Raw genomic sequence first — 138,215 nt, forward strand, 5'->3', positions numbered from 1 at the left:
ATAAGCCCAGACGTTTGTTTTCCTCCTTCCCAAACACAACGGAGACAAGCCTACCAATACAATTATCGGCATGAGTTTGAGACACTCGCCGAATGCGGAGGAAGAGCAAATGAAACGAGCTGCACAATAAAAAGCAAGCTGCTGTCCTTTCAGGGAAGCCTTGACAGAAACAGACATGCTGCCGGGTTTAATGGAATAAATCTTATCTTCAAAAGCTGCAAAAAAAAGTTAAAATGTCAAGAAAACAACAGGAAGTTGACAGTTTCCTATTGTGCGCTCACGGACGAATTCAAAAATTGATTCTAGTTAGCCCGCACAATATTTGGCTTCCACACTTGAAAGGACACTCTTGTTTTCCGATGTTAATGAGCCTTTGGCTTCTTTCTGCTCTCACAGGAATCCGCAGTGTCTTTCAAACAGAATCCCTGCGTAGCGGCTGTAAAGCTCATGACGACTCCGGTCTTTCTCACGTCTCCTTTGAAAGACAGTGTGGAGTCACACAGCCAATTAACATGAGATATGATGAGGAAATAACACCTTGCATGACTACTGCCTGACTTATAAGAGATGATGTGCATCAAAAAATGCTTCTCACTAAGCAAAGTGTACCAGTGCAAATTCAAAAAAAAGAAAAGCAGAGCAGCCCTTCAGCTTTCAACATGAAGGTCAAGCATGACCATCTGTCGAAACCATATTTCATCCACAAAGAACACAGAGGCAGATCAAAAAAAAAATGCTCACTACTATCACTGAATGAACCTTTGACTTTCGGATAATTGGGTTGATTTAGATGCCAGTGACATGACCGAGCATAAAAAGAGTATCTTTAGGGCCCGTTTGCACGGCAACAGTTTGAAATGAAAATGCAAAAAATTACTCATTTTCACCTGAAATGTTGTGCAACACTGAAACCCGAGCTGAGATCTCAGTGATGCTGCGATGAAAGCCGTCAAACTCGCCTCAAAGGCATTCCGTCAGGGTCAGTTTGTTAAAACATGCATAATGCAACGCCTGTAGCAGAATTTCTCGTGGACATTTCGTTGCATTTCGCACCAGAAGGTTTCGTTAAAATCTGCTTTATGTTGACATTGTCGTTATTTTCAGCCATAATTGTGTGCTCTTTATAGAAATATACACATTTAGACATAAACTTATCAGTGCACCTTCTACAACTTTAACTCCCTGTTTGGTTTCTACTGACCATTTGTAAAGCTGAGATTTGACCCTAACAAATTTGCTATTATTTTGTAGGTCTGCGTTCAGGAAGGTGAAACACCATCTGTAGGTCAACGTTGTTTATCAAAGCCTTACACTCATTAGTTGTACCGTTCACAGCTGGATTACTCTCATCTGAAGACATGAGGAGATTTTCCACCTGTCAATCAGCAGCAGAGCCGTGAGGATAAGTGCTTGCACTTTCTTTTCTTGTCTTTTTTTTTTTTTTTATTAACCTCCTTCAAGTCCTGTCCTTTTGAATTCGAGCCGCTTCTATTTGAACATTTTTCGAGTAACTGACATCATCGTGATCATTAACAGTTTGATCTAATGTGTTGGAAGGAGAGCCGCCAATTACCATAATAGTTCAGCTTTGTTTTCGGGAAATCTGCCATTTACCTCTGGTCAAACCTGCATCTGTATCTCAAGCCTCGTTTGTGTGCTTCTTGTGTGAATTTCTCCTTTTTTTAAGTTTTATTTCATTCAGATTTTAGATGATGGCTTTATATGAACACCGAGCAGGGTGACCGGGTGCGTGTTGCTCCAAGTCTAATTGGATTAAAGTGGGATTCGATAATGAACCACGATTCTCCTTTGAGCCATTATATTTTTGCTTTTTCCCACCAATGGGGCCTCTTTATTCGCTCGTCACGATACTTTCTGGCCACGTCAAGCTGCCATTTGCCGTCTGCCATCTGCCGGCTTGTAGACACAGTCAGCAGTTTGCTGGTAAACATGGTGGAAATGTTCACTGCTGAAGAGAGAGAGAGAGAGAGAGAGGGAGACAGAGAGATTTCCAGTTTGATGAAAGAAAAAAAAACAAAAAGCCCAAAAACGACTTGCAGAAATTCAGAAAATGATAAATTTGCTCTACGTCTGCTGAAAGTTTGTCTTCCATTTCCATACAACACTGTTTTGGCTTGACTGGTAATGATTGCTCACTCTTCATACAAAAACATCAAACTGCTCATGTCCCAAAACAAACACGTGAACATTGGAAGGATTGTACTCGCCAGACCATCGTGATAAAACCTCACATTAAGCCCACAAGCACGTCAATCAAGGCGACAGAACAAAAGCCGTTTCAAAACGGTTCCCACAAAGACAGAAGAGTAATGGAACGCACGCCTCTTCCACTATTTGACAGCTTCCACAAACTTGCCATTTATTTTCAGGAGCCGAATTGAAAGAAATTCCTTCATTACCGCCGCCTGCTTGCATGAACCGTGAACGTCACGGTGTCCGATGTCAATCAATAAGAGAAAAATGAATTGAATTACCTCGGAGGCAGGGAGCCCCAGAGAAATGTATCATCTGCTCATTTGCCGTCCACGGCGGCGTCTAAATTTTCCATTTGGGCTCTTTCATGCAACAGCAGCACACCCACTAATCAGTCCACCTCAGGAAACTAAGAGAGGCAATTTAGTTTGTGTTGACTGAAACTCGGAGTCTCCACTGCTCATCTTTAGTGAAATCAGATTTAGATGCTTTTGGGGGGAAAAAAATACAAATGAAATGTTTTCAGCAGCATCATGATGACTGTGTATCACCTTTGGGCAGAATGCGGGCCCCTCCAAAATGCTTTGACCTTTTCCATTTGTTCAACAAGCGGTGAGTGGAATGTAGAAGAGGCTGGATCCCTGCAGTGCCGGGAGGAACCCCGACACTTCTCCGCCGCCGCCGATCAAAGTTCCTCCGTGGCGCGTGGGAGGGATTCTCATCATGTTTTCTCAAAGCTATATCCATGCAAATCATTGCATTTATCCCCTGTACTCAGCGTGCAGCATGGGCGGAGATGAATACACAGCCGGTGATGTGCGAACATCACCGTGGCGAGGATCGCCACCACCCCCCATCCCCCCCACCCCACCCCCACCACCACCACCAGCAGTGGTTCACCGAGGAGAAATAGCAGGGTTCCTCCCACACGGAGATCAGATGCCGGTGCAGGGAGGCACTGCTGAGCCCCAGCTACAAAAGAGGGCTACTATTACACTCCCTGAATATGATCAGGAGTCGCCTGGCAGCCGAAGGGGAGGAATGCAAACGTGCCAGAGTGCCGCGGTATGTCGGCGTGCCCCACCTCCACGCCGGGTTGTTGTCCGACACGTCAAAGCGCCTGACGGCCCGGGCCGCCCGTCCCAGGAGTGGACCTGTACGAGTGTGACAGCATGATTAATGCGACTCCACACCCTCTGCCTTATTTGACCCCCCCATGGCTCTCACATCTAGATAATGAGGAAAAGCCAGCTCGCCAGCTGAAGCCCCCCCACCCCCCCCTCCCTCCCTCCCTCCCCCTTTCCCCCCCCACCTCTCCTCTCCTGCTCACCGTGCTCTCGCCCTCAGGGGCCGCAGTCACAGCCAGCGGACGCTCCGAGCAGAATCTGCCATTATGGTTTTCCTCATTACAGGAGCAGCGTGATTTTAGAAGTTGATGGGCAGCATTGAGCTCGCAGGAGCCTGAGGAAGTGGGGGGGGGGGGGGGCTCATCAGTGACGAGTGCTGGTGGCGGCAGTGGCCCGCTGTGGTGTCGGTAATGCCCGCAGTCTTCAACCCCCACCCCCCCTCCACAGCTACTCTCCCACCAGCAGCTGCTACGTGACAATTTACATAAAGATGACAGTTTGGTCGCCTTCATTAGAATCCAGCCACGTTACTTTACTCACGTTACCGTCCTTCTCTGCCCTCGCACTTCATTTACAGTCGGTCCTTCACACTTGTAGACAAAGCAGGGAGGGGCGACTGTGGCCATTCAGAGGGGTGAATTATGACCCATCATGTTGATTTTATGTCTCCAATTATAATTAATTCATGTTTTCCACCTTGAGAAATCGAATTAATAGTGACATTTTAAATTCTCGATTAAATCATATTAAAATCTCTTGTGGGGTTTTTTTTTTTTTGATCTGATGGGAAAGTTCATCCATGACAACTGCCCATATTTCACATGAATAATGGAACACATTGGCTCCACGCCGTGCAAAAGCACAAAAATAAATGTTCAGGTCAAATATTGTATTATGTTTCTGATCAGTGTTTTTACCCGTGAAATACTGTGATTGTTAAAATAATAAGCTGATCTTCCTCGTCTGGGTTTAATGGTAGTTTGCATCCATAAAGTTGCACTACTGTCATCTGCTGGTTCCATCTATCTTCATTGTTTTCATCACTCTCTTTGTCCCTGATGATAGTTTCCTTCTCTCTCTTAGCAGCTTCTCTTTGTCCCTGATGACCATTTCCTTCTCTCTCTTATCAGCAGCTTTTTCATCCCTAATGACCGTTTCACGTCTTCATTTTCACGTGGATTCAAAGTTGCACTACTGCTCAAAAGCTCAGAAAAAAAGCGAGAAAGGAAGTAAGTTCAAAAGAAGGAACGCTCAAAAGAAAGCAAGAAAGAACTCAAATAAAATAGAAACCAAATAATGATTCCGCATATTAATCCACTGCTTTAGTTGAGGGGAGCACATTTCCTTCCTTGTGTGTAAATAGAATCAGTTAAAGGCTAAATGACTAAAGTTGTGATGTTTTGGGGGGTTTTTTTCCTGCTGCTCCAAACTTACTGCTGTAAATCCGCTCACAGACACAAGTACTAACAAGGCAAAATCTGCACAAGACCTCGATAAGGAGGAATCACAGCAGCATTAAAAGTTTCGCTATTTAGGTTGTGAGAATGAGCCATTTCTTTGCAAACCCAGAAAGCCCTCTGAGGCTCGATCCAGTCATCTCAGTTTACACGAGCTGGCATCATCACAAGTAGCGGTTTCATCAGATAATGTTTGTTTGGATAACAGTCGTCTGAACAGCCCCCTTGAAAATGCACAAAGAGCAGAGAGCACGACACATGCGAGCGCGTAAGCGCCGACTGCGCGCGTCAGCTTGCTTTGAGAACTCGTTTCGTTTGTTTGTGTGCTTTTAACGGCCTCCGGTGTCCCAGGGTGGCGTCCACAAAGGACGCGGTGGAGATCACAGATGGAGCCCATTACAGCAAATTCAAGATGGTGCTTAAACAGTGAAAGCATTAAAAAGATACAAATAAATAAATAAATACAACTGAAGACAACCTGCAGCAACTGAGCTCAGCTTTACATGTTGGAGCAGGAAGTCGTGTTTACACCAGAGTCCAGTTAAAGCTTCACATCATTCACCTCGGATAGTTTGGGAGTTTAGACGTCTAATGCACACCTGATCTCGTCGAAAAATGAGTGACAGCGATAGAAAATCGGAAGTTGACTCGCAACAGAAGTGCGAAGTGGACGGAAGAAGGTCTTGTTTCCGGGGGGACAATATTTCCTGCCGGACACAATAACCAAACTATGGACGGTCCCGCCCATCTCCTTTCCTATCCACCTTTCCTTAACCCCCAGAAGTGACGGCCATGATTAGGAACGTTCGAACTCTCAAGAAGCTCAGTAAAGGAGACCCGATGCTTCCTTTAGCCGAGGAAACACTGATGCATCCTTCGCCAAAGGAGGCGAGATCATGCTGCCCCACAATTCCTTTCTGCGCCAACATTTTAAAGGGAGCTGCTCCTCCAAGTGTCCAGGAAAACTCACAATGACTGAAAAAGGACACATATCATTTAAGTTACCAAAGTAATAGTCTGCCACGAACAACTTTAAATAATCTAAAACCCATTTCCCAACTATGAATGTTATAAAATGAACACAGGAAACTTTTTATGCAGCCTATTCTCAGTCTGCTGGAGTTATTTATTCACCTGCCAGCCTCTTTTCCTTTGATTTCAATTCAAACCTTGAGATATTTGAGACGACATCAGCTGTTAGAGGCGCAGGTTTTCTCCAGGATGTCTATCTGGCCTGTGGGTGTGAACGTGAGTGACGTCCGTCTCTGTGTTCTGGGCGTCGGACTGGTTTACTGTTCAGACGTAACCCACCTCCACCCACAGTAAGCTGGGATCCCTACCCTCCTCCTCTCTCTCCCTCCTATCCTTTTCTCTCCTTCCATCCTCCAACCGGAGCAGCAGAAAGTCTCCACAGCCAACTCTGGTTCTTTTTTCCCTTTTATGAAAAATTGCCTTGAAATGATTGTTGCATTTGGCGCTATAGAAATAAGATAAAATTCAATTGAAATCAGGCCAAGGGCCCTCGAGCAGTAAAGAAGATGGAAGGATACAAACAAACAGGTTAAAATGGCTCATTAGTGAGCTTCAAACTATCCCAAACAAACACATTCCCTTTTGATTTCCACGTTTCTGTTCAGGGAAGAATGACAATGGTGGGGGTTTTTTTTTCGCCAGTGAAATTGTCCCACAACATATCTTTGAATAATGTTTCAGGGAGATGGCAACAGCAACAATGGTGTTCTGTGAATATTTCATAGGACATGATGAGAGCAGTTTCTGTATTGCAGTGGGGACGCAGAGAGGGAGAGCGAGAAAGGGGGGGGGGGGGGGGGGGGGGTGGACGGCTTGCAGTAAACAAATACGCTTTTGCAATCCAGTGTGAACTCACAGAGGAAACAAGTGACATGGAGAGTGGGCTGAATCTGCAGTAGAAACCCTTCACGGTCCAATTAACAGTTGGAATTTCCCTACAGCTCGGAACCCAAATTTTAATGTGGGATGTATGACGGATTGGATTGGGGAAAGGGGGTGGGGGGGGGGTCCTCCTTCCTTTTACTTCAGCTCCAAGGTTATATAACTGCAGGAGGAGCAGAACTCATACATACTGTTGGAAAGCTTCATCTCAGAGACAACATGTTTGACTTGCTATAAAAAAAATAAAAAAAACAAAGCACACGTCGCTGCACGGAGGCTCCGTTATCCTCCTGACAGACCTATTGATGGTGACATTTTGAAAGGTCATCGCACATCATGACTGATATTATAGGTGCCTTTGTTTTTTCTAAATCGTTGAAGGGTCTCTGACATCATACTGGTGTGAGTGTGCACACAGTCAGAGTTCGGGGCCTTCGGGTCTTTGCACACCACCGAGTCAAGAAGAAGAAGAAGAAGAGATAACCCCCCCCCCCTCCCAAGATAAATGTGCCTCCTTGTCACGCATGTCCTTGCATAACTGCACCCCTACCTGATATCTTATGCAGTGTGTGTGTGTGTGTGTGTGGTGCAGCCAGAGTTGTCGCACCAATAACTGCTGTGTTGGGAGGGGCAGCAGTGCTGTTTTCACAAGGATTCAGGCTGTCAGGAGGACTGAGTGATGACCCTATCTCACACTTGATATTGTGTTCACACACACACAGACACACACACACACACACACACACACACACACACACAGTGGGCTTCAAGCCCAGAAACAAAAGAGAGGCATCTGCAAGAGTTGCAGGGAATAAACACATTATTCGCAGATCTAAATGAGGAGCGAGGACTGATGGCGGCTGTGAGGGAGACACTTTTGAAGCAGCAGTTTAGATGCGAAAATCAATGTGACTGAAGATTTTTGTGTATTAATGCACCGAGTCAGAGGGATTGGGGGAAACGGGAGCTCTTCAAAGAGCTACTAACCACAAAGGATTTATGTTAAAAATACACTCCAGGGCTTTTAACAACATCAAAAGATTATCACAGGGATATCCTGATATGTATATAAAACACACAACGGGCCTCTCTAAAAATAAGACATATTGATTTTAAAATAGACACGCCGTCTCTCGTGGAGGACTCTTTGAACACAACACTGAATGGCGTGAAAAGCCCAGTGAGAAAAGCCCATTTCTTGGTCCGACATGCAAACCGTGTTTCCGTGCGTCGACGACGACCAAAACCTCTTCATTTATAGTTTGCGTGTTCCAAACATCGTACGACTGCCGTCTATACGGTCGATGGCCGACCGGGGTTGGCAAAGACTCATGTTTGGTCACGAGACCCAGCAGGGGTGTCAAATATAAGAGCGGCGGGCCAAAACCCGGCAGCGAGAGGCTCCAGTCCGGCCAAACCACGTCGTACAAATTTAGAGACGCAACACGACACGGAGACACGAGCTGAGAAATCAGTGACGCTGCCGTTAAAGATAGCAGAGCAGCATTCGCCTCAAAGCCACGCTGTCAGGGTGAATTTTTAAAATCACCCACAATGCAACAGCTATAGAAATTTCAGTGTGTTTTACACCAGAAGGTTTCATTGAAATTGGCTTTATGTTGAGAGTGTAGGAATTTTTGGGGGTGTTAGGTGTACTCTGCACCAGCACAAAGAAAACAACTTGAATTCCAAAAAGGTCACTATGACACAGTTCGCTCAAGATGGAAAATGGGCCGATTGTGACCCCTGAAGGTGTATAAAAACATTTTTAATGTCTTGAAAATAGGTGAATCAGCATTGAAATTCATGTCACAAATTTTATAAGTGTAAGCGTTCGCATTCAACGTGAAACCAGCAGGGTGGGGGGGATAGAAGCTGCCGACAATTACACAGAAAATGGATTTATTGAAGCAATGGACAGAATTAGGTCCGAATTCAGCTTCTGAAACCGTAAGCTGGGTTAGAGACACGAGTCTGAGACGGCGTGTAAATCCAAAGAGTTTATCCTCAGAGAAAAGGAACTCATAGCTACAGAATAAAACAAACTGTATTCCACATATTGTGTGTTATGCAGGGTGGAGTGGTGGTGGGTGGGAGGGGTGGAGGATACTGAGATGAACTGATGAAGGCAGGATTCATCCTGGGCGGAGACACCAGCAAATCACAGAGATACAGACCACACACACACACAGGAGAAAACATAAAGTCCACTAGGTCAGTTAAACCTGTAGCAACAGACCAGAACTACAGTCCAACACAGCATCGGCTGCATCCCAGTGTGAGTGGAAGTATAACACTACACGTTTAATCTGTCTTTTGTGCATACACTGTAAGAAATAAAGTGGCTCACTGCTCCCAATACACTTACTGCCCCCTCTTGGACAACGTGGGATAACAAAAGTTTTATTCTTGGGATAGAAAAAAAAAAGAGAGCGAGAGAGAGAGAGAGACATCATTTAAAGACATCGCCTCAGAGCATCTGTAGCGGTGGGGGAAGAAATCTCATTATGGTGACACCGAACACAGTCCAAGACGACGTGGCAAACACAAGAAGCCTCGGTTATCCCAGTGACGGCGGTGCAGAGGCCCCCGCTTGCTCTTTCCTCTGTCTGAAATAACAAGATACGTTCTTGCCGGGGTCTGGATCAGCTCCTGCCTCTCGCTGCCAAAGCTACACGGATCTTAACAGCGATTGGGAGAGCAGAGAATTGGCCTTGGAGCTTTTGGCCGGACGTCAGCGCGAGGCTTGAGTTGAACATGAGCAGAGCTGCACACAATCTCAGCCGTCTCGCGACGATCCCAACAGCTGTACCGAAAATAAATCTTATATATATATATATATATATATATATATATATCTTAAAACTGAAGAGTCAAAAAAGCCACGATCCAGGCCCATGGGGTGTGTTTTAGACGGATGTTACCTATGCACGCGCACACATCCAGCGAGATGATCAGGAGGTACATTATGAGACATGAAAAAATACACTCAGAGACTGCTTGCCCTTCTGCAGCAGCCCTCCTGCATACTGATCGCTGAGGTTTATTAAAAGCGAACACTGAGTCAATCTCATTATTCTCCTCAAACCAGCATCATTATGCAGAACTTTCCTCTGAGACAATCATGAAGGGGGGTAAAAAAAAAAAAAAGAAGTGTTTTTCTTGTTTGTTTTTTAAAAAGCTTCATGCACATATCAAATTATCTCCATATCTACTTTGTGTGTCGGGGGATCAAAATGTGCGTTATGGATCCATAGCCTCAAAAAAAAAAAAAAAATCAATGTTTTCTTTCAGCGCGGACAGACGCCCGTGTGGGAATGTTTGTGAGTCATATCGAAGGATTAAACAATATTAAAGCAGGAAGGAGACGATGATGACAGAATATCTGTCAGATATGCGGGAAGCATTGCGACGCACCCTGCGATCCGTCTCCGCCGCAGACCCTTAATCACATCAAGGAATAAGCATGAAGCTCATTTGATGAAAGTTGGACCATAAATGCAATAAAGCTGCCAAGGTTATTAGAAGTGCCACAGGCCATTTTACAACAGCTCACACACCTCATATTGGATTACGGGGAGAAATATGATGAACCACGGAAGTAGAACTTGCCCATTTACGCAGGACCAGAAGAGGTTTAATGGCTTGTGACTGAACCCATTCATACACATTAATTCCTGCAGCGGGTTTCTTCGGGGGCCCTGTGGACATTCTCACACATCCTTTTCACGGGTGCCACTGTCTGTACATATTAGCCACATGTTGCCTCGACAGGGCTCACACAGCGCGCTGCAAACGCTCCTTATCTTCCATCATCATAAATGGCTTTCGCTCATATGGGCCTTTTACCACCTCAGTGATCTCAAACCACTTTGCACCCCCGTCTCTCACACACACACAGATTTTATATCAGCTGCCATGCAAAGTGCATCCTTCCATTCATTTTCTATACACTATTCACCTCAGGGTCACGGGTCCCTGTGGCCAAAAACAGGACACAAGTCTATCATGGCGCACACACACACACAACCTCACCTGAATGTTTCTGGACTGTGAGAAGAAAGTGGAAGAATCACAGGAAAGGCCACTGGGACACTGACAGGACTGCACATGTCCACACCAGCAGTGAGGTAACAATCAGTGGTAATCAGGGTGAGCATCCACCCAGCAGGACACGAGGGCACATGAATAACACAGGCCACATCCACACCAGGCAAAACTATCTTTTTTTTTTTTACTCACCAAGGTTGTCAAAAAAAATAAGTAAATAAAAAATCCATCCAAACGTCACAATGAACACAGCTCACCATGAGGCTTCAGGGCATGTAGTACACATGCCAGGCCTTTAGGGGCGCTGTGACTCACTCAATTTAGACGTAGATTCCTGCCAATTAACCTCTATTAACTATAATTCTATAGGTCTATGACCCCCACTGCTAGTGTCATTAGCTTCTGCAGCTTGTAGTCCGTGATTGTTGTGATTATCAGGTGACATAGCGGACCGGTGGGTGTCTTCTGGCTGGCGGCCCGTCGGTGTGCCTGCGTCGGCTGTTTCTGTGTCGCTGGTGGTTAATGCTCTTATGGACTTTGGTCTGTTTGGACTTTTGGGTTTTTGGTTCATCCTCAAGAAATTAAAAATGACGTCCTTTCCAATCAAACCCCAACAGTACAGACCAGAAACACACAGACGGCGCCCAATATAACCCAAAGTCACCAGGTGAAGACAGTCACACGTTCAGGCACAAGTGAAACACATCAGGGTGGGGAACAGCGATCAGACACAGGGGTGTTTTTCTTCCCTCCAAAGAATAAAATTCCACAGGATTAAAGCCCTTGGTGTGACATCATGCAGAACTCCTTTCACCACGTTGCTCATGATGTCCAATGCATCACTGAGGAGCTTCATCAAATCCTAACACAGTGTTCAGACTGTATCAGAGATCAGAGCTCATTTGAGCAGCTCACGACCATTTTATTCAGGCTTCATTTATCAAACTTGTCAGCTTTTCTTTCCGAGTCATCCTCTCTCCCTGTGCCCCCCCCCCCCCCCCCCCCCCTCCCGATTCTCCGACGCCAGCCCGCCACCGGATGATTGTCACTCTCGGTCTGCGGGGAGCCGTCAGGGAATTCCCCCAGGGAGGCAGGACAACCGCTCAAGCATGACTCCAGCTCCTGCACTGCATTGTGCACGAGGCCTCCGAGCTCCTTGTTACCAGCGCCGACTGGAACCCGCGGAGCAGATGGTGGCGCTCTGTCCGGCTGCTCCCGTCGGCCTCCGGCTACACTTGTTATCAGAAACGGAGTAACGACTCCGGCAATTGGAACAGATGAATAAATTAAAGAGAATCACAGTTTTTTTTTGCTTCAGAAATAATTAAATATACATTTGGATTAGGCAGCTTATCGGCCAGCAGAGGGGAAATTAAAAGCCGCTGCCTGAACAGCAGAGACCACCAAACACATAGAAAAACAAAAAAAACTTTGAGAGCCACAAGCCAGCTGAACCCTGGCACGCGTAAATGTGCTGTGTGATTTGATTTGTGTGTTTGTTGTCGGTATTTCCACATCTGTGTCTCGTTCCGAGCCGCCACGCCGCCTGGCTCTCCCGCTTGTTTTGCACCTTGTGGTGCAGCTCAACTCCCCCAGCGACAATCAGAAGCCTCAATCTACTCGTTCGGTTTCATCTGCTTTTCATTTATCTAAATAAAATCCCGACTGTGTTCCTGCCGCCGCCAGTGGCTCTCAGATAAGCGACGCCGCAATAAGGAGACTCAGCTGGAGCAATATTGAATTTGATATCAAGCAAACCTTTATTTTAAGCTTCCTGTGCGTTCCGTCCAAGAGATTGCTTTCCCACTCGCGAGTCTTTGATGCTCACTAAGTGTCAAATTATGACCTTTAGTAATATTGAAATGAAGCAGTAAATAATTAAACTCTTTGATTACGTTAACGGTTACGACACTGCGCCATATTTTCTGAGAAACTATCTTTAATTGTACCCGAGAACATGTCTGATGCCGCTTTAATGTTCATGACTGACAATATATTATACATCTTTCTTCTGTTTCGTTCAATTTGTGAATCAAATCAAATCAAATCAAATCAAATTGTATTTGTATAGCCCTTTACAATAACCCAGTGGTACCCAAAGTGCTTTACAACAAAGCTATAAAAACATTAAGAAACAAATACAAACATAATACATAAGAACAACACATAAAACACAGGTGCTGACTGGTGGAGGTGCGGCGGTGCTGCAGGTTGGTGGAAGCCTTCCAGAAATTCATAAAAAACAGAGCATACAGAATAAATACACTGCCCTAGACGGAGTTAAAAGCCAACCTAAAAAAATGGGTTTTCAGCTTTGATTTAAAAAGTAAGACACATTTTGAGCTCATAACAGCCTTTTGTTTGGCTGCTGGATGTGCGTGTGGCATCGACGCAGAGGCTGCAGAATTGGTTTGTGTATGAAGCATGAATAAGGCTTCATGACCATAAATAAGAAGTTAATAAATAGTAATAGCTATGGGTTAGTACTAGGGATGCTCGATATTGGCTTTTCTACCGATATCCGATATTCCGATATTGTCCAATACTTAATTTCCGATACCGATATCACCAATACCGATATATGCTGGCTTTTTACATAAAAACTGTTAGGTAACAACAACATAAAATATCTCCTACTGTGGAATTAACACATTATGCCTAATTTTATTGTGATGCCCCACTGGATGCATATGTGAATCAAACATGGCTTTCCAAATGTACACACTGAGAAAAATAAGAGAACAACTTAAATTATGGAAAAAAGTGCCATATTTATTTAGTGTTAGAGAGAAACCTCAACAACAAACTCAACAACACCACAGACAATATAAAAAAAAAGGAAGAGGCATATCTTCAGTCCATTAGTTGTAAACAGTCAATGAATGAATAACTGGCCAAAACGTGTCAAATAATAGACTCAAACTGGGCTCAATCTCTTTTAAGAGTAACAAAATAGTGCAACTATAAACAAGAAAGGCACAGAAATGCTCACAAAATTAAAACAGCCCTCCTTTAAAGTGCAACAAAAACAAAGACTGAAGTTGACTCTTCCATATAACTGGTCTATTTCTTTTCCCATGTCCTCATGAGTAAGAGGTCGAGTTTTCTGTATGAATACAAGCATCTCAGCATCTCAGCAATGTATGTGATTTCTCTTCTCATCAATGATGTGGGCAACAGTGCTGAACAGTGGTTCACTGTCAACACTGGTGCAGGGTGCAATCAGGTACTGGTACCAGTGCTGAACAGTGGTTCACTGTCAACACTGGTGCAGGGTGCAGTCAGGTACTGGCCCAGCAGGGAAGAGGGCCTGGTTGAGCCTCCAGTCCTCCACGGACATTTCATTCACCGGGCTTCTCCTTCTTAGCCACGAGTCCAGCGTGTTGTACTTGTTGTTAAACGTCATCAAGCGCGCGCCCGTAAACATCCCATGCTGCGTTCATGCAAACTCGGAAATTCCAATATCGGTTGTAAAAATCCGATACCGATATTTCCAAATATTACATTTTTAAGTCAATATCGGCCGATAATATCGGCCCTCCGATATTATCGGACATCCCTAGTTAGTACTCATTAAAATTTTAAAAAATAAAAAAAGTGGTATTGGTGCATTCCTACAAGAAAGTATCATTAAAATTGGCTTTATGTTGAGATTGTAATAATTTCCCATTTTAACTGTGAAACATTTAGCAAAAACACCGACATTTTTCCAAACCTTTAAATTTGAAATCTAAAGAGGGACTATTATCCAGTTCAGATCCAATGATATTGGGCTGAATCTGATCTTTGAAATGAAATATTTTTGACGCCCCAGTTTTAAACCCTAGTTTTTTTAAGGAAAAGAAAAAAAAAAACCAAAAACCAGCAACACGTCACGAAACAAACTTCTGTTGTTTCTTATGTTCTTGATGAAGCCCATAACTGGTTTCAAATATATATCATGAAATAGTAAATCATCAAAATAACTTTGTTTACATCTAAGTTGGTTTGTTAGTCTGCTTGTAAACCACGTCAGTGACAGCAGCCTTTGTTTTGCCCCACCTCTGTCATCAATTATAGATGCGGCGCTGTCCATGGTGCTGAGTCCTGAGCCACTGCAAGTTTCCCGTGTCGGTGTCTGTGAGCGTCGTCTTCAGAGAGGCCGTCAACTTTGGGGTTTTACATTTTTTTTCCCCTCCTCCCGTGGTCATGGATCTGCTTCCAGCTCAGGAGGCCGCCAAAATCTACCACACCAACTACGTGCGGAACTCGCGGGCCATCGGCGTCATGTGGGCCGTGTTCACCATCTGCTTCGTCATCATCACCATGGTGGTCTTCATCCAGCCCTTCTGGATCGGCGACAGCGTCAACACCCCGCAGGCCGGCTACTTCGGCCTCTTCCACTACTGCATCGGCAACGCGCTGACCTCGGAGCTCATCTGCAAGGGCAGCGTGCTGGACTTCGCCTCCATCCCGTCCCCCGCCTTCAGGACGGCCATGTTCTTCGTGGGGACGTCCATGCTGCTGATCGTCGGCACCATGGTCTGTTTCAGCCTCTTCTTCTTCTGCAACGCCGGCAACGTCTACAAGATCTGCGCCTGGATGCAGCTGGCCGCAGGTGAGGGAGCCTCCTTCGTGGCGTATTTCATAAACCCGCCCGTCGGATCAAGATATGGGAAAAGCACCGATAAGTTCAGCTCACGCAATATTCAATGATTTTTGAAGTACGGATTTGAAAAGAGTTATTAAGATATACTCAAGTTGCTTTTCCTTAACTTTACTTTTCTTTAATTATAAGTACTGTGGCTAAAAATGTTGTTTTCCTATTCAATATTACAACTTCTTAACCATGTTTATTTCAATTCAATGAACCTGTATGTTCAAAGATTGTTGTACTCTACACAGCGGTAAATTCATGTAGATATTATTGTATGATTTTTTTTTTCAATGAAAAGGTTCAAATATAAAATCTAATTGTTGATCTACACAGCAGCTTCATAGTTTTAAAACTATAATTAGATTGAATGGTTTAAATTATACTCAAGTGTATGAAAACTACTTCATAGCACTACATTAAAACTATTTAGCTTCAGCTAAAGAATTGCTTCCAGGCAATTATCATATGACAAGACAACAAAATTAATGTTTTATTATATGTTGTTTATTATCAAGTGATTTTTGTCATCTATATCAACATATAGCCTTTTTTTCTTCAATTTTTTTGTGGATATCAGAAAATTGGTTATCGTCGCTCATCCACTTCTGTTTAGTTAAGTAATATTTGAAAATACTAAGTAAAATATATGAAATACATACTTTTTCGAGGTTTATATTTGCATTTTGGGGTCAGGTGTCATTTATAACTGATGTTAAGTGTTTTTAACATGCAGTAGAAAATTCACTAAGTTAGAAACTTAAAGAGTCCTGAGATATGCAGTGTATTAACGGGGTTAGAGGTTTCACCAGGGTAACAGGTCACACTGAACATTTTCTACCATGTACTAATCAATAGGTCTTTTTTTTTCTTTTCCCATTCAGTACTGAAAGTTCATCTCTTACAAGTCTTGAACAAAAGGTCCAACCTGTGCACTGAATCGCAAACGAACGCAGAGATGTGTCAGAGAAGCCTGTCGTGAACCGCCTTCGCACCTTCTCTGATTTCAGCGTTCGTACTGGAGGTGTTGCTCTTCAATAGGGAGTCTGGTTTCAGGACAGACTCTTCACGCCTCTGCTGACGGATCAGTTACACGCAACTCGATCGGTTCCACGTGGCGATTCCTGTAAGAACCCGTGTTCTTTCCCTCCCCCCCTCCCGTCCAGGTGTGCTGATGGTGATGGGCTGTATGATCTACCCGGACGGGTGGGACGCCCCGGAGGTGAAGAGGATGTGCGGGCAGAAGACGGACAAGTACAGCTTGGGAAACTGCACCGTGCGCTGGGCCTACATCCTCGCCATCATCAGCATTCTGGACGCCGCGCTCCTGGCACTGCTGTCCTTCACCCTCGGAAACCGGCAGGACAAACTGCTGCCGGACGAGTTCGAGGTGGAGGGGGCCGGTGAGTGAGGGCGCCGGCGACACTATGAACGTTGCCTTGTAGTGAATTGGGTCTCAATTCTGAACGTACCTAATCGGACATCTCTCCTTTTCTCCCAGTATTTTGCATGGAGAGCACAGCCGCTGTATTTTACCGCAGCGTTCATCATCTCGCAGCTCTGAGTGAACTTAACCTCAACCCAAAACACTGAAGGAAAAAGAAAATCGTGTTGATTTCGCATCGATTTTTCTTTGTGTTGTTGTTGTACGAGTTCTTACATCCAGTGAAATGTTCCGACTTGCTTTTGAGCTTTTCATAAAACTCCCCCTTTTGTTTGCAAGTCAGATCAGCCGTCAACAAAACCTCGCTCTCAGGTCTTTCACCTCCGCGTCCTCTTGACACGCTCCGTCAAAGCCGGGGCCAGTCACGGCGAGCGGAGGGATGAAAAGCAAGGCGCTTTCTGGAACGGGAAGCTAATCTATCACACAAAAGGGGCGGCCGCTCGCTCACTCGCTCGCCGTTAGTTATGGAGTCAAGCAGAAGGTCTTTGAATTACAAGACGACGCTGAAGAGAAAGGAAACAAGTAAAGCTTGGAAACGACACGGCGATCAAGCCATTAAACCAACCGAGGGTTCAACCTTCTATCAAACTCACCGACCGACTGACCAACTGACCCGAATGTCCAACATCCAACATCTTCACGTCTATTTCAGTCGCCAGAAATTGACACAAACTCCACAGAATTAACTCCTCAAATCTGAGTGTTATTAATACGTAGCCAGAGTGCTAACCAAGAGGCCACTGCTGGGCCCCCGATTAACCCTTCCTCTACGCTTCACTAAAAGATGAATTCAGCAATTAGATTCAAAAGCATGTTTTCAGTCTGGAAGAACACAACAGTTGCACAGGGAGAAAATGCAAACGTCACACACAAAACGACCAGGAATGTAAACTGTGTATCAACACTGCCAACATCACCGTCCCTCTTTTTTGCAGGAAACTCTTGACGACCCGATCGGTTCAACTTGAAACGTCCCGGAAGCTTCAACCTTGCTCCCGTCAAGCTCGCCGCTTTCCTCACAGGAAAATCCACCGTCTCAGGCGCCCGTGTTCCGATTGGCCGAGTCAATAAAGCAGACAAGAGGCAGTCGTCATGTATTTTATGAAGATCTGTTTCGTTTTATTTTCTGGTGTGTTGTACAGTTTTTGTAAATGAACGGCTCACACAAAGTCTATGTTCCGGACCTCGACGTGGATGTTTGGGTTGTTTTTTGTTGTTGTTTTGTTTTGGGTTTTTTTTAATCCTCTAGGCCTCGACAAACAACATAGGTTACTTTGACATGATCGGTTTCAGAACACCATCACATAAACATCAGATCTCACCATCGCTATGGTAAAAACAGTGACACTGTTGAACAGTTGGCCGTACACACAACCGAGCTCAAACACCTTCCATACGCTTTAATAAAACACAGCTACCCAGCTAAATCACTTTAGCTAAGATATAAGATTTGTTAAAAACTGTACATAACTGTAATATACATAAAGGCAAACTCTTTGGTACAGATATATACAGGTATCACTTATTTCCTTTTGAATTTGGGCTTCATCGCATGTCGTCCCGCTGAAACCTTTAAAACATTTACCTGAATTGTAATATGAGGATACACCATGTGGTTCAGCGCGCCGAACTAAAAACCCCAAATACCAGGTGAGGAGGACAGGTTTGTTATGGCTAAAAGTGTGATCTACTATTATCAGTTCGGTAAGAAACTAGAGAGCGTGTCTGGAGAAACGTTACCACAGTCAGTGTCAGTGTCAGCCCAGTGTGCAACTTCCTAAGCCTACTTTACAAATACAAAAACCGTACAAGTGTAATACAAAATAATTCAAGAAAGAAGGAACACGGCACTAATGAAAATGTACCAAGGGGGGGGGAAAAAACAAAAGTGAACGCTGGTCTTTTTTCTTTTTCTTTTTTAAGGGTCAAAAGTGACCAATAAAAGGCTACATATCCTTAATTTGTTTGGGTTTTTAGTGCAGGAGTGTAACAAACAAGGATGAGTCACTAGCAGTACAATGACAAGTTCTCTTAGCTGGATGGGCGAGCGGAGCGCAGCACTTTGAGCCAAACGTGACCAGGAAGTGATCAAAGCCACTGGATCCCCGACGCCGCCGCACCTGGAGAACCACCAACCAATACAAAGCAAACATACACGGAAGCATCAGGTCAATAACAAGAACATTTGGAAAAAAAAAACAACAACAACAACAACTTAACCCAAAAAAATAAAAATTAAAAAAAGAGAAATAAATATTATTCTGATATGCCCAAAGTGGAAAGTGATCTGTTGCAGTCTCTGGAGAAACGTGGGAAGGGAAGGTGGTGGGTGCAATGTCAGGAGGCGACCACTAGAGGGCGAGCCAGGGGTGGCGCAGGCACTCTGCGGCCGTGGCCCTCTTCTCGGGGATCAGCTCCAGCATTGGAATCAGGAAGTCGGTGAAGCACTCGGCTTCGGCGCGCGGCCACTCGTACTTGTCCACCAGCACCTCCAGGAGGCCCCAGGGCTTCAGCTTGGTGATGTGCTTCAGGTCGCCTGCGGACGGGAGACCAGAGTCAGCCGGCCGTGGAGGTGGCGCAGCGTTACACTCACTTCTTTTCTGCACAACGTATGAACGCAATCACAACATTTTAAGTTCTTAACAATCTAAGATCATTTGACTAAGGGAGAATATATTTAACAACTCCAGTTCAAGGCATTAAGCTCAATCCGACGTGGAGGCCGCCACTCTGAGCTCGGCGGGGGGGAAAACTCTCTTTTACCTTTCTTGGTGAAAAAATCCTTGGAATATTTGCCGGTCAAAATGAGCTTGCGTGGGACACTCCCCAGCAGCTCAATGATCAGCGCTATATGGTCTACACAGCAGAGGGCGGCAGGAGGAGAGGAGAGAACAGACGAGACAAACAACAGATTCATCAGACAGTGTCCCGGTCGTGGCTCGCCCCGGGACGGCGGTTGGAGGACGGAGGGAGACGACGACGCACCGACTGAACTGGACCTTCGGGACAATGAGGGGGCTGTCGGGCCTCAACGCTGACTCATCCTACAACTCCATCTCAAACCGTCGTACAGACACTGGAGTGTGGACGACAGTTTACTAAATAAGAGACGGGATTCTTCTCAGCAAGTCTTTTGTACTTCGCTGTGTGTTAAAGAGGGCTGCACCGATACTGGCTTCGATACTGCACAGGGTACTCGTCGTATCAGTACTCGGTATCGGCCGAGGTTAGTACTCGGTACAACCCCAAAAAAATCAATCTATTCTACATTTTATGATCCTACAGTTCTTTGACACTTTCTGTGTTTTAAGACAAAACTGATCGTCTGATAGGCTGTGATGAAATCAGACCACGGCTGTGGAGGCAAAACATCAACTAAACATCTTTTCCGGAGCCAAATCATTTGGCGACGAGCTCAGTTAGAGCCGCGCGAGCCTCGCCGTTGGCCAAACTACTGACGCCTCCTCCACGGCCAGAAGCCCGAGTTCAAAGTATTGATCCGTGTTCAGTGGACCGGGAGCTGGCGGTCGGCGCCGGCGCGTCCGTCTCACCCTCCTGACCGCCTGCCAGAGCGAGCCGCACACATGGGGGAGGGGGCGTACCTCTCTTGGTGAAGTATTCCTGTGAGTATTTCCCACTCAGGGCAAAGTGACGCGGGACTTTACCGAGCAACTCAATCATGAGAGCGAGATGGTCTGGAAATGAGGCACATCAGAGTCGAGGAGGGGCAAACAGAGCAGAGGGGCAAACGGGTCATGTGGAACACGGGATTAGGGGACGGTGGGTGACGGCAGCCCAGCGCGGACATGAAGCACGTATGAAACACACCACAATCCTCTGGAAACAAAAACACTGTTACACTGGAACAGATGGAAGTCATTCCCCTTTTCACATTGTAAAAAACAACAACAAATACTTAAGCAGGACTAAAAGAAAGAAAAATATGGAGCACAGCATTCAGAGCAAAACGTGGACGACATGTAGAGCGAATGAAGAAATGGAAATCGAATAGCAAGCCGCATGACGCAGGCAGCAATGCAATACATTGTGCGTGAGGAGGCCAATTCAAAACACTGTGACGTGGCGACAGGCGGCAGGTTGGGTTCTCATGCCAGAGCAGGAAGTGAGTTCAGCAGCGAGCAAAGCGAGAGGGGAGGAGAGGAGGAGAGCGAGGTGAAGGGGAGGAGAGGTGGATGAGGAAGGAGAAGGTGTGGCCTCGTCTCCAGTGGCAAAAAGCGTTTTCAAGTGTCAGGAAATAAACACAGGAATGCTGGTGCTCTTCATTTCATCATCATCATCATCATCATCACTTCACAACACTCGTTTAGCTTCATGTTAAATACTGGACTTCCTCTATCAGGTGAACAGCGAATAAACAAACCAGAGACGTCCTGATCAGTCAAGTTTCTCTAGAATCATGATCTTTTTTTTCCATATATGAACCGACATGAACTTGTTCTCGGTTCTTTCACGGCTCTGCTGTACGAGACCTGCGACACCAGTGTGAATAAAACACTGCTGGGTTTAAGTGAAAGTGTCAAGAGTTGATGCAGCGAGGCTCCGCAGAGACAGAGACACTCCTTCCTTTAAATCCTCTTGTATGTCCTTCATGGTACAGCTTCAGTAAGACTGAGTCTCACATCAGGACACAATCGTGGCGCTCCATGTCTTGTGTCCACCGTCTACATATTAACTGCATTAACTGCATCAATATCTGATGTGGTGTGACGCCGTAAAGAACGAAGCTCAGACGCTTCCTCCTCTTCAAGCGCTGCCACTGCAGATATTACTAGCGTCTGCCGGGGCCTTCTACTTTCAAATATTTCCACACCGCTGACAGTTGGCAATCAATTAAATAAACGCCATGATTGGCTCATATCTGATCCTGCTGATGTGATCAGGACGTCTCTGGGGTGCAAACGGCGACAGTCTGAGTGATCAGTCTACAAAAAAGAAAAAGACGCTCGCACTGCGTCTGTTTCTGCAAAGCAAAAATGTTCCAGAGAAAAAACATTTCCTGGTTTGGGTGAGGCTTTTTAAAGAGACACAGTGTGCTTTTCTAAACCAAAACCAAGACGTTTTGATGTGTAAACTACCTGGAGACTATGTGACAATGTAAAAGACAATAAATACCATGAAGGCCTGATAAATCTGTGGGCTGACATGAATTATAGGTTGTTTTGTTTTCTCAATTATATCAAAGCACCATGCAGAAACAAGCAGTGCCAGTATTCTTCTTGGAGACTGAACAGCTCTGATTGCACTTTTTAAAATAGTTCATAGATTTAATGAAACCCTAATGGATAAACTAGCAAAAATAATTTCTCAGTAGCTACAACTGTTAAAATGTACGTTTGAAATTATTATTGTTAGAAGCAGATAAAACAAAATGGAGGAGGAAAGAGGAAGACTCGGCAAATACCTTCATCCCTGGAATAATCTTCGCCAGAGTGTGGCTCAAACAAATAGTCTCCTGTGGCCAGCTCAAAGGCCTGAGGGGACACAACGATCATTGTGAGGACGGGGAGAAACACTCCATGAAGACGAATTAAAAAAGACCCAGCAGCTTCATTTTTTTTCTCAAAGGTGAAGCCGTTTCAGTGCGGTAGCTTACCATGCAGGCTGTGCTCCAGATATCAGCTGGTGTGCTGTATCCCGCACCGATCAGAACCTCTAAAGAGCGATACTGTCGGGTCTGGATGTCTTCTGTAAAGTGCTTGTGCTGTGAGGGGGAGAGAGTGAGGGGCAGAGAAGGATTTATGCACTTGGCCACATGAGCTCTCTAAACAATAAGTGGTACCACACTGCAGTTATGGACACTATTCTAATGTTAAATCAATAATCCAGACAGATGCAGGTAATAATGAATCGCTTCCATTAAAGTGGCTTGATGAGGACGTGTCCCTCAAGTGAGGGACACGTCCAGAGTCCCTCACTTGAAGGCTTTTACTCTAAATCAGGAAATCCCTCAGGTTAATAGACGACTCACCACCCAGCAGGCGTTTCCCAAATCTGCAATCTTGACCTTGATCTTGTCGGCATTGAGTGGCTCAAGAGGGTTAATGAGCAGGGATCCTGCTGGTAGCTTACCTGCAGTCGAGCAGAGAGGAAGCGAGAGAGAGACACGTAAATGACACAAACACCCAGTAGAAAGTAAAGGTAACGTTCATTGTGTTGCCGTTTAACAGTGCTGGTGGAGGCTTCGACCCCCGTTACAAGACATTTTAAGAGAAAAAGCATCTTTCATTGTGTTTTAGTTTCAGAAAAGCTTTGCATTTCGGGAAAACGACGTTTGTCTCCACGGCAACGGCAGAAACGCTGAAAACAATGTAGTGGGTGACGAATCGGAAGCTATTACGGGCCGACTCACCGTCTCTCAGACTCTCCTCTTCTCGATAGGGACAGGTGGGGTCGTCCTCCCCCTGCTCCACTTCCCCCTCTTCCAGCTGAGGGAGGGGGAGTCTCTCGCCGACCCCGTCGCCGGTCCCGGCGTCCGGCTCGGTGAAGTCCGTGGAGTCCACGCCGTTGCACGTGGGGCGGACGGGAGATTCCTCGCGGTCGTCCTCGGGGGCGGCGGCGCTTTTCTCGGCGGGCCCCGCGTTGCCGTTGTGCTGATCTTCGTCCCTCCACTGCGACGGCGTCTGCTGCGGCGGCACGTGGCCGTTACAGTTCACCTCCGGCAGCTCCTCTGGCGTCGCCGCCCTCTCTGGGAGACAGAAGCCCAAAAAAAAAAAAAAGAGCTGAATTAAGACAGAGCAGTGAAATAGTAAGCACTCAGGCTCGTCGCTGCTTCTCACCCTCTGCTTCCTCGTTTCCCAGCTCCTGAAGCGACACCTGTCTGAGCGGGGCGCAGGCCCGGGCTTTAGGAGACTGCGGGTCGTCCTCCTCCTCCTCCTCTTGTTTTTCTGTGGTCTTTTCCATCTCCTCCAGGTCCAGGATGCACTTCTCCAGCAACTCGGCCTGCCGCTTCTGCTTCTTTTTTAATTTCTTCTTTTTGTTCTTGGACATTTTTACCGCCTGTCAGGAGAGGAATGAACACCATGTAAAAGATATTCCTCCCTGACAGCTGGACAACTGTAGAGCAGGTTCAAATTTAAATGTAGTTGAATGGGTTTTGACCTGTTTTGGAGTCGGCGCAGTGCTGACTGCAAGAAGGGAATTCAAAGTGAGACATGAGCATGATCGGTTTCCAGAGCGTCATTATGAATGTGCGCGACTGTTTTTCCTACTTGCTGAACCGGAAGGCGGAGGCGCCCCAGCCCGCTGCCACTCCGTGGCCTCGGCTGCCAGCCTCCGGACGTACGGCTCGTCGACGCTCATCAGGATGTTCTCCGGCTTGATGTCTGTGTGGATGATTTGACACTTTGTGTGCAAGTAGTCCAGGCCTTGGAGAACCTGGGAAATTAGTGCAGGGGGGGAAAAAAAAAAGAAGAATTTAATCTCAAAGTTCAACCCTTTTCCTCTTTAAAAATGTATATAATGTTAAAATAGGAATATGGAATAGCAAGTTGAAACCCCACCAACAAATCATTTCAACCTATTTAACATTTAAAAATCCTTTGCTAGTATTAAAGGACACTTTTGCAGATTGTACCAATGACTTCAAGGCAGCTTGTGTTGTTTTCACTGCCCATCTGTTGTGCTTGTGAGCCGGTTCCTTTGCTGTTTATATGCTCAGATAAAGCAACATGATCTGGCCCGACTGGTTTCCACCCGTCCTGCAGCCTGCAGGCTCCGTTTCTTTTGTAAACTACCGCGAGCGACGGCTGACCCTTCGCCGTGACTCACTGGCATTTAAAGGGTGTGTCTGCATCTCTCGCCTTACCTGTCTGATGATGCTCTTCACGCAAGGCAGCGGCAGTCCTTGGTAATTTGATTTTATTATCCATTTTAATAAGTGATGGCCCAAGACCTCAAACACCATGCAGACATCTGGAGATTGCAGCAGTTAAGATAATAACAAAACATCAGGAAAGTCAGAGTGGAGCTATGAGAAGTATTTAAGGAGCAGGTGGTCGTTATCAACAAAGCAGAGCTTTATTTATACTGAAAAAGAAAGAAGGTCGACTGGGTGCCCATTACTTTATTGTTAAGGACTCTCGTGTTACAGCGACTGCTATTCCCAAAGCACTCAGAGGATCTTATTCATTCAGAGGCTGTGAGAGGTGCAGGTCTGTCTGGGACAAACCAAGTTCCACTCCCACACATCACCTGTTGTTTATTCTCTTATGTGTACAATACTTTCGGCTGATTTAACAGCCAGTTAACTCAGACATTTTACTTATGTATTTGGCGTGTAAGAATTACCACACGTCCACTGTTAATGTTATTTCATGAATAAACTCAAAAGACGTTGTAAAGGATACGAGTGCCGTTGACACCAGAGATCTTAAAGTCGTCCAGCAGCTGCACCACCATCTCACGGTTCGGGTCGTCCGGGTCAGAGTTTCTCACCTGTGGAGAGGGAAGGAAGTTAATGACGCAAGAAAAATGATAGGGATTCACACGTCAAACTGTTAAGATTGTGGCCTTGTTTTCACGACAACGCCATCAAGTGAAAACCCAAAACTTTCATTACACGTGGGTGTAACGGGTCCTGAACCAGTCCGGGTCTGACACTATTGCTTCTGCCTCCGTAACCACATGACGCAGTTTGAACACTACATGATGAACGTGGGTGCAATATATGGAAGTCAAGGCAAAGTCCCGATGGCTCTCAACAGAGTACGTTTTATTAACAGTGACTAATATATTTACTGAGATCTTAATTCAATTGCAATCAACTTGACTCACGGATCTGAGGAGTTTGATCTCGTCCACGGCCGTCTCCGTGTAATGCTCTGCGCTTTTCACCACTTTCATTGCGACGAACCTCTTCACCCTGCGGCCACAGAGCAGAGCGGTTAGCAGGGATCGCCAGGAACACAAAGACACGAGCAGGAGAGTTTGTCCCTTACTGAATGTCCCAGGCAAGCCACACGGTGGAGAAGTGGCCCCAGCCCAGTTTTCGGATCACGTGGTATTTTCCGTTGTAAAGATCGCCAACTTTAACATGGTGGTAGCCACCTGGAAGAGAGAACGAGCCGCTGGGTCACGAACGCGACGAGGCAAGGCACAAGCTATTGCAAGAGGGTTGGGCTTTGGAGCGTCGTCATTATTTGCGGGCGCTGACCTTTGCAGTAGTCGTTGGGGTCTTCCTGCTCCTCATCGTCGGAGCCGAGAATCTCCTCCGGCTCCTCGGGTTCCTGAGGAGAAGCTTCGTGTTGGGCCGGCTGCCGAGCCCTGGGATTGGCTGGCTGTCTGAGGGACGGAAGTAAAGTCAATATCGCGAGCTAATATCAGAGCGACAACACTAGTAAATCTAAATCTCGAAAATTAAGTCTGGAATGCTGCAAACGTTACATTTATATATTTCAGAGTCACTTTAATGTCACCAAAAAGACTAATCTCTCTTGGTCTTGACCAATTTAACTTCATCAATCCAGTGACCCCTTAAATTGTGGAATCATTTTTCTTTTATTACCAGAAGCAGAAGCTAATGGTTTTTTTTTGTTTTTTTTTAAAGCGAGAGAGAGAGAAAAAAAAAGAACATTCATGCATATTTCAACAAGCTTTTAAATCATGTGGGAAGAAAAACGTCCATACTTCCCTGCAAATAAAGGGCTACATTAACACACCCTCTCAAAGAGATATCGCAAAACAGAACATTTTAAATTAGTTCTTTGCTCTTTTTTTTTTTTTTTTTAATGCAGAAGAATTGCAAGAATGTTCAGAAAAGGTCAGTCATGCATATCTGTGCAATATATACAAAATACTGATATGTCTTAACTGAACAGGACAGAACCAAGTTTCACAACTCCGTGTTCCCACAGCTCATTTCCTGATACGACCATAAAATCCAAACAGCCTCATGTTACTTCCTCCAACGTGGAGATTAAGGCTGTTCATCTCGGAGAGAGCCGCGATCGCGTCTAAATAAATACCCAGAACTGAGCGGCTGGTTTCGACGTAATCGTCAAACTGCTCCTCTGTCCTCCCCGCGATTATCACAAAGTGCAGCAGGTTTGTGCACTGCCGACAAAACAAACATCCATTAGGCTTATTACTGAAGTCAAATTTGAACTTGTGCAAACATGAGTCTTCATCTAGAGAATTTATGTTGTTACTCCAAATCTGGTGATTAATAAGAAGAAGAAGAAGAACCTCATCGACTCAGTGGCTCAGTTAATGTATGTTTAACAGTGAACCGTTTACCGTGGAGCCAGACTGACGCGCTCTGAAGGAGAACTGCTTTACTGCCGGGCGTCTGCTCGTCACTCTGGGTGTGAACGTCGCCGCAGTGCACAGATTGTTCTAACGTGCATGTTCCCCGAGGGGCTTCTATTACACTGACATTAAACAACCGACAGGAAACTTTTTCCACTCCTCCCGTGTCCTCAGCGTGACTGAGAGCCCCGCTGATCTTCTGTACATATGCAGCTCGGGATGCACGGATGACTTGAGGCATGCGACGGCGGCGTCTGATGCTATATTTAGTTCCGTAGTACCGCGCGTATCTTCCAGCTAACGGGCAGGCCGGTTGGACACATGGAGCCGACGCCGTCGGAAGGTGCGTTTGTGCCGGGTTTTTTTTTTTTCCCCTCAGTGAAACGCCACGCTTCGGTGGGCTGATGTGGGCTCCTTCATTCTCTTGTTTTAAATATAGCTCCGGCGGTTACGCAACACTCCGGAGGATGCCACTGGTGCAAGAATGATTAGTAGATTGTTAGGCACACCGCTACAATCAGGGCTGCGGATCGACGCTTCAGTCTATTTTCAAGTTTAACAGCAACTATTTTCACGGGGGAACATCGTCGGTCAGCTGAGTTATTCCGGGTGCAGTGCACTGCACATTCCATACCGATGGCTCAATGCTAATATCTTATTAAAATAACTGTCCAAACCTTAGGAATAGTGCCACTGCCACGTGGGGGGGGGGGTCGAAAAAGCCATGGAAACCAACCCAGTGAGTTCAATCTGAGGGACATTTATCGGCCTTTCACTTCTTTATCTCTGGATCACCGAAGGACCAAAATAAAGCAGGTCTGCATGCATTGCAACCAAGGGCCCTTTGACATTCTCGCATGTAAACGTCTGCATCGTGGGGAGACTACGTCTGTGCATTCACGATGGACTTGAACCTGAGGTCCTAAACTGAACAGGGACCTCATAAGGGATGAGATTTTCCAATAATCTATACACCTGTGTATAAGGAAATCATTTGATGCAACAACATTGTTGCAAATAACATTAATTAGAGTAAATGAACTTAACCTTTTTTGCATGTTACACCCATTTTTAAGTGTCAAATGGGACAAATCTTCAATGATCAGCGGTGTCAAACACGTTTTAGTTCAGAGGCTAGTAGTGCCACAATTAATTTTACACTCCAACTTTGAATATTTCCTTTGTTGCCTGGAGGAGACGTGATGAAAATGTTAATTACGACTGAAAATGACTTCTCATCATATCTCAACATAAAGCCAATTTTAATGACATCTTCTGGTGGAAAATACAGCGAAATGTCCAAAAAAAAAAACCTTCTCCTACAGCTGCTGCATTATGCATGTTTTTACAAACTGATCCTGACAGCATGGCTTCGAGGTAGCTCGCATTCATGCAGATATCTCAGAAATTTGTTTAAAAAGAATAAAAATTTAAAAATAATCAATTTGCTTGATGGTCTGCAGCCTCTTGCGGCTTGCTTTTGACCAACGGGCCTCGTCTTTGACGCCCCGTCACAGCGGTTGATTCAATCCCAAAGGCTTTCTCTGTACATTATCTCAACAACGAGACTGTTCATTTCTTCCATAATAAAAATGCCTTCTAAACACCCAAGCGTGGCATAAAAACAACAAAATCCATCCCCAGTCATTCACATTGACGTGCAGTAGCATTGAATAGCAGCAGAGGGAATAAAGCTTGAATCTGGCCTGAGGTATTTCAGTGCCAAGCCAACATGCATGTTTCCAATTACTTCAGCTGCGACCCAGTCCGAAGAATCGTACATAAGCGGTGAATGTGGTTTCGCGGTACTCAGTGAAGAGCCACATGTGACACGTTAATGAAGGCTTGCAAGTATGAACGTATGGGTTTACGTTAACTAGTGCATGAACTGACCAACGTTATGATGTATGCAGTGGCGCGGTGGTTAGTGAGAAGGTTGTGGGTTTAAATACCGGCCGGGGCCCTTGTATGTGGTGTGTGTGGGTTTGATCCCACAGTCCAAATACATGTATGCGATGTTATTTAGTGACACTAATATTGACCCTAATTGTGGATGACTGAGTGGTTGTCTCTCTCCTGTCCTCAAGAGTTAGTAAGGATCGTCTCCTGCACGGGTTGAAACAATAAAGAAGATGGATGAATATAACGTATGAACAAGTGATTGGCAGGTGTTTCTTCCCGCGATGAGCTGCTCAGATTCCAGCCACTTGCCTCCTTGTCGACAAACTGAATACGTGATGAGATGGGTCACAGACTCACTTTTTGCTGGTCTTCTTCGCCTTGCCTCTCTTCTTCCTCGCCTGGAGTGCCAGAACTGAAGACAAACAAGAGACAGGTTATGTTTCTATTGTCTGGTTTTTTTTTTTCCTTCTGATCTCCAGCTGACACTCGGAACACAATGAGGAATAAAAGAATGCGACACTGTGGACACAGATTAACCTCCCGCCAGCTCATATTCTCAGTCTTGTCGGATCTATCCCGGCTCCGAATCATCGCAGCGCCAGTCCCCCACTTGTGATGCCGGAGCCCCGCGGTCGTTATCCCGGTGATAACCCACCGGGGGGGAACGGCGGTGGGGGGCGGCGGGGGGCACTGGCATCAACTGGACTCAGACACTGGAGCGACTTTGTGTCTGATAACCTCGCGGCTGATCGAGATGGAAGAAGCTGGAAAGCTAAAACGTCTCCGGCTAATCCTGACGTGAAGCTAACGCTAACGTAGCCCCAGTGCGTGACAGACGCCGTCAATTAAACCGCATATCTAACTCCACGCAGCTCGGCTAAAAAACTCTGTCCGTGGCGGCGGAGGGGAGCTGGCGGCAGTGCGGACCCGTAGGGACTAATGCCGGCAGTGTTGCCGGAGCGTGCGGCGTGCCCGGTGAAGATTTACCTTTCCTCTCCATGGCGGCTGGACTCGTAGCCTAGCCGTTAGCTACACCAGTGATCGAATGTTCCGCGCATGCGCACTGCGTCGACTGGAGCTTCCCGCTGACGTCAGCAGCCGCGCAGGAGGCTGTTTTCTGGGTTTTACTACAGTGAGGCTGCACACACACACACACACACACGCACACTACGGAGGAATAAGACATACTATATTAAAATATCTCAACCTGGTTAAAGATTTTTTTTTAAATAGCGGCATCAAAGCTTTTCACTCCGAGTCCTTGGTCGAGACTATTCAAATGAAACGGTTAAAATTATCGTTTTCACATCCTGACTCTATGTGGCTCCATATACCAAGATCTCTTTTGAATAAAATTGGGGTTGGGGGGTCATTTAAGATGTAATTTTGAAGTAAAGAAGATTCCCATCAAACTGTCTGACACTAAAAAACATGTTATTTTTTGGGGAAAAATTATATTTTCCCCAAATTGTTCAATATTCAAAGTAAATGGTATGAGAAGGGTCTATACTTTGACTCATTTGCTTGATAAGAAAGGCCATTTCATTAATTTCCAAACCTTCATCAATAAATATAAATTGCATTGTTCCTTGTCAGAATTTCCCAAAGTATACCAGAACTATCCATTACTCTTAAAACATAGATTTGGCTTTGAAGTTAGTCCTCGTTTATTTTGTGATGACCCAAATGAATCCTCAGAACATTTCTTTTTCTTTCACATGCATGTTTTTAAGACTGTGGGAGGAAACCTGGAGGGAACATGCAAACCGCAAACAAGAAAGGGCCAGGATCTGAATCCACAATCTAATAATTCCAAGTCACTCTCAATTACACCTTCGTCTCATGTCTGCTGTAAGTCTCCAGCACACAATTCAAACACATTTGTAGACAATGGATGAGAAATTAGATGCACTGTTCCAGTATCAAAAGACCAGACTGCAATAGCTTTGTAATATGCTTTAGTTATAAGTGAAAATTCCTGACATTATGTTGCATGTAGTAAGATTAAGAATCCACGTATGCGCATTGTTAAAACCTGAATTGAAAAGGAAATACTCGATCGGTTATAGACGTGTCAGGCGAAATAGTCCATCCAACATTGTGATTCAGCTGTGGATTTCCACATTTCATTCGCAGAAGGCAGAAAATATCAAATATATACTAATAATAAATAAACCAGAAACTCCAAAAACAAAATCTCTTAAAAATAAGTCTTTATTTGTTAAACAAAAGACTAAAGATAGGCGTTAACTCTGCGGGACAGAAAGTAGAGGGATCATTCGATTGCCGTTTATAAATACCACCTCAACACAGTATAAATACAAATCCCTCTCTTGCACGTTAGGTTCGCGTGCGACACGTACAAATCCTGTAAACCAAAAGCACGACCACAGACACACACATGGCAACATACATGCTAAACGGTGATTGCTTCCAATCATATTTGAAAAATACATCACAGATATGTACATTTATTTATTTATTTTTAGTTTTTTTTTAAGCACAGCACGTATCCATTGATGTGTCTCTTCCATTTCGTGCCTTACCAAACAACATTATCCCCTGACAGTTGGGTGGGCGGGCTCAGATTTCTCCTCACGGGGAAACTTAAACAGTTAAAACGAGTGAAATTCAGCTGGTGAGCACTTCAGGTCAGGCACATCCTCAAATTGTGAATCGTCTAATTAAAAAAAAAATAAACAAAACAAAAAAAAAATATCTACCTGTGTCGTACGCCCGGGACCCTTGGGAGGGCCCCGTCTATTTAAATATAAAGAACAATCAAAACGATAAATACAGGTGACCATGAGCCGACAGGGCGAGAGGAGCACACGAACAAAATCCTTTCCTCCACTGAGACAAAAAAAAAAAAGAAGCTTAATCATAAGTTACTCAAAGAGGAAATTCAACAAAGAAAAGTTGCACAGCTAAAAGGTCCAGGTGTTTCAGCATCTCAGTGTCACAGTGAAAAGTCATACAAGTCTAATGTTTTTTGTTGTTTTTTTAAATCACAAGAACATTTTTTTTTCTTTTTTTTTTTTTTTCTTAGACGTTGGCAGAAACGGGACATTTTCCAGCAGGACACCAACAATAGTGGTTTATAAATAGAAGTAAAGGCGATTGATCGAGGCAGTAATGAACTCCTCACGGGAGTTAATCAGGACCAACGTTTTCTTCGGGCAACGGCACCGAGCTTGTCTGACTTGCGTGTGTGTGTGTGTGTGTGTGTGTGTGTGTGTGTGTGTGTGTGTGTGTGTGTGTGTGTGTGTGTGTGTGTGTGTGTGTGTGTGTGTGTATATCAGTGTATTTATCACTAATGCTCGAGCTGAAGAGTCGGTGGTGGAAGCGGTGGACCCGTCTCGTTACTCCATGTCGTCCTCGTCGAAGACCGGCGGCTCGAAGCTGCACATGTCCTCGTAGGTCAACCCTGCAAGTAAAAGACACGGCGGCGGCGGCGGTTAAAATCCGAGCCGGAACCCCCCCCCCACCCCCGGCGGGCAGCGTTTCCGTAGCGGAGACAGAAGGCCTACGTTTCCACTCGTCGATGGCCAGCTCTCGGCTCTCGAAGCTCTGGTCGTACGGCTCGGCCTCGGGCTCGTCGTCTGGGTCGTGGTACTGGGAGAAGTAAGGGTGGGCCAGGGCCTCGGCCGCCGTTATCCGCTTGTCTGTGTCCAGAACCAGCATTTTCTCCAGAAGGTCCACAGCTAGAGAGAGAGAGAGAGAGAGAGAGAAAAGAGAAGCAGATCCGCAACCGTGAAGAAATCAACGGTGTCAAACAACTTTTATTTCAGAAGCCACATGCAACAATTTAACGAAATTTAACGTTTTTGTAAGTTATAGTACAAAGTATATGTGACGAAAATGAAAAAACGATTACTATTCAAATTTACTACAATCTGAACATAAAGTTCATTTTAATGAAACGTTCAAAATACTGTGAAATATGGATATGTTGGGCTTTTCTATTTTCTCTGTAAAAGCACATAGGAATGACTGTACTGTATTTTTTTTTTAAATACTGTGAAATATCATAGATTGGCGTTGCGTTTTGTCCGCGACTTAAAATTTTAAAAAAAGAAAAGAAAAAGAGAAATCAATGTTTTCTTCAAACAGGTTTAGAATTCGTTTGGTGGTTGGAGCCTCAGGTGGGCTGGTTTTCAACCCAAAAGGTCTTATATTTAACGCAACTAGGACTAAATGCTCTGTAGAAAATAAAGAGTGACGTCACATCGCTTAATTTTAAAGCTCGCCTACGATACTTAGTATTTTGGTTGAACTCGTTTCAAGAATGTGATTTTTATAGACGCTTAAGATGCTCTTACTTTTCTCTTTAAACCTTCTTCATTGTATGCATTTACACTGTGGCACATGCAGTTTTTATACATTTTATTGCTCTTGTTTAAATGTTCTACCTATTTATACATTCATACTGAGGTACAAGTTCACACTGCATTTACAACTTCATTGTTTTTTTCCCCCTAACATCATTACACTGTTTAATCGACTGTGACATCTATTATAATTACAAGTTTAACCTCAATTTGCAGTAATAAACAAACTACATTTTCAGAAGCAATATGTTTATTTGTCTGAGAGAGGAAAAAAAAAAGAGATTCCAGTTTTTCCCATCAGCATTTGATGACAAAAAATGTTTTTATTGAGATGAGGAAAAAATGCTTTGGGTTTTTCCTAATGCAGGTAAAAAAAAAAGAAAAAGCAAAAGCTTGCTATTGACACTGTTAAACAGTAGTTTTAAGCAGTTTTTGAGCGGAGTACTTTCTAGTATGGCTAAATTTAGTTTCAGTCTTAATTCTGGCAATGTAATCAGGTAACATTTTGAAAACTATTTCCCAGTTTAAACCCCCCCCAAAAAAGACTTTCCATGCTATTACCTAGCGGGTTGGCGCCGAGAAATACATCTGCAAAGTTTCTCTTGTTCATCTGCGGCAAGGAGCTGATGTAGTTTCTGGCCTGGAAAAGTACAAGACGACAATAAATCAAACGAGGAGTCCCGCGAGCAGCAACGTGTCAAAACACATCAGTCTGAGCCGCTGATTCTGCTCCGGATCTCGTCGTCACTGCACTTCTATCTACTGCTGGGACTGTACGCAGTACCTCATAATCCTGCGTGGTATTAATACTACAAGGAGTCTTAAGTAGCAGCTCTTCACGTGTCTGCGAGATTGTTCACGTCCACCTGAAGCAAAGTTCTGCGCCGCTTTCCTTTGACAACCCGGAGAGAGAAACAAGCAGCCAAAACCTCGCACAGCTGCCGCGCGCACCTTGCGGCAAATGAATGATTGACACTACACGCACGTTGCCTAGCAACAAGGAGTGTAAGCTGCAGCTGCGAAAGTGGAACAGCCTGGAGGAAGAGCCCACCGCTTGTTGAGTTTTCACATCTACTTTGATACAGGCTGAATACATGGCGGTGCTTTTTCAAGACGTGTCAATGTGATCATTCTTTTAGGGGGAAAAAAGTCCTGAGACTAAATTTAAAAATAAATAAATAAATAAACACATGTTGAGAAGGAAGCACAATACCAAGCAGCCAGAGAGAAACCCACGTACACAAGATCGTTTACAACACAGAAGATGCTGTTAGTAACCGGGCTGCGGCGCGACGTGTCGGCTCCTGGTTCAAACCTCCACCGTCGCGGCAGCAGCTGGCCGTGTTCCATGTTACGGAGCCATGCAGCAAGCGTGTCAGCACCACCGTGAGCGAGAGAAATTAACCCCCCCCCCCCCACCAAACGTCTGCTTGTTGACTGCAGGACAACTCGCTGCTCGTTACGCCCCGCTTGACGCCACTGAGTTTGAGGAGAGCCTGTAAGGACTTGGTGGAGCTCATAACTCCCTCGTCGCTGCTCAGTCTTGGCATCGGCCGTGACTGCTGCTATGAGGCGACTGGGGGGGAAAAGCGTCACGGGAGGAATTTGATGGGGGGGGGGGGGGGTCGTCTTCACGCCGTCGACGGACGTCTTTTCTGAGGTTCTGTTATTATTGGCGAAGTCGATCCTGCTGCGTTGAGCGAACAACAATGTGTTCGCTCACTCAAATTATAAGCGGATCAGCAGAATCTCGGGCCGAAATATGAAAGTGGGAGTCGTGACAGGAGGGCGCAAACAATCTTCTTATTGTCGCGCTTCTGCAGACGGACTATTTACTGCCGCTGTGGTGCACGTTTCCTCCGTTTCCAAAGACACTCCCGAGTGTTTTCCAAAAAAAAAAAAAAAAAGTTGTTTCAGAGCACCGTTGTCGCCTCACACCCAAAGCAAAATCAAAGTTTTCTTCACATTTTCACTGCAAAAAACATTCGTCATCTAAACGGGGGCCTTAAAGGTTTGTGATGTGAATTCTTATTGAGTAATTTCACTCTGCGTATAGTCATGTGACACATTGTTCACAAGTCTCAAGGTTGACGTGGAGCTTGCACTTCTTTGGAAAGAACACACTGCAGCAATGACGCAGAACAAGGAAATGGAAGTCCAAATATTAAGTAGTTACTTCCTTTCCAAACTCATTACGACATAGGAGTCAATGCACTCCGGCTCAAAAATCTTGCTTTTGGTTGATTACATTTTTTTGTTGCCGCCCCCCCCCACCTTCTCCGGAGACCCGCTGTTACAGCTGCTGTTAGTAACAGCCACCGTTAAAAAAAAAAAAAAATAGATAGCACAGCCCTCCCATCCCGGCCTGCCGCCTGCCCGTAAGAAAGTAAGCATGGATTGGTCTCACCTCGTGGCTGGGCATCCTGTTTATTAGAGTCGACGGGGGCGTTCCTGTCAGACGCATTATCTGCTGAAGTTGGTCTATATCTTATGCAGCTTGTGTCAAGGGGAGCATAGCGACAGAGCGGAGTTGGTGAAGAAGCCGATTCTCAACGAGACATCGCGCGACGTGCACCGCGATGTGACGTTGACAAGCAGACTTCAAGCTTTCGGGGAAAGTTGTGACTTTAAAAAGGGAAGAGAGGGAGAAAGAGAGGAGACGAAAGACGACAACCCCCCCCCCCCCCCCGGTAATCTCACAGCAAAAACACCGCGGGAAATCACAGGAGAGGCAAACCCACACAGCCGGTAGGAGGGGAAACGCGCCGCCGACGGGCCGGCGGACGCTTCCGGAGATGCTGCACAAAGCTCGGGGCGGTAGAAATGGCGAGAGAAAAACGGTTTGGGAGCGTTTGCAACTCACAGACTCCGAAGATATTTTCATCAAGAGCTCTGGCCCCGGAATTCCGACGAGCTTCATGATTAACTTCAACTGATCAATGTCTACCGGCACAAGGTGAAGGAAGACCAGCACTGGACGTGGCAAACATGCTCCTTGACCTCAGTGGAAAACGTGGGTCAGATGAAAAATCAGTGTGTGTGTGTGTGTGTGTGTGATGCAGATGTTTTATTTCCATTTCACACAGAGGAGAACAGAGAAACAATAAACATCACCTGTGGAGAAAGCAAAAGGGGGTTTATACCGACACCTTGTGATGGAAAGGAAGTAAAAGCAGTAAACAGCCCAGAGGGGGAGAGAGAGAGAGAGAGATAAAAGAGGTGCAGCATGTCGAGTCCCGTTCAAAGACGGGCTGCACACGGCCGTGTACATGCAGTCTTGACAGGAAGGACGAGCTGAAGACTGACGGCTGAAATAAAGCTGGAAGCGGAGTACGAGAGGCCAGAGGGCAGAGTGAAAACTAGCAGCAGTACATTTTCACAGGGAAACACTTGCAGGCGGCGACTTGTTGGAGGAGGAGAGCAGGTTTTCCCGAGAGGACGAGGACGGGAGCCGTGCGGGAGATTTTTCAGCAGAGTCGGTGTTGAGTGTTGTTTAGCTTGGACCGATATGTTTTTTCAAATACGTGTGTGGAAACCTCACCGGCTACTGGAGCTACTCGCTGAACGCTAAGGAAAAGGATACGGTCGCTGCCAGGAAACAGGGTTTTCCCAGTGAGAAGTTCTGCCATGATGCACCCGACTGACCAAATGTCCACTGAAACACAGAAATAAAATTATAAAAAAATAATAATAATAACTTCAAAGGCTTATTATTATTATTATCGTTATTACACAACAATGTTTGATATAAAAACCGTATTAGTTTGCGTTTTGTTTTCAGAAAAGTTTAACCTTTTATTTTTTTTAAACGATGTAGTTTTCACGTGGGGCCACTAGTGGGTGCCGTCGTGCACACACATGCCGGCAGAGAACAATACGCCACAAACAATAACAATGAGAGTACGCAGACATTCTAGTGGCCTGGCGACCGAGTTGAATTGTTGTTACGGTTAATAAAACCCCCCAACTCCCAGGAGAACATGGACCGGGAGTGTTGACACTGTGGAGGAAACATTTTTATTGTCGTTTATCCTGTCGAGCATGTGCAGGAGAACGAGTGGCCGCGTTTCCATGGAGACGGAGCATTTCGAGAAAGTTGTGCTTTGACCGGTTTTTGTAAAAAGTCTTGCGTTTTCACTTGAAAACACTGTTGCGTAAACATGCCCTTTAGTTATTTATTGATCTTGCATGTTCATGGACGGTGGGATTAAACCGGAGGACCTGGAGGAAACTCCACACACACACACACACACACACACACACAGAGAGAGAGAGAGAGAGGCCCGGGCTCAGACTGAGGACTCAAGGGTCATCGGGAAACATTCATACGTTCACAGTTCGGGAGCAACCGACAAGAGCAAACAGGGCGAAGGCAAACACGGCGTCACCTGTCATGTTGTAGTGCATCCAGTTCAACATGATCTCGGGGGCCCGATACCAGCGGGTGGCCACGTAGCCGGTCATCTCGTCGTCGGTGTGCCGCGCCAAGCCAAAGTCCAAGATCTGAGTTTCGAAGCGCACAGAGAGAGGGGCAGCCGTGTTCACAAGAGCGTTTCACCATCCTGCCGTGCGGCTTCGAGATCAACTGAGCTTTTTCGATAAGTTCACCGACCTTCAGCTCGCAGTCTTCGTTCACTGCCAAGTTACTGGGTTTCAAATCCTGCAGGGAGAAAAACAAATCACTGAGAGCTTCTTTGATTTAAGATTAGAAAAAAAAAAAATTGATCTCCCCCTTGTTAATATAAAAAGAAACATTGCATCATGGACATCTTATGAGGTTTTTTATTTTTACGACTTGCACAAGCTGAATACAGGGAGTCGTAAACCCTGACACTCACCCCCCCCCCCCCACCTCCCCGCCAACGCTGAGGTCAAACACATGGATTAGAATCAAACACATCACTTACTCTGTGAATGATGTCTGCTGAGTGGATATACTGCAGAGAGAGAGAGAGACACGGGAGCATTAAATTACATCGCCAGTTCATAGACGCATCGATTTATGACGTGAGAAATTGCCAGAGGTGCTGCAGGACAAAAGCCACCCGATTCATCCCACGAGCATTAGAAGGACAGCTTGAAGGAGGCTTCCGTCATTGAGAGCCACGGAAGAAGACTGAATCGGCTGTTCTCTTTGAAAGAGCTCAAACTGGAAGATTACAATAAACAATGAAACCACGAGAGACGAGTCAGCGCAGCAATACAAAGGTCAGAACGTCCGCCAATTAGCAGACAAGCCAGTAATTACTTTGCGACACTGTGGCGAGTGTGGGAGTAAGAGTATTGTGGGGAGTGAGTTTAACCAACTGGTTCGCTTTACCAGGCTCCGGTAAATAAGCTGCAATAACTTTTAACAAAATAAAAGTGCCAAAGAAAAGCTTTTTGGGTGAAACCGCAGAGAAATGAGATTCATATCTGGACGAACACACACAAGAGTGAATGTGAGCTTGTGACAGCAGATATTCAGGAGATGGTGAAGAAGTGGAGGAGGAAAGACTATCGATTTCTTCATTTTCAAAATATTGCTTCTCCTGTAAGAGCGATATGTAGTATCTATAAACGCTAGAGGGGGAAAAACAAATAGCTTGATAACATTTTGTTAAAGTTTCATACAAGTCGAGGTCCCACTTTCACAACATCTTGGGTGAAGATCACTTTTGACTTTTTGTTTCATGAAAAGTTACACGTTTTGAAAATGTCCACCAGTGTAAACGGTGCCACTAGTGGGCGCTGTTCGCTGCTTTTGTAATGAAACCACACACGTTATGCCTGCGGACATCCAATGAGCAAACAAAAGTGTTGCGTTTTCACTTACAAAACGCATGAAAACGTTGTCAATTTCACAAAATCGCCTCGACGGGAAAACGTAAATGTGCGTCGTGATTGTCCCACGGCGGCGATTGAAGCCTCACCTTTAACCCTCGAAGGATCTGATATATGAGGAACTGCACGTGGTCGTCTGTGAGCTTCTGACATTTCACGATGTTGTTGAGATCTGCTCCCATCAGGTGAGTCACCAGATACCTGCCAAACACAAAAGGACCGTCAGCACAGTGGCAGCAGACAGAGTATGGTCTCGGCTGATAAAAAAAAAAAAACACCAGATGGATGGAAAATGAACACATTTCCACCAAACGAACACATTTTTCCTGCGCCGTTTGCACGCCGCCGCTAATTTCCCATATGGCCGCCGGAGCTTAAACCGGTTTAGCAGCTACTTCTTTTCACACTCGCGTCTCTCAAGAGGCACTGGAAGAGGCCGAGCCCTTCACAAATGGAATGTCACTTAATGACACAGCCCAAATAAATGGGCTTAATGGTGCTGCATCAGTGGATAATTTCAACCAAATCCCCCGAGCTGTTTTAAAATGCTCCAACGGCTCACACACAAGAAGGCGAGGGGGGGGGGGGGGGGGTGATGCCCGGGCCAAAACTCACACGACCATGCGCTGCTTTGTCAGCCCGCTTCCCAACAAAATACCCATTTCGTGAATACTCGGCTCTTCTCACACGGTAAAGAGAGCGAGGGCTTAAAATAGCACCTGGTTATGCTCCGACTTGTTTTCAGCGCCACGCACAAGGACACACACATTCCAAAGTTCACTCGCCTTGCACAAAAAAAAAAAAAAAAAAAAGACATAAGGGCATATAAATAGTGACCTCTGTTTTCCTCTCGCCTATAGAAACAGGAGCACGGCTGGAGATTCAACCGCCGCGTCATGACTCGGCTGGTATTTTTAGCTCCGAGGGGGGAACCACACTGCGAGCATCTGCATTTCTGACATTTTCCTTGATAGCGTGACGCGTGCAGATTGTTCCCAGCAGATACGGGCGATGAAGAGAGCACAGATCCCACCGACCCACTTATTCTCTCTCTTTCTTCCCCCCACACGGCCTCCACGTGTGACCTTGTGTTGCTTTCAGTCCTCCATGACAGTTATGCTGATGGGGGAGTGAGACGGGGCCCCCGGAGCTGCAATCTGGGGGGGGGGGGGGGGGGGGGCAGCGCTGCTCAAAGTGGGGGAGCACGGGTTCCAGTTTGAATGCAGGTGGTGAAGTAATGCAGAACAACTGGTCCAGATAATGCACCAGAAACGTTGGGGATGCACCGACACGTCACGGGGAACTCGTATTCGTCTCAGATCCACCGATTACAACACGGCGGGCGTCGCGTGACGTCATGCGTCAGCAGCGACGCCCGCAGTCTGGAGACCGTTTATTATTATTAATGCCAAAATATGGAGAGGTGAAAGACAGTCCGTACAACACCAGAGACTTAATCACCAGAGACTCGACCAGCAGAGTTTAGCCCAGTCGCTCACCAGTTTAACTGCTCAGTAGATCAGGAGGACTTAACCCCGAGCCATGCTACATGCTACATGCTACATGCTAAAGCGGGTCGGGCAAAGCTACATGCTAAACATGATTAAAGTCTGTCTGATACATTCGTTAACAGCGGTGGTTCAAAGCAAAGCATCGCCCCCACGTATTGCTTGTGTATGGAGTCTAAATGAGGCTTTATGGGATTTAATAAGTACTTGTATCGGTACTCGGTATTACAAATTAGCTAACGGTTAGTACTCGTACTCTAAAAAAAAGTGGTATTGGCGGATCCTTAAGAAATGCCTCCAGTAGTCATGTGGGCACACTGAATAAGAACGGATTTTAATATATATTAAAGCATTAACCTTCAGCGGTCTCGGTAGCATTTAAATCAACTTCTTTATTACAAACCAGACTTGAGTTGTTAATTCAATATTTATAGTATTGATGGCAGCCTCAGCAGTGAATATCTGAAATGATCAGGTCAAGCTCACGTCCAGAGAGAGAGAGAGAGCTTGAAAAATGTTAAACTGCACACACGTCTCACAAAGCGACGCCGCGAATAGCTTTGGATTCATTATCCAGCAGAGTGAGAGCTCCGCGTGGCTTTAAAGAAGCTTCGTGAGTCAGATTCTCTACAAACATCTTGACCCAGTCCTGTAATCGTGGAGCGACTCCGTGGCGTGAGGAGCGGAGCGCAGACGCCACTCCGACATCACAGACCTCAAATCAAAACGCACAGAAACTTTTGTAGTGGCTGCGCTTCTCTCGCTGAGGAATAAAACACAGACGCGACTCCATGCGGAGGACGATGATTCACCTTTGGCCTAAAATAGCAAGAGGCAGGATCGTTGAGTCCGACTGACCACCTCAGCACCGACACACCCCCACGGTCAGACACTCGAAAAACAAATGTTTTACGACCCTGAGATTTATAATTAAAGTGCACTTTCACTGCATCATTTCTTCCTCGATCCATGACCTCCGTTTCCCACAGTTCCAAATCCGGGAGTGTCACTTTGTACAGAGCTTGAATTTCACACAGTGATGTAGCTCTCCGACAGGCCAGTTAGCATCGACACGAGCTAATGGCTAACGTGCTCGCGATGCCGACTCGGTCCGCGCAAACCAACGTGGCGCTGGCGAAATGATGTGCGCTCCAGTTCCCCGTACGCACGCGTGTGTTTTCACTGCAAAAACAACCCGACGGCGTCGCGTAAACGTGAAAACGCCGTGGAAACGGCCGTCAAATCGCTTCACGGTAAAAGTCGAGAAACGTTTCGTTACGTTGGATGTGCACTCAATTCATTCTCGACTGAAATGAGGAGGGAAAAAGAGCCTGAGTGTCTGACTCGCCATCTCGGTCCACTTTGCATTTCAAACAACTTCCAGCAAAAACAATAACGACCCGTTTCGCCCAGGGCAGAGACAAGAGTTTCACCAAGTCGTGATCAAGGAAGTTCGGGGAAGGAAGCTGGAGACGAACCAAGTCTTGAAGCAGCCAGAGAGCGAATAACTAAACAGACTGCACAGTGTAAAGAATGTTCCCGTGTGTTTAGTCTGCTGGATGGGATCCAGGTGTTTTCCCGCGCCGCCGTGTCTCCTGCTGGGAAACTAAAGGCCGCCGGTCATCACGTCCCCGTTGATAAATTATGCACGGCCTGTTGCCAAAGTGACGGATACAGGACAGAGCCTGGAACCCGGCGTTTGCGTGGCGTCGCTCAACTCACACGTCAGTGAATTCCTTCAGAGAAGTCGCGGGGGTGAAGACATCTAGGAGGCCGATAACCTGCAAAAATATGAAGAAAAAACCAACGTCAAAGAACAACGACGACGATGGAGAAACGGCAGGAGGTGCAAACAGACGCGACTTCCTTTCTCTGGGTTTAACCGCCGGGCCAAAGAGGGAAGAGAAACGAGTCCACTCACGTTTTCGTGCTTCATGTGTTTGAGCAGCCGCAGCTCCCTGTACGTCCTCTTGGCGTGTATGATGGACTGGAAGGGCCGCGAGAGCTTCTTCACCGCCACCTTCAACCCCGTCTTCACGTCGTACGCGGAGCTGCGGGAACACAGAGAAGGAAACGTTGGAAGGTTCACTCGGTTTTTGGAAAAAGCCCCCCCCCCCCCCCCCCCCCCATCTGAGACTGATAAAACCGAAGCAGGGAATTGGCTGAGTTTGCTCTGCAAAACATATTTGGGTCAGAAAGAGCTGCTGCAGGCTGGGAAAAGGGGACGACGTCGGCAGAAAATGTCATTTCAGCAGAGTGGAAGCAGCTCTGCAGTCTGAAACCAACACTTCCTCCTGCTCGATGCTGTGTGGGCACAGCTTCTTCTTCTTCTTTTTTTTAAAGACTATGCTACAGTAAAAAAAAATATGCATGCCGACAACACCATTTTGAGTGTTTCTGCCGTTTCTGTGTAAACTCTCAGAAATGAAAATGCAAAAGCAACGCGTTTTCCCTTGAAACAACCTTAATTCAAGCGCTTTGTGGAGCCCTGCGCCTCAAACCGTTTCACCCCAACTCTTTAAGATTTCCAGCGACACTCACGATAAGCCTTTGGCCCTTTTAGAGGCATTTACTACACGACTACATTTATGAGAAAAGAGAAAGTCCAGTAAAGTCTGCACAAACACGTCACATTAGGATAGATAAAATCCTGCTGGAAACCAACTCTAAAACAGAGAAACGCACACGATAAAAGACTGGATGGACCCGTTTCCCGGCGTAATGAAGCCAGAGTGCTTTCGACTCCGTATCTCTATATCTAAATATAAATATTATTGTGGCTTTAGTTATGGGTCTTGCATTAATCACAGTGCAGAGTTTCAATCCCTCGGGGCTCCCGACGGTCTGCCGTCGTTTGCTTTATATATCATCACTGTGCAAGTAGCGCACAAGAGATTTGTATAAGAACCGTAATGCAGCCTGTTTGTAAATAACGCTGATATGAAGAGTGGCCTTATAACCAAAACCCGCACACTTCAGTGAGTGCAGCTTCAGAATGAAACAAGTGGAGATGGTGGGCTTACGAACAGTGTGACCCAGGGCGCCGTTTGGGGGGGGGAGAAAACAAAAAAAAAAAACAACAATCAGTCGTTGCACTGGTGAGCGGACAGTAATCTGACCAGCGACAGATTATCCTATTGCCCGGCAACAGCACAGCTGTCCACCTCCATTTGCAAAACAAACATCTGCTGTCTAAACCAAACCTCCCAACGACCACGACGTCGTGTCCTAGATAGCATCCGCACAATTTATTTAATCACATCGTGCTTAAGATCACCTTTTACCACCGAGGTCTTCTGGCAGGAGGCGCAACTCAAGACATATGGGAAAATGTCTTATTAATCTAGTAACTTGTCAAAACGCTCCTATTAAAACTGATTGAATACTCTTAGAAATGTGCCTGTCAGTGAATTTAGACAGGGTTTTTTTAAAACTTTAAAACAGCTCCATGAGATGATTTTATCTTGTTTGTTTATATATATATTTTCCAGGAAGTAATCAAAAAGATCCAAAAAGATGTTTCTATTAAAATGTATTGAACACTCTTAGAAACAAGCCAAGCAAGAATAGCTTTAGACAGTTTTTCATTATATAAGCTGTATTACTGGCATGAGAAGCTTTTATCTAATTTATATATTTATATATTTGTCCAGGAAACACTTCAATGTACCCAAAACTCTATTTCTATGAAAAAGTATTGAATACTCATAGAAGGACAGTGGATTCAGACAATTTGATAACTTTATATGCAGTCTAACAGCGAAATAAGATTGTAAATTGTTTTTAATCTTTATATTTGTCCTGGAAACAATCCAAAGGATGCAATAAACCATCAACAGTGGGATATTGATGACTTCTGTTTAAACGTAACATACAAATTCACATTTTGATCCCATTGAATGCCTCCAAATGAGTAATATTCTTGCAAATTAACAGTTAAGAAAGCCCATTTGTGGGTCACTTCAGACTATGGGTCATGTCAACAGACTTTACAATAGTTTTCACTTGTTAAACCAATCCAGAAGTTTCCCGGAAGTCGGTTTAACGGACACGTCTGAGCATTAAAGTTGACAAACTGCAGATTTCCCTTGTTGATAAGTGAGGGAAAAAACTCCACAAAAAAGAAACTGGGGGTTTTAATCGAGTGTAAATCACATGGTGGCTCCACCTCGCTAGGCTAGCAGAGGTTCGGCCTGCTCGGGCCTCGTCTCAATGAATGGAGGTTAAGTCAGGTGACGACACTTCGACGAACTTTCCACGAAAGGAGAAAAGAACAGTGGGTTTACCAGACGGATCCGTAGGCTCCGGATCCCACCGGGGCCAGGTTCTGGTACCGCTCGGGGACTTCCCATATCGTCTTGTTGACCTCCTGTCGGTAAAACTTGGGTCTCTCTTTCTGCGACATTCCTGCAGAACGACCGACCGGGCAACACTTTTCTTTTGTCGTTTCCGCCTCAAACTTCACCCAAAGTCACGCGGAAGCTTCGGCGCGACACCGTCCGCGGTCAGAAAGTCCGACTCGGCGTGAAGTTTCCGCGCCGGTTTGTCGCGAAATGCTTGCAGGATAAATGACGATCCGCCCGCACGCCGTTGAAGTCTTCACGCTGTTTTTACCCCCCCGAGACTTCGGCCAGCGGCTCCGCGCCCAAATCCCGCGAGACTTGGAGAGGAGCGACGAGAGGAGGCGAGAACTGGGAGCAGCTCGGTGGGGAAGATGCAGTAATGTCACACGTTTAACTGTGCAAAAGTTCTCAATACGTATAAATTCAATTGTTCCTTGTTAGAATTTTTTTTTTTTAAGTATGTAAAGAAATGTCATCACCACTGATTCGTTTGATTCAAAACGCCTTACGACACTGTAATGTGTTTCCAGGATTAAAAGAACTGCCAATTGAAGGATGTGACCTAAAGGCAAATGGATGTAATAACAGGTTTATTACAGAACCATTTAAATGAATCTTTGCGACTACAAAAGACATAATTACCGACATTTGACTGACTTTGAAACTCTTTCAAAGTTGGGAAAAACCACAAGATTGGCCAAGTTCCACCGGAGGTGACGGAAGCACATTTTAAAATTATTTATAAGATTCATCCAGTTGTTGAACTCTGAAGTTAATCCTTGTTAATGTTGTGATGAATCAAACGAATCATTGTAACGTTTATTTGCCTTCTGTCCTCTATCAAACACTGTACATTTTGGGGTGATATTAAATATTGGATTTATCTCAAAATCAATTATGTTAACAATTTAGACCTCTCTGATATTCTATATAACACAATAAACAACACCTAGACCTAACATTATATAATGTCATCAATATACTTCTTTTGTTGGGAAAATATAATTTATATCATGGTAAATTGAAGAATAAGTCGCCCTCCTTCAACGGCTTTAAAAATTAGTTTATGCTGTATTTTTACTTTCTCCAAAAGATGTCTGGCACTGTTTCCCCCAAAAAAATATACCAGGATATGTCTCTTTCTCTTTTGATTTAATTTCAAAGTGAAATGTTTGATATGAATATGATTGTTAACTTTTATTGGATTATTTACATAATTTTGCTATTTTCCTTTGCGATGGATGCTGAGAATAACTCCAAGTCTGCACGGAGGCACGGTGGTTGGCGCTCTCGCCTCACAGCAAGAACACCGGACAGAATTAAAATGCACTCGGTATTTATATTCTTGAAATTCACAACCATTTTTTATTTTTTTTAAATTATTTTCACACATTGTAACAGGACCTTACAAAGACGTCCAGGAGCCGAACGCAGAGGTCACCGGAACGACTTTCCTGGAGGGTTTGATAGTAGAAAATGTGTTTCCATCACAACGAGACAAGCAAAAACTATTAATTTACAGTACAGCAACTTTATAAGACTGAATGGAAAGTCTGGTTTTGTTTTGTTTTTATGAAACCAAACCAAACAAATCAAATGAAATGTACACATGAAAATGCACAGAAATGTCCAAACTGTGATACTGGAGTCTGTGATACAAACACTGCGTTCAGCGCCTCCCAAATACAGAGATTTGCTTCTTTTTTTTAATATCAGGCCTGGCCAACCTAATGTATGATGAATAATACTACGTGAAATTATGACGCTTAAAACTCCCTTCGCGACTCCACTATCTCCAGTGACAATGAAGTGCAGCCAATAGCCCGTCTCTGTTTCCTCGCTGCACAAAGACGTCTCTGTGAGCAGCGCCGATGTTAAAACTCTTTGTGTTTGAAAGGGAAGAAAAAAAAACCGAGACGCTCAAGTTCCAAATTCATCCTCGTCGGAGTCGTCCTCCTGATGCTGCGGGCGTGAAGAAGACGACTTCAGTGGGACGGAGTCGAACCCGTCCGACGTTCTCTGAAAACACATGAAAGGTCATAAGAAGAAACGACTTGCCTTCAGGCAAAGTTGCATTCAGATGTACTTTTGTCAATTTTTATTTTTTTTTAACTTTACTTTTGAACAAATTTCAAGCAGAACGTTAACAAAACAAATAAAAATGTAATCAATAAATGAACCATGAGCAACCAAATATAACAATAAAGAAACCAAGCTTGTAGGAAAGAACTGCTGGTGATAGAAAAAATAAAAGAATCAAGCAGTATTTCCTTTATAATTCGGTAGTAAGAAGAGTCTTAATCATGCATGTCTGTTAAGCAAGATTACCTCAAAACTTCTGCATGGATTTTGTTGATGTTTTCACCACAGATATATATTAGACCATCGAAGATCCCATAAAATTTTGGAAGTGATCCGTAAACCTTTTTTTTCCCCCCTGAATCCAATTTGGCGGACGTCCAAAATCTCTGATCGCTCTTGTGTTCTGAGTAAATAAGTGACGTAAATGATTTAAAACGCAGACTCACCTATTTTAACAACATAAAAAATGTTATACCCCTTAAATCGGGGATTTTTTTTGTTGTAGTTGTGAGTATACATGATGAAAATGTTGATATTTTCACAAAAGTTAATTACGAGCAAAAAAATTACACAAATCTCAAAATCAAGGCAATTTTAAGGAAAATCTCTGGTGCAAAACGAGTAAAATGTCGGTTGTGTTGCGTCCTCGACTTTTAAAAAAAAGAATCAATGTATTATTTGAAATTTTTTGAATTTTCTTGGTGGCTTGGCCACATTGAAGCCTCTTGTGGGCCGATTTTGACCCACGGACCTCCTGTTTGACCTCCGATAATTAACCTCTGGTTGGTATCTATTGTTCTGGCAAGATGCCAGATCAAACATGTGGTTTATATATATATATATAACCTACTATACACACCTTGTCACTAACCTCTCGTGAGAAAGCTTTCATCTTGGTGAAGAAGGACTTCCTGGTGAGGTCCATGAGCTCGTCTTCTGCGTCGTCCCCCTCCATGATGGCGCAGCTGTCTGCGGCGGGCAGTTTGCACTCTCGGCCTCCCGAGTCCACCATCAGCTTGGAGTATTTAAACTCCAGCCTGCGGGCGGGCGGACGGCGAGGCGTCACTCTTGGGAAACGTGCACGTGGGCTTTTATCCCCCCCCGGTTGGCGAGCGGCCCGACTCACTTTCTCGTCTTCTTCCAGAAGTAGCAGCTGATGAGGACGAGCAGCAGGGCGGCGACCACGCCCGCCGTGACGCCGAACTTGAGCCAGAAGTCCAGGTTGACGCAGGCGTCGACCGTCTGCGGCGGGAGGGACTCGCCTCCGTAACAACGCTCCGACTCCTTCCACACGTAGGTGGTTCTCTGACAGACAACAAACAAACAAACAACAAACAACAGGACAAACTACATGTTTAATCGATGAATCACTTTGAATGTTGAAATGTGTTATTCCTCCACTTGTTTACAGAAATATCCCAGAGGATATGTGTTGTTTTTTTTAATGCAGTAAATAAATTCATTAATATTTATTAAAAGTAACGTCAGATGTCGTTTTTTTAGTATTCTCTTTAAAAACATTTTTTTAAATGAGTCAAAATGCTTATTTGATTGTTTGTGTTAAAATAAAAAATAAGATGGATTAGTAAATATGATGTTGTCGCAGTGAAATTTGTTTGATAAATAAGGAATAAAATGTGTTTAATAGTCGTACTTGAAAACAATATATAACAGGAATAACAGTTTCTTGTTTATTTTAACTTTAAATGAAAATGTTAAATAGCTAAAAAGAACAATAAATTGTATGTCTTCGAATATACATACAATTATATAATAAACAAGTAATATTGTATATTAATAAATACAAACAAATTATTCCTTTAAATGATGAGAAGTTAAACATAAAATCATTTGTTCACTTTGATTTTCTGCAGTTTTATTAAGCAGTTGTTTTTGTTTTTAAACTCTTTTAAGGTTTCTTTTCACACAGTACAATTTTTTTGGGGGGAGGGGATACTTTCTTGTGAGACGAGGGCTTGGAAATGGTGTTCTACCTGTATTCCCTGGACGCACTCGCTGACGATGGGCTTGTAGTGTTCCGTGGTGCACAGCGGACAGGCGTGCTGGCTCTCCCACAGGAAGTGGAAGGTGCAACCGTCGCAGGTCCCCCCCGAGCAGTTGGTGCTGGACAAAACAGGGGCTTTAAAAGCCTCTTTAAGCGAGGGGCGACTCGGTGTGTGTGTGTGTGTGTGTGTGTGTGTGTGTGTGTGTGTGTGTGTGTGTGTGTGTGTGTGTGTGTGTGTGTGTGTGTGTGTGTGTGTGTGTGTGTGTGTGTGTGTGTGTGTGTGTTTACCTCGGCAGTGTGATGTGGTCTCTCGCCGTCACCGTGGGATTGCATCTCAGCCTGATGGCGGCCGCCCGGCCTTGCTTACAGGCCTGAGTGACGTCACTGGACCTTGAAGCGTGGAGAACATGGAGACATTCACCGGCGTGTATTTGAAGAAACCCAGAATAAAGCACCGCGACTTTCATTTACCTGTAATAAAAGATGACGTCCGGCCGGCCCGGCGCCGCGGGGAACAGCCGGTCTGGAGACGAGACGCCGTCCAGCGTCGTCTCGGTGGTCACACCTGCAGAATGAGAGGACAAGGCGCAATGTCGTCGTTAAATGTTGGGGGGGTGGGGGGGGACCAAAAAAAAAAAAAGTGTAGAAATAAATGAATATTTTATGTCAGAGCGCCAGCAGTGGTCAAGATTCTGTGAAAGTCTCTGGTTCAAGCCTGAGTGTGTTTCTGTGAGGAAATTCTCATTTCTGCTGTGAGTTTTCTCGTCGTTCCTTCCAACTTTTAAAAACATGGTTAGTTTCATCAGACCTGATAAACTATATCTATGTGTCATGGATAGATAGATAGATGGATAGATGGATAGATAGATAGATAGATAGATAGATAGATAGATAGATAGATAGATAGATAGATAGATAGATAGATAGATAGATAGATGATGGATGGATGATAGATAGATTATAGATGGATGGATAGAAGGATAGATAGATAGATAGATAGATGGATAGAAGGATAGATGGATGGATAGAAGGATAGATAGATGGATAGATAGATGGATAGAAGGATAGATGGATGGATAGAAGGATAGATAGATGGATAGAAGGATAGAAGGATAGATAGATAGATAGATGATAGATGGATGGATAGAAGGATAGATAGATGGATAGAAGGATAGATGGATGGATAGAAGGATAGATAGATGGATAGAAGGATAGAAGGATAGATAGATAGATAGATGATAGATGGATGGATAGAAGGATAGATAGATGGATAGAAGGATAGATGGATGGATAGAAGGATAGATAGATGGATAGAAGGATAGATAGATGGATAGATAGATAGATAGATTTCAGGAGAAACAAACTGCCACTGAGTCTGAATCTCAATTTTAGTGGCGACGCCACAGCTGACCAGCAAAATATAGATTTCCTTTCATTAAAATTACTTTTTTTTAGTTCGGCAGCCCCCCCCCCCCCCCCCGTGAACACGCCGATGCCTTTCCGATTCGGTGTTTACAGCGTTTTAAATCTTGACAACAATCACTGGCCGGGACGACAATGCAGCCAAGACAAACGGCGTGGGGCCAGTTGTGTTTGCATTTTTGTCACAAGTCGGCCTCGTCGCGCCTCCAACGTGTTAAATTTGAGAACATTTAGCTGAAACAAAAATCTGCTGAACAGAATTGCTGTGGACAGTCGAACACTCACTCACGTTCACAGCCTGATAGTTTTCAGACTGCAGGAGGGAGCAGAAGTAGCTGGAGAAATACATGCAAACTCCACTCAGGAGCTCCGGCAAGACAAACACGGCTGGTTTATTTTTTTCATTCATTTGATTTTATAACAAAGATTCCCGTCGAAACAGGCTTAAAACACTCAACTGAAATGACTGAAATACCAGAGGAGCCGCATTAACTAAGTTTTCACTTCTAAATCACTTTTGTTTTAATGTGTTTTCATCGTCTTAATCGCTCACAATTAAGATTCTTAATCAACTAGTTTTAATGTGTTTCTTTAATTTCTTATTAAAGCACTTTGAATTACCTTGTGTCTGATGGTGCTATAGAAATAATGATGTCTTGCCTTAATTGAATGTGTAAACATATTTATATGTATGTATGTATGTATGTATGTATGTATGTATGGTGCCATAGTCTTCTCGTGGAAACACATATTCATTACCGGTAATAGTTATGTAATAACATTAGACAAGAGCAAAATGGGCTGGAATTTTTTTTTAAGTACACTTCTTCCTACAGAGTATAATAGAATTTGTTTGAATATTTCTTTTCATTGTTGTTGATTTCCTATCCTTAGTTTGTCAGTGTTATGCATATCAAATTAATTCAGTGCATTTTTAACATATATATATATATACATAACGTATATTGCATGGTGACCTCGGTTGTTTTGAAATATGCTGATAAATAAGACGTATTATTATTATTGTTATTATTATTTAGTACTTTATTGTGGGGTGGTTTCTGTATTAAAAAAATACTAGAAATTAGATGTAACATATATATTTACAACTAAATACCTTTTAATGGACGTTACATAAACTTTTACTGGAGACCAAGGTCATAAAATTACTTTTATACTTTGTTTTTATATTTAAGTCTTCCCTCATTACTAGATTGTTGGTAAAGAAAGAAAAAAAAAAGACACACTTTACAATAGAGGACCAGGGTCATTCATTCATTCATTCATTCATTCATTCATACCTATGAGCGAGTCGCCGATGACAAAAGGCAGCGACGACACTAAGCTCTGGCTCCTGATGCCAGAAGGAACCATGGTGGACTGACAGATGTAACCTTTGACCCCTCTGCCGCTCTCCGTCACGTTGTCCACGCAGGAGGCCAGAACCCGGCTCTGTTTGGAGAAAGACAGAGGTCGGCGACGCGGCGTCGCACACTCATTTCCCCCCCGGGACGAAGCGGCGGCGGCGGCGGCTCCCGCTCACCTCGGCGCCGCACAGAGCCACGTTGAAGTGCGTGACGTAGCGCACGCCCCTGTTGGTGAAGCGGGGGCGGCCGCGGGCGCCGGTGACGTTGGACAGCGGCGAGAAGTCGTAGCGGAGCGGCGGCGCTCCTTCGCCTCCCGTGTGCACGGCCAGGTTGCAGTCGCTGAGACAAGTCGTGTGGGCCTGCAGGAGGAATGGGGGGGGGGGGGGGTCAGCAGGTGCATTTATATACACACACACACACACATATATACACATCACGCCACGTCTCCAGTGGGCGGAATAACCTTATGTCCTGTCTGTGGGAATGCAAAGCGAGACAGCTGCCGCCTGCATCAGCTGAAATATGGAGTCGGAGGCTCTGCTGCTGCTGCAGGAGGACGACGGCTTTGGCTTTTTAGGAATAATGAAGACAAGCTGTGAAATCCTCCAGTAAGTGATGAATCACATCATTAGCACATCCAGTTTCCTTTATGTAAATTAAGAAAACCCGTTAAAGAGACACTGGGTTTTTTTGTGTGTGTTTTTTTTCAGCGTAAAGACGTTTCGGATGATTTGTGGTCGATTTGTATTCTCAGTTACAGCAATAAAGACAATTTCCCGCCATTTCTTCATTCCTAAAGACGTCTCATCATCCACCCGTCCTCTGTGAGTAGATGAGTTAATTGCAGCGCATCTATTTGTAATCATTAATGTGTTTTCTGCTCTTTTTTTTTCTTTTTTCTTTTAGGCACTTAATTTTCATTATTTGCATGTGTGGGTGTTGATGTGATTTTACAATTTCTTTGAGCAGCAATAAAGTAAACGCGTGTCCCACTCGGGCTGTGGGGGGACGCCATGTCCACGTTGGACATGGCGTCTGTACGTCACTCCCGATTGGGCGCCCCCGTACCTTGTTGGGCTTCACGTTGGGTCCACACTGGACACAGGCGTCCGGTCCCACGGGGTAACTGGACCTGATGACGGCGTTGGGGGGACACTCCCTGCACTCCCCCGTCCCGTTGAGCATGTAGCGGCCCTGAGGACAGGGGACGCAGGCGGACGCGGCCCCGCCGGACGTCAGGGCACAGCGGCGGCACCGCGAGGCCACGCCTCCGATCACGTTGGTGATGTGGATGGAGTAGATCTTTGCAGCGTCGCCACTGAGCTTCCTCTCCTGCAAAGGGGGGGTGGGGGGGCGGGGGGGACGGGGGGGACGGAGAGCAGAGCTGTGAGGCTCCACACGGCGGCAGACTGCCCTCTACAGATCAGCACTGAGGCAACACGGCACATCATGTTTTCACTGCATCATCCTGTTACCAAAGCAGAGTGTGTGAGTGTGTGTGTGTGTGTGTGTGTGTGTGTGTGTGGGGGGGGGGGGCTCACACACTCCACACACTCTCCACTGATGGATTCGTTGAACTGCTGCGCTCAGGAAGTCAAAACTCTGCACTATAAGACTCAGACACAGTTAAATCCTCCTGGAAGAAACAGTCTGAGCCTTTCGACTCTTCATTCACTCAGTCATCCTGCCGACATCATTAAATCTATCATAGAATCACAGAAAGATTCTGCTTCACATCGCTGACAACAACACAAACACGGCATCGGCTTTTTAAAAATGTGGAGAATTGATTCCACGTCGATGCATTTTTAAGATGTAAGACATAAAATGTATGTGATTTTTTTTAATATATATATACACATTATATATATATATATATATATATATATATCAAAGACCAATGATTATGTTTTGAATTTTTATTTTAAAAAGCTTCTTATTCAAAGTGAGTTATTGTTAAATATAACATTTCTGTGTCTGGAATTTGATGTAAATATGTTTTTAATTCACGACAGAGACCATATTTATTGTAAACTGTTTCAATGACAATAAATCCATTACATTAAATTTGGCTTTTATATGACTAAATCCACTCTATTCTATCCTACTTTCTTCTGTTCTCATAAAAATAAAAAGGTAACTCAGGCCATTGGAACTATTCTATTCACGTGTTTGCAGCGTTCCTCATCAATTTTGTCAATTTCCTCTCCAAACAAGTTTTCATAAAAGTTTTCAACAGTGAGGGATACAATCATTCAGAAAGAATGAGTGTACTGTTTGTATACTCATATAAATAAGGCTCGAATAAATCACTTTTTTTTTTGATAGATAAATAATTACCTAATCAATTCGGGGAGCAAGTGTTTGTTTATTTCTATGGCTGAAGCTTCCTGGTATTATTAGTTTGGATTGAAAACAAATCAAAATGCATAACAAGAGAGACACACCATGAAGAAATGATCCAAGTGCAGCACAATAACGCCAAATAAGGCCAATTCAAATATTGTCAAGATTCCAGGATGACGTTGGAAATTAGTGGCGTCATTTCATCAAGTGTATTTTAACCAAACGTGAAAAAAAACCAAAAACAAAGCTCAACTAATAATCTGCTGAAACCCAGAAATAAATCCAGAGAAAACGGACATTTCCCGCCTTTGGTGACACGTTAACCCAGGGGTGTCAAACTCATTTTAGTTGAGGGGCCACGTCCAACCTAATGTGACCTCTGGAGGCCCAACGAGTCAAACACAACATATTAAACTGCAGAAACGGACAAATGCAAAGTCTTTCCTTCTTTTGATTCTTTTGTAACTGCAAGACTTTGCCAGTCTATTATCAAATATACATATTAAAGGAAATCAGATATTATTATATTTGCAAAAAAAAAACACCAAAAAAAACCCTCAGTCACCTGTATCTGGATATCGTATTCGGGATTACAACAATTTGTCATCATCTGGAAATTGTTTTGAGTTTACGTGTCTAAAGTTTAATTTCATATAAGTTGGACTCATTGTTTTATTGTGAAAGGTGTTTGCGTTATGTGACCTCTACAGATGTATTCATGTCGGGGGTCAAATTCTGACCGAGGGCGGTTTTGAATGTCATTTTTGCCGATCCAGTGTTTTTAGTGTGGCCGGTCATGACTGTTCCACGCGTGACGGAGCCTCACCGGGTTAAACTCTCCCGTCCGCTGGAACGTCCAGGTGAAGCTGAGCGTGCGGTTGTCCAGGATGACGAAGGAGTACGACTGCCTCTCGGCGCTGCCTTGCCAGTGCTCGATCATTTCGTTATACCAGCGGCTGGAGCCCTGCGCACACAGTCATGTATTCGCACGGGATCTTTACTTTACTCATGAGATCAGAAAGCTGTTGTTTCTCTCTCTCTCTCTCTCTCTCTCTCTCTCTCACCACATAGAAGTGAAGTTGGCAGTCAGCCGTGCACACGGTCTCAAAGACAAACGTTATGCGAGCAAATTCGGTTTCGCCGCCCGTGGCCAGAGACGGCGGCTGCCTGAGGAGAAAAAAAAACAAAAACGACGACTTATTGAAGGTCACGAAGCAACGGCAACAAAACAGAGACACAAATCCCCCAATCGTGTCTGAGCGCCTTCACGGAAGGAACCGTCCGACCTCACCTGTACCCGGGGACGTTGAGCATCAGGGTCATGTAATCCGTGTCCTGCTCCGCGGCCGTGGTGTAGACGTAATCTCCGGCCACCTCCCACGCTGCAATCACAGGAGGAGAGAGAACCGTAACAGAATAGTCCGCTCGACCTTGAAATTCTCTGGCTTCATCCCACAAGGTGGGATAAAATGAGGTCTCAGGTCCAGGCGTTGAAATATAACTGCATTTCTAAACGGTCTCTCACCTGTCTTTTGGTCGAATTCGTCGTAACCCTGCCGGAAGACGGAGCTCTTCATGTTGGCCGGCATCGTGTTCCACCATTTGTATTCGAACCCGGTCACAGGCTCGGTGCCGACAGGACACTTGCTGCAATCTGCAGGGGGACAGTGTGATACGGTCATATGGGCAAACTGAAATGCTGATTTAACAGCTTGAATAAAATGCGTATCTCTTCTACTGATCCGTTTAAAAGAGACATCGTAAGCTGCAACGTGTACAAAACTCTAGATCAAGACCACAGCCTTGCTTATGAACAATGAAAGAGCTCATGGAAGAAAAAACAAACAAAAACATAAAGTATATCCGGCTCACTTTCACCAGTTCATTCGGTCACAAACAAACTCATATTAGTAAAATGTGATGAAATATTGTCACGTATCGTCTTTTTCAAAATACTTTTCTGTTTCTCGTGCAGGAAATGCACTTGTGGAAGCCCAGTGAGAGCTTTTCTTTATGTCTTATTAAGGTTGTAAGTCAAAATATACAACATTTGTATTTCTAAAGGAGTCGACTGTAATGACATTTTTTGCTTCATTGCATTTCGTGGCTGTTATGTCTGGCTAATGTCTGTATATTTCTTTTGTTTTTCCATTCAGGGTTTATGTGAGGAATCGGGAGCGTCATACCGATCGTGTTACATCCCCTGACGGGTGCAGTATGATATGAACAAACCTTTAATTATAGCAGCACATCTGAGGCTGTATTCAAGTGAACTCACAGTATGAGGCAACAATGTGATTTGCAATAAGCACAAATACCTTTATGCCTTTTGAGGTTAGGTTCTTACACGTAACAGTGAGCTTGCAGCTCATTCACACCCGCTGTGACGTTTTATTTTAAGTGCATCTGTGGCATTTTAAGTGATTTCTCATTTCCTGAACATTTAAATGCCGCGAAAATATATAACGTTACCTCCCTCCAGGACGATACAGGTGATCTGCGCCATTGGTTTCCATAATATTTGCCGTCACATAACCTCCATGCACACGTTCACAGTATAAAACCGACAATGCTGCAGTGATCTCAGTCAGCATGTCAGACACCTTGAGGAATTATCACGCGTCGGAGAGTGAGCGCAGGGTCGGCTGGCTGTTCACCTGTGCCGTTTGAGTAGTGACCCTCGGGGCAGGGCCGACACGTGGAGTTGGACATGAAGAAGCCCGGGTTACAGGGCGGACAGCTCTGCCTGCTCCCCGACGAAGGAAGCGTCACGGCGCCGTCCGCCGTCTCGTTGCAGATCTTCGGCTCGATCCACTTGTACATGAGCTGCGTCTGAGTCACACACACACACACACACACACATGGCCAGAGACACAGAGCATCCATATTTACAGAAACACAATAGTTGCACCAGATGGTTGTGTGTGCGTGTGCGTGTCTGTGCGTGTGTGCGGCCTCCTCGTATATCTTCGTCATTACCTTCCCCTCGGAGTCGCAGGGTGTGTGGGTGTAGAAGTAGTCGCTGTTTGTACACGCGGGCCTCGGTTTGCAGCTCCCCGACCCCCCCACTGGGAGAAATAAAAGAAACTAATTCAGGGGAAACAGTCAGCAGGGATGAGGGGAAAGCACACATTAAGATCTGGAGACAAAGGGGGGGGGGGGGGGGGGGGGGGGGGGACTGTAAACACCCTGCAACCGCTTCAGTAGTTAGTGCAGCATTTGCATGCCGACTGCCTCGTGTGTGTGTGTGTGTGTGCAGAGAAATGCAAATACGTAATGTTTCCTAAGTCTGTGAGAATTACTCGCTCAGAGATAAGCCGGGGGCGGTGGTTGTGGACGGAGCATTAGGAATGCAAACAGGGCATACGTGCGTATTGGTCTTTTTCACACTGGCGGCAAACAGTGGCGCCCTTGTTGGAGTAGCTATCAGGAGGGCAGGGGGCGCAGCGGGCAGATCCCGGTTCGGCGCTGTGGGTGCCGGGCTTGCAGTGGAAACACTCCGACGTGTAGGCCACCCCTGCGGGGAGAGTCGACGTCAAAAATCAGCGGGCACGGAGCCGAGGGAGCCGAGTGGGCATTAAAAACGAGCGGCGTGTTCCAGGTCTACCCGAGATCTGGATGTTCCTGAGCAGCACGGGCTTGACGCCGCCGTTCCGCAGGGCGAACGCCGTCGTGCGCCAGTACAGCACCATGTTCCCGTTGCTGAGCTCCGTCTGCGGACGAGACGAAGGAGTGTGAACAGAGAGCGAGGAAGGGTTTCGGGGAGTTTCAAGCGCACAGACCTTGTACGTGCTCCAGGTCTTCTCTGAGACCGTCATCCAGTGGGCGCCAGAGTCTCTGGACTGACACTGGTCGCTCTTGATCTGCAACGTGAAAAGGGGGGAGAGCAGAATGATGAGCGTCACCTAAAATAAATTTTAAAAAAAGACAGTTCGTACTGGCGAGAGGTTTTTGGCGACACGTACGAAGAACTCAAAGTAGACGTTGCTGTCGGGGTAGAAGTACTCGAAGGTGAGGGTTCCCGGCTGCTTCAGGTTGACGGCGTACGACAGGGCCGCGGTGCACTCGTCCACGTTGGAGGCCACGTATTCCCCCCGCGGCGTCCAGGTCGAGCTTCGCGCCGAGGAAAGACGGTCGGTCGGTCAGCGGACAGAAACGGACCGACGTCGCCTGTCGATTGTTTTCCTTTTCACTCACTTGGAGCAGTCCGTGTCCGCGGAGTCCTCGCTCGCCGTCACCCCGCGAGTGACGAACCCCGACGGCAGGCCGTCCCACTCGTCGAAGGCCACGCCGGTGCCCAGAGAGAACGACCCCGCCGCGCACTTCTGGCACTGCTGCGACTGCATGTCCAGGTACTCGCCCTCGTTACAGGTGAAGGCTTTCATGGTTGGGGGGGGGTACAAGTCAAACATGGCGTGCAAAAATAAAAACCCCACCCGGTGACGAGATAACCCTACGGCACGTCAGAAGCGGGACACTCACTGCACTGGGTGCCCTTCACCGGATCCGGGAGACCCGAGCAGGTTAAGGCCTTGTTGGGAATGGCGACCCGCCATCTCGAGCCGAGGACGTCACACTGTGTGTACTCAAAGTGATAATCCGACTGCAGGGGAGGAAACACAGCTGTGAGTTTCACACGGACCCGGGCAGTAAAAACCTCGGGGGGGGGGGGGGGGGTAAAGTATGTTGAACAATTGACATCATTTTTAATAATGAAATTGCGAGGTGACTCAACAAGTCCCGGGACGCATTCCCGAGAGGAGACGGCCGTCGTTTGTCAAAACAAATCAACACATTGTCGCGGAAGGAATTTTTTACCAGGCAAACCTGTTTAACAAATAATAGACGACACTAATATTTGCCAAGGAGGCCGTCTCTACTGTGGGTTTTAGTGAGTCGGTGCCGAGGGCGCACTGCTGCTGGGGGGGGGGTTATGTACACATGCTGATGAGTTTGATCCTTTTGTAAACACGTCATTCAATGCCGTTACAGAACTTTGGAGAAAACGCCATTGTCGCGACGCAAATTCACACATAATCACAATGACTGGCAGACCATTGTCCCGCCCAGAGGTATTGGCATTTCTAACCTCCTGTTGTTCTTGACGTCTGCCGATTGTGTGCCAAGGAGGGGCGTTTTAACAGGCCGCCGCAGGGCCTCGGAGGATTAATAGTTAACAGAAACAGCAGCTGCACTCCTCTCCATCGCCGCGCTTTTAGATTACAGCTGCTTCATTAGCCGCGGTTTGGGTGTCCGACGGGTATGGAGGGTCGGCGTGGGAGGACCCGATACAAAAATGCATGAAGGTGGAGATGCGCAGAAGCTCTTAATCGCCGCTTTTAAGCAAACATGAGAAAACCAAGGCAACCGGACATTGTGACCTCTCTGCCTCATGGTCACAGCCTCCGCGATGGAAACTGCCCCACCTGCTCCGAGTTGAGAAACTAAAGAGGAACACACAGGACGGAACACTCCTTCAGGATTATTCCCAGTTGTTCTCCCACATTTGAAATGGAAATCGAGGCTGAAGTGCTTCTAGAATCGAGCTTCAAATAGCAGCTGTTAAAAAAAAAAAAAAAAAACCTCCAAATCCAGTTCATTGGTAAATAAGCTGCGAACAAACCGCTTGAGCAGGTTGAACAGGTGTAACGTATGTCTTCCTGAAGCAGATGAGACTGAAGCCTTTCTTAGATGAATTGAATCCAAAATGGATCAGGAGATGACGGCAGGCGGTCAATGTCCACCTGCACCTCAGGACAAAAATTCGACTTCTGAGAACACTGGCAAAGCTGCACGCAGTGTGTTGAAAAGCAGAAAGAAGCGTAAACATGCAGTTAAGGACTGAGGCTCCACTCACCTCTGTGCAGGCGGGGAGATCCGCCGAGCTTCCAGGAAACAGCAGCCACAGGGCGAAGAGGCTCAGTCCCGCCAGGCCTCCTCGCAGCATCGCGGCCTCCTGTCAGTGCTCAAATGATGCAGGCTGAATTCACCTGCAGCTCCTGGAGCAACCAGCCTGGGCCAAGGGGGGGGGTGGTGGGGGGGTGGGGGTGGGGGCGGGGCTTACAGAATACTGTAGCCTGATTGGCTCAGGTGTTTATTTTCCGAGATGTCTTGATATGATCCACTGCCAAAAAAAAGGAGCCGACCTGAACTTCACCCGTCAACTTGATGTATATTGTCGGACATTATGGTAACTCAAGGAAATTAAAGAATTATTTTTAAACTGAGTTCACAAATATTAATGCTCGATTGGGTTTGTCATGTATACTGATGTTTTTCACACCAAACCGTATCATGTGAAGGTTTTTTTTAAATAATTTGCTGGTAAAATATTACCAACATTGAAATAGCTCCAGTGCCGTTACATCTTCTCCTGCTGAAGTAAATAGTTTTTCACATATTTGTACAAAACTCAGTCAAATATGAACATGTGCAATACATATGCAATATGCAAATATGCAATAAACTCAGTTTATTGCATATTGTTAAAATGATTTACAGTGGATTGGTTGGTTATCTTTTACCAGATAGAGTATTTTGTATTTTCTGCTTTGTTTTTGCTGCTGTAACAAGTGAATTTCCCAGTTATGGGATGAATAAAGACTAATCTATTAATAATGATTATAAGTCATAGTAGATAGTAGATAGTTAAATATAATATAAACATCCCATCTTAAAGAAAACCCCAGAGTTTAATTTGCCCTTCAATTTCCAAATAATTATATAAACAGCATTTCTGAGCCCGTAATTATCATGTAATTAACCTTTTAACATAGATAAACACATTTTCTCACTATTTCTTGTCAAACCCTATTTTCTACACAGAATTGTACGCGTTTCTGTACATGTTTGCTTTACAAAATCATTGTTTTGTTGAAAATTGAAGCCGTCACACCTCCCCTACCATTTTATTGTGAAAGGGTAAAGCAGAAGTTTGCGGTTGCCTAGCAGCCAGGTTGTAAACACAAGGCTGTTTGCCAGCTGCAGCAATAAAACTCTGCACAAAAAAGAAGCATTTCCTCTGTGGATCGCGGGAGTTTGCGTTGAATATGTCCGGCAGAGATCCGTTCCCGTCTCCCAAGTTTGAAAACGGCTTCAGTCTGAGCGGCTTCAGGCCGCAGCAGGTGGGTCTGTGCTACACTACACACTAGAACATCATGCAGGAGTGCAAATATCAAGCAATGGCAGGGATGCAGGTGACAAATTACATATACTCGCATTATTTTCACTGAGTAGGATGTTGTGCTTCTCATCAGTGAAAAAAATCTAAGTCTGGTTCACTTCTTTTAAAATCACAAGTCGATCTCGATTGTTTACTTTCGTGTTGTAGAATTGAAGAAAGGTTGCCTCAAAAAAAACCCACTAATAATAAAAATGCATGTATAGCAGGTTAAAATATATTACTCTTATAAAAACAATATTTAAAAGCCAGTTTGTAAGTTGTGATTCCAATGTTGAATTGTTTTCATCTCGTTTACTAAAACACATAATGTGATCATCGTTCTAGCTGATTGACAAGCTGTATACATTTTGTTAATTGGGTGTAGGATAGAAGAACAATGAGAAATAAATCATATTTTTTGTGATTTGCAGCGAAGATGTAAAGGCGTAGGATTTAAAAGATAAAGTTATAGTTCTTCCTGCCCCCTTTTCGAACAATGTAACACACATATTGTGAATTTGGAGTGTCGAGTGTCTCTTTATTTTATTGTTTGTTTCTGATTTCTTTAATTTTTCTGCACGTTCAGAAACGTAATTGTACCTATTATTGATCATAATGTTTTATGACTGTAAATCCACGATCACGCTTATGCATGAAGTCAATGCAATTTTTTTTATATATGATTAAGCTATTTAACTGGAGAATATTTGCATTCACTTTCTTGAACGTCTGCGCAGAGGAAGCCCTTCGATAAGCCGGCTCACCTGGCCCAGATGGAGGAACCCTGGAGACGCCTCCACCACGCAGCCACTCTGTCCAGCAGCCGGCGCAGCGTGGCGCCCTACGAGCAGCAGGTGAGCAGCAGGTGAGCACGTTAAACGCCCCTTCAATGCACCAAACGCCGATTCCGTTATTCATTCAGCCTCAAGTGCCCAGGGACAGCCTGGACTTTCAGCTGAGGTCCGTCTACAACCACCACAGCGACTTCTTCTGGGGCAAGAACCAGATGTTGTGCCAGAGGGACACCGTCTCCGGGGACGACGGGTGAGCGCCGGAGGTTTTAGCTCAAGCGGGTTTCCAAATGCCGCGGGCCTGGTTCACGTCCAATTCCTTCGCAGGGGGGAGAGAGACGTGGAGAAGCGGGACGAGGGGAAACGACAGGACATCAGAGTGTGGGTGGATCCACAGCGCCTCTCCGTTCACAGCATCAAGTGACGCCGCGGCGGAGTTTGTCCAACGACGGTAACTCCCTTGAAACCGATACCAACCGTCTGAAAGTGACGAGGAATCCTTGACGTGGTAAAACACGATGCCGTTTTCTTTCCTCTGCCAGAAACTGAGTGACGTCTTCTGCTCGGTGCGATTGGGCGGATTCATCCACACGTACGAAAGTGGAAAATTACTTTATTGAAATACTTATTAATTCTTCAAATAAAACACAGCCGTTAGTGTCCTTGACTGAACTGAACTCTTCATAGAAAGGACTCAACGTTTCCTGTCAGTTTTTTGAAACCGATTTGAAATAAAAGAATTTCCCCCCCCAAAAATATATCGAACGTTTACATTTGGAAAATTACAACTTTTTCAAAGATTTGTATGGAACACGAACATTTCAAAAAAAACACAACAACAACAAATGTTTGATTTTCACGCGCTGCTTTTCTGTTTGAGCCGCCGCTTGATGAAGGTGCTCTCGTCCCACTGGTTGGGGGACACCATGTGGGGGCCGTTGTGGACGCACAGGACCGTCATTTCCTCCGTGTACTGCAGATTCTGCAGCAGCTGTAGAAAACAACGGGGAGAAAAATCAATCGGTGCTTAAACACAGCACTTAAGACGGTGACCTGGACTTTGCAAAATGAAAGCAAGCTGGCGGTCTGGACGAGAGCAACCTACCTTGGGCGTGATGAAGAAGTACTGGGACGTGGACTTCTTGCAGGCCGTCTGGACCACGATGTCAAACACCCTCCTCTCGTTGACGGGATCCATTCCCTGGGCAGAAGGCCGAGGCGACACGGACGTTAAAACGTGGCCGGTTATTCTAATGCTTGCCGGTGCTGAAGCGCTTCCATCCATCTTCTTGTGTCGCAGACACACTGATCGAGTTTGACGCCAAAATATAATAAGACAGTTGGAGGGGAGCACAATTTCCTCGAGTCGCGAGGATTCTCTTCTTCTTCTTAGATATATTAGTCCCAGTTATCGTGGAAAAAGCTTTTTTTTTTCTTTTCTTTATCTTGCACAAAAGAGAAAGCGAGAAAAGACAAATGATCCTGCAGCACATCTGCCTGGTCGTCTAGATTGATGCCCGATGACAAAATGATTGACGGACTAGTCAGAGACACTTTATTCATTAATCCTCATCTGTTTCGTTTGACTTTCACAAAACATTCCTGTGCCTTTTATGGGAGTTTCTGCAGCACGGGGCAAATTCAGACGGAACTTTCACCAGGAGTTTGTTCAACATTCAGTGATTCCAACAGAAAAATCTATGTTGATTTGTGCAGGGTTTTTATTTTTTTTATTTTAGTGTCTCAATTGAGCCAGTGGGAATAAAACAGCGAAAGATGAAGCTGATCAAATATAGTTATTTCTTTATGCCTCCACCTTTAAACTAACTCTTTTTTTCTTTTGTATGCATGAAATATAAATTCTGTAATGGCGAGTTACATAAATCTAGAAACGGGAAGGTATGACCAAAATTCAAATCCCATTAAAACACACGTTATAAAATATGTTTTTTTTAAATTACCCGACCTTATCTAATCGCTTCGGAGAGACGGCTCTCACCTGGTTGATCTCGTCCACCACCCTGAACGGGCAGCGGTTGAGCTCCTGCAGGGCCATGAGGTAAAGCATGGTGGAGACGCTGCGCTCCCCTCCGCTCTGGTGGTGCGCCGTCAGCTCGTGCAGCTGCGTGCTGCTGTGGAACTTCACCCGAATGCGGATCCCGTACTTGTCGTACTCCTCCTGCAGAGTTGTGAATAAGTTTTACAATTAATCTCAAATTAAGTGAGAGAGAGAGAGAGAGAGTGAAAAAAAAAAGCACAGTATGAGGTCCGGTCCTGTTTTTACCTCATTCTCAAAGTGCAGGTCGACTTCTCCCACACACTGCATGGAGCAAAAGAAGGCACTAAACCTCTCGTTGATCTGCTCGACCAGCTGCTTCAGAGGGTTCAGCCAGCGCTCCTTCGCCTGCGACACAAACACACTCACACATCTGCGGTCGCCATTCATCACCTTCCTCGTTGACGCTACGCGGCGGCGTTCGGGAGCACCTCGGACATGTTCTGTCTGTAGGCGCTCAGGGCGCTGGCCTTGTCTTCTTGTTCTTTCTCCAAGTGTTTGATCTCCTGCTCCCTCCTGTTGTACTCTTCAACAACCTTCAAAGCAGAGAAGTTAGTTGTTTTTTGTTGTTGTTTTTTTTATTACAATGAGGGGAAAAAAAGGCAACCTCAGAAAGTGGACATAAGACTGGTCGGTTACAAAAAGTCCAAAGCAGTGGGGAAACGGTTCTATTACCATTTCTCCTATATAATTCATAGCGTTGATGAAATGCGGCTCACGTTTTCACTGAGACCGGTGAAGCACTCGGACCTGGACCGCTCCTCGTTCAGCATGGCGTCGATCTCGTCCAGCGTGTCTGGCAGCTTTGTGAACGCCTGCGTTAACAGAAAGACGAGACGTCTTAGTATCCCGCACAAAAAACAACGCGGCAAAGATTCTTCGGACGGCTCCGGCGTTGTACTCGCATTACAAAGATCTTCAGGCAACGCCTCATCCAGTTGCATCTTGCAGACGGACTTTGCTTTCTTCAACAGGCCCTTGCACTGCTCCACCAGCTTCACCTTCATCAGCTCCAGATGGTTACATCTTTGCTGCGAAGACACGAGAGGAGAATGTGGAGAAACCGTGGATGTTCGCGGGTCAAGAGGTGTATGAACCCTCCCCTCGGACCGCGGGGGGGGGGAGACTCACGTCGGTGGTCTTCAGATCGGAGGCTCCTTCCCTGCAGCTGTTCTCCAGCTTCGTCTTCTCCGCCATCAGACCCACCGTCTTCAAAGTCAGGTGGACCTTCTCCATGGTCAGGTTCGCTCGCAGCTGCACGTGGAAGTAAGTGCGACAACATGGAGAACGGTGGCTGCTTAGCACTCTGACGCACCGAAAGAGTTATAGGTGCCTCGTTTCACTTTTCTTGTCCAGGTCACAGACAATCCAAATTACAAAGTGCTTTTAGCAGTAAGAGACACTAAAGCACTTATTTGAAGCATAAATACCTTCATTTGGGCCATGAACGCAGTGACGATGGCCACCTTCTGGCTGTTGACTGCTTTGACTTTCTCCTTGGTTTCCTCTTCAATTTTCGATGAATCGATGACATTGTTCTCCATCTGCCTCAGACTGAACGCAGAAGAAAAACGATCGATTCTGTATTTTTGAACCACGACAGTGCGACAAGACAAAACCCAACGTGGACAATGAAACTGATAGTTATAGCCCTGGCGTTCCCCAGGTGAGCTCACCTGTCCTGTTTGGTGCTGATTTTCTGCTCCAGCTGCCTCTTTTTACCCTTCAGCTCAGACAAGCGCTTCTTCTCCGACAACAGCTCGTTGTCGCGGTGATCCAGTGCGGCGGCTTCCTTCTGCAGGGCTTTCATCCGCTCGTCGATCTCGGGCACCTTTGACTCACAGACCTGGTCGCAAGCGGAGGGTCACGATTAAACCGTTTGAAGCCCTGGACAATACGGACTTATTGACGTAGCCTCGTGTCAAAGAAGGGCGATCTGTCGTTCGTCACCCGCATCTGCTGCTCGAGTTGCCGCTTGGCCTCGGCGTCCACGGTGATGGCGAGGTACTGCGAAGGGTTCACCAAACAGTTACTGGTGCTGAGTTGATTGGAGTAGTGGGACCTCTTCACGATGTACCGCTCTTCTGTCGTGTAGATCACCCTCAGATACGGCTCCTCAATCACCTGACCGGTGGAGAAAAGACGGACGGAGAAGCGAGGAAGTCAAAATAACGGAGAGGTTCAGGATAGAAATCGAAGAAGCAACTTCGGCCCCGATTACAAGTGACATTTTCTTTTCTTTTTTTTTACGTTTTTGTGTTTTCAGAGAAGTTCTGAGTTTACATGGCAAGGCTCTGAAAACAATGTAGTTTTCATGTTGGGCCACTAGAGGGTGCTGCCGTTTATTTCTGCAATGAAAACCACACGCAGGCGTGAGCAAAGAATTCATACTCTGTTCACGTTTGTATGGGAAAGACGACAAAGGATTGTTTGGATTGTTATTACGGCTGCGGTTCGGTCTCTCAACCGTAAGGTTGCAGGTTTAATTCCCCATCTCCACCTGTCCGTATGACTGCTCAAGTGCAACCCCTTTACCATTAACCATTTACGGATGACCCTACTATACCACTACCAAGTCCTAGGAGGCGCCTCTGCCATGTAAACAAACTCCAAAACACAATGAAAGTGTTGCCTTGTTGCTTGAAAACATTGTCGTGACTAAAATAGGCGAAAGCAAGGAAAGCCACTGGGTCGCCGTCTTAAAAAATGGATCCCACGTGACTTCTGGGTCCTGCCGCAGGTCGTACCGTTTTAATCATCGCTTTGGTTTGATTATTGCCCACTGGCACGTCGTGTACTTTGTACTGCTGACAGAGGTAACTCATCACTTCGTCGGGCGCGTCGAACATCTCGCGGAGGTAAGAAAAGAACCCGAAACGTCTGCAGAGTAAACAGGAGAGAGAGAGAGAGAGAAAAATAAAAGCACAAACAAGCACATTGTAGACAAACTGAAAACAATGACTCAACTGCACAAACAAAACCAGACGACAGATCATTGTAAAGTAATTTTCACTCACTTGATCGACTCGATAGTTCGGGAAGGAGGACGCTGAGAACACGAAGCCTCCGGGGCGCAGATGGCGTTCACCTTCAAGTTCTTTTTGTCCCGGACCTGAGAGTGAAGGGGGGGGGGGGGATTTTAGAAACCACCTCACAACACCACTCTGTTTCAAGTTCTTTTCAGAAGAATCCTCATCCTCCACTCGGACGACAACAACGAGCCTGACCTCCGACATGAACTTCTCCATGTCGTCCCTCCTCTGGAACACAAAGGCCCGCAGGTCCTGGAAGGAGATGTGAGTCTCCACGTACTTTGCATATCGAGGATCCTTTACATTAATCTGACGAAATAGGAAATGATCTGCTATTATCAGTTCTTCACGATCAAATGACATGCAGTGAGAATTAACAGCTGATACTTAAGTAAGATGAAATCGAGGAAAGTGACAACCTTCAGCTTTAAGTTTGGATTCAGAAAAGCCACTTCATTAATATTAACCTACTGTGGTTGAACTTAATTAAAGGACATATCTGAATAGCATCTGAATAATTGATGAGATCTTATGTTTCAATCAATGAATCTGGTAAACTAGTTTACCGAGCACAAAAGCTTCCCACCATTTAGTAATTTCTATCACCCCACATTATAGTGCACCACAAATCATAAACAATCCATGCACACCCCACACATGAAGGGGTTTCAAAATGAGCGCCGACAATGGCTCGCGGAGTCTTACCACCAGCATCATGGGCTCGTGGACGTTCCCCTGGAAGAGGCTTCTGTTCTGCCTGAGCCACTGGAGGGCGGTGTGTGTGTCCCTGTGCCGTCCTCGCAGCTTGTCCTCTTTGGCCTTCATCATGTTGTTCATGTCGTTCAGTTTCTTCTCCAACGCTGGAGCGCAAACGTGTCGGATCAGCCACGCGTTCTGCCGTTCTGTGCGGCATTTAACGTACGATCTGCCGTTTTTGCAGCGGAACCTACCTTTTAACTCTCCACGCAGGTTGTCCCGCTCCCTGCGCAGGTCGGCCTTCTCCCCTTCGACCTTGGCTTTGTCCTCCTGGATTCGCCGCAGCTCCGCGTTGACGGCGGCGATCCGTGGGGTCACGTCCGGCTGGTCGGCGACGTTCGCCAGCTCCGACTTCAGGCCGTCGATGATGCATTTGGTGTTGCCGATTCGCTTCTGCTGGTCGTCCGCCTCCATTTGCTTCAGTCTCAGTGTCTGCTTGATGTCGTCAATCTGCGGGGAGCGACGAGGGAAGCCGTCGTTCACTGTGAACTAGAACATTCTGCATGCCACTCACCGCCCCCCGCCATACTGCCACGACTACGTAAGATCAAATTGCAATAACTTATCATTGGGTGTACGAGTGTGTCAGAGAGACGACGATGTGCATGTGTGATAACAGTAAGAGGGAAATAGTATCAATAAAGTACAAGTAATAGTGAGAAAAGTATCACTAAAGTACAGATAAAAGTGAAATCGTATCAATAAAGTAGCAGCAATAGTTCAAATGTAGCCTAATGATGATTAAGTGTTTTTCACCAGAATCCATCCGCTTCCAATGACAAATTTCTGAATTCTTTGCGATTCTTGCAGAATCGGTTCGCTGAATCGTTTGGATGAAATTAAGTATTTAACTTTTTTTTAGTCTGTAATTAACAAATTAACAACAACATCACCTCTTTGTTTTTTCGATCCAACTGGTCCTGTTTCTGTTTGCACTTCAGAGTGGCTTCCTTGATAGCAGCAGTCTGGGGAAAGAGAAAATAATAAATAAATCACGATAGTGTCATATTGACGTTCTTGTTGAAGTCAACCCTCACGTCATTCTTGAAACAGATTTAAGCGCAAAGTGACTTCCACGTCTTCACCTTGGCCTTGATTTGGGCCTCGTTGGGTTTCATCTGGTCTTCGATGTCCTGGATCTTCCTCAGCATGGGAGCCTGAGCCTTCTTCAGGGCCGACAGCTCCTTTTTGGCTTCCTCTCGCTCCTTCTTCACAACTTCCAGCTCTCTGCGGTTGGTCTCGTACTCCTGTGACGCAACATGGAAGCAGAAAAAAAAAACCCAGTTAAAAACAGTCCAAACAAACAACACGGCATGCTGCGTGTGTATATTTTCCTGTCCGGAGCACTCACCACCCACGGCTTCTTCTTCTCCAGAAGCTCGATCACATCCAGATGCCTCTTCTTCTCGTAGTAGCGATTCATGTCTTGTTTGTTCCTCTCGATCCTCTGCTTGGCTTTCTCCAAGAAGTTTGCCTTGTCCTTCAAGACTTTCTACAGAGAAGCAAAAATCCCAAAGTTAAAAAAAAACAAAACAGCTGAATGCTGAATTTGAAGACGTGCGGTTTCGATGGCATCGAAACCAAATCTTGAAACCGATTTCAGAGGACAGCTTCTAGGTCATTTTGTCAAGCATCCTCCATGTTCACCTCCAGTTCTCGCTCTTTGTTGCGGAAGTTTTTAAGCTCGCAGTGGTACTCGTACATCTCAGGCGGTCCCACCGACTTCTCCGTCGCCTCCAGCAAGTCGGTCTTGGACATCTTGGCGAACTCCCCCACTTTGTCCTGAAGGGCCACAGCAGAAAAAGCAGTGAGCGCCTCAACGTCGCTGCGTCCGCCGCTCCGTGACGCCGCGCCGTGACGCTGCGCCGGCCCAAACGCACCTGAGGCAGGAACTGGCACAGGTTGCTGACTTGAATGCACAGAGATTTAACCTCCTCCTCCACGTTTTTCTGATTGCTGACCCGCCCGTTGAGCGTCCACAGCGACTGGTTGTTTTCCACGTGGATCTCTCTGTTGATTACGACCCTACCGCCCTTTTTGTACCTTGAATGGTAGAAAGAGGAAAGAGGCACTGGCTGTTACTTAAAGCAAAAACCATCACAGTGCATGCGCGTCAGGAGAATTTCCTAGAAAGAAAAAAAACCCTCAGGGAGACAAGATTACATGCGCCTTGTTAAAGGCTGAACTGAGAAAGATCCATATGCTTCATGTGTTCTATACATTGAAGGTTACAAAAAGCGGCACAGAGGCTTCCAAGCGTGCTGACACAGGGTCATCGTTGAAACAGAGGCTGCAAAAATCACACATCATTCTTTGAGACAAAAAAAAAAAAATAGGATTTCCATGACAATGTGTTACACGTGACAAATTAGAAGAACACGGTTGATGATTTTGCAGACACACAAAAAAAATGTTTTTAAAGTCATTTAAGAGCACTTTTTGAATAAATATTTAACTCCAAAAGAATGAGTTCTATCAAATAACTGTAGAAAGTGTGTGCAATATATTTCAAACAACTTACAGTTCAATCTGTATAAAGCCTTTACGACATCCACGTTTCACAAAGAGGCCGACCTGCAGAGAAGAAAAAGAATTTGCAATATTTAATATTCCTTTTGATTATAACGACTGCACCAGCATGATGAAAACAAGCGGAACCATTCCAATTAATACCAATGCTAAAGGTTAATAAAACTTTTTTTTTCTGTGGACTCGCTCACGATTCATTGGAATGGAAATCAAGGCTGGAAAGAGTGAAAGTGCTCGACCGAGCAGCTGTGTTGTTTACCTTGTCCCCTCTGCCCAGCAGAGCGGTTTTCCCAGCCAGACCCAGACAGATGGCACACACGATGCTCGACTTGCCAGTTCCGTTGGCTCCGACAATCATGTTCAGATTGGGCCCCGGATCCACCACAGTGTAATCGTAGGTTCTGTGACCACGAGGCAGATGTTTCGAGTTAATCCCACAATCTTTCGTAGCAGGGGTGAAACGATAAAGAGTCCAAAGCGGTGACCCGCCCGGGGGACGAACGGCACAAACTTTCTTTTCTCATCCAAGACCATGCATGCTCCAACCTTTTTAACTCGTGTTTATTATTATTTCACTACAATGAGTGCAAAAACAGCTGACAAATATAATTATTGTTAACTTATGTCATCTTTTTAGATGCATCAGTATTATTAGTATTATTATTATTATTTAATAATGCTGTATAACTCTATGGATTGCGAACCTGATGAAAAAGTAAGAAACATGACCATAAAAGAAGGTTTGTAGTGAAGTATGCAGACGTAAGAGTTGGATGAAGGAGTTGTTTTATCTTCTGTGATTGGTCAAGCGGGAATAATTATACGATAAGATAATAGTTTATTTGTCCCACAATGGGGAAAATGAATCAATGCAGCAGCAAGTGGACAATCCGAGGAGGACCAAAAGAATAGAATACAAACAATGACTATGTAAAACAATAACAACAGTAATAGCAGGAACTATTTAATCAAGACAGTGACTGAAATACAAGACATTTGACTGTACCAGGGGGTTTATAAAAATTAGTTTACTAATCAGCTTTGACAGAAATCCATGTTGTTGTAAAGTTTGCTGTGGTGAAGTTTTATTAGCTGGACCCAAACATACCAGAGAAATCAATGCACGTGGGGTTTAAACACTGGTGTGTTGGGATATGAGGACCACAACGAACCCAGAGGTGACATTATTCAACTGTGCCGGGTCAGAATCAGTTGATATCATCGCCATTAATGTTTTAATTTATCCAGATTCTTCCTACGGTTTAAAAGTCCAAGCGTTTTCCTGTGTGTGTGTTTTTTTTTCTTTTTCTTTTTCGGCTCCAGGCATCAATCACTTAGCAGGTTTCACGAGTCTCATCTCGGGTTTGTTTAACGTCTAACGCCCACGAGAGTGAAACTATTAAAGCGCTGCAGTGTAAACAAGGCGGACGTGTTTCGGTTTTCTAGACGTTTCTCCGCTCCGACTGACAGCCGAGGAGGAGGAGGAGGGAAACTTACAGGAAGTTTTTCATGGTGATACGGAGGATGGAGCCCTCCACGTAGCGGCCCCCCAGGACCGCCGGCTCGGTCTGACTGCTCGCCGACGAGGTGGAGGACTGCGAGCTGCTGACGCGACTGAGCCGCCGCTGCTTATTGGGGACCGCCATGGAGAGGTGCGGGGCTCCGAGGGAAGACGAGGAAGCACCATTAAACTCAAAGCTCACCGCGCGCGCTGGCGAGCCCGAGCTCGGTGCTGATTGGACGAGAGGCGGTCACGTGAGGAGGAAAACATGAGCCGCAATCGACGAGCTTAACGTCTGCCATCGCGATACTTGTGTGGGTTTGTTTTGTTCTGTACAGTATATTGTTTTAATGCATGTATTTATTCTTCTCAGTAATCTTGAACGTGTGAATAACTGGCCATGGCGAATATTTATTCATATAAAAAGAAAGGCATGAAAAGCAGATCCAGTAAAGTAAAAAAAAAAGTTTATTAAAGCTAAAGATAGCAAAATAGGTCAAATCAATTTAATGTAATCCCTGAGTAAATAATAGTATATTAAGGCTTGGTTCACACTGTTCATCGAATAAAACTCTTCATATGTGGAGTTATTAATTGAGCAATCAGATTAGTGGATGATGTGTGTGTGGATGGTGTGTGTGTGTGTACAGCAAAGATGGGGTCCCACAGTACCCTATGTTTTAAGCGGGGTAACATTATTTGTCTTAAACCTAAATAAGTCCAGATTTAATTAATCACAGAACGACTTCTAATTTTTTTTTTTTTATGTTTAATTACCATTTAAAAGGTTGGGAGTATTTTGAGGGTGTGTTGAACACAAACATTCTGTCTCCAATATACACAAAGGTAAGCTGACAAAGCAAGCAGAGGGAGAAAATATGTTAAATGTACGTATGTAAGAGTTACATCAAATATAGCTTCGTAGAAGCAATGGACGAAATTAGAAAGTTTTTGTGGTTTAAAAAAAAAAAAAAGGAAAATCAAAGTTTGAAACTGTGTGGTAGGTTTACAGTGGGAACATTTTGGGTCCCTCAAGGAAAACGTTGGAAAGAACTGCTACACGGTGGGGTCAGAAGTTTACATGCTTTGTGGTGGTTTACCTGCAGAACCAAACAAAAAACCCACGTGATTGCAGTTTACCCACAGAATCATGATCGGGGTTTCTCATTGTGGTCTGGGCTCATTTTCAATACTTTTAAGATTTCTAGTCAAGCAAGAAGAGTTCACAGCTGTGGCTGAAGGAGTCGTTTCAACAACTCCGCTATTCACCACGAACGCGTCTGAAGTTAAGTCACCATCTGAAAAGGCAACCAACAGATTCGTAACACTTGAGAGCCTCTCGTTAGCGGCTACAAACTCCCCGGCTGCTCCGCTCAGGCTGTGGTTAGATCAGAATCGCCTCTATACTCATGGTCCTCGGTGAAACTTGAGATGAACTCAAAGTCACAAAGAACTAGTATATCTGATCAATTCATCACCTCTGACCACAGCACGAAGCGTGTGGAGGCCCTGAGAAGGTTTGTTGTCTCCGGCCGCTCATTGCCCAAAAAAGGGCTCGCGGACGAGTTTTCCTATCATCTCCGGTCCGAGCAGAGCCGAACTCGGACCGAATCAAATAAGATCAACGTGTAGGTTTTTTAAAAACACAAAACATTCATCCGCCAATTCAAGCTAACACACAAACACAAAGAGGGACGCACACGCATTCAGCCGCATTCACACTGTGAGGGAAACGACGCTTCCGGGTCCGCTTATAAAGCAGGGGCCGCGGTGCATCATGGGAGACGGCACTATGTCGCCCTCACGTGGCCAATCAATAAAATGGCTCAGTCTGAATTTTCCCTCTGAAAAGATGTGATTATAAATAATAAACGTTAACGTTAACAGTTAACGTTTATTATTATAGACTCCCGGTCTTTTTCTTTTTTCTTTTCTTTTTTTCAAACTTTATGTATTTTTTTTTTCTCAGACAGATATGAAAGAAAAACAGTTCTTGACCGAAATTATGAAAACAAAGGCAGAGCAAATGTATTTCTAAAAATACATCTGAAAACAAAACAACACATTGAAGTCATTAAGGCATACAGGGGAAGAACGTGATTCAAACTCCCCACAGAAATTCTTGTAAAGCATTCGAATCCATACATTTATCACGTTACTACTGCTCCGCTTGGCCCCTAAATATAAATAAATGAAAGTAAAATTAACCAATAAGTTAAATGAGTGAGGTCACAGCCAGAAAACATTGGATCTGCATTGTGTAAAGTGTCTGCCGTTGCAGCCACACTTTGACCCACAAGTGTTACTCAGCATTAGTGCTTCAGTTAGAAATCAGCAGGGGATTCATCCTTTTAACTAGTTATCGGAATGGACCACGGGTTTTCCAGGATTTGGTGGCGGTGCCACGTGAAGGCAGTCTAATTTTTTCCCAACTCGAGGAAATATAAAACATCTTTAATCCAGCGAATATGTGACGGTGGGTACTTTGGATTTCCAATTAATAAAAAAAAATTAAAAAAAAGTCCAACTATGAATGTCTGAAATTCCTTCATTATGCCAAAATGTCACTTTTAGTGGCTCAAAAGGTCATAAGACGTGCAGCTTCGCACTCGTGGTACATGTCAGTGTCGCAGTCACGTACAAAAACACAAATTCCACTCCACATTCTGCTGTTTGAACGAGGCCACACATTAACCCCTAGACACTATCTATACATGAAGGCTGTCACTTGTTTGTTTTTTTTAAACATTTGCAACCGTTACACAAGTACACAACAATATAATTAGTACACAAATTACACTAATTGTGATTATTCAGAGAATTCCTTTATTTTGCTCAAAATTGCTTAAACGTCGGAAACACTAAACCCCACACTATGTCTGTTTGTCTGTGGAGGAGTTTGCTGGCAATAAATGCCGTGCCACACTTGTTTTAAGCTGCATTTGTGTCCGTGGCAATTAACTAATCTATCCTCCGGTGGCCTTGTGGGGGGTTGTGAGGTAATCTTGAATGGCGTAATAAGATTTTCGGCGTCTACTATCACGATGGGCTGCTGCTGGGTGGCACGTTGAGTCTGCGCTTCCCCCGTCAACAACAACATGCTGGCCTTAGACGCGGCACAGAAACAGACAATAGACACGCTGAGCTGAGTTGGGGAGACGACTCTTTTTGAACATGGACTAAGACGGGAATCCTGTAAACCGGACAAACGATTTGGCCATGGAGGGGTCAGCTGTGAAAAAAGTGAGTTCTTGCACTGTCGGTTTGCGGCGGGTCCGGTGAGGGAGAGGTCAGCGTCGGGCCTGGTGGCCATCTGGCGGAGGCTGAGTCGGCTTGTGGTCGGGCTGTAGTGAGTTGACAGCCAAGGTTTTGTTTTGATCTGGTTCCATTGTGAGATCTTTAACGGTAGAGTTAAATATGTGACACGAAGAGGAACAATATTGCAGGACGAATAAATCTGACGATGAAATAATCAGCACTGTTTATACTTCGTGTTGCGAGGCGTCACATCGTCCTGACCTTTTGATTCTCGGGTTGCTTTCTGAAATTGCTTGTTTGCATATGAAATCAAATCACATGGATTCAGTTGTTGATTGAGTTTAATGTACTCGTATCATCTTGGTGTAGAAATTAAAATTAATTATTATATGTCTTTAATTTCTTTGTAAAGCACTGTGAATTGCCCCGTGTTTGAATGGTGCCCTATAAATAAACTTGCCTTGCCTGGCCTTACCTTAAAAAAAACTATGATTAGTCATACATAGAAAATCATATTAAACAAAAACTATATTTGTTCTTTGGGAGCAACAGACAACCTCACCCAAGTACGAACCGTCACGTACGCTGCGTTGTGAATGATTTCAGCAGCAGACGACCGAATGGGCTTCGGGCTGTGAAATTAAGAGCAATTATACGAGGGTGAAGTTGAGAAATTATAAGATCGTGTGACGTGAGTCTGCAGTAATCCATCTGAGGCCCCCGCAGGCCCTCACTGGGATTAATATCAGCCATGTTCATCTGTGAGGAGCGACAGAAAGAGCTGGAGACTTCTGGAAAGGCACAAACTCACAGCTGCAGGACAGTAAAGGACAGAAACGCGGCCTTGCGGGGGCCGGCGTGACGTCGCCTTTTGTCCGCCGGGACCAGACACAACAGCATATGTCCCCGTGTCTCACCTGGCTCTCTGGTTTCAGTTGGGTGTGGCGGCAGCGGGCGACCCGATCACGTTACACGCCGTTTTGTAACGAGTGTAAGAATAGCAGATATTGGCATTGTTTGTTTTGTTTTTTTCTCTCAAAGACAATCACTGCCAGGTCAAAAGCACAGCGGCGTCACTCTGACTTGTTCACAGTCGGGCTGTTATGTCATTCCGCTCACCTGCTTAAGAAGCACAGCAGGCGCTGTCTGTTTTAGCCCTTATCTGATTATACCCTCCGTCCCATTAGGCAAAGACTAAAACGAAGATGTTTTGACGGGCCATTGTTGACGCCTCAGTGTTCTGACCCTTAAGTCAGTAACAACATGTATTTTCTGCTTCCTTCCTTGTCAAACTTGACAGAAACCAGGACATGGACATCTCAAAAAAGGTATTTTATAACACAAACAAATATAAAACTCGATTGCATTGCATAAAGGAGCACATACTGTATAAAGCTTATGAGTTGGAGGTTTTTGTTTTTTTTTGTTTTGTTTTTTTTAAAAAGGCTCAGAAGTTGTACGTTTATAATTAAAGACTCTCAGGTTATTTCTGTCAGAGCAAGAAAAAAATGCAGACATAAGTTTATTTGAGGTAACAACTGCAGACATACATTAACACAACACGACCTCACGACAGTAGTGTTTGTAGTCATGCATTTGGTTGCTTTCTTTATATTTCAGTGTTGCTGAATGAACAAGATTTAACATTTCCACAATATCACAGAAACCTTTGTTGTGGATTTCGTGACGATCGCTCATATCTTGAGTAGGTGACGCCCCTTGATGGGCTCCCCTTTTGTGTTCCTCAGAGAACTCGACCGGCCCCCTGCCTCTGACCCGTCAGTCCACAGTCGACGGCGCCGACGAGCCGTTCCATCCCAGGAAACTGAACGGCTCCTCGGCCGACCCGCCGAGTTACCACAACCTGCACCGAGAGCTGATGCTCAGCCACAAACGGTACAAGAGGGCAAACCCTCAAAAACACCGTTGGCCCTCCGGTGTTGACGTGTGTGTGTGTGTGTGTGTGTGTGCTCTGCAGGGGTTTGCTGCTGGAGGAGAAACCAGAGCTGAAGCGAGTCCTGGAGCAGCGCAGACTGGAGCTGCACAGGGAGGAGGAGATGGCACAACGGCGGCCCTCAGACCTGGAAACGGAGCTCCGCAAGCGGCAGCAGAAGCTCCAAGAGGTCAGGGCTGGCAATTAGGTTTTTGTTTTTTGTTTGTGTGTTTGTTTAGTATTACACTGAGGGGTTTTGGATGGCCTGAAGGGTCAAAAACAGAACTTTTCCATCTCTGACTTGACCCAAGCTGCTTCCTAAACCAGTGTAAAGACACAACCTCGTCCACGCCGTGGTGATAAAGTCAATGAAACAATCAATCAACTTTATTTGTATCGCACTTTTTTTTTTAAACAAGGTAATATAAAGTGCAAAACATGATTTAAAAACAGTGCAAGGATATAACAGATAATCAAGAAGCAAATGAACACACACGCACACATGCATGAAGACATGCCTGGTGATGTGAAGACATGGCCGGGCCCTGAGGACTGAGGTGAGGAAAGGGCCACATATAAGGGCCGCAGCACAGCCTCTCACCACTGGGGGCGCTGTCTCATAGATCCAAGCAGACCGGTGAATCCCACAAAAGTTTGAGTAAACTGTTGGTGATTCAACTGAGTGGAGAATTGACACACTGATGTGTTTTTGTTGTTGTTGTTTTTTTTTAGTATGAGCAGGAGGAGATAAGGCGGCGGGAGGACCAGCAGAAGATCCCAGAGTTCGTCCGTGTGAAAGACAACCTGAGACGCACGCAAACGTTCGAGCAGTGAGGCCCTGAAGCCCCCATCACCTCCCCCCCCCCGGGATGCCAGTCTTCATATCGATTATCTGTTGGCAATAAGAAAAAAAGAGTAAAGAGGCGTCACCTCGCTTCACATGTCCTCGTGTGCTTTTAAAATTACATTTGAAAAACTGAATCGGTCACGCCAAGATATCTTTATAAACATTCAAACCCTCTTTGTAATTAATCACAGATCTTTCTTCTGAATTTTCAGTTTTGTTGCTTCTCGGCGGATTACAGGACTTTTATCTGAGGCTCATATCTATCGAGACTGATTCCTTCCTCGGAAAGACGACGGTCCCCCACAGACGTTTTAAACAGACCCATTTTGTATCAATATAAATCCCCCACATTGTTAGAAATGTGTTTGTTTGTATGTTTGTTTTTCACGGCGTTTGTTTTCTGGTGTGTCTGTATGCTGCGGCAATAAAGGCATCATGGTTTGTTGCGCTGGACTCAATTCAAAACACTGGGAATTGATTTGCATGCAGCTCCTCTCCCCGGAGGACTCTCACGGCTCTTTCACATGGATAAGGGACTTTGTTTAATTAGCTGATCTTTTCATTCCATCACGGGACAAGAGGAGAAAGCACCGGCCATCTGGAGGAGGCTTTTCAGGACAGGGAATACCCCAGGGTCTGGTTAAGGGACCGGGGACATTTGGGATCGCCAAAGAAGCCATCGGCTGAAGGTAAACAAATGTAGACCATTTCAGTAGTTTCAGCAGTAACTCGTATTAAACAGAACTTAAGGACTCATAAACAAAGCTGTTGCGTTATATATGTTGTTACGCTAAATTCGAGTGCAGTCCGTTATTACCCAGCGCAACATTTCTGCCCTCAACTCTGTCTTTAGGACGTTTCTAATATTCACTTTGGCTCCGGTCCATTGAAACATCATGTGACGGAGGGTCATAAAATTAGAAACAACTTCCAATGAAATGCAGTCCAGCTCAGCAACAGTTCAAAAGCCCTCAGATCTGGTACAAAACTGAACATTTGGACCTTTGTGCAGAGCTGAAGTGGCTGCTGACTGTGTAACGTAGTAACCAGTAGTGTAGAGCATGTAAACAATATAATCAATAGGCCTGCTGTCCTTGTTTCTTCTCTTCTCATAGAATAGAATAGAATAGAACAGAATAGAATAGAATAGAAAAGAATAGTGTTGTAGTGTTGCTCCACGAAGAATAAACAGAGCTAGAATATCAACAACATTAAATTTAGCACAAAAAAGCACGGGAAATAAATAATAACAATAATCAATCGGCTACTTTGGTTGTTTCATCTGTTCTCCAATCAACCACTTCAATGTTTGGGAACAATAGTCATTCATGGTTTTAATGTGAAGTTGCTGCATCACGTTACTTTTCTCTATAAACAATAATGTTATAAAGCAGTGCACATGCGATTTGCCAAATAACATTGGGCGGATTTTAATCAAGCTGCAGTATTTCACCATGCAAGTTAAAAATAAACTACACGGACGCTAACTCTTACCAAAATATGCACCTTTCAATGTCCCCTAACCTGCAATCAAAACTAAATTTTGCCTCCAGGTTATAATTACGCTGACAAATGTTCGGTTGTTGATGGATGTGCGGCTCAAACGTCACGTTACATTATGGAGGAGAGCGAGAGAGAGAGAGAGAGAGAGAGAGAGAGAGAGAGAGAGAGAGAGAGAGAGAGAGAGAGAGAGAGAGAGAGAGAGAGAGAGAGTGCCAGCTGTCCCTCTTTCTTCTTCTCTTTTTGGGAGAAACTTGTCTCCCGGCTTCCAGCCATTCTTCTTTTGTTGACTCTCTGAAATGAAAAGCCCCTCAGAGCGTCGCGTGCTGCGTCAATAAGCAGAGCGTGTCTGGAAAGTCAGCAGCGTCGGACTGAACCATTTCAACAGAAAGCGGGGGGGGGAGGAGGAGGGACTTTCTCCGCCAACAAAATACTCTCACGCGTGAAGAGAAATTCTTACGTGTATGTTAGAGGAGAAATTAAAAGAGACGTGTTTGTGAGTTTAAACAGGGGATAGAAAAATCTTGCGCGAGAAACGATTTGTTTTTCCACCCCTTTTTTCTGTGGAGGGAGTGGACTGGTCCGAAACAGATGTCCAAGCGCTTCTTTCACATCCGAGCGCAGAAAGTCTGAAGCGCGTCTGCAGCCGCACAGAGGATGATGCTGTAGAGCAGCTGACCGCAAAACACACAGTGAGTACAAAGTTGTTTTTGTCTGATAACTGCATTTTATGGAAGGGAAACACCCGACAATGAAGTGGAGACACTAACGCTTCACGCAGCCGTTGAGCTTGTTTTATAGAAACACCCACAGGGGATGTGTTTGCACAATAAGCCTTATTCATTGATTCAAGTTGCATTCATATAGTTCCCCTCAACTTTTCACCTCATTTCTTTGGCCACCATAGTTCATTTGTTTTAATTCAAAATGGGTGTATACCTGAACACTATATGATTTGTTAGTGCAGATAACTTTTAATATGTATTCGTCAGTATTGTCAGCCTCAGATGTAAATACAGGATGTTTATGCAATCCACACAAAACTTTTTTTTTTTTTCCCAAAGGGAACTTGTGCTGACAAACTGTGGCGGATGACCGCACTATGTTTGAATCCAGTAATAGAAACAGGTTGATTTTCCAGAGCGAAGCTGATGTGGGTCAACAGGCTGCTGGGTGGAAGCCGTCCACCAGCAGCAGCAGAATAAACATTGTCTCTTCCCGTTCGCATACTGACTGACGTGTGCATTAGCACGGTGCTGAAGACAACACCTCAGTGTTGTGATACCCCAGAAGCGCCCCCCGCAGCTCTTTTTTTTTTTTTTTGTCACCGGTTTGGGCCAAGAGAAGTGAAAAGCCGCGACCACATCCGGGCCAGTGGTCTGGAGAGCCACCGCTGCCCATTCAGAGGTTTCAGGAATGATGACTCAGACGAACGGGGGTGTCGTGATCCCGAGTTAGCCTCTTCGGCCTCCACAGAACAATGGAGCATCTCTTCTCGCCCCCTGTGTTTACGTTGTCACTGGGCTGTGACAGAGCTGGTGTGTCTGGTCAGCATATGGCTTCCAGTGCCTGAGAGCTGCCCAGTGTTATGCTTATTACCCCGGCATTGTCTTTGCAGGGAAGCTGAACCCCCTCCGACAGCACGTCACAGTGTTGACCCGAAGTAGAAAGAAGATTTTAAAAAAGCTGATAAGTGTTTCAGTAGTTTATTCTCTTAGTGGTATCACCTCATCTACCACTTTTGACTGCTGTCTGTGGAGTTTCCAAACTCGGCGGTGCTCCTCGGGGCACACGTCTCCACTGCAGTGACGTTCGTTGTAACGCAACACTTCACTTTACTTTCCCCCTCCTCCCGCACCCCCTCATTGATCCGGCCCGTACTGTGCGCACAGCGGTTCCGTTTTGCTGAATAGATTTTGGCGTCTCATCAGACTCTGAAATGAGGCATGCTGTAAAGTCGTTTGGTTTCTTCCATAGTATCAGCACTCAGTGGAGAATCTTAATTACAGGGTTCCAACGGGCCTCGGTCTGGTTTCAGGCAACCCTCACTCTGTTTCCTCGGTGAGGCCGGTCCCCGTTGGTAATTCCAAGGCCGACCACAGTGGTAATGAGCACGGCGGTGGTGGCCCCAGTCCAGGAATACGAAGCTCCAAGAGGCTCATGGGAAAGGGTGGTGGTGGTGGGTGGGGGGGAAGTCTGGGAGACAGTAAATCCGCATCGTGATCTCTTGCCATAAACACCAACTTCCGGAGATGTTACAGCGTCACGGTCCGGCGAGAAGACAGGATGGGTGGGACGACGGGCTCCCCGTACACGACACATCCGACCTGGTCGTGGACAGCAGCGATCACAACAATTAAGATGCTATGACAACATCAGTCAAGTCTGCCGGGCGGAGGCTGCTATCTGGAGTCATCCCGACAGGAAATGGACGACTGTTCCTGTTATACTCAGTCAAGAAACTCCTGTTTTCTTCTGTCTCTTTCCAACAGTCGAAGTCCAAACCTCTCGTGACTTTTTACTCTCATGAAAGCTTTTGACAAACAGCATCGGCATTCTTGGCAAAAAAGCTGCGACTTCAAGCGAGAACTTCACTCAGACGTACACACCCAAACCCACCCACCCACCCACTCGGCTTAGACCTCCGACCACAGACTCTTGTGAAACGCTTCAGACAGTTATGGGGTGTAAGCGGGCAAGTCCCACATCACCCTGCCTGTCTCTGATTACTGTCGACGTCTTTAAACGTCAGATCGCTGCAGCGCGGAGCCATGTGTCTGCGAACACAGCAGTGAAATCTCCTTCCCCCCCTCCCACCCTTTCCTCCACCTCATACTTCAGCCTCGTCTTGTACGCCTGGCCCGGCCGCTGCCGCCGCCGCCGCCCCAGCTCCAGTCGTCAGCAGATATTGCGCCCGCAGCAGATTATTGAGGCCGGCCGGTGGATACACGGGCCTTTGTTGCAGTGTTGTTTTACTGACTCGAGCTGCCTCGCCGTGCCTCATTGTGTCACTGGCCGCTCAGCGGCTGTGTCCGTTCACATGAGTTGCTGTGGTGAATGGCTCAGACCTCGGAGATACACAACAATATCCTGTTGGAGAAGGTTCTCATTCACCCGCGCTCCGCGTCTTCCTCATCCCGGCAGGAAAAGGCCAGATAGCGATCTCCAAACACGGAGGCCGAGGCAGGAGCCGGGGATTACGCACACAGGACGTCCTTTCATGTGGTGCCATGTCATCTTACCTCGGCTTTTGCGCCTCATTATCATCGCCGTCTCTCCTGGGCTTTGTTTACCAGACGCTACCGCATCGAAATTATCATCTGCTTTGAACATGTGGTGTCAAAGCACCACAGGCTAATGAGATACTTTCATCCTTACTGAAAGTCGAAAACCCACACACACACGTCTGTTTGGCCAAAATATGTCATTACATTTATTATGAGACTCACTCAAGAAAGTGAGAGAGAGAGAGAGAGAGAGAGAGAGAAAAGTGCACAAACAACCTCTCCTCTCGTGATCCGCTGATATTTTACACTGACAAGTTTCAACTGTTGGTAAACATGTGAGATCCCGAATGAATCGATTGACCTAAAAACGGGTAAAAAACAAAAAATACTAATAATAAAAAAGGCAGCATTTTCTTGAAGCTTCCACCAAAACACCCACAAGCGCACGACTGGCCTGATTTAAAATGACTCATGAGATCTTCCTTCGGTTGTTTACACAGTTTCTGGTGTTGTTCCTCGCCACACCTCGTTGATTCATTAGTAGTCACATGCTTTTTTGCTTCTTTTTTTTTGGGCCTTTTTTTGCAGTGGAGGAACAATAGCGCCCATCAGGCTGTAAACATGAATTGTGTTGTTGAAAACGAGCAGGGGTATGTAGCAGGACTCAGCCGGGGACCTTGTGATCCGATGGACAAGCCCTGCATTGAGACATTCTTCCACTTCAAAGCCCCCAGAGGGTTCCTGGACACTGGTTGAATGGGAGCGGAGGGAGGTGGGAGGGGGGGCGGCTCCACAAGGGAGAACAGGTGCAGTCCATGAGTTGGGGTAATTCCCGCTGCCATCTGCTTTCCCTTTCGGGGTGCGGGCTCCTTTGAAACGCCCTCTGACACGCCTCACGGCGACACGCTCCCCGGGGCCAGCCGCGCCGTGCCCCGTCGCCATGGCACCACGATTCAGATTAACCCCTGCACATGTGCCGAGTCAACCGTGGGGGTCTGTCTCTTTTGTGATGGGGAGGGAGGGGGAGGGAGATGGTGGGGAGGGGGGGGGGGGGGGGGGGTGATGCAGGAGGAGGAGAAGGGGTATAGGGAAAAAAAAAGCTGCTTGGATAAAGTGTGTTAAAAGGGAGCACTCGCCGGTCTTTCACTTTTGTTAAGTGGCGCAGCGTGTGTTGGAATGAATGGTGGTGGTGGGGAGAAAAAACAACTGTTTGGTATAAAAGTGATTCGTCTCATTCCACTGGTCTGATCCGTGCTCATTTCAACAGGTAATAGCAAAAAAAACTACCGAGCAGACGAGTCGAGATGACAGCCGTGGAGAGCAAAGAGGAGATCAGCGACACCGACAGTGGGATTATTTTACACTCCGGTGAGAAAACACTGCAAACGCATGCGGGATTTCCACATACTTTAATGTGCAGGGTCTGCAGAATATAATCTCTATAATACCTCCAGCAGTATGTCGCTCCGCTGCTGGATTACAAGGCTTACTGACTAAACAGGAAGTATTAACATAAGCACACAAGCAGTGACGGGCCTAACTGATTAAAAAAAAAGATAAAAACTTTTATGTCATGTCATCTCATTTCATCTTTAGGCCTGTCTTTATTATAAAGGAAACTACAATGTAATCTGAAATACAGCACATTTCATGATGCAATATTGGTCATATCAATATCACCATTTACACACATTTCACAAGGATATAAAGGAAATAAATTAAAACAAGGCAGTAGAGAAAGGCATAATATGAGTAAGTATCGTGTATTGGTCATCTAATAGCCTCAGTGGAAAACTTTATTCCAGTTTTACATCCAAATCTGCTATTAATGCATCATAATAGCAAAATAAAAAGAAGCGATTTTAATATTCACCTCTCTTTCAAAAAAAATAAAAAATAACTGTGTTTTGTCGCAGGTCCTGACAGCCCCACGTCGCCGGTGAAGGACCTGACCACCCACACCAGAGCCCTGAAGCTGAAGCACCAGAGCCTGGAGGAGCGTCTGGAGCTGTGCCTGCTGGAGCTGCGGAACCTCTGCATCCGAGAGGCGGTAAGCGCGTCACGCTCGGCCGTCGGCGAATGGCTGGCGCGACGGCGTGAAGTGTAATCGAGGCCTTTTTTTGTTTGTTTTTTTTGTTCCCCGTCGCTCGCAGGAGCTGACCGGCACGCTGCCCTCCGACTATCCCCTGATGCCCGACGAGAAGCCGCCCCGGGTGCGGCGGAGGATCGGCGCCTCGTTCAAGCTGGACGAAGGTCTGATATGTCTGCACCAGCAGGTACGAGGCCTCGTCACCCTCTGCGGCCCGAACGCTGTCTCGCCAGAGGAGACGAGATCACCCCTAACGGTCACGGCTGGACTTCTTCGACAGGATTCCGAGTTGCAGGCGCTGGAGACCGACTTGGCGCTCCACCGGCAGATCTACGAAGCCGCTCGCAAGCTGTCGCTGGAAGGGAACCTGAGCAAACCGCAGAAGAAGAGCCGCCTGCAGCAGTGCAAGAGGGAGGAGAAGAAGGTGAAGGAGCTGCAGGAGGCCGTGTTCCAGCACCGGGTCAAGAGTGAATGCAACTCCCCCTGCGTCACCGTCACGGGCAGCCGCAACAAAGGTGAGGGACAATACTGCCCCCTCCCTCCCCCCTCCCTACCCTGCAGGTCAGTCTGTGCAGTGCAGGTTGGAAACCATCTGTGTGGTTTTTGTTGTGTGCAGATCTGAACATGTCTGATGACAGCTCGCTCTCTGATGTGGTGGCTCTGGATGATGGTAAGGGGGGGATAAAAAAACAAAACAAAAACAAGAAAGAAACTCTGCAGAGTTCCATTATTTCAAAATGCTTTGAAGTACAAGAATTACAAAGCTGCTGTTCAGTTTGGCGTATTCTCTTCTTCTCATTTCATCTTCACTGTTCACCCTCCTCTCAGATGTGGACTCCCCCTGCCCCCTCTCGCCTCCAGTGCTGGGCACGTCCTCCTCGGACCCCCTGCAGCTCTCGGGCCAGACTCAGCGCTCTTCTCCTCAGAGTCAGCACGGCGTGGAGTTCGAGCGCTCGCCCATCCAGAACTCCCCGTGGAAGGAGTCCAGCCTGGACCAGCCTTATCAGAAGCTGGCCAAGCCTCAGTCGGCGAGCAGCAGCCGCTCCAGGTACGAGACCGAAACAGTGCGACTTTTCAACCGATCAAAATGCAAACGGTCTGGGTGGGAATGGTTTCTTTCTGACCCCTGCTGTTCGTCGCCGTGTGCAGCAGTCCAGCAGGAGCTCAGGTGTCTGCAGAGAGCAGCAGGATCCCCCTCACTCAGTTTGTGAAGAACTCGGCTCTCCGGAACAGCCACTCCACCAGCGCCCCCTCCACCCCAGAGCTGCTGGTGCGCCGACAGTACTCCCAGTCCTTCAGGTACAGACTCCGGCCAGAATCAGGTTTTTTTTTTTTTTTTAACAGAGTCATTAAAGAGTTTTGTGACAGCATGTGTGAAGTTGCTTCTTCGCGTCCTCAGACTCCCCAAGAAAAAGCCGTTTGCCGGCCTGGAGCGCCTCGCCTCGGAGAACATCCGAGGGCGGGCCCGGCTGCCGCAGCGCCGCTGCCTGGGCGACTTCATGGTGCGCTCTCCAGAGTACTCCCCTCTGCACCCCTACCAGTCCAGCTCTGAGGACAGCAGCTCGGAGCACTCCTCCTCCTCCTCCTCCTCCTCCTCCTCCTCCTACATCGGCTCCCCCACCGAGATCCCCAAGCTCTGCCCGCCGCCGTACGGGTTCCACTTCGGGGCGCAGAAGAAAGGAGCCGCCGGCCTCTCCGGACCGGCGAGGGCCACGGGGGAGGACGGACCGCTCTCCCCGCAAGACCCGGACGGGGGGAAGTGCCGCCCGTCTCCTCAGCAGAGACAGTGGCGGCAGGCGGCGGCGTCCTCCCCGAGGAGCGTCATGAAGCCGCCGCCGCCGCCGCCGCCGTACACCCGGCTGGTGCGGACGCCCTCGCTGAAAGAGTACCCGAACCACGCCATCAGACTACTGCCCCGCGAGCTGGTGTCCGAGGAGCTGAAGTCCTGGCATCAGCGGAACCAGCTGCAGAAGCGACGGACCAACTGCGGCGAGCAGCCGGGCCCCCTGGGCGTGACGAGCCCCACCTCGCCACACCTGCCGCCGTTCAACCAGGTGACGGAGAGGAGCATGCATGCACGCTCAGCCGCGTCATCTGATCATGAGTCGTCCGTAATGAGGCTTTTCGTCATTTCAACATGAAGTTTGACGTTTGTCTTTGCAGGGTTCGGGTAACTTCATCCTCCAGAGAGCCGCCGACGGGACTCCGGTCCAGTGGTTCGTGGCCGAAGACGCGGAAATCGTGAGCCAGGTGTAGCCGGGTGTCTCCTGCCGTTACGCCGAGTCGTTCCTATTTATCTCTGTATTTATTAAGTCGTTGGACTCTCTGTGAGATCGCTCGTTGACGTGATGCAGAAAACCTGGACCTGTCGGTGATTAATTTAAAAACGTAAGGCGAAATGCCAGTTTGTTTGTTTGTTTTTTTTTATTTATTTGAAGATGTTTTGAGGTGAATTCAGGCTCATACCTTCTCATAAATGTGTCCCCGCAGGTATAAATCGCTGTTATTTCAGACAGCTCTTAGTGGCCGGGGCACATTTTGCACATTAGAATTTTACCTTCAGTAGTTTCCACACAAGTTTCCCGATTTCTAATATAATTTCACATTATACTTTATTTATCTTTTATTTAAAGTCCCCCTCCCTTTGCAACAAAGAGACTTTTTAATGACATTTTGGATCCATCGTTGGAGACCGATTGCTGTTTTTATCAAATATATATTTACGGACAGATTGATTGTCTAAGCTATGACGTGAAGTAAGCTGAATTTTTAACATTTGCTATTATCTCTTGAATAATTAATCACTGATGCCTTTTGAATGGTGGTTTATTGAATGTTTTGACTGCAGTATGGCGTTTTTATTACTAACCAAGTGATTGTATCGGTTTTTTAACTTTTTTTTGGTATATTTATAATAAAAATATGACCCCCACCCAAAAAAAAAAAAAATGTGGATTGGATTCAAACCTTGAAGGCGAAAGTGTTTGATGAACAAACAAAAATCGGACACTAAAGTTTGGTTCGGATGACAACGGGCCGATCAGGGTTCAGACGCGCCGTCCTGAAGTTTCCACAACATGAAAGTGAGCGACAGGACGCAGAGGAGCACGAGGAGGTAGGTGCAGAGGAGCGCCCACCGGCAGCGACGCATCCAGTGGGTCGGGAGACGAGGCCGCCGCAGGGGCGCACACCTGAAGAGAGCCGCCACACCGTCACGTTCATCCAGGAACCAAACCAAACAAACAAATATAAATAAATCAGAGCTTCGTGCTCACGTACGTGCCGCCAGAGATCCGCTTGTAGAAATTCGTCGCTTTCTTGTCTTTTTTCTTTGACAGCGCAGCTTTGCCTCGGTGCCTCGGTCTCAGTGGGTCCACAGAGGAGCTGAGGGGGGAAAAACAAGCACATACGTTTGATGATTTTCCACGAAATTTACAGGAGAAATACCATGTTACAAATACCTTTGGTAAACACCAATACACTAAAGGAGCGGATGTTTTATTTTGTTGGTACGGTTGAAGGTGTACACACCGTGCACTTAAAATCAACAACAACCCAAAAACACTTGCTTTTGGATGTGAGATGAAACGAGCCTCAAAAAACCTTCAGGTGCTCAAAGAGAACATGTGAAACTTGTGCAACGAGAGAAAACGAACCACGACACCAAACATAAGGCGCAAGGAGACCAGAAAACCAAGCAAATTGTCAAAAAAAGAAAAAAAAACGTTGCTTTTTGGACTTTGGATTGTGTTTTTTTTTGTGTTTTACTATATTTTGTACCGAGAGGTTTCATTAAAATTGGCTTAATGGTGAGGTTACAGTAATTTCCAGTAGTAATTGTTTGGTTTTTGTAAAAAAAAAAAATAATAATAATATATAGACATTTTCATCATGTATACTCTGCAACACCACAACGAAAAAAGTTTACATTTAAAATTCATCGTAGCACAATTTCACCTGCAAAACACCACCAGTCTGCGCTGAAACATCACTTTTAGTCATTTCTTCTGATGAGTAATCCAGCTTCTTAACAGCCAACTCAAAAAAACGTGACACTGATGAGTAAGACTCTTATAATCTCTTCAAACGCAACAACTGAATGATGACGTTATGACAAAGGCCGTTGTTGCAGTAGTTCAACATACAGAATCTGCACTTTTTGAACAGCTTATGAACAAACACGGATCCACGTCGTCGTACTTCTTGTTCGGTGTCTTTGTGGCGGCCGCCGCTCTGGCCGGAGGGCACTCGGGTTCAGGGGTCGGAGGTCGTTCCGGCGGCGGCTGAGCAGCAGGAGCTTCTGGAGGAGCTTCGGGAGGATCGGCCGGCCTGCGACAAAGAGACGTCTTATGTCAAAAGTCTCCGTCCGGTCCGGACGAGTGAACAATGCGATTTCTCACCCGTCGTCTTTGTCCACGGCGGCGCAGAAAGGCTCTGAGCTGTGAGACGGACAGAAGGAGAGGGACTTCTTCATGGAGTAGGCCTGCGTCCTGGCCTCTTGTTTTTTCTTTTCCTGCGGAGACGAGGAAAAAGGCCGTCGCGGTTCAGGAAATAAAGCCCCCGGAGCACGGCGGAGACCCGATCAACGGGAGCAAACCCACCGACCTGACTGTGGCTGGGAATGAGTGATATGCTGACTCGTCGCCGAAGGTGATTCTGACAGGAAGAGGGAAAAGCGCTGATAAGATTTTTTTTTAAATAAAATACAAAGTCAAAATGTCACAAGAAAGAACATCTTGCACACCTGAGAGGTTTTCTTTTTGACGTCGTTCTCCTCTTGATCTGCAGAAAGACACAGAGCGGTGAGTTCCTCCCCCCGGGGCGACGGGAGGAGGAAGCACGACTTGCGAGATACCTGACGAGGCCCCGAGCTCCAGGCTCCTGCTCGTGTTCGGCGGCTGCTGCTGCTGCTGCTGCAGCGTCTTCCTGGCTTCCTCCAGCTCGGCCGCGTTCCGGTCGTATCGCCTCCGCAGGGTTTCCACGTGAGCCACCATGAGCTCCACGGCCCTGCTGACTCGAGCCTCCTGTCCGGGTGCAGAAGATACGAGGTGAGTCGCGAAGCAACGGCGGCGAGAGAACAGGTCAATGATGGTGTTTTTAAGGTCCGGTTCAAAAGAGGTGAGTGTGTCCGCTGCTCCTCGGACTCTCAAGCCTCTTCCTGTTTGGATGTTTCACATCCTTCAAGTAAATCTGACACGTATTTAGATTCCTTTTGACATGATGTCTACATACACACTAAAGCTTTATACACTCATGTCTGTTTCAGTGAGACAAAAACACACTCCCATCATTTACACTGAAATCTTACATCCTCATCCAGCCTGGTGTCGTTTTTGTTCAACATCAAATATTAAAATGACACAAAAACAACTTAGCAGGAGGTTAGAAATTACAGCCTGAGGGTTAGTATACATTAGACTGGCTTATTAACAATATATGACACAATAATACAAGTATTTAACATCATATGCTTATTAATAATAGTAAATATGTGTTCAGAGTTAATGTGTAGATTAGTTGAATGCAAAAAAACACAATTATCTTTTGGGGCTTTTTTTGCACTCTTTTATACGCATGTGTCTTATGAATCAACACAAATTCTCACAATTTATTTGAAATACTTTCAATATTTGACTTTTGTTTCTTCACATAAATAAAACGACAAGCTCACGTGCAGCTCTTAAACAACGTTTAAATTAAATCTATTATTTCTGACTGAGCCTGATCCTCGGCTCGTCTTGTTTTCGAGATTTAGTATAGATTTAAATAAAAAAAAAAAAAATTGAACTACAAATCCAGTGTGTACCTGGTGCACAGCGCCGAGCACCTCGGCTGTGTTTGAGATTCTCTCCACCGTCCCTCCGAGGATGTCCAGAGACAATTCCAGCTTCTGCAGGATCCTACTGCGCTTACTGTCCAGACACAGGCCCTTCAGCGTCTGGAAGCACACACACACACATACACGCACACACAATCACACACAGACACTCTTTTTCTCACACACACACACACACACACAGACAGACAGTACCTCCAGTGTCTCCCTGCCTCTGGTCAGCTCCAGCTGGACGTTCTCCTCCGCCAGGTTCCGGGCGTGTTCCTCGGCCTGCAGCCGCTGCTTCAGCGTGTATTGATCGCATCGGAACGCCAGCGTGATCTGAGAGAAAGCCGTCTGGAGGAGGCGACAACAAAAACACCGCGCGCCGGCGACACGTGTCCGCCGGACTCAGACAGAAATGGATCGAAAAGACAAAGACGCTTATTTCGAATTGATTTACGACTGTGGGGAAATATTGTGTTTGAGAAATCTGACGGCGAATTCTGCTGATCTTCGTTTCGTGCGTCTGACATCTTCACGTGCTGACAGTGAACAGGTTGCAGAGAAATGAAACTCTGCCATTAACCTTCGGGGGGGTGGGGGGGGCTTGGAGAGATAGAAATGTGCAACTGAGATGTCATAATAAAATAAAGTTAAATTAAATTAAATTAAAACAAATTCAATAAAATTAAACTAAATTAAATTTAAATAAATTAAAATAAATAAATACAAATAAATTAAATTAAACTAAATAAGGTATAAAATGAAATATACTGAAATAAAATAAAAAGAATTGTAACAAGTGAAAACACATTTCTTCAGGCATGATCCCTTTTTATATGCATAATTGGATCCGTTTGTGTGCCACTGGTTGGCAATGATATGTATTTATATTAAACTGAAAAGTTCTAAGTTAGTTAAAAAAAACCCAAAAAAACAAAACACAATGCCTTTAGGTGATAATCAGGTTCATCACAATGTTTTATCTCTTTTCTTCCAATCTTTGTTCTTCTGTGACGACTGTTTTGAAACTCTACGTTTCCAAATCAGGATTTTAAAAATAACTTTCATCGACAGGAGTGTGAGAGCAGGAAATATACAACGACTAAACACACTTATAGCAAACGAGAGATCCTGAAAGCTCAAACGCTCCTCTGCCTCCCCCTCAGCCAAACTAAAAGCTCGTGGTATCATCGCGTGGCTGAGTGAACGTGGGCTGACTCACCTCGATATCCTTCTCTGACATCTCCACGCTGGCGGGGGAACAAAAGAATTCAATAAGAGCTCAAATGAAATCAGCCTGAATGTGAGTGAGGACGCCTCCACGGGGCACCTGTTGAGGCCGACCCGCTCTATGATGGACAGGTCGCTCCAGCTGGTGGCCGGCGGCTCCTCCTGGCTGCTGTCTGCTTTTAGAAGTGAACCTCTGTTCAGTCACGTGTTTTGTTTTTGACTTTAATTCACGGTGAACGCTGTTTGAAGGCGTGTCTACCTTCCTCGCTGTCCTCGCTGTCGGGCATCGGGGGCACGTTGTACTTCTGCCCGGTCTCCCCGTCAGGCTGCGAACGGCGGAGGAGCATTAGCCGACGTACAGAAAGCGTAATGACACCGGCAGATTATTTCTCTCACCTCGGCACTCATCGCCACGTTCAGCCGGCGTTCCCGCCGCAGGGGAATCCAGTGATTCAGGCGGAACCCAATTAAAAAGGGTTGAGCTCCTTCCTCGCGGTCAGAAACACAGATAAGAGTCTCGCCGCCTGCGTTCGGTTCACGTCTTCCTCCGCCGCTCTCCTGGACTGAGAATAGATAATCCTATTAAGAGATCCACAGTCAACGCAGAGCAGGTTGGACGCGGCCCCAGAGGCTCATGGGAAACGCCGTGAGTACCTGGAGGAAATTAACACTGATGATGGTCAAGGTGAGAAATATAATGGGCTTCGTCCAACTGAGGCTCAGCTCCTCACAGTGGTCATGTGAACTCTTCTTCTGCAACACAGAAACATGTACGCGAGGCTAAATGCGACCCAGAAATTCCTATCAAGCAGGTCCAATCATCCATCTTCTATACCTCTTATCTTGTTCAGACACCTGGACAGGTGAGCGATCCGTCACGACACACAAATGTCCAGGATGTTTCATTTAGTTCAGTTTAATTCAGGTTTAAGTTCATTTTGATGTAGATTGGATCAGTTCTGGCCTACATGATTCTTTATTCACCTTGTTGGCACACAAATACCCATTTTTTATATATAAATGTGTAGCCCACTACACACATCCTGACATTATGAACACATTCTGGATTACCAAGGCCCAACGCACTGTTAATACAACGGGTTTATTCAGAAAAGCTTGTTTTAGGGATCAGTCTCTCTCTTTGACAGGGCGGGGAGGTTAAACTGCCATAGTAAACATTAAATTCAAACTTACTGATGAAATTATCTTTTCACAAAGACCCAATTAAATCTCAACATAAAGCGAATTACACAAATACCTTCAGGTGCAAAATAGCCTGAAATCAATGTTTTGTTTTTTTTCTACATTTGTTTGGTTCAGGGAGCCTCTCGTCTGATGTCCCTGCTTCAAATGTACAGGACAGACTTAAAGAATCAATGGATTCATACTAAAGGACACTGCATCACACCAGTGAAACCTCTTCAGCCAGACTATGACTGATTAAGTAAACAGACGTTCCACGTCTGGAGGCAAACTTTCACGCCACCAGTCGAAGCAAATGAAAACACAGAGCAGAACCTTTGGATCAACTCCACTTTTATTAATAGAAAATGTGTTTTAGTAGAGGCGCTGGGGTTTGCCCATGGTGCTCTTGACGTACAGGGCGCGCACGTTCTGCCAGTTCTTCTTCAGCAGAGACACCAGGAAGTTGACGGCCAGGTGGATGTTGTAGACGAGCTCGTCCTCCGTCATCTTCACGTGTCCGACGGCCACGGCCAGACAGAGCACCTGCAACACACAACGGCTTCAGTCATCTGAGCAGAAGGAAACTTGACAAGACGCGAAACGTTTTTAATATCCAGGCTGCTGAACGGACCTTCTTCATCTGGAATTTGATGGTGGACTTGACCTCGTCCACCTTGGTGTTCAGGTTCTCGTTGTGAGTGAGCAGGGAGGGGAACTTGCCGGCCTTGTTCAGACCAGGACCCAGGATACGAGGGATCTGCTTGATCAGAGACTCGGAAGCCAGGAAGGCGTCGTACTTCTTGGCTGGAGGAAGAAGGAACAAGGTTCAGTGGTTCAGCGGAGTTTCAAACGACCCAGGGTGTCCCAAGGAGGAATTCCTCCACTGCCTACCGAGCTTCTTGACCAGCTTCTTGTTCTTGTTGAGCTTCTTGAGAGCCTCGATGTCCATGTGTGGCATTTCAGCCGCCTTGGCCTCGTCGCAGTGCTGCTGGTCTCCCAGAACGCACACGGAGAACTTTGGCCTGGGGAGAGTCTTCAGCCTGCACGTCAACAACGTGGAAAAATCAGCACCTGCGTGAAAATCTTCCCAGATTATAGCTGGTGACATTCCATCTTGGAACGCATTTCATCCTTTAAATTATACATTAATCAATATAAATTTTAATGTCAAGAGTGCCACGTTAATTCTATGCATTATTGAAAGTCTTTCAAGTTGGCTCCTCATACTGAATTAAGCACACCGTGGTCTGACCCCCTTTATCTTCTTCTGAGATTTTAGAATTATGCCTCCTATTCACACACATTTTTAAATATGACTTTAAGTCACAATCCAAGAACCACATATATAAAAAAAGCAGCAGGAACTACAATACGGGGAATAAAAAGTTCTTGGTCCCATTGATATCAGGATGTCTCTGTAGAAGGGACATATTTAATCAAATCCAAGAGACCTAAAAACATGCTCGGATAAATTAAAGATCAACTTGCAAGCATCAGTCACATTGTGCATTTCGAGAGACTGAAGTGTATTTTTAAAAGTGCACATCGTCTACAACCGACACCTCCTGGATTTACCGTGTAATAGAAGAGATCTTACCCATACCGCCACAGAGGCCGGCGTCCAGTCGACTTCTTTACAAGATAAAATTGGTCGGCCTGAGGACGTGAACTTTTCAGTTTCACCCGCTCAAAACCTCCCCTCATGTTTTAAGACCCAGGGTAGGGGTCCGCCTGCCTCGCCACAGCCGAGTGGGCTCGGTCAGACTACCCAGAGTACTTCTCCATGTCTGCCCCTGGCCTGTCTGGACTATGGAAGCCAGTCCGTCTACCGGTTTACCTTATAGCGGTATACCTTATAGTATACAATCGGGCTGTTTGGCTACTCAGACAGGGCTGGAGGCGCACAGGGAAAAGGTTGGGTGACACAGCAAAAAGTCGAACCTGACAGTGCCGGAGAAACGCTTGTCCTTCTGGGGATCATAGTTTTTCAGGCTGATCTGCAGCTCCACCGACTCGACGAACCTGGAAACACACGCCAGGTTAGACACCACCTCTCTTTACGGCATGCCAATTGAAAACTTCTCATTTATAAACACGTACTTCCTTGGCTTGGTCAGGGATCCCTGCAGGACCTCCTTCACGGCCTCGTACAACGTATCTCTGGAGACCTTACTGTAGAAGAACAGCACAAAAATAAACTGTAAATACAGAAACCGGCGCCCATTGAAACGCAGTGATGCTATAATGTAGCATCGGATAAACTGGGACTATCGAGATGAAATAAACGAAATAATGACGCCAATATAATCGACATCTCATCATCAACTTATTAAATTATCGGATGTGTGATTATATCGGTCTTAAGCGAGCGGATGACCGCGGATTGTATCTAAAAGCTGCCGCTATGTGTTTTGAGTTTCACCGGCAGACGAGCCGTTCTCATGCTAGACATGCCAGCTCCTCTTTTAACTCACAAAAATAAAGCAAACGGCCAACAATTAACACGAAACTGTGAGTCTGCTTACGTGCAGTAAATGTATTATATTTATTATTCTAACAGGGTTTTTTTGTGAAATTAGAGGCCTACCTCATTTCTGCCGCTCGTCCCTCACGGATGCTATTCTGAAAAGGAAGTGACGTAGGAACTCACGCAATATATAGGCTCTGCGTGGTGACGTAGTCGACGCAGGGCTTTTTTTTCAATGAACTTTATTGACAAACCAATGCAGTCTCCAAAAAGTTTACTTATCAATAAAACAGTGTTAAATAAAAACAGGATAATTCAGAGATACGTAGAGACGGATCTGAATAACATTCAATTCATTAATTTAAAATTGTGTAACTTTTTTTTAAGAATTAGGGAATTGTAACTAATTTCCAAAGAATTCAATTGTTTTGGCTCGAAGTTGTAGTACCAGGCGCAGGAGCTTGATTGCCTCAATAACCCACAAATCAAACTCTCCTACTCCACCCACAGATGCATGTTGCAAAGAAATGTGCTACCATTTGTACATTCCACTTGTATGGGATTTATTACCTAGTGTGTCTTTGTTATAACATTGTTTATGAGTAGTTAAATGGGAAAGCAGATACGGGACAGCGTTGTTTGGATTCAGAGTTTGAGTATGAATCAACTATAGTGATGACAAATGAACTAAATTATTTATGTGATCAATTAAGGCTCTTTCAATAAAACATTTATCGCCAAAGCTAAAAAGATAAATGGATGCTCAATAGAGGCAAATACTTTCAGAACAAAAGTGAAGACATCCTCCGATAAATGTTTCTTCCCACAGGCCAGAAATATGCAGTTCAGTTTAGTTTATGAATAAATCCACTTTCACTAGGTGTGTGTGTGTACGGACAAGTATTGGACAGTGTTGAAAGACTGTAATGACAAACCAAACAGATTTAAAGTGACTGTATTCAACAGAAACTGAGCACATAAATATTTAATTACACTATAGACAAACATGAAAATCAAATGATCCACTGTTAACTTTGTACGCAGGACAAAATTAAAGCATTTCTCAAGTCCGTTGGAAATGTAGACAGGTTTTTTTTTTACAAAAAAAAGGTCAGGAGCTGCATCACGTGATTCGTTTCAAAGCAGCTTGGAGGGACTTCTTCAGGAAAGTCTCGTTCAACATCAGACACGCCGACAGGGCGTGTTTGTGTTCAGGTGTTACCTGTGACGAACAAAAACAAACAAAAAAAGAAAATATATTAAAGATCAGAGAACCCTTGAATCCGGTTGAACAACGGCTCCGCTGGATGTGGAGACTCACGTGGCTGCTGTACTTGGTGAGCACGGTCAGCATCATCTTCGCAAACTTCATAGACTTGGTGAACCGTGAACCCTGCGCCACGAGCTGCTCGGTGAACTGCGTGAAAACTTCCTCGTCCAGGTCGGGCTGAAAGACGGGAGTGTTCAGGTCAGTGGCCGAGACGGACTGACCTCCCGCGCATTCCCGCGATAAACCGTCCCGGTTACCTTGAAGTCGAGCAGGCTGTGGATGACCGAGAGCGCCGCCTCGCTCCAGGGAGCTTTGAACGTCATCCTGGAATACGGGAGAAAGGGACGAGGGAGTGTTTTTTTATCAACGAGCACGTGAGCGCCACAGCAGTAGACTCAGGAATTTCATCTCACTGAAACACCAGCAGCCTATAGTGGGAATCCAGGCAGCCTTCGATCAGCCTGTTCAACAGCTCGGCCTGCGGCGCTCCTGAAAGCAAAAAACGCGTTCACGTTGACGTGTCTCTGAATGAAGACTGCAAACCAAATCAAAACATCTACAATTTACTCAACTCGCTCATTACTGTCTGTATTTAGATTTCGAAATTCTTGTAGCCTCCTGAGGCTTCGCTCACCGATGTTCTCCTCCTGCAGCACCGGCCCGATCAGAGCGAGGCTCGTCGGCCTGGGATACCGAGCGCACAGCGACGTGACGGCGGTGACCAGACACCTGGAGGCCGCTTCCGACAGCGCCAGGACCTGGAAGGGAAGCAAGACGGCGTCGGAGTCAAACACACAGACCGCATTTCCCTCCCTGAACGGAACGTGCCGGCGAGTGCGCACCTTGTGGAGCAGGAGCTTCTTGACCAGTGTCGCCGCGGCGCTGTAGCCGAGGTCGGGGGAGAGGGATAAAATGCCGCTGCACAGCTTGGGAAGAGTCTGTTCTGGCACGTCTGACAAATTCAGCATCTCACAGAGCGCCTCCACCTAAACGGGAGACGCGAGGGATCGGACTCGTCACGGTCCTGAAACGCTGAACTGGGTGGAGGTAAACACACACTGGGACATACCTGATGTGGGTTGCAGTCGTTCAGCACCCTGAACGCTTCAGTCGAGCTCTGATCCCACTGAAACGGGCAATATAACGGAGCAATATGATGAAATATGTCATAGAATTTAGTTGACATACAATCTTTTTTTTTTTTTTTTAATTCCTCTCACCTCTGTCTGACATCCCAGCAATTCTTTGATCTGAAGAGCAGAAGTCTGGAGAGCAAATTAAGAAGCATGAGGAAAATAAAAATCACAGATGATTTGACCCTCCTTGCAGTTTGTTTACCTTTATATGTTCAGGCAGAGTCTCATTAGAACCATCTGTTGCTGGACTTCCTGCTGATGCATCAACTCCCGGCGTCACCGTGTCCGTGGCGAGATCGTCTGCAGGGACGGCGTCGTCGTCCTCCTTGCACGCGTCCATCTTCACCCGCTTCCTCTGCTGTCCAACGTCTTCGCCGTCAGAGTCCAGACTAATAACAGCTCCTTTCCTTTTCTTTCCCTGCGAGCCCAGCTCAGGCGAGAGGGCGGCAGGTTGAGGTTCGGACTCCGCCGCCTCACCACCGAAGCACTTCTCCCAGCCTCCAGGATCGCCTGATCCCACAAGGCGCCGCGACAGCGCCGCCAGTCTCCGGCTCCACGGCGGCTCGGTGCCACGGAGCCCCAGGCTTCTCTCCAGCTGCCTGCTCAGAGCGGCGACCCAGGGGTCAGGGCGAGGGTCCCGGCTGAGGCACTGCAGCAGACACGTGACGGCGGTCCGAGGAAGACTCCGGTGCACCAGATGGATGAAGGACAGCAGGTTTTGTTTGAATAACGACGGAAACAGGCACACAAGCGGTTTTCTAGATGATGGAAATCAAGAAAAACGGGTGAGGCAGTGAAAAAGAGTGTGTATGGAACACATTGTCAATTAAAATTCATTCATTCACTTCAAAAACATGAAACTGGTCCAGAGAAATGAATACAGACTTTATATAGGAACGTCACAGTGGTGCCGCCTCATTAAATCGAGAAGGAACCTGAGAATTTGGCAGTAAAAAGAGAGTTTCCTTACACAGTCAGTGTGTTTGCAGCAGCCTCCTCCGTGTTGATGGTCTCCCGGCACAGAGTCTCCAGCAAGGCTACCGGGGAAGAGCAGCCCGGGTCGGCCCGCTGCTGCCGGCGAAGGACGGTGAGAGCTCTGTGAACCCCGGAGGAAAGCCCGGAGGACGGTCCGGACATAAGGGACCGGACCAGCAGCCTCGACTGCCCGTCAAACCGCTCCAGAAACATGCAGCCCCACAGCGGGTCAGTGACGGTGTTACGGATCAAGTGGCTTCCCCGTTAACTGGTGACCGATTTCCTTCAGCGTCCCTCGTAGCAGAAAATTAATGCGTTTAACCGCATTCAAAATGACATTTCAAGGTGTCGAACCTTTCGCGAGTCCATCCTGTCCGGTGTTAAAGCAGTAACGAGGGACGTCGGTCACAAACTAACAGGGAAACCGCTGAATCCGAAACATCGAGAGAGAAACTACTCACAACAGCCCGCCATTAAATCAACTACTTCTTCGCTGCTGGATCGCCCCGCGTTTAAAACGTGGAGCGCCCCCAGCAGGACAAAAGTGTTACATCACTACACCCTGCGTCATCTCCCCTGGATAGAGTCCGATCGTTTGTTTTTGTTTATTTTTTGGAAATATAGCCAATTTCGTAATAAAATCTGACTTTCGCCGCAGCAGTAGCAAAAACTTAATGCATTTTTTCCCCTTCATATCGTTTAAACAAATAAACTACCTATCAAACATTCCATCAATAAAAAAAGGTTAAGGCACATTTTCACGTTTGAAGGCCCCTGAACTGAAACTCAATTGAAACCTGTAAATTCCGTGGTTTAATTTGAAGTAAATCAAATATGATCGTAGGCAACATTCAAGCAGCTACTGATGTGGCTAGTTTAAAACAATGGAGCGTTTAAAGACCTTTTACTCACGGCAGTTTAACCATTTGAGGATAAAAGTGCTCACAGGCTCCATGTGACTTTTAAACTTTCTTTTTTAAAAACCTCAATGAAGAGCAGGACACATTTTTCAGTGAGACAAACTGTGAAACAATGTTTTATTTTCTGTCTACAATTACACCTTCCTTAAAAAGAAATAAAACCTTAATTTTTCCAGGTTCTTGCCAAAGCTGGCGAGTGTTTTCATGTCCGTCGCTTGAGGCAGGTTGTAGTCGTAGTAGACGCCGACGAGACTGGGGGTACCGCACTTTTTTTTTTCTCTCTTTTTCTTATTCTTTTACCCTCAGGCAATTAAAACTACCACTTACACTTTTTTTTTTTTTTAAAAGTCATATTTGTGCAAACTGCTTGAATAGAGGTCTAAATTCAGAGGAAAAAAAAGAAAATCTGCTACAGATGAGAAAAAAAAAAACCCATGTGGGAGGATGAAACAAACCCAGGTAGCAGGAAACAGGATGCCAACAAGATCAGAGATAAAAATGTAATTATTCTAGTCCTACTTTAAGAGGAACAATAGGATTTTCTTTTTTCCTCCTACCAAACACTGCAATATATAGACCAATTCTGAATAGTGAAATTATCTGAAGAAACCAATTAAAAATCTGTCTATACTTGGCACTCTGATAACTCTGATCTCAAAAGGATTCCCCAAGGTCGATTGATTACCCGTTTTTAAAGAGGGGAGGGGGGTTAAATCACAGCTTTCTTTTTTTGGGGGGGGGGTGGGTATCGGGGAATTATTGCACAGACAAAAGGGAATAATGCTCAGGAAAAACTAGTCTCTTCTTCAGTAATGAAAAAAGGCCATTCAAAGTCATCTTCGTCAAGGCCAAGCAAAGTCATGGCGATGAAAAAACTAAACAGGTCCACGCCGTCACAGTCGCCGTCATCGTCCACGTCGTCATCTGTGAACTGGGAGCAGATAAGAGAGGGCAGAGGTCAGGTGAAGGTCCCGGCGGGGCCGCTGGCGAGGCCGTACAGCACGATGCAGGGCGGGCGGGCGTTCACCAGAGGGAGCCGGGGAGCCGGCGGCTTGTCGTGGCGATGGAGGCAGTCCGTTTTGAAGGGACAGTAACCGTGTCGAGAGTAGTACACGCATGTCTTCTTACTGGACGCACAGGAGGGAAGAGAAAAAAAAAAGAAAAAAGAAAGATGGCAAATGAGGCTTCAGTTTCAAAGGATTTTTACATGGATATTAAACCGACATTTTAATTTACAATCTCGAGCTCAAACAAGCAAATCAAGGATTCTTTGTTTTGCTCTGGAACAAATACAGATCAAATACCAGAGAAAATGGATTTTATAAGTACATTCGTGTACGACAGGAAGTCCTGCTGGCGTCTTTGGATCCTTCGCAAGTTGTTTGAGTTCTCAGCAGGTAAAAACGCCACGTTGAGCAGAGCGTGCTGCATTTTTTTTTTTTTTTAAATCAACGTGGGAATAAATGAGGCGGCAGCTGTCCCGACATCCATTTGAATAAAACATCAACTAAAACACAAACTACAAACTTCCTTCTCCCACATGTAGGCCACTGCTCAACTCAAATCACACTGCAGGTTCATCCAAGGCACTTCAGGCTTTACGTCCCATAATCTGCTTCGAGTGACGACATTCAACTTTCCCCATTTGCGAAACATAAAACTCCTTATGATTCAGTCTACAAGTTGCACATATTGAGATGATCGGTACACGAGGCCGCCGAACCAATAAAGCAGATATAATTTAGCGTAGGACTATTATGAATTTGCGTCTGCTCTCCAGTGAAGAACGTATTGTCGCAAACCTCAATTTCTCTTTAAACGCAGCAATCAAGCTTTCCTTCGCTTGTCCTTCGATCCAGTACTTGTTTGGAACGTAGAAAGCGGAGCTCACTCTGCACTGGGGGCAAGTCCTGCAGGTGAACCGTGAAAAACACAGGGTCAAAGTCTGACTTCCCGGGTGACTTTCAAGACGAAGACCCCGGTGAAACCTACTTCACCAGCTCCAAGCCGAGGTCCTTCGTTTTCCTCCAGGTCTTGATGCACTTTAAACAATACGAGTGGTTGCAGTTCGGCAGGATTCCAAACACTTGGTTTCTTGGATCCGGCTTTTCGTACACCTTCTCCATGCAGATGCCGCAGGTCACGTCTCGACTCAGGAGGAAGGCCTGCGCCACGTCCGCTTTGCTCTGAGCAGTGGAGGCGGGCGCCGCAGCAGCAGCTCCGGCGCCGTCGGCGGCTCCTGAAGCAGCAGCAGCAGCAGCAGCTCCGTCCTCCGTCGTCTCCGATGACGAGGGTTCCTGCACACAAACGCTTCCGTCAGTTTAAGGCGGCCGGGATCAACCTGCATCCAAGAAATGGCCAAATCTGACATGAACCTGATTCATTTCTTTGCTTGCATCGTGTTGCGTAACCTCTGATCTCTGGCCAGAGTCCAAGTCAGCTTCTGCAATGGAAAATAAACAGTTTTTTTTTTTAACTTTTTATTTATTCAATATAAATAAAAGCATATGAAGATGCAACACAGTCACACCTCAACTTAGTAGAAATCATATCACCTGTACTTCTACATACAACTCATCGGTAAAGTTAAAAAGATCAATCCAACAGCAGAATCGCATAAATTTAATTGATCTAGACCTTCACCGAGTTGTGACTTCTCCAAAGTAGTCTGATTGAACAAATAATTTTACTTAACCGAAAACAGATGCTGGTGACAAAATACTTTGAAGACCAGAAAAGAGAAAAAAGGAAAGAAAAAAAAAGTACGGGGTTGTTTAGGCCTCCATTGCTTGTGGTATTAGTTTCCAGCTCTCAAATTTCAGTTGTAGTGTTGCAGCATTGTTTCCATAAAAACAAGTTTTTACTCCGTCCATCCATTATGTTGGTGGTGGTGGTGGTGGGGGGGGGATTGGATCAGGTATCATGCCAAGTATTTACAAGGTTGGGTCAAGATGTCGCTCAATACCTAGAGTTACTATTTATATCACTTTTCCCCGCCTTCCAACCGTCTGATATTTGGTCGATCTCAGAAAGAAAACAAACCGACGTGTGTGTGTGTGTGTGTATATATATATATATATATATATATATATATACCTTGTGCTCGCTCCTCGTTAGAATCTGCAGGCAGGAGCCCACCGTCACGGAGAGGACTGGAGATATGAAGTGTAGCCTCTGCAGTGTCGTGACCTTCAGACGGCAGGAGAGCGGGTTCCAACCCCCTCCCGTCCGGAGAGGAAGCCACGCTGAAGGAGGAGGACAAGACCGACGGCGCCGAGCCTCGCCTGTCTGCCGCCAGTCCGTAAACCGCAGGGCGAAGGACGTGGACGTACCTGGAAGTCGTTTAAAAAGAAAAACAAAAAAGCTTTAAAAAAAAAAAAAAAGAATAAAAGTCACTAAGGAACCAACAGCTGCAAAGGGGGGAAAGGGGGTTTACCTGCAGCGCTCGCCATACCAGCAGGTACCTTTCTGGAAGTACCGACACACCTGGGACGAAGGCGGAACTGGCAGCTCGTGGCGAAAAAGGCAGCTTGAACCGAATCTGCAAGAGCCATTTGCAAAATGCCTGGAAGGAGAGAGACGATTCACCAGTGTTAAAAATAGAGGAGACCCGAGGGAAGATTCAGGATGCTTAATATCTGCAGCATGAATTCACTGAAACTGTTCAAACTAGTCTGAAACTCATGGCTTTAAATTCAAGCACTCCCTACCCGCAACAAGGCTTTCAAATCCATCCTGTCCTCTCTTTATATCCCATATATCCCCCCCTCCCCCCCAACAGCAGAATGCCCCACCTCCGTGTTCTGCAGGTTTCTTCCTGTAAAGATTTAGGTTTTTTTTTTTTCTTTCCACCTTGTCCTATGCTTCATGTGAAATTGTTTTTTCTTTCACTATAAAAGTGCCTTGAAATGACTTGACACTATAAAATTGAAGATTTGATCATTTTTCATTTCACTCTATTGGATTAAATTCAGTTCTAAAAGTGGGTTTTAGTGGGGGGGGATGCTCATTACTGTTCATTTTTGACCATGAAAAAAAGAAAAGTAAATAAAATCACACGTGAGGATTTTGCTGCGGTCCTTCGTAGGATAAAACCCTCTTCTTCCACAGAGCAGTCACTTTACTGAACTCTCACCCCGTTAAAGCACTAGTCCATTAAATACAACATAATGTAAATATAATATCTAGCAATAGCAACTACACACTGTTCCTCATTTATATATGTGAGTGTATGTGTATATAATATCTGTTACTTGGGAAACTGCAATTCTGGTTGGATGCTAAACTGCATTTCGTTACATTTGTAACGACAATAAGTTGAATCAATCAATCAATATGATTCAGACGAGTGATTAAGACAATTATCTGTTGCAAACACCAAATACACGTAGAGTTGCATTTAGTTTGCATTAAAACAAAGCTTATTGTGACACCCAAAGAATGTTTGGGATCCAGAAATTGCAGTTTATTTGGACTAAAGTGTTGAAACATGTGACCCAAGTTAACCGTCGCTTGTGAAGCTTAAAAAACAAAACCCAAACAACGTTGTTTATGTCAATTAACACACAGAAACACTCCATACATGGCATGAAAACGAGCTAAACTCTGTAATGACTGGATTCAATGTCGCCACGACGTTTGCCAACAATGTTGAGTTTCACTTGTTGACATTATCTTTATAATTTCACTCAACCGTCCAGCTTTTTCTTCTTCTTCTTCTTGTCAAACATCACGGACACAAACTGATAAAGTGCGTTTCCTCCTCGGGTTAATTGCAATGCGACACGTGTGTTAAAACACCGCTTACCGACAGATATTCTGACAATCGGCCGCGTCCATCCTCCCAGTGTGAGTGAACCGCAGGGGAGCCGCCATGCCGCCTCTTAAATACCGACCCGCAGCTCGCGCTCGTCAATTAACCGGCAGACCTAACTGGCAGACTGACCAATCAGGAGCGCCGGCGCGCTGACGTCACGCCATGCGTCTCTCTCTCTCTCGCCCCCCCTCCTCCTTTTTTTTTTTTAATTAAACCAAACTCCCTCAAACAAGTAGGGGAACGAAGAAACTCATCGTGCTTATTTTTAATAAAGTTTATCAGTGTGATATTAATAAACTAGATCAGGAAGAAATCATTGACACTTGCAGAGGTAGCTTACATAATTATTATTTGTGTGTATGCCTGTGTGGGGGGGTCATAACCTCTCCTGTTTATCCATCACACCTTGATACTTCAAGCCCAGAGTAGAAAATGCCACAGGAATTAAGGCAGAGAAATAAATGTGTGAAAGCAGATTAGACTGGAATAATGTCACAGGTGATACACTGGAGGTAGATAGGAATCAAGACAGAGTACTTGGGAAGGTGGACTGTGTAGGTCCATTGAAAAAAAAAAAAGCAATAGAAAAAAAAAGTACATTGGAGGGGGGGTAAGTAGTAAACAAGAGATTTTAGGCTCCAGTAAAGTAAGGCTGAGGAATCAGACCAAACGTACCAGAGTAGCGTCGCAGGCCTTTTGTGAATTTTGAATACAAAACGTTGTGGGATATCAAATGCTTGATGACTTTCAGCCGGAAAATATTTCATATTCAACAATTCCGTTGATTCATGAAATTCCTCATTAAGAAAAACATTTTTTTGTTATTGTCGTAGTTGTTTTTTGATCGATGATATATTTGGTACAACTAAAACATAATGCAAACAAAAACCACATACTTAATACATGAAACGAGATGACAAAAAATCCATGTTTTGCCCGTACAAATATGATCAACAAATACAAATAATTAGTAACAATCACAAAAAGAATTAAAACCCTTGGCGTGTTCATGTCTTGTAACGTCGAGACGGAAAAGGAAAGACGAGAGAACGAGAGAACGCGCCGTCCCTTGTGTGTTTATAGTGTCGGCCTTCGCGGGTGGAGCGCGTGTGCGGCGCCGTCCCGACAGAGTTTTAGCGCTCGGGGTCGGATGGCTTTTAAGACGAAAGCAAAAAGGAACCTGGGAGCTCACGTTTATTGACAAAAAAAGAAAAAAAGAAACGCTATTGCACAGACAGTTGCACCATGGGAGCTCGACACTGCTGGAGCCAGCCCAGTTTTGTTCTTTCAACCAAATGATGACGGAGCTGGTGGAGGCGGGAGGAGGTGGAGGAGGAGGAGGAGGAGGAGGGGGAGGGGGAGGGGTGGTGATGATGTAAACAAACACTGATTTGTGCATCTTCAGCTTTGTTGCCTGAAAAGTGTTTACAACTGCTCTCGCAGGGTATAAAACGACTTCGCCTTTCTCTTTGAACGTGAGATACTTTCCTGAATACAGAGCGGAGGTGGAGGAGGAGGAGCTCTCTCTCTCTCGCTCGCCCTCTCTCTCTCTCTCTCTCTCTCTCTCCCTGGACACACCTCTATGGGGTGAGCTTTGCTATGAGAGAGTGAAACAGGAGCAGCCGTGGTGCGAAAACATATCATTCTTCTTGTTAAGTGACCGTTGTGGGAAAACCGAGACTTGCAGCAAATGATTCCAGATGCTCATCGCATTCACTCACACACACACACACTCGCTCACGCGCGCGCACACACACACACACACACACACTACTGTGGAGACCGATTGTGTTAGCCCTACCAGGTGAAGTAGCCTCATCTGCACTCTAGAAACCATGCCCACTCGTGGACCAGTGCTTGAACTGAATGCAGTGTTTTTGTTATAAATTCAGTCTGTAACAGTATTGCTAAAAAAAACAAAAACAACAAAAAAAAAAAAACAGTCCGGTGCTGCTAATACATGTCTTTGTAGATCTCCTGTAGCAGAGGGTGGAGCGAGGTCTCCGACTCAGTCTTTTTGATCTTCTGGACGAGCTGAGCGTTCTCCGTGACCAGCTGACGGAGGTCGGCCATCTTCTGGAGCAGCTTGGGGAAGAGGTAGACGGAGTCAGAGTGGTTGGCCTGGAGGTGGAGGTCCAGCGCCTGGAGGATGCTGTCCTGGCTCTGCTCCACCTGCTTCACGTTGATCAGCCCGGGACGATCTGCGGAGGCAGACACACACACACACACACACATACACATCACGAGGGGGAAAACACGTTGCGTCGGCATTTTCGTTTCTGGTATTTCCTCCTCCGCGTTATTAAGAGCTGCAATGAGCACGACCAGCCTATAGGTGGCGACTTTAAGGAGACACATGAAGCCATGCTAGCCAATCAGAATCCTGGAGAAAAAAAAACCCTCACGAAAACAAAGAATTGTGTGAATTACTTCCTGTTCCTTCAGCGGGAGTCGTTTGTTTAGAACGACAGAGAAGTGGAGGTCTACATAGATGTGAAATACGAGATAATATTGACTGGGAAGCGCGTCGATCATATGGATTGGATGAAATGACCCTTTGGAGGCAAACATTATTGTCCATCTACTTGCAAAATATATATATATATATACGGAAGAACAATTTAGTAGCAGTATTATCATCAGGATGTTGACAATAATACAGATATAAAAACAAGACCGGAGCCCAGATTGTCGATTAATAGCCATACCGTCATCTTTCAGTCTCTGCATCAATTATTCTTTACGACAATATTAACAAACACCATATATGAAACCGGGACTGACGGATGGAATCATCAAGATAAAACTATTAAATCCTTTACATTGTTGCTGTGACTGCGGCTCAAAGTTACTGAAGGTGTGACAGACCACAAGTTTGACCACAAGAAGAGTCAGACACACTCTCTGGAAGTGATATTGATATAAATGGTGGTACATTCTGGGCCTACAAAGGGAAGCAGAGGTCATTGAGAGCACAACTACTCCAGACTTGTTTCTTTTTTTTTTTTTGGAATCGCCGATACGACTTCTTACTTACTGTTCCTGTGCGCAAAACCCAGTGTGAATCCTATTCAGAGCGAAGGCTAACGTGTTCTCACAGGCCACAGCTGGATAAACAGTTTACAGTGAGATCTTAAATGTTCCTCACGTCGTCCGGAGAGGAAACCCCCCCCCCCCCCCCCGTTGTGATACAGTGGGCTTGTTGTGTCTCTGCAGATACACCATTTTGAAAACGTCCTCCCACAAACGTTTGGCTTAATTTACACAGGTTGACTGTGATTGGATCATTCGATCATGCGCAGTTTGTGATCAGTGTTTGAGCCTGCAGACGGCGGCGCAGGGTTTAATTTGCGTTCTGCAGCTGAGCGGTTCCTGCATGATCCTCTCAGCAAATCTAAAGAGAGCTTTTCCTTTTCCCTCATGTTGAATTGTGAGACTTATTTGAACTTTATTTGAATAAAAAAAAAAAAAAGACAATAAAAGGCTTTGTCGTAACTGACATATAAATAAAGTTGAACAGTATGAAAAACTGTCGTTTTCTTTAGAGAAAGTCTTCAAGCCAGTGAAACGGGGAACCGCCGGGTCTCACCTCCACACAGAATAATGGCGGCGACAAACAGGGCCAGGTCGCTGTCGTCCAGCTCCAGAGCGTTGAACTTCACGGCGAACTCGAACTTTGGCTCCATGATCTCGCTGAAGGGCTTCCTCAGGCTGCGCAGGAACTCCCGGGTCACAAAGCCTTTGCCGTTGGCCACCAACAGTCCGTCTTTGTTCATGAGAGACGGCAACATGGCAAAAATAGCCTCGTGGACGCCATACTTCAGCAGAGTCACCTGCGTGGAGCACGCACACACACACACACACACACACACACATGCAGTTGCCATTGAGCGCTTTTCTGGGCGGCTATTAAAGAAAAACGGTGGTTTTGGAGCGGAGGCGGCGCCGGCTGACCTGGTCGTTAAGGAAGAGGTCCACAAACCCCGGAATGCTCTTGGCAAACTCGGTGAGTTCCCGTACGGTCTCCACCGTCGTGCACTGGCAGCGGTAGAACACGTGAACCCCGATCTCCTTGGTCAGCGGGGCGCCGGGAAGCAGCTGGCTCCACACCAGGCCGCTCTCCGCCTGCCAGAGCGAGTCCACGTCGTAGATCACAAACGGCTGAGGAGACGACGACGAGCGGGTCGAGAGAGAGAGAGAGAGAGAGAGAGAGAGAGAGAGAGAGAGAGAGAGAGAGAGATTTCTTTATGTTGTTCATTTACAATGACCTCACCCTAAACCAGGGGTGTCCAACATGCGAACTGGCCCGCCAGAGCATCTAATCCGGCCCGCCATGTGATTTTTTTTTTTAAGTATAAATATGAAAACTGACAGAGGCTGATCTAAAAACACTAGATTGGTAAAAATGACATTCAAAACCGCCCTTGGTTAGAATTAATTAACGCAATCTGTGGAAGGTCACACAACATAACACCTTTCACAATAAAGGTGTCCAATTTATGTGAAATGATACTTTAGACACGTAAACTCAAAACAATTTCCAGATGATGACAAATTGTTTTAATCCTGAATATAAATATGATATCCAGATACAGGTGACTGAGGGTTGGTTTTTTTTGCAAATATAATAATATCTGATTAACTTTAATATGTAAATTTCAGAATAGACTGGCAAATTCTTGCAGTTACAAAAGGATCAAAAGAAGGAAAGACTTTAACATTTGTCCATATCTGCAGTTTAATATGTTGTTTAACTTGTTGGGCCTCCAGAGGTCAGGTTAGGGTGGATGTGGCCCCTCAACTGAAATGACTTTGACACCCCTGCCCTAAACCAACGTACATATAGTCTCTATATACACACACATATAGATCTCCTTTGATGAGAATATAAATAAATTCATCCAATTCCGTAGCTTATGGAAATATATTCTGAGAAAATAGATCTATAGTCAAATAGAACCACACCCCTCATGCATTTAATGAACATGAAAAAGGGGTAGGAAGAAGTGAAACTTATCAAGCGCGACCACTGAGGTGTATTTATAATCTTTCTGTATTTAAAAGGGTGAATTTCGTTTGCCATCATGACCGGAGCAGATCTTTCAGGACGTGGCAGGAGAGAGACCCGCAGGCTGCTTCTCTCGATTCTATTCAGCCTTTAAAAAAAAAAAAAAAAAATGTTTCCAGTCGCGGAGAGTTGAGGCTGATCGATTCCTTCAGAACGAGACGGTTATTATCTGCCAGAACCGGTACGACACGTTGGGTTTAAGGTGTGATTGAAGACGTTGCCATCTGATCTTCGGTGCCAACGTGGCGGCTCTCGGGCCGGTCTGCTGCTTTTAATAGTGAAAAACATGTACGGACACATAATATGTACCATTTCTCACCACATAAATGCCAGCGTTTTCCTTGCTACTGGCAATAACCCTGTATCGAGCGACGCGGCTCAGCTGACTTGAACAAAACCAACCAAACATTGGAAGAAGCGCGACGATTAAAAAAAAATAAAAGCCTGTTGAGAGACGAAAAACGGCGTGAAAATGTTGTTAGGGGAGATCAATCATGTGACCATACCGGAGCCGATCACAGCTGAACATGGACCACAGTCATGACTACGAGGAACTTCCACACAGAAACACTACCGACTGGGAGTGGGCGGAAAAAAAGACAAATAAATAAATCGATTTAATTGTATTTGAAGCTAAAAAACGATTTTTATTTTGGAAATTCTAATATTTTTGGGGCATTTTTTGCGTTCTGTTCCACCATTCCTCATGGGTTCTCGTAGTTGCTGTTGCTTAAACCTGGGTTGAAGCTTGAATTAGTTGAATGACGGAGCCTCGTTTCCTTTTTATTTTGGGATCGTTTATACGCATTTTAACTCCCGAGGACAATCACAGCAAGGCAGGTGCACTTTTTTACAATAACTCTGATGTCATAAAATGCAAACAAAAATCGAATTGCAACTCAAATTTTTCATTAAAAGACAAACATACTCCCCCTCCCCCCCCGGCCAAACTGACGAATCCTGTTGCAAACTGAAGCCTGACACCAAGTCTGATCACATCTTTCACAGGAGCACAATCGCAGGCCGGTAAAGAGGCTTTAGAACAAAAGAGGGGCGGAAAAGATTTGTAATTTCAAACTTTTTGCCATCTGCTCACGCCAGCTTTACAGGTCAAAGGGTCACAGTCGCATCACTCTGACCACAGACGGAACGACACACGGCAGCAACATGCATTGTGTACAAACAATAAAAAACAAGGGGGGGGGGGGGCAGTATGAATGAATATGACCGGTGTTACATACCGAGGTGCTGCTGGTTTTGCCGGTCAGGATGCTGCGGGCCCTCTTCTTGGTCATGATGAGGTTCTTCAGGTAGGCTGTGTTGACTTGTTTGGCCAGGGTCTTGAGGTCCGAGCCCCCCGGCTTGCTGAGGTTCAGCTCCTCGGCGAGCAGGCCCGCCACCAGCTTCTTCCTCTCCGCCTCAGGCATGCGTCCGTATCGGATCGCTGGACAAACACACACATACACATACATTCACCCACGCTGCTCTCATGGATCCTCCCAATAACAAACGGTGGACCTTCAACAACGCGGCAGCTAACTATCCACTCGCTCCTTCTTACACATTATGTAAAACATCTGAAAGGAGATTAGGAAGGATTTGGAGTGAAGGAGCGCATTTGTTGTTCAGCTGCAATGAAATTCTTCTATCACGAACACGAAACACGACGTCGGTCTTCCGCTGCTTGGATTCAAAGTTTCACGGCACCAGACCCCGTTTCAAGTGAACACGCATCGTTTTTTGTTTTTGTGTCTCAAAAAAGTTGCGCTTTTTACACTGAAACATTTTGAAAACGATGCCCGTTTACACTGAAATGACAGAAACGTTGCAAATGATGTAGTTAGCAGGTTGGCCCACTAGTGGGTGCTGTTTGTTTTTGTAATGAAACCACACACACACACACACACACACACACACACACACACACACACACACACACACACACACACACACACACACACACACACACACACACACACACACACACACACACACACACACACACACACACACACACACACACACACACACACGCAGAAAACAATACGCTAAAAACAATAAAACTAACCAATCCAGGGACAATATGGACTGAGCGTCATGACACTCCAGAGGCAAATGTTGTCCGTCTACTGAGCATGTGCAGAAGAACTCTTTACGGCATTTGCAGTCGCAGCCATTTTCACTGCGTCGGAGCACCGTCATCAACAGTTTTGTGTTCACTTGAAAACGTTTCTTAAAGTACCACAGTAATGATGTTTAAAAAAAAAAAAAAAAAAAAAGGATTCCCTCTCTCACCATCGTGGGACATTCCCAAAGACAGGCACTTCTGGAAGCGACAATATTGGCACTTGTTGCGATTCTTCTTCTGAATCTTGCAGGAGCGCTCGCAGCGCTCGTATTCCAGTTTCATCCGTACGGTCCGCCGGAAGAAGCCCTGAGGGGACAAAACCAACGCGCCGACTCAGCGAACAGTGTCTTCCGACGTTCGGCTCGGTGGGGGGGGACGGGGACGAAATGGCCTTACCTTGCAACCTTCACACGCGTGCACGCCGTAGTGGAAGCCGGAGGCCTTGTCGCCGCAGACCTTGCACTCCACGCTGATCCCGGAGGCGGCGTTGTCTTCTCGGCCGAGACGCAGCTGCTCCGACAGCGAGGGCGACGAGGTGTGGGACAGGTCTGCGGGTTGAAATGCGTCGATGTTGAAAAGCACATTTTTGGACACGGCGCCGCAGTGTCGCGAGATTTCCGCGCGCGGTGTGAGGGGGGGAGGGGACTCACCGGTGTAGCTGGACGACGCGCTGCTGACCTGCTTGCTGTGATTGTCCTCCTGCTCGTCGTCCCCCTTCCGTCTTTTCTTCTGGTCCCCTTTCGGGTCGGCGGAGGCGGGCGCCGCCGCCGCCGCCGTCGCCTCCCTCTCCTCCTCGTCCTCGCTCTCCCTGGACTTTAACTCGTGCAGGTCCGCCGACTCCGAGACGCTCGTCCCGCCGCAGCTGTCCGAGCCGCCGGACTCGCCGCCCGGTGGGGGGGGCGTCCACCTCACGTCGGCGCCGTCCTCCCGCGGGGATTTGGGCTTGCAGACGCCATTCACCCGGTCGGGCTGCTCCGCGGCCGCTTGCTGACGCCCGTCCATGGTTCCTGTTGAAGCCGACTCAGCGTCTCATCTTCCGTCACGTCGCGACCATCGCTCCGCCGCTTCAACACACAACGAAAACCACAGACAATTTCAACATAAAGCCAAAGCGAAAAGTCCAAAACGGTTCTCCTATAGCTGTTGCATTATGTTTAGTTTGTTTTTACTCTATATTTACAAATATGTCTGTTTTTGTTTGAAATTATTTTACAATTCGCTTGCTGTGGTTTGGCCGGATCGGAGCACGTCCTTACATTTGACACCCCTGGTCCAACCACACCTCACTGGACCCAGCAGGTGAGCAGGTGAACAATACAACTCACACCCGTCATAACATCCACACGTAAAAGTCAGTTATTCATAAACTGTAGTAAAAGAAAAAAAACAAAGCACACACACACTGAGGTTATTCAGCATCAAGTCTATACACGCTGCTTCGCACTCGTACACTTGGTGACCCTCGGCGGTTTGTGTGTTTATTTAGGCGCTCTGCAGTCAGTTGGTTCAAACTGGTGTTGTTTGAGCTGCCAGAGAATGTCCTTGGTAGTAATAGGATTACGACATGATATACACATGTCGTCACGCCTGGATTACCCACGAAGCGGGTGGAACGGACAGGCAGGGGGCTCTGCACCCTTAAGACCCCCCCAATGCCTCTGTTTTGAAGCAAACTGGTAATATCTTCTTCCCCAGTAGCTCCGGGGGGGGGGGGGGGGGGGGGGGGGGCCTTTGTTTGAGTTTGACAAACTCAGATGTGTACATGATAAACAGAAGCAAAAGACGACACTTTCTACAATCCGGAGCAGATTTTGGAAACCCTGCTTTTGTTTTGTTAGCGAATCTCCGCGTGTCCGCTAAGTGTTTGGTTTCACATCGCTGTAATGCTTTGGAAAAGCTGAGAGACGATCCGCGGCCTGTCTCAGAATCCGTGGAAACCGTTTCCGTGGGGCGAAATTGTGTTGGGATGAACCGTCGTCGACGGCGGAACGCCTGCAGGAAAAAAAGCCATGTCGGCACAGGGAGAGCATGGGGAACTGGAGAAGACAAGAACGGCGTGTTGAAGACGTTGTCATCCGGTCAGGCTTGTCGGGGAAATGACGCACGGACACGTCTAATTGACGTGGCTCAAATTGGCTTGATAATAACGGGAGATCGGAGCAAAAGCATCAACGCCATGCGTACGAAATGACATTAAAGCGAAGGTAAACATCACCGACGTTGATTTGAAATCTCTTTATCGGGGATGTCAAACACATTTTAGTTCAGGGGCTCAATTTTATCTCGACTGGGCTGAACTGGTTAAAAAAAAAAAAACAGCCATAATAACTTTAAATTCAAACATTAAAGTTTTTCTTTGTTGTGCCGCAGAGTATACGTGCTGAAAGGGGTTCGTTCACACGACATTCGTGCTCAGAGCCACTGAAAACACAACTTTTTGATAACGGGCCCCCAGGAGGACGTTAACAATAATGCTCCACGGCAGAGCGCACGTTTCTGGAAATGCTCGGGTTGCGGAAAACGCGGCTACTACGCACGCCACGCCACGGCGGGAGTCAACGGTTCTGCATAGTCGTGATGGAGGTGGACAATAACAACAATGGCGGCCTCCAGGGTGTCATGACTCCCCAGTCCGTATTTCTTTCTCCTGGGACTTTGTAGTTTTATAGTTGACAGTCACGCGTCATCGCAATCCAACTTCGTCGTCTCGCCATTGGCAATGTTTATATATATATAAAAAAAAAAAACAATCAATGTTTTCTTTGCAAATACTACAATTGATGAGTCAGGCTTTAGCCCTCTGGCCTTATGTTTCACACCACTCAGAGTGTCTTAGAGCAACAACAAAAAAGCAATCTCACTGTAAATATGCAGCCTTGATGATGGTTAAAGGTGTAAAGTTTGCAGTGAGGCTTTTGGGACTTCTGTATTCTTGGGCTGCATGGTGAGGCTGCACGTGGGGGGGTTGCAGGAACAGCCATGCATGCACTGTGTACACACTGAGCAGTGTTGATCGCTGCAGCAGGGACTAGGGGAGAGGGCTTTGGGGGTGGGGGTGGATGATTTTTTTTCTTCTTCTTCTCTTTCTTTTTTAACCAGGAGCCCTCTAGTGGATTAATCACGAATGTAGCTTGACAAACATCTATTTTTTTTCTTGTACAAACGCTAGCGCGTGAGGACGTTGTCTCTCCCCGCCTTTCAAAAGAGGTTAAAAGTCGAACCACGGCCCGCATCATTGTTTGGAGGAATAAAAGCTTAAAAAGGCGAGGAGTGCTGGGACTTGTGACAACCTGTCACACTGGTTCTCGGAAACCTCCACGAGCAACTCCTGTGAACTGTGTCGAGTCACTGACAGGACTGCAACTGGACACTGTCGCCGCGGGGGGGGGAACACACCAACTTTCCCCGAAAAAAACAAATGAAAACGGTGTTTTAAGTTCGGAGGCCGGGGTCCGTCGAAATGAGAGTGGACCCGGGGAGCTAAGTTAGCCAGTTAGCTTCCCCCCTCCCTCCCTCCACACTAACCTTGACGTAAACTAGTGCCAGCTAGCCGTTAGCACCGCGGCTAATGACCCACATTTCGCGTGCGAGCCTCCAAAGTGCGCAAGCGGGCTGAGCCGCGCGAGCTTACCTCCTCCAGTGGCGCCGCTCCGCGAGACGTTTACGACAAACAAGGGGGGGAAACAAACAGTCCCGGTATCGATCCGCCGCTGACAAGTAGTTTGAAGTCCCCCTTCCCTCCGTCCCTCCCTCCCTCCCCTATCCTCCCCCAGCGGGAGTTAGCCTGCTCGGCTAACGTCAGAGCGATTAGGAACTAACAAGTAACTTGTATCCCCGGGGCCTGACAGAGCCGAGCCGAGCCGAGGAGAGCCGAACCGGGCAGGACAGCGGAGCCGAGTCGGAGAGGACGCCTCTGACGGCCGCCACATCACATGCAAATCAGCGCCAGCTAACGGGTAATCCCTCCCCGACCGTCGCTGGCTTTGCTTTGCTCCGCTCGGACTCCCCCTCTCTCCTCTCCTCCTCCTCCTCCTCCTCCTCCTCTTCGTCACATGCCGGGACACAGCGCCCCCCCCTTCACCCCCCCCAAACCAAGCAGCCGCACGCCGCACACATCCGACCGGAGTCAAGGTCTCACTTTAGTTGTTTTTCCACTTTTTATTCTGGTGATCCTGGAAGTTCCGAGTGACGTTGACCCCGTGTGCACGCAGCAAAAACAAAAACATCCCCCCATAGCCAGTCAGTCTGATCCATTCAACTTCACGCTTTCTTTTATTAATGTGTTGAATCTTATGCAGTAAAACAGTCAAAATGCCTTTCAGATACACTACATTTAATTACAAGCTATGTGCGATGGTGGCAAAGCAGGTTATTTCCTTTGTATAAACAGTTAAAGTCAGGCTCCCAAACAGCCATGAAGAGATGTGCAGTTTGAAAACAATCAAGAGATATGAGAGTACAAAAATCCAAAACATTTACTGGATGAGCAAAATGACGCACATATACTTGTCAAGGTTAATGTCATACGGAGAAAACTAAATTAAAAAAGATACAGTAATTGAAAGGAACACAAGTCAACCTCACTCTATATTAAATGGACAAAACCACACTTATAGAGAAGTGAAATAAAAGAAATAGACATAAAAGAGTCAGGATATGATGCAAAATATCGACTAAGATTGTCCTTGAAATCCTGCTGAGGGAAGAATGACACAATTAAATATCATACGTAACATAAAGAGGAGAAAACAGCTAAATAAAAGACATAAACAAATTTAAAAGGAACACAAAACATGTACAAAATGGCCAAAACCACACTGATAGAGGAATTTAACAACCTAAATGGACCTAAAAGATAAACTAAATAACCTAAAAGAATCAGAACAAGACATGAAGCATCTATAAAGACGCAATAAACAACCAAGAAGTGATTTCAACCTGTCAGAATAACACGTGAAGAAACTAGAGCATAGAAAATAGGATAAGTGACACTCAACTAGTTGTTAAAGTTAATCTCAAACTGAGAAAACGGGTACAAGAAAACAATCAAATCAACCTAAACATTTGCCTAATGAGCAAAATCACAGCTAAGAGGAATTACATAACCCAATAGAGACCTAAAAGAATCAGGGCATGACACAAAACGTCAACAAAGATGCAACAAAACCGAGAAGTTTATTCAAAATCATCAGAATAACACACAAATGTACTGGCAGAGCGAGACACAAGGACACCGGCGGCTTCCGAAAAAATAGTCCCAAAACCACCGCACAGACACATCACCCATGCAAACGTACAATATAACAACCATAAGACACAGACCAACTAAAATATATATTAAATGGGCTCAATGAGACGTTGGAACAACCACAGAAGGACTTTAAAGGACACAACCAGGAAGTGATCCAAACCCACCAAAAGAGAGACACAAAACACCCAAACCCATTCATAAAGTCACAACTGATACTCAGAACAAGCTGAGGTGAGATAAAACAGAAACGGACATAAAACAACTTAAAAAAAAAAAAAGACCAGGAATCTTCTGCAAATAGATGAGAAACTACCAGAATGAAACAGCAGGTCAGGTCCTGTCGCCTTATAATCCTTTGTTTTGACGATCTGATCTTTTTATGGACTTTTTAATCAACTTTCACACTGTTTTGTTTAGATATATATTTGGTACCGTCAGTCTTGACGCAAAACTAGATTAATCACTAGATTATTTTTGATTTCGTGAAACATCCACTAAAGAAAAAACAAATTCAATCTTTCTGGTTATTTATTTGTATATTGAATCATTTGTATATTCATTTATTTTTACATTATGCGTGTGGCATGTCCGAAAAAGGGGCAGGAAGAATCCTACCCGTTTACATCTTTATCCTTGCAAATCACACAAATAGATTTATGAATATCTTTTTTTTTCTCCTAATTTACATCAATTCTATCCTACCCTGCATACAAATAACAAAAACTGTGATAATTTATACAGACAGATTGTTTCTCTTCCACCCATCCATCAACAGTGCTTCACTATTACCCCACAACCTTTTGCTCTCATGATATAAAACGTGTATTATAAAAAAGTATAAGAAAGTGAGAAGCTGGTGTGTCATTCCAATGTGGCTTTTGGTGAATGTGTTGGTTCTCTGGCCCCGCGTGCAGTTTGCACATTTTGACAGGGGATGTCTCTGTTGACTCGTTCTTTTCAATCGGTGGAACATCCGTCGACTTCTCGTCTCGCCGAGGAGGCGGAGCGGATGTGCAGCTTTCTAGTTCAGCGGTTGCAGGCGCCAACTCCTTTCATCCTGTGACATTTTGTACCGAACCTGATTTACACAAAAAAAAAAACCCTCCTTTAAGCTTTCAACTGAACCGTCTGGATTTTATTTTGTATTTTATTTAACAGAATTATGAAAGAGACAAGGTGTTTGACTTGTATGTTGCACATAATTCAACACATGGTTCAGCTCACTCTTTTTTTTTTTAAATTTTATTTACAGTCACATTAACAAACATCAGAAACAGGAAGTTCAACCAGAGGCTCTCGTCCTCCTGCCTTCTCTCTTTATCCCGTTCATGAGCAGTCGAATTGTGATAATACTGAATAAACCGTCTGCAACCAAACAAACACACAAAAAAAAAAAAAAATCACCACTTACACCATCTGAAATATAAAAACAAACCATCAGCTTGTGTCTGTATTACAGAGATCCTGTGTTAGACGTCTGTACATGTGTCTCAAACATCACAGCTCACCTTCAGCCATTTTTTATTTTCTTTACAGCTTCTTTTCCCGACACAGACGTTTAGTTTATGAGTTTATTTTTCAGGCCGGGCCTCGTTTTCATTAGTTGAACACGTTCGCATGAGAATACTTCAAACCGTCGCCGTGCGTAACATGAGGTCAGTAAATCCAACGTCTGTTAGCTTTGGTAGTTGTGTTAAGTTCGTTTTTTTTGTTTTTTGTTTTCAACATCCTGCCAGCTTCCACACCGTTCAGTCAGAAGCGTACATCTTAGGGTATGTCCATGTCGCCGTTGGAGGCGTGTGAGTGGCGCTTCTCCAAATCGCGCTCGTCTCGGCTCTCCACGTTTTCTTTGCTCTCCTCGTCCCGATCCTCGGATCCCGACCTCCTCCTGAGGCGGAGCCCCGGGTCCCTCTGCGCCGGGATCTGGAACGAGGAGAAGGAGGCCCCCAACGACGGCCTCTTCTCTGAGGAGGGCGGGAAAAACAAGAAGAGAGTTTTAGATCGAGGGCTTTGAACGATAACACGAAAACACCAGGTGGAGTGTGTGTGTGTGTGTGTTTCCTATTCGAAGCTAATGGATAGAACTTAATTCCCCCCCCTAGGAGTGAATGTGAGTGCAGGTTTCATCCTGTCCTCGCCCCGGAACGCAACTGGGAGTCACTCCAGCCACCCCGAACAGGATGAAGCCATAAAGAAGGTGGATGGATGAAAACACCAAATCCAATATTTCCCCATTGACCCGTGGTGTTTGAGACGCAGTGAGGTTCTGTCGTTGAAACGCTCCCGACCTCCGCTTGGTGTGGTCGTGTGAATGAAAAAGGGGTGAGTCTCGAAAAGTTGACAGGCCTCACTGGGACACGTACCGCCGGGTCCGATCGGCCGCATCAGCCGGTTCATCTGGACGTTCCAGTGTTTGACGTTGGTGCTCGCCTGGCGCAGTTTCCTCTGAGCGGCCTGTTATTGAAAGTGATGTTGAGTTCCAAAGATTTAGGACAGGCAGAGTTCAACATATCCTTGCTTTCGAAATCCCGCTGCAAACTTTACAAAGCAGTAACCTGTGTTATGACTGATCTTTGAAGTTCGTCTTTGCTTTGTCTTATTAATCCACGTCTTGTTGTAATTCTCTGTCACCGACCTGTAAAGCACTTTAATTGGTTTTCTCTGTGACGCTATGTCAATAAAGTCAGTCTACCGTACTTTCTCCCCCCCCCCCGGGGCCAAATTAGAAAAGCAAAGGAAACATCGAACTTTGTACCAAGAAAATAATCGTGAAATCTTTAGGACAAAAAAGTACTGGTTAAATAAAAAAAATTAAAAAAAAGATGATGGTATGAGCAGATTAGATTAGCAGCCCAGTTTCATAACATGTGAAATTTTTATAATAAAATAGAATAAAATAGAATAAAATAGAATAAAATAGAATAAAATAGAATAAAATAGAATAAAATAAAATAAAATAATGACAGGACAAAAAAGTACTGGCCAAATGAAAAAAAAATTAAAAGAGTGATTCAAGACAACTCGTTAGAAGATGATGGTATGAGCAGATTAGATTAGCAGCCTAGTTTCATAACATGTGAAATTTCTATAAAAAAAAATTATTAAATTAAATTAAATTAAATTGCAAATTTTTTAGATTTATTCATTATGGCTCATTTTCGGCTTTTATGTGTTTTCTGCACACCGTGCGTAATTAATCATCCCCGCTGCCTTTGAAACTAGAGACCGGCTGAAAGTTTTTCTCAATTCTAGATATTAGACATAACAGTCGTTCAATAACGTCATAGTGACATGACTTTCCAGACTTGGACGTTCCTTCAACATTCGTCAGCCAGTAGAATTGACGTGTGCAGCGTCTCCACCCACCACCACGTCCTGGTCCACCCGGTGGCGGTTGGCCCGGACCTCCTCCAGCTGCCTCTGCGCCTCCTCCAGCGCCTGAGACTTGGCCTCCATCTCCTGCTTCAGCTCTCGCTTCTCCCGCTCCGTCTTCACGATGTACTCCTCCTGCTCCTCCTGCAGATTCATCAGGGCCTTCATCTTCTCCTCCTCCTCGGCGAGCAAGCTGCAAAAAAAAAAAAAAAAGGCACACGAGTGGCGAAACCCGTCAGAGCGCGTCGTCGTGCGTGACGGCGGCGTTTAAACAACTTCCTCTGGCGGCGGCACGACTTCCTCAGGAACCCGAACGCGGCCCGAGCGTTAAGCCGGCAGCTCACCCTGCCTGGGCGTAGCGGAACGCCTCCTCGTCCAGCCGGGCCTTGATTTCCTGCTGCAGCGCCTCCTCCAGGCGCTTCTGCATCTCCTCCAGCTCCTGGATCCTCTTCCTCTGCTTCTCCGCCTCCTCCTCTTTCAGGGCCATCTCCGCCTGCATGCTGACTCGGGCCTTTTCGGACACAAACCAAGCGTGGGGTTTCACCAGCCTGGCCCATCTCACAGCTTCAGCAGTCCCCCCCCCCCCTCATAACCCCCCCCAGTGACTCAACACTCACTTGCTCAGCCTCCCGAAGCTGGACCTCCAAGGTGCGCTGCAGCTGCTCGTGCTGCTGCCGCCTCCTCTGCTCGCCCTCCTCCAGCAGGGCCTGGGCCTGCTTCTGCGCCTCCTTCAGGAGCTCCAGCTCGGCCAGCTTGCGCTCCCGCTCCTCCTGCAGGGCCCGCAGCCTCAGCAGCTCCTCCTCCTTGGCCTGCCGCCTCTTCTCCCGCTGCTCCCGCTGCTCCCGCCGCTTCAGCTTCAGGTCTTTGTGGAGCGACTTTTTGCCCTCCACGTGCAGCCGGATGGCCGTCTGGATGGCTGTGGAGTTATTTATTTATCTATTTTTAAATATGTCAATATAAACGACGATACGTTTAAACGGTGATTTGTGTCTGGAGTGTGTGTCCCCCCGCCGCCCTGACCTGACGTCCACTCCTGTCTCTGTTTGGTGTCTGAGGCGCTCATTTCGTAAGTCTTCGAGAGGGTCTTCAGACAAAACATGCACCTCTTCCCGTCTCGATCCGCCAGCACCTGTGTTTGGAAGCCAAGTGATTTTTTTACCCCTCAGTCGATGACTCTCAGGGGGGGAAACATTTGTTGGTGGGCATCTTTCAAAATAAACAGAAATGAGGAGAGAGAAAACTGAACTCACAGGAAAAAGGATGTTTTTGATCCATTTTGAGGGACCAAACAATATTTGATCATCGTCTACTTCCTATAATGAAGCATGGGTTTTAGTATGCGTTCTTTCTGCAGCAGGACATGGTGCAACGTGTATAGCGCTCGACCAGATGTTTACATCTCACAGATTGCATTCACTTAAAAAGCCTAAACGACCACCTTCACGTCCGAAGCTGTGCGACGCAGACTGATCACTCCAGTTTTACTGCAGCTCTGTGAGATTTTGCCGGGAAAATCTGCTCGCGAATGTGAAACAACCTTCGGTATTCAGCTTTTCTACTGTTAAACACGCTGACTCTCGCCCTTTTCTGGGTTAAACGTGGCGTCTTCTGCGGGAACTGCATAATAACTGAGACAGAGAGACGAATGTTCAGGGAAGAAAGAGGCGTTTGTATTTGTGGACTTGATATTTTAGGTGAGAGGCTGAAGGTTGTATTGTGCTCCGTGTCGCACAAATAACTGTCAGGCTGAAATAAGTTTCTCCGATTAGGAGAATCGGAGCGGTTGGATGATTAAATATCCCTGGAAATATTAGTGCAGCAGATCTTTACTCGGTCCACAGAAGGACTTTTCACGGCTTAATGTGTGCACTGTCAGTCATTTGGCACTTGGTTTAAAACCTCACTTTTAGGCATGATAGACAACGAGTTCATTACTTATTTTTAGTCGTTGATTTTACAGTTTAATCTTTAATCAAGATTAAAAGTCACATTTCAAGATCAAGTAGAATGAATTACAGACAGATAATCTCAATAGTTTAAACGACATTTCTTTTTCTCAAGTTTAGTTTTTATATATTATATTTGGGCTGCCCCCCTTTTCTTCTTTTTTCCCAGCGTGAGCGTTTATCCTTGCAGAAGCACATTTCTTATAACAAACCAAACACTGGAAGCCACAACAACTGCATCTTTGTTAGTCTCCCTGCAGCCCTCTTCAGCTTCAACCTGCAGCGCCTCGGGGGGGAAAAACCCCCACCCGCATATTAAGAACCAAAGTGTGAAGGAATTACATTTTGACTCAGCAAAGCAGTGGCGATGAGTCACAGGCGGCTCTTTCTGGACAAGCTGAAGCCGGCTTATGTTGAAATGCCTACAGTTCCTCTCCAGCCCCCCCCCATCGTCTGCTCACCTCCACGCAGCAGTTCCCGTCCAGCGCGATGTTGCCTAGGCAGTCCTTGCGGTCCTCCGAGGTGTAGTACGACAAGTTGCTGGGTCTCAGGGTGAACCAGCGTTCCTTCCAGTTCCTCCTCAGCTGGCCTTTCTTCCACAGGTAGCCCTGCGCGAGCCCGGGGCCGTCAACGTAAAACACACGGAAGCGTCGGACGGATGGGAACGGCAGCCTCCCCGAAGACCGGGAGACGTTCTCTCACCTCTTTGAGGACGTCGCCAACGATCTCCCTGTACGCCTCCTCCACGGCCATGCTGACGATGCTCTTCTCGATCCCCCTGGTGATTTTCCCCGAGTTCATCATCTCCAAGAAAACCCAAACGGTGATCCCGCACTGGTGCCCGGAGTCCTGGGAGAAGAAGTCCTCCAGCTCAACGCAGTTGAACTCGATGCTCATGGCCATGCAGACCTTCTTGAGCAGGTACTCCACCTGCAGAGGAAAGAGCGCAACGCTTTCATCACGCCCAATGGAGGGAGTGCAGTCGCGAGCAAAAGATGATTCTGGGGATCACAATGACGTTTGTCTCGAGAGTTATTTGCTGAGGTGGATTTTTCTCCAGAGGACGAGTGTGACCTGCGTTTTAAGACTTCCCAGTTCTTCTGCGAAGAGCTTCCTCAAAACATGACGTCAAGAAGGAGCGTGACAAGTAACTTCACCCGAATTGCTTCGTAATCGGACGTGTCAAAAGTTCAAGAATCCAGATGAGTGTGACGGTGAAGAGTTTCCTTCTCAGACCTCAAAGATTTTTCTTAAATGAGTTTTTTTTTTTGTCTGGAAACTGTGCTGCTCTGAATCGACTCCATTGTGCCTGCTGTCTGCTTCACGTTCAGCCACGTGCCGTTCACGATCACCACACTGGACGAGAGCCCAAACGATCTCCTGCCTTCCTGTCTGCTCAGTCTTTTATTGTTGCTTGATCTGCTCTTACGTTTCAGTGTTTTTTTACCTTTCATGTGGTTGTTTGGAAAACCGTCGGTGATATCAAAAACTTAAGTGCGGACGTCTAAAAACTCTGCTTTAAAGCTGTTTTCCTGAACTCAGCCTGACAGAAACCACTCTGCCCTGTGAGACTGAGGGCTTTCTCTTGCCAGTGTCTGCAAAAAAAAAAAAAAAAAAACGCACACACACACACACCACACAACAGGAAACCAAGACGAGTGTTTGCGAGTGACAGAGGAGCCCAACTCTGCTTGCATGAAGAGAGCAGCCTGTTCCATCATGGCAGAAAACAAAACTGTCAGCCGGCGCACGAAGCGTTTTGTCAATGATCTACCTACAGTTTTGAACCGACTGATAGAGTGCATAGAATATCTGTGTGGCTCCATTTAGAAAGAAGTGAGTATCGTCGTATATGTAACATCTATATGTAACTCACATCTTCCCTTTTTTGAACAATTGTGAGCACCAACGTTCAAAGTGCAGTTTAATGAATAGAAAGGCCTGTCATCTCCTCTTTCTCACCTCGTCAGGGACCATAACCAGAGGGTACTTGTCCTCGGAGAGAAAATTAAAGAGGCACCACAGTCGGAAAGCGTCTTTCTCCGGCAGCAGGGTGCTGCTGCTCCGGTCCGGCTGGTAGTTTTTCTTGGCCGTCAACGTCCAACAAAGCTCGTCCACGTTCTCCTTAATAAACGAGCCCTCCTCCACCTGCGGCACCACAGACACGGGGGGGGGGGGGGGATTAAAACAAACAAACAAAAAAAACGAGGGGAACGACAACCGGCACTGTGTGGCGTCGCCGTCACCTTGTCCAGGATGTATTTGTTGAGGTACGGCATGTAGCCCTGGCTGGACACCGGCCCGTCGTCGTCGTCCCTGAAGTGCTCCTCCAAAGCCACGGGGTCGTGGGGGATACACAGAACCGTGCACAGGTTGTGAGACAACACCTGTAAGATCATCAGCGTGAGCAACCGTGAAACACTGGCGCAGAAGCACGCCGAGTTCACGCAGCACATCCGAGCTAAAAACAGCTTTGCAGGCCAAAACTTCAAATCACATCACTCAGTCTTGTGGTGTCGTGTGGTTTTTAGTCGATTGTAAGTGACTAAATAGTGCGATCACTTGCATCTTGAATTAGTTTTTATATACTGAAGGTGGTAATGGCCTCCTTCTGCTTGCTGAGACGTGTTTCCCCTGCAGATATTCATGTTTTAAGGTTAATATTTATGGACGTGGTACACACAGTATGTAGACTTTTTATTCAAGCATATACAGTATTAAAAAAAAAAAAGAATTTTGATTGTTGAGGAAGTGAAGTTTTGGATTTGGGTTGCATCAGATTTTTCTAAAAATAATATGTATTGCACATGCATGTGTGACTAAATGTGTGTGTGACTGCAGTCAGCAAGAAATTGCACCTGTTCAGGAGAATTCTTGATGGCACAACATTTCAGAAAATCTGTTTGAACAGCAACATTCTTGTCCACTTTTGGTGTAAAAGATGCTGAAAAACTTTTTAAAAAGCGCACCGTAATAACTTTGATTAAAACGGGACACACGGGGGCCAAAAAGCCAATATTACCTCCGTTGTTCCGTTAATGCTTGTTATACTTCAAGTGGTTTATTTTAAAACAGTTTTCCCTTGATTTCCTGAGCCTGTTAAGATATTTTATGCGTGTCATCAGATAAGCAGCCGCCGTGCGTTGAGCAACGACCACATCCTGTCTCGAGTCTCCTGCACTTCTACAACATCTGCCGGTTGTGAATCTACAGCCATCATGCAAAGAGCCTGATTCTTGATTCTTGAGTGGTGTGTTAAAGATCAGGGTTTCCACAGGCTGCATGCATTGGTGGTGGTGGTGGGGGGGGGGTATAAGCCCAGTCATGAGGCTGACCTGCTGCTGCGAGCCAGGCGTGCCGGGCTGCACCTCGCAGGGGGAGCCTGGAGGTTTGCTGGAAATGGAGACCAGGTGACATAACAGTGAGATCAGCAGAAAGCCCATAGCCTCCATTCAGGGCGAGTGGCGAGAGGCAACCATCACCAACATGTTTCCACTTTGTCCCCCCCTCCCTCCACCACCATCACCCTGCTCTCCACCATAACAATGTCCTCTATCACACACACACACACAGGCTGATGTTGTGACCACACTCCATTCAGCAGGCTGTCGTCCGGCCCGGACCCAGTGCCAGAGGTGGCTTTGCACTACAAGCTGGTACGCGGAGGCCCGGCGTGAGCCCAGCTTGGAGATGAGGGCTCCCATTCATCTCCAGACTGAGAGCAAACTGTTGCTCTCGTGCTCCCGTCAGCAGACACAGCTGCACATTGTGTCGGGCTTCGCGGACGCTTTGCGAGCGTGTTATTCGAGATTTGGGGAACAAAACAACAAAAAAGTTCTTCCCCGTTGGCGCAGAAATGTGTTCAAAATAAGAGCTTTGCACAGGAAATACACATGATGATGATGATGATGATAACCCACACCAGATTGTTGCACACCCTCCTTTCTCTGAAGAGCGGACTCTCGGAAATGAGACAAGTGTTCATGGCTTTGACTTTCAGCTTTTTTTCACAGAGAAATAATGACGAGCTCCAGTGGGGAAGCTGATCATGAAGAAAGTGAGCCGATCTACAGATAGTTAGATAAAGGAAGTGGAGAAAGGTTTAAACTAGTGCCGTCTTCCAGGGTCAGGACCCCCCCCACCACCGCCACCACTCACCTTCAGCTGAGACTTGGACACCTTCCCACTCTTCTCCAGGTCCAGGGCCGTGAAGCCGTACCAGATGGATTTGAGCAGCTCGGAGCGGAGGTCCATGTCTGCGGCAGCAGCGCACTTCTCTGGTTTCCTCCTCTTCTCGCCCTCTGCACTGTGACACGGGGCCTCCGGGTGACAGGCAGACACCCACGCCAAGGCTGCTGTCAGACCGACACGGCCCTTTTGGTAGAGCACCGCCCCCTGCTGGACGACCCCAGTCACTGACTCACTGCTCACATGGTGGGACCCGAAACCTTATGTTTTCTGAAATCTAAGCCATTGAAAATAATCTGCGTCTCTTTGTGGATTATTCTAACAAAGAATAGTCGAACAAAGAAAACACTAAACTCAATATAATGGAAACTGGTGGTTATTATTGGGGTGGGTCCCATCAAAATAATGGGTCTCCTGATTGATGTAGTTATCTTCAAAGAATATAGATATAGATATAAAATATTAAAATGAATGTAAAGCTTTACATATCCACAGCTCTAGTAATATGTTGTAATCTTTTTTTTTAAGAACATAAATTATTGTAGCTCCAGACTGTCGTTAATACCATTATTATTAGTATTATTATTATTATTATTATAAATAAAGAGCAATGGGTGCATCCTGGTTTAAATCTTGGTTTTATATTTTATATTGACCTTGATATATTCTGTATAAAAGGCGTAATCAGTAAGAATAGTTCCATAAGGCCGCGGCAAAACGCGGTCACGTGACAAACTTTTCGTGCCGTTTCCATGGAGATGTTTACGAAACTCCGTCGCTCATTGGCTGACGGGATTGCCCCAAACAAAACTGAGCACGCGCATTGGCTGGCACGCGTCTTATCTCGGCCAATGGGGAGCCTCGCCGTTTTTACAAATCGACAGTCAGGAAGTTGACGTCCCAGTTGCGAGGACGGGAGTCAGGGAGCTTTAAATCAGCACAAAAACGCCAGAAAAAAAAGAGTAAGAAAGACAAATATCGCGACTTAACTGTGTCAGAAGTCAGAGTGGACGCTCGGAGGAGAGCGACAGAAGCCCTCGCACACTTTGAAAGGTTTTACGGCGCGTGACGGTTGGTTCTTTCACCACGTAGCATGATGTGCTAACAGATAGAGGCAGTTAATGTAGATGTGAAGCTCCGGTCTCCTTCAGCTGTTCTCAGCTGCACCTTCAGAGGATTAGACCATTTTTACTGTCTCTTTCATTGCTTGTGTTGTTCAGCATTTTTTGGTCTGACACCTTTGGACTGTGTCTCTCTTTCTCTGTTCCTCTTATCCACCTGGTGATTTTTCCTCTTCCAGCTGTTTTTTTCGGGCTTTCTGGTCATCAAATCTTCCTGTCATCATGGACTCCTCTCCAGTCCTCCGACAACAAAGTCAGAACAAAATCCAACGTGATTTCCAGAGGTATGAAATGTTATGAAGTTAACACCCCCCCCACTTAAATCTTTTATTAGAAAACACATTTTCATATTCAAACAAGACAAGCCAAAGATTCTTGCCCAGCTCTACCCGTCGACATTTGCTCGTATTTAAGTTGTGACCGTCTTGTTTCACGCGCAGAATGGAGAACGTTAAGCCGTCCAAACTCCCGTCGTCGCCTCGACTCGCCCACAAAAGCGGCGAGAACAAAAATCCCGGCGGCTCCAAGGTGGATAAGAAGGCGCCCGTGAGAGCGGGCGGCAGCCGGCTTCCAGTCCTCGCGAAGCCCCTTCAGCTTCAAGCCCCTTCCAACGTCGGTCAGGTCCGCGGCGGCTGGGAGGGAAAACCTCTGGCGGTAAGTTTCTCCTCGCCGTCGCAGCCCTTCACTGTTGGATTTAAGTGGATTTCAGCACTCCGGTGTTCCCTGCAGGGAAAAGCCAGGACCAAGAAGCCGTGCACCCGGCCGGTACCCTTCAACTTTTCTCAGCCCAGAGGTTCCAGGGTGGCGACGGAAAGACGGCCGGACGGCTCCAAGTCGACGACGAATGACGACACCAAAGCGGCTGAGAGCAGAGGCGCCGGGAAAACGACGGCAGACGTCGCGTCTCGCCTGTTGGGACACTCTGGTCCGTCCAGCACGTGTAAAACGTACAAACCTAAAGCCTCGGTCCATCGCGGAGGCGCTGCCGCGCTGAGCGCCGACGTGTGCGCCAACGACCTGAACCAGCTGAGTCTCAGCGACGCTTCCAGGAGCTCCCAGCCCGATCCTCCCAAAGGTTCGTGTGTCGCCTCCCTTTCTGTTGAAACTCGTGGACACGGAGGTGATTTATAGTGGCGACACTGTTGTAATTGTCATTTTGCAATCACCGTGATCAAGACGTCTGAAACCCACCGAGGGCCGCAGTCTGCTTCAGTTTTCTCTCAACAGCTTTGTTCTCAAGATCTGCCGCATCTCTCGTACCGTTTGTGTTTTCCAGACGAGGGGAAGAGCTTCCAGTTTGACCACAAAGCTCTGCTCAGTGTCCTCTGCAGCCAGGGAGCGAGCGCCTCGGCAACGCCACAGTCCAAGCCATTGAACGCTCCGGTGAGGGCGTCGAAACACTTCTTTATTTTTTTTTACAGTGTCCTGATGGATTGACGTTGGATTTAAATGTTTATCACGCGTCTTTTTTTTTTTTTTTTTTTAAGGCCCAGACAGTTTCTATTATGAAGAGTCACCACAAAGCTGGATCCACTACCGGTGAGCTCGAGAATCAGGGTTTTTGACTTTCCGACAAACCAGAAAATGTTTTTTTTTTCTTACTAAATATTTATGCAATATGATGTTTCTTCAGTTTTGCATAAGTTGCCGGGTCTCATGAGTGTGTAGAATGTTTGACGCTCTCCGTGTCTTTCCTCTCAGGGCCGTTGAAGTCGGTGCAGTTCTCCCCGGACGCCGCCGCGCTGCAGAGCATCCTCCTGCACGAGGGCGTGAAGGCGGGAATCACACCCCAGAACTCCGTCTGTCCACCGGGCAGAGGCACTTCCATCTACACAGTGAGGACACGGCAGATCTCTCCACAGTTTTTGGATTTTTTATTTTTCAGAGACACAATCTCAACTCTCTGGTTGTTGTTTCAGGCTCAGAGAGTCCCGGTTAAAAAAACGAATGCCGAGTCGACTGACGGATCAGAAGGTCAGTTGTCCTCGTCTTATGTCACCTGATCAATTCATCCTCGCGCAGCTTTTCATTTCTTCGTCTTTCCTTCAGCTGTCGCACTCAGAAGAGAGACTCCATCGAATAAGTGGAACCCACAGAGGGTCCGCAGCTCCAGACACCAGCCCATGTCTGCTCTGGTGGGAAACGCGTGTCTGTGATCACGTTCAGGGCCGAGCGCCTCAGGCATGTCGTCACCGCTTTATGTTGTCGCTTGTTTTTGTTTTTGTTTTTTTGTTTTTTTTTGCAGAGATGGCAACTGTTGGGCCAGCCGTCGCCTTACAACACCCCGGGAACCAGAAGCTTCAAAAGCAAACTGCAGCTGCAACAAGAGGTGAGAAGGAAGCGTTTCAATTTGCTTTTACAGAGAGAAAAACACCCGACGATTCCTGGAGAGCGAGTAGAGGAGACGTCCTTAAAAAACCTTTTTAGACTGGGAAAAAAACCTGCAGGACTAGAATCAGGAGTGGAGACTTTTGAAAGAAAAGGATTGGACCTAGTGCAGTGTTTTTTCAACCACGAGATCTAGTCAGGTGTGCTGTGGGAAATTATCCAATTAAAAAAAAAAATTCTAAAAAAACATTTGCTCTCACAGCCGACAGTGTGTTGCAGAGTAATCATGTATAAATACTCTTCGCCAATAGATGGCAGCACAGAACTTTGCCGGTGAAATCGAAACTGAAAGACGTCAGTCTGGTTAATCTCCACCTCCTGCTACCATCTTGTATCAAAGTACTGTGACAGTGATGGAGAAGTTTTTGAAAAGGAAGAATGTGAACCAGGATCTCAGCTTTTCATCCATCAGGTCCAGGTTTCACAATGAGGGAGTAAAAATAAAAAAAAAAGAAATTGGGAAAAAAAAAAAGTTCTGTATTTATTTGAGTCCTGTTGATGCATTGATGACAATGACTTTATATTGTTAATAGAGGTTTAAGAGTTTAAAATTTTCACATTTTCGGGTGGCGGTGTGCCTCGAGATTTTTCCAAACAAAAAAGTGTGCCTTGGCTCAAAAAAGGTTGAAAAACACTGACCTAGAGCAACAAACAAACGGCGATCCGCTCAGATAACCGCCGTAACGAGAGGTCGTGGTTTTTTTTTTCCCACCTGCAGGCGATTGTCCAGAGACTGTTTGATGATCAGGAGGGCGAGCAGACGGACAAAGATCCCGACGCACGAGCAGAGCCGGTCCGAGCGTCGGAAGTAAGACGTCGGGGGTGAAACGTCCCGGCTGGATGAAAGCTCCGCACACCGGCCTGAAACGCCTTTTGTCCCCCCCCCCCCCCCCCCCCCCCCACAGGAGAAGAAGGGAAGCGGCAGGACGTCCGGCGACGAGGAGCCGAGAGTCGCGGCGGGGCCGGCGTTCATACAGGCGCCGCAGCGGGACTCGGTCATATTCTTCTCGGCCGGCACGAAGCTGTTCAGGGCCCCGCTGGAGACGCGGGAGAGCTGCCCGGCGCCGCGGGATCAGGGGACACAGGGGGCGTCGGAAGAAACGGCCCGCCAGATCGGCCAGTCTGAGCGTCCGCACAGAGGTACGGCAGAGCTCTCGCTCGCCCCTCGCTCTCCAAATCCATCAGAATGGTGACCGCCGAAAACCGCCTGTTTCGCAGAGTCCACGGCGCAGAAGAGCGGCTCTCTGAGTCGCCCCGCCGCCATCCTGCGGCGGCGCTTCCTCCCTCTGGAGGAGGCGCGTCTGGACGAGGAGGTAGCCGCCTTCACCTCCCAGCCGGTCCCCGCCGGTTCCAGGTTCCTGCCGCCTCGGCCTCGCTGCGGCAACCCGCTGGCGTCCATTTTGCACTTGGAGGATTCCACTGTGAGTACGCGGGGAGGTTCCCCCCACGCTCTGCGGCAGCGGTCGCCAAACCGCTTCAGCAGAAATGAGCCTTCGTGCAGAATAAATGAAGAAGAGTTGAACGAATGTTGGTGCTGCTTTTGAGAAGTTTTATTGATCTGCACCGTCGCAGAACAAAACTACTTAAGTAAAAGAATTTAAAACTGGAGTATCAAACACAACTTGCAGCCTAATTTAATCTCGAGGTGGCCGGGTCGGTGAGATGGTGCCATACAGCGATGGTATTTGATGAGCCCTGCTGAAATCTGGTTTAAAAGCTTTATTTTTGGCACATTCTCGCCATGTTTTATATTTATTCTCACTTTCAAACAGTTTAGTGTGATGGAAGGTGGTCGTGAGCCGATGGACGACAATCTGCGAAAATTGGGTTTCTCCTCTAAGAGAGGATTGAATGAAATGACGACGACCCTGAAAATATTGCCATTAAAAACCTTCTACATTTAAACTTTACAGTTTTTCTTTGCTGTGGCCCAGAGTTTATATGTAATAAAAATGTCAATTTCACAAAGCCACTTGATTACTACGGGAAAATGGTGGAAAAAATCTGAACGTGAAGTGAATTTTAATGAAACTTTCTGGTACAAAATACGACGTTGAATAAGAAGACTGATTAAAACGTCACAACACACACCTATACAGTTGTATAGTTTTACACCTGCACACTCAGCCACTTTAACCATCTTCTTTTTTTCCCCTTCTTTTGCAGAGGTTTGTCCCGATCAGCTTTCCTCTCTCGACTGGTTCCTCCTCTCCGCTGCACGACTGAAGATTTGAAAATGCTGCACAGTTTTTACCGTTTTTATTTGACTGATCTCTGTCCAACACTGCTCCGTACTTTATAGTATTAGAAATTAAAATCAGTGTTGTTTTTTTAACAGTAGTGTTCGAGCATTTTTTAATGTACAGAATTTATAATAAAATGTACATACTGTATATGACTGGCGAGCTGTGTGCGCGTCGTTTTTAGAGGTCGCTTTGAAGCTTTCTACACAAATGTCGGTGTTTGTTTCCTCCCACTGTCCAAAAACATGCATCTAAGTGGATTTATTTCTTAATTCTACAGCAAGAAGTCGCATCCAGCATCCATGTTTTGCACAAACTCACCTCAAAGTTTAGCTCTGATGTTTTTATTTCACTCGCAATGAGGGAGCTGGCCTCCTCCTCTTCTTCTGTTCAAGGTCTCCTGTTGTAGTCTACTCTTACTGAAACACTGAGACCCCTAGTGGACGCTTTGGGAACAGCAGGCATGGTAATTAAAAAAGAGACTGATCTTATTTATAGTTAACCTTAACTAGCAGGAGTAGTGGTTCTGACAAGAGAAGGTCATCACCACTCTCCTTTAGTTTTTACTGTCCTCCGATAACGGATTTCACTTATAGATGACTTTTCCACCACTTGAGCGGTTCCCAAGGCGATTCACATTCACACACCAGTGAACTTGGCTGCCACTCAAGGTGCTCATCCGATCCATTTGGAGCGATTTGCTCAAAGACGATTCGATGTGTGGACGGGAGGAGGTGGGGAATCGGACCAGGCCGGGGAATCCACGGCCGAACAGCCATATTGAAGCTCTCCGCAGCCTTTGTTTTCCCCCCAGGGGCCACATGTTCAACACTCTGTCTTTATTGTTCTCATAATGGTTTGAAATTGACCTGCAGCCTCGGTTTAAGTCCACACTTTTATTTTCTGTCTATGCTTCCACCAGCCTGCTACTAAAGCTTCTGGCGCAGCACGACACACTGAAGATTTCCTTCAACCGTCATCCTACAGCGATTTGGGTTTTTTTCCTCACGTGTTCTTGTTTATTTGGCTGGTTATGGTTGAGTCTCTGATCCTTATTGCCTCTTTAACCTCACTTACACAGACTCCTCAGCATTTAGATATGACTCTTTTTGTTTTATTGTTTCCCTCTCAGTCCTCCAGTAGTGTCAGAGCCTGATGTAAAGTTCAATCTTTTTTTGGCAACAGGGAGACGCTCCATGTCGGCTCCATGTCTTGTGACGCAATATTGTGTACATGAACTGAACCAAGCTGCCTTTTTTGGGACCCTCACTTTTGTGCATTTTAATTTTTTTTTTCTTTGTATCCATCTTTTTCTTTTGAACCCAAAGTGGTAAAATGTTTGTCCAGTGGAGAATTTACTCTTCCACATGTGAAAACAACCAAAAGGTGGATTAACAGGATAGATATCTTCATCACTTTTATGGTTTTTATTCAAGGACAGGGTTTATAGGGTCTGATACTAAACATCAGTCAGTCAATTTTCTCTTTTATATCTCTTCTTTAATCGCTTTTACTCCTTTGATTTTTAATATTCCTGTGACTTCAAGTGACTTTGAGCCCATTTATGATCACTGTCAAGCCCCAGATGCTCCTATAAATAAAGTTGTGTCAAAAAACAGACATGGATGCACATTTTGCACACCTGTTGTGATCAGGTGTGCGTCGTCTTCATTCATCAGTCTGTGAGTAGATCTTCTCTTTTTCACCCTCATTTCGTGCTCCTTGTTGGACGTTTCTGCTTCACTGTGTCAAGAGTTTAGATCAGGGTTGAAGCTCTCGTTACAATTTGATCACATTGTTTATTGTAACACCTTTTATGTCTGACCTCTTTTCACATCGACTCTGGAGATTTTCCTTGATTTCGGTGAGACGCTTCAACTAAAATATGATATCGAATCAGCTTGGCCGCCTCTTTGAATCGATTGTCTTTGCTGCTGTGGATGAGGTGGTGGTGGTGGTGGGGGGGGGGGGACATCCAGGTTCATAGTCTGTCCACTGCAGGTGTCTCCTGGGCCCCGAGTATATTTGGTGTGGTGGAGTCGGTGCCCGTGAGTGGGTGGGGGGAGTCGGTGGGAGGGGCCGGGAGCAGGAAGACTCGTCTATAAAACCTGTGCCTTCAACTCCTCAGTCCCCCTGAGAAGCAGACAGTGGAAGAAGAGCGCTCCCTTCTTCCTCCCGTCGGTCCGCTTCCTCTGGGGAAAAAAAACATGTCCAAGGCCCAGCAGCCCGCCATGGACCCCACCAAGATGGGGGTCGGCCGCTCCATCGCCGTGCTGACGTCGGGTGGAGACGCCCAGGGTGAGTCGGGAGGGTGTGATGAGAGAGCGCGAGCTTGGTCTTTGAAAATGACTCGTTATGTGGCGTGACTGTCCAAAAAGCCGGTGAGGTCAGGAACAGGAGCGCCAAGGAGGACGTTGTCCCCGAGATGTCAGGGTGTCATGGTTTAAAGGGCAGCTGTCACGAGCCTGCAGGAGGCTTGGCCGGGACTCCGTCTGGAGTCACGAGCAACGAGGAGCTCATCAACACGGCCCCGAGTCACGGTGGCAACGCCTCTTCAACCCCGAAACCTGATATTCATTCAGAGTCTTTACATTCACGCTGTCGCCTATATGTCAAAGACTCACACTCCCTCGCCGTTCCGCCGGCCCGACAGCCAGTCTGCTCCGAAAGCCTTCCCTGCCTCTTGTCCCCCCCCCACCCCACCATCATGTGTTCCCCTGTTTTTTCACCTTTGGGGGGGCTAATTTTAGTTTTGGTGACCTTTTTCTGGTATGGGAAGGAGAAACGCCCCCCCCACTTTTCCACAGCTGCTGTCTGCTGAAACAAGAGCTGCGAGGTGCCATGGCCCCACAACACAAGCCGCCACGGTGGCCTTTAGTGTTGTGGACATCCAGGGGTGAGATGGCTCACAAGACCCCTGCAGCTCCTTAACCACCCCCCCCCCCCCCCCCAACCCCAACCTCGTCCTATTTATGTCTCATCCATGTGCACAGATCAGACCTGGAGGTTAAGGAGGACGTGAAAAAGTGTGAAGCGAACAAATAATTGGTCATGTGGTGTGTCTGTGTCAGGTATGAACGCCGCCGTGAGAGCCACGGTGAGAGTCGGCCTCTACACCGGCGCCAAAGTCTACTTTGTTCACGAGGTACGATCGGGACGAAAGTTATTGTGAACGTCGTCAACAACAACACAAGATGTATGCTGAAGGATTGTCTCCAAAAAAATTGTCTGTGTGTTTGTTGCAGGGCTACCAGGGCCTGGTGGACGGAGGAGAAAACATTCGTCTGGCCACGTGGGAGAGTGTGTCCATGATGCTGCAGCTGGTCAGTGGACACACACACACACTCACACACATACACACGAGAGCCAGAAACGCAGTAAGAAAATATATAAGGAAATAAAAAAAAAATGCTTTTAATCTTTCACGTGAGGTTACACTCTGCTTATTTATGTTTTCGGATGTGCATTACGCTGAAAAGCAGAGGGTAAACGTTAAAATCCAAAGAATATATTTAATCAAGAGAATTCGCCATTTCAAACTGGGAAAACTTGGCCGAAAACTTTTTTAAATTGATTTATTTGCAGGCATAAGATATCATTCGCTGTCATATTTTAATATGTAGATTCATTATTATTAAATAGATGTATATGAAACTGAGACGTTAAAAACAAAGTGGCTCCGGCCTGCTTGTCGAGAGGAGAGATGTCGATATGCAACACTGACACTAATGGGAGCTTTGATGATGCTATCGTTTACCGGTAGCAGCTTTAAGATGGTCATCTGACCTCTGAGCGATGACATTAAGCGGCTTCCTTGGCCGCGCCACTCGAGAGACGGCGGCGATAATAGCATTAGTGAAGCTCGCCTTTCACATTTATTTGTCGTCTAAATAAAGCGTCAATGGAGACGACGGCGTCGCGCTTCCACCGCGCGTAAAAGGGCGCCGTCACTGGGTTTCGTCGAGGTAGTTGAAGGGATGAGGGAACGCCGGAGCGTCGCCGTGACCCCTGTGATTCTTCCTCTCGCGTCCAGGGAGGCACGGTCATCGGCAGCGCCCGCTGCAAGGACTTCCGCGCCCGGGAGGGCCGCATGCAGGCCGCCTGCAACCTGGTGAAGCGCGGCATCACCAACCTGTGCGTGATCGGCGGCGACGGCAGCCTGACGGGAGCCAACGCCTTCAGGACGGAGTGGAGCGGGCTGCTGACCGACCTCGTCCGAGACGGTAACCGCCGGAGGCCGCAGTAGTCTCACTCAGGAACTCGAATAGATGGTTATTTTGAAATGGTGAGGACATTGAGACAAGTTTTTAGCGTACCTCTTAGCCGGAGGTCTCTCCCGCAGGTAAGATCACAGAAGACGAGGCCAAGAAGTCGTCCCACCTGAACATCGTCGGGATGGTCGGCTCCATCGACAACGACTTCTGCGGCACCGACATGACCATCGGCACCGACTCGGCGCTGCACCGCATCATCGAGGTGGTGGACGCCATCACCACCACAGCACAGAGGTTTACACACACACACCGAGAAATGTTTTAACGGTAGTTCATCGAGCTCCTCGCCGAGTGAATGCTACAGTTTGTAAAGGGTTATTGAACAGGATGGTGGTATTTCTTGTCAAACTGTCTGAAATCCTCCGCAGCCACCAGAGGACGTTCATCCTGGAAGTGATGGGCAGACACTGCGGGTCAGTTCTCTGTGCGCTTGCACAAACGTTACAGAAAATCATCTTTTCCGATTAAATAAATAGTGTGTTGTGGTTGGGGAAAAGCAGCCTCCGGGGTGTCAAATGTGAGGCTCGGGGGCCCAAAAGTGGCCCGCAATTGGCTCTGATCCGGCCAAAACCACCAAGTAAATTGTTAAAATCTGTAAGATTTTTCCAACTAATTTCTCAACGGTGGCAGACGCAACAAAACACTGAGACCCGAGCTGAGATATCGATGATGCTGCCTTGAAAAAATAGCTCCTTTGTTGCAATCAACCTGGAGTCAAAGTTATCAGGGTGAGTTTATAAAAAAAAAACACCCATAATGCAACAGCCATAAGAGAAGTTTTCATAACGTTTCACTGTATTTTGCACTAGGAGGGTTTCATTAAAAATACCTTCATGTTGAGGTATTCATTTATTGTATTTGTCACATTTTTCACCACAATAAAAAAAAGAAAAAGTTTAAGTTTAAAGGTGAACATGGCACTATTTTCCAATCGAGTTGGAATCGGGCCGTGTGTTTGTGGGCCCCTGACCTACAATGTGTGTTTGACACTCCTGAGCTGCAGAATTTAAACTTCAAAAAGAGCAAAGTCCCTTTCGACTACGTGTGGTTCACGGTGCGCGTGGCTGCAGGTACTTGGCCCTGGTCACCGCTCTGGCCTGCGGCGCTGACTGGGTGTTCATCCCCGAGATGCCTCCAGATGAGGGCTGGGAGGACCACTTGTGCAGGAGGCTGACGGATGTGAGTGTGTCTGAAGGGTTTATTTTTTTGTTTTTTTTCTGTCGTCACACGCATCAATGAATTAACAACGCATCATTAAGCCTTGAATTTCTTCTCGGACTTTCAGCAAAGAGCCCGCGGGTGTCGTCTGAACGTGATCATCGTGGCTGAAGGTGCGATGAACCGGGACGGCAAACCCATTTCCTCTGACATTATCAAAAAGGTAAATCTCCTGTGAGCTGTCGGAGGGGAAAAATACAACTTTTCATTCAAAAGCAATAATTAAAAAAAAATTTTAATCACTCCTCGCAACAAAACTTCCAATCCGACACAGTCTGAATTA

At 46.1% G+C, this 138,215-nt stretch overlaps 15 protein-coding genes across 18 annotated transcripts in view; 6 read left to right on the forward strand and 9 right to left on the reverse strand.

Moving 5' to 3' along the window:
* Positions 1–14,950: 14,950 nt before the first annotated feature.
* Positions 14,951–16,806, forward strand: lhfpl5b (LHFPL tetraspan subfamily member 5b; the record flags this gene model as incomplete). The annotated part of the gene is made up of 2 exons (XM_080496175.1): positions 14,951–15,359; positions 16,562–16,806. The coding sequence occupies 2 exons, from the start codon at positions 14,951–14,953 to the stop codon at positions 16,804–16,806; spliced, it is 654 nt and encodes a 217-aa protein (XP_080352301.1).
* A 1,123-nt stretch (positions 16,807–17,929) lies between these two features.
* Positions 17,930–30,045, reverse strand: srpk1a (SRSF protein kinase 1a). 2 transcript variants are annotated; one of them, XM_080496563.1, is made up of 16 exons: positions 29,995–30,045; positions 29,365–29,419; positions 26,012–26,139; positions 25,797–25,905; positions 25,633–25,720; positions 25,206–25,293; positions 24,665–24,771; positions 24,069–24,234; positions 23,959–23,984; positions 23,637–23,856; positions 23,210–23,545; positions 22,829–22,929; positions 22,454–22,561; positions 22,262–22,331; positions 19,603–19,695; positions 17,930–19,375 (listed from the first exon to the last, which is right to left on the reverse strand). In XM_080496563.1, the coding sequence occupies exons 1-16, from the start codon at positions 30,005–30,007 to the stop codon at positions 19,191–19,193; spliced, it is 1,893 nt and encodes a 630-aa protein (XP_080352689.1). In that variant the 5' UTR covers positions 30,008–30,045; the 3' UTR covers positions 17,930–19,190. The 2 variants fall into 2 exon arrangements, with proteins under 2 accessions (XP_080352689.1, XP_080352690.1); XM_080496564.1 differs by lacking the exon at positions 19,603–19,695 and adding an exon at positions 20,442–20,534.
* A 1,158-nt stretch (positions 30,046–31,203) lies between these two features.
* mapk14a (mitogen-activated protein kinase 14a) lies at positions 31,204–45,280 on the reverse strand. Of its 2 annotated transcripts, none has more exons than XM_080496399.1 (12): positions 44,956–45,280; positions 42,591–42,720; positions 42,392–42,450; positions 39,251–39,362; positions 38,246–38,275; positions 37,951–37,998; positions 37,727–37,841; positions 36,922–36,993; positions 35,746–35,825; positions 33,900–33,978; positions 32,538–32,711; positions 31,204–32,434 (listed from the first exon to the last, which is right to left on the reverse strand). In XM_080496399.1, the coding sequence occupies exons 1-12, from the start codon at positions 45,072–45,074 to the stop codon at positions 32,370–32,372; spliced, it is 1,083 nt and encodes a 360-aa protein (XP_080352525.1). In that variant the 5' UTR covers positions 45,075–45,280; the 3' UTR covers positions 31,204–32,369. The 2 variants fall into 2 exon arrangements, with proteins under 2 accessions (XP_080352525.1, XP_080352524.1); XM_080496398.1 differs by lacking the exon at positions 35,746–35,825 and adding an exon at positions 36,202–36,281.
* Positions 45,281–46,419: 1,139 nt separating this feature from the next.
* Positions 46,420–60,184, reverse strand: elapor1 (endosome-lysosome associated apoptosis and autophagy regulator 1). Its single transcript, XM_080497405.1, has 22 exons — positions 60,092–60,184; positions 58,717–58,837; positions 58,432–58,612; positions 58,200–58,347; positions 58,017–58,097; positions 57,842–57,947; positions 57,602–57,751; positions 57,214–57,302; positions 56,892–57,066; positions 55,760–55,888; positions 55,526–55,616; positions 55,299–55,401; positions 55,061–55,198; positions 52,957–53,220; positions 52,065–52,247; positions 51,823–51,973; positions 49,571–49,664; positions 49,388–49,489; positions 49,089–49,218; positions 48,221–48,399; positions 47,966–48,131; positions 46,420–47,031 (listed from the first exon to the last, which is right to left on the reverse strand). The coding sequence occupies exons 1-22, from the start codon at positions 60,179–60,181 to the stop codon at positions 46,933–46,935; spliced, it is 2,970 nt and encodes a 989-aa protein (XP_080353531.1). The 5' UTR covers positions 60,182–60,184; the 3' UTR covers positions 46,420–46,932.
* Positions 60,185–61,283: 1,099 nt separating this feature from the next.
* Positions 61,284–62,611, forward strand: cfap276 (cilia and flagella associated protein 276; the record flags this gene model as incomplete). Its single annotated transcript, XM_080496968.1, has 4 exons — positions 61,284–61,358; positions 62,134–62,250; positions 62,319–62,440; positions 62,515–62,611. 4 exons carry the CDS (start codon positions 61,284–61,286, stop codon positions 62,609–62,611), a joined length of 411 nt encoding a protein of 136 aa, XP_080353094.1.
* Positions 62,612–62,783: 172 nt separating this feature from the next.
* On the reverse strand, positions 62,784–72,251 carry smc5 (structural maintenance of chromosomes 5). The gene is made up of 24 exons (XM_080496232.1): positions 72,058–72,251; positions 70,820–70,961; positions 70,553–70,605; positions 69,912–70,074; positions 69,679–69,813; positions 69,383–69,523; positions 69,117–69,278; positions 68,925–68,996; positions 68,226–68,481; positions 67,981–68,135; positions 67,471–67,584; positions 67,261–67,355; positions 66,991–67,123; positions 66,194–66,367; positions 65,920–66,089; positions 65,674–65,797; positions 65,375–65,497; positions 65,149–65,274; positions 64,963–65,058; positions 64,675–64,779; positions 64,472–64,591; positions 64,187–64,366; positions 63,293–63,388; positions 62,784–63,178 (listed from the first exon to the last, which is right to left on the reverse strand). Exons 1-24 carry the CDS (start codon positions 72,204–72,206, stop codon positions 63,044–63,046), a joined length of 3,219 nt encoding a protein of 1,072 aa, XP_080352358.1. The 5' UTR covers positions 72,207–72,251; the 3' UTR covers positions 62,784–63,043.
* A 2,854-nt stretch (positions 72,252–75,105) lies between these two features.
* Positions 75,106–78,086, forward strand: LOC308130567 (protein FAM107B; the record flags this gene model as incomplete). Its single annotated transcript, XM_080496970.1, has 4 exons — positions 75,106–75,127; positions 77,068–77,215; positions 77,298–77,442; positions 77,985–78,086. The coding sequence occupies 4 exons, from the start codon at positions 75,106–75,108 to the stop codon at positions 78,084–78,086; spliced, it is 417 nt and encodes a 138-aa protein (XP_080353096.1).
* Positions 78,087–80,229: 2,143 nt separating this feature from the next.
* Positions 80,230–87,842, forward strand: inavaa (innate immunity activator a). The gene is made up of 10 exons (XM_080497368.1): positions 80,230–80,291; positions 84,094–84,194; positions 84,743–84,876; positions 84,980–85,102; positions 85,196–85,430; positions 85,532–85,585; positions 85,744–85,963; positions 86,065–86,214; positions 86,315–86,969; positions 87,079–87,842. Exons 2-10 carry the CDS (start codon positions 84,131–84,133, stop codon positions 87,169–87,171), a joined length of 1,728 nt encoding a protein of 575 aa, XP_080353494.1. The 5' UTR covers positions 80,230–80,291; positions 84,094–84,130; the 3' UTR covers positions 87,172–87,842.
* Positions 87,843–93,485: 5,643 nt separating this feature from the next.
* On the reverse strand, positions 93,486–95,774 carry rpl10a (ribosomal protein L10a). The gene is made up of 6 exons (XM_080496746.1): positions 95,739–95,774; positions 95,252–95,323; positions 95,093–95,173; positions 94,043–94,191; positions 93,783–93,955; positions 93,486–93,694 (listed from the first exon to the last, which is right to left on the reverse strand). The coding sequence occupies exons 1-6, from the start codon at positions 95,741–95,743 to the stop codon at positions 93,524–93,526; spliced, it is 651 nt and encodes a 216-aa protein (XP_080352872.1). The 5' UTR covers positions 95,744–95,774; the 3' UTR covers positions 93,486–93,523.
* A 967-nt stretch (positions 95,775–96,741) lies between these two features.
* Positions 96,742–99,212, reverse strand: fance (FA complementation group E; the record flags this gene model as incomplete). The annotated part of the gene is made up of 10 exons (XM_080496971.1): positions 96,742–96,840; positions 96,940–97,065; positions 97,146–97,212; positions 97,302–97,377; positions 97,523–97,646; positions 97,731–97,874; positions 97,958–98,014; positions 98,109–98,153; positions 98,227–98,782; positions 98,995–99,212. 10 exons carry the CDS (start codon positions 99,210–99,212, stop codon positions 96,742–96,744), a joined length of 1,512 nt encoding a protein of 503 aa, XP_080353097.1.
* A 1,665-nt stretch (positions 99,213–100,877) lies between these two features.
* Positions 100,878–104,794, reverse strand: mkrn4 (makorin, ring finger protein, 4; the record flags this gene model as incomplete). Its single annotated transcript, XM_080496972.1, has 7 exons — positions 100,878–101,046; positions 101,722–101,829; positions 101,912–102,216; positions 103,016–103,108; positions 103,185–103,251; positions 103,356–103,484; positions 104,727–104,794. 7 exons carry the CDS (start codon positions 104,792–104,794, stop codon positions 100,878–100,880), a joined length of 939 nt encoding a protein of 312 aa, XP_080353098.1.
* A 1,815-nt stretch (positions 104,795–106,609) lies between these two features.
* ppardb (peroxisome proliferator-activated receptor delta b) lies at positions 106,610–115,670 on the reverse strand. Its single transcript, XM_080496566.1, has 8 exons — positions 115,563–115,670; positions 112,582–112,995; positions 112,328–112,479; positions 112,099–112,237; positions 111,045–111,247; positions 108,690–108,896; positions 108,325–108,568; positions 106,610–106,936 (listed from the first exon to the last, which is right to left on the reverse strand). Exons 2-8 carry the CDS (start codon positions 112,931–112,933, stop codon positions 106,689–106,691), a joined length of 1,545 nt encoding a protein of 514 aa, XP_080352692.1. The 5' UTR covers positions 112,934–112,995; positions 115,563–115,670; the 3' UTR covers positions 106,610–106,688.
* Positions 115,671–118,430: 2,760 nt separating this feature from the next.
* Positions 118,431–126,765, reverse strand: LOC308129999 (differentially expressed in FDCP 6 homolog). Of its 2 annotated transcripts, XM_080496166.1 has the most exons (12): positions 126,659–126,765; positions 124,747–124,887; positions 124,463–124,648; positions 123,203–123,430; positions 122,962–123,108; positions 121,805–121,867; positions 121,575–121,683; positions 121,172–121,470; positions 120,899–121,065; positions 120,549–120,747; positions 119,546–119,636; positions 118,431–119,146 (listed from the first exon to the last, which is right to left on the reverse strand). In XM_080496166.1, the coding sequence occupies exons 1-12, from the start codon at positions 126,752–126,754 to the stop codon at positions 118,950–118,952; spliced, it is 1,923 nt and encodes a 640-aa protein (XP_080352292.1). In that variant the 5' UTR covers positions 126,755–126,765; the 3' UTR covers positions 118,431–118,949. The 2 variants fall into 2 exon arrangements, with proteins under 2 accessions (XP_080352292.1, XP_080352293.1); XM_080496167.1 differs by lacking the exon at positions 121,805–121,867.
* Positions 126,766–127,993: 1,228 nt separating this feature from the next.
* troap (trophinin associated protein) lies at positions 127,994–132,475 on the forward strand. The gene is made up of 13 exons (XM_080496772.1): positions 127,994–128,093; positions 128,250–128,463; positions 128,539–128,884; positions 129,086–129,192; positions 129,297–129,348; positions 129,511–129,644; positions 129,729–129,783; positions 129,859–129,944; positions 130,055–130,138; positions 130,916–131,005; positions 131,103–131,337; positions 131,416–131,618; positions 132,364–132,475. The coding sequence occupies exons 1-13, from the start codon at positions 128,032–128,034 to the stop codon at positions 132,421–132,423; spliced, it is 1,728 nt and encodes a 575-aa protein (XP_080352898.1). The 5' UTR covers positions 127,994–128,031; the 3' UTR covers positions 132,424–132,475.
* Positions 132,476–134,558: 2,083 nt separating this feature from the next.
* Positions 134,559–138,215, forward strand: part of pfkma (phosphofructokinase, muscle a) — an 8,905-nt gene continuing 5,248 nt past the window's right edge. Inside the window, exons 1-8 of the mRNA XM_080496547.1 lie at positions 134,559–134,738; positions 135,512–135,585; positions 135,686–135,763; positions 136,474–136,663; positions 136,783–136,948; positions 137,083–137,127; positions 137,785–137,893; positions 138,000–138,095. Of these exons, the coding sequence (XP_080352673.1) occupies positions 134,648–134,738; positions 135,512–135,585; positions 135,686–135,763; positions 136,474–136,663; positions 136,783–136,948; positions 137,083–137,127; positions 137,785–137,893; positions 138,000–138,095 (849 nt within the window). The 5' untranslated portion in view covers positions 134,559–134,647. The remainder of the gene's footprint in view (positions 134,739–135,511; positions 135,586–135,685; positions 135,764–136,473; positions 136,664–136,782; positions 136,949–137,082; positions 137,128–137,784; positions 137,894–137,999; positions 138,096–138,215) is intronic.

This window comes from Blennius ocellaris (assembly GCF_963422515.1).
Source record: "Blennius ocellaris genome assembly, chromosome: 5".
NCBI lineage: Eukaryota > Metazoa > Chordata > Actinopteri > Blenniiformes > Blenniidae > Blennius > Blennius ocellaris.

Bases quoted from the DNA above. Each gene is read 5' to 3' on its own strand.
- elapor1 (XM_080497405.1), bottom strand. From the start codon at position 60,181: ATGCTGCGAGGAGGCCTGGCGGGACTGAGCCTCTTCGCCCTGTGGCTG. The intron at 58,838-60,091 runs GTGAGTGGAGCC...CCTCCCCTGCAG, and splicing joins ATCTCCCCGCCTGCACAGAG to TCGGATTATCACTTTGAGTA. The intron at 49,219-49,387 runs GTAAACACACAC...TGTTTTGTCCAG, and splicing joins GACCACATCACACTGCCGAG to CACCAACTGCTCGGGGGGGA.
- srpk1a (XM_080496563.1), bottom strand. The intron at 23,857-23,958 runs GTCAAAACCCAT...CTCTCCTGACAG, and splicing joins CTGCGCCGACTCCAAAACAG to GCGGTAAAAATGTCCAAGAA. The intron at 22,562-22,828 runs GTGAGTCGTCTA...TCCCCCTCACAG, and splicing joins TGGGAAACGCCTGCTGGGTG to CACAAGCACTTTACAGAAGA.
- LOC308129999 (XM_080496166.1), bottom strand. From the start codon at position 126,754: ATGGACCTCCGCTCCGAGCTGCTCAAATCCATCTGGTACGGCTTCACG. The intron at 123,431-124,462 runs GTGAGAAAGAGG...TTTCCTCTGCAG, and splicing joins TGGTTATGGTCCCTGACGAG to GTGGAGTACCTGCTCAAGAA. The intron at 119,147-119,545 runs GTACGTGTCCCA...CGCCCTCCTCAG, and splicing joins GCGGCCGATCGGACCCGGCG to AGAAGAGGCCGTCGTTGGGG.
- smc5 (XM_080496232.1), bottom strand. From the start codon at position 72,206: ATGGCGGTCCCCAATAAGCAGCGGCGGCTCAGTCGCGTCAGCAGCTCG. The intron at 65,798-65,919 runs GTGAGCTCACCT...TTCTGCGTTCAG, and splicing joins ATCAGCACCAAACAGGACAG to TCTGAGGCAGATGGAGAACA. The intron at 65,059-65,148 runs GCGAGTACAACG...CTGTTAACGCAG, and splicing joins TGCCTGAAGATCTTTGTAAT to GCGTTCACAAAGCTGCCAGA.
- troap (XM_080496772.1), top strand. From the start codon at position 128,032: ATGGACTCCTCTCCAGTCCTCCGACAACAAAGTCAGAACAAAATCCAA. The intron at 128,885-129,085 runs GTTCGTGTGTCG...TGTGTTTTCCAG, and splicing joins CCAGCCCGATCCTCCCAAAG to ACGAGGGGAAGAGCTTCCAG. The intron at 129,193-129,296 runs GTGAGGGCGTCG...TTTTTTTTTAAG, and splicing joins CCAAGCCATTGAACGCTCCG to GCCCAGACAGTTTCTATTAT.
- rpl10a (XM_080496746.1), bottom strand. The intron at 95,174-95,251 runs GTACGTGTTTAT...GTGTGTTTCCAG, and splicing joins TCCCTGACCAAGCCAAGGAA to GTTCGTCGAGTCGGTGGAGC. The intron at 93,695-93,782 runs GTCCGTTCAGCA...TGTGTGTTGCAG, and splicing joins TCAAATTCCAGATGAAGAAG to GTGCTCTGTCTGGCCGTGGC.
- inavaa (XM_080497368.1), top strand. From the start codon at position 84,131: ATGACAGCCGTGGAGAGCAAAGAGGAGATCAGCGACACCGACAGTGGG. The intron at 85,431-85,531 runs GTGAGGGACAAT...TGTTGTGTGCAG, and splicing joins CACGGGCAGCCGCAACAAAG to ATCTGAACATGTCTGATGAC. The intron at 86,970-87,078 runs GTGACGGAGAGG...TTGTCTTTGCAG, and splicing joins ACCTGCCGCCGTTCAACCAG to GGTTCGGGTAACTTCATCCT.
- mapk14a (XM_080496399.1), bottom strand. From the start codon at position 45,074: ATGTCGCAGAAAGAGAGACCCAAGTTTTACCGACAGGAGGTCAACAAG. The intron at 39,363-42,391 runs GTGAGTTGAGCG...TGTGTTTGGCAG, and splicing joins CTGAAGGAATTCACTGACGT to GTATCTGGTGACTCACCTGA. The intron at 32,712-33,899 runs GTAATAGCATGG...CTCTCTCTCTAG, and splicing joins TCTCGGCGCCAACCCGCTAG to CTGTGGACCTTCTGGAGAAA.
- ppardb (XM_080496566.1), bottom strand. From the start codon at position 112,933: ATGGACGGGCGTCAGCAAGCGGCCGCGGAGCAGCCCGACCGGGTGAAT. The intron at 112,480-112,581 runs GTGAGTCCCCTC...TTCAACCCGCAG, and splicing joins CGCGTCGTCCAGCTACACCG to ACCTGTCCCACACCTCGTCG. The intron at 112,238-112,327 runs GTAAGGCCATTT...TTGTCCCCTCAG, and splicing joins ACGCGTGTGAAGGTTGCAAG to GGCTTCTTCCGGCGGACCGT.